The sequence below is a fragment of the Corythoichthys intestinalis genome, chromosome 10 (assembly GCF_030265065.1).
Source record: "Corythoichthys intestinalis isolate RoL2023-P3 chromosome 10, ASM3026506v1, whole genome shotgun sequence".
In the NCBI taxonomy this organism is placed as follows: domain Eukaryota; kingdom Metazoa; phylum Chordata; class Actinopteri; order Syngnathiformes; family Syngnathidae; genus Corythoichthys; species Corythoichthys intestinalis.
The window spans coordinates 19,157,360-19,301,538 of NC_080404.1; the positions used below are offsets into that span (position 1 = coordinate 19,157,360).

General features: G+C 38.9%; 2 protein-coding genes across 4 annotated transcripts; both read left to right on the forward strand.

Annotated features, from left to right (window-relative positions):
• The first annotated feature begins 2,896 nt into the window (after positions 1–2,896).
• On the forward strand, positions 2,897–55,733 carry klhdc3 (kelch domain containing 3). Of its 3 annotated transcripts, none has more exons than XM_057849182.1 (11): positions 2,897–3,254; positions 10,343–10,573; positions 11,899–12,075; positions 16,411–16,526; positions 16,743–16,814; positions 17,157–17,370; positions 18,480–18,566; positions 22,817–22,925; positions 41,467–41,540; positions 44,098–44,176; positions 53,747–55,733. In XM_057849182.1, the coding sequence occupies exons 2-11, from the start codon at positions 10,420–10,422 to the stop codon at positions 53,811–53,813; spliced, it is 1,149 nt and encodes a 382-aa protein (XP_057705165.1). In that variant the 5' UTR covers positions 2,897–3,254; positions 10,343–10,419; the 3' UTR covers positions 53,814–55,733. The 3 variants fall into 3 exon arrangements, with proteins under 3 accessions (XP_057705165.1, XP_057705164.1, XP_057705163.1); XM_057849181.1 differs by lacking the exon at positions 2,897–3,254 and adding an exon at positions 9,053–9,132; XM_057849180.1 differs by lacking the exon at positions 2,897–3,254 and adding an exon at positions 9,070–9,448.
• A 9,606-nt stretch (positions 55,734–65,339) lies between these two features.
• npas4l (neuronal PAS domain protein 4 like) lies at positions 65,340–77,141 on the forward strand. Its single transcript, XM_057849179.1, has 9 exons — positions 65,340–65,551; positions 66,901–67,064; positions 67,129–67,274; positions 68,164–68,269; positions 68,835–69,093; positions 69,180–69,289; positions 70,971–71,112; positions 75,283–76,373; positions 76,451–77,141. Exons 1-9 carry the CDS (start codon positions 65,427–65,429, stop codon positions 76,477–76,479), a joined length of 2,172 nt encoding a protein of 723 aa, XP_057705162.1. The 5' UTR covers positions 65,340–65,426; the 3' UTR covers positions 76,480–77,141.
• The last annotated feature ends 67,038 nt before the right edge of the window (positions 77,142–144,179 follow it).

Below are 144,179 nucleotides of genomic sequence, written 5' to 3' on the forward strand. Positions count from 1 at the left end.
ATAGCTATGCAAAATAATACTCTACTCACGCATTAAGTTTAGCTCAACAAATACACTAGATGGCAATATTTAGTTACAATATACAACTTATCAAAATTACTATAACTTGTACTCACATTTATCTTTTAAGAATTACAAGTCTTTCTATCCGTGGATCCCTTTCACAGAAAGATTGTTCATGTTAATGCTGTCTTGTGGATTTATTGTTATAATAAACAAATACAGTACTTATGTATGTATGTATGTTGAATGTATATATCCGTCTTGTCTTATCTTTCCAGTCCAACAATAATTTACAGAAAAATATGGCATATTTTAGAGATGGTTTGAATTGCGATTAATTGCGATTAATTACGATTAATTAATTTTTAAGCTGTGATTAACTTGATTAAAAATTTTAATTGTTTGACAGCCCTAATAATATGACATGGATATGAAGATTAATTTGACATTTAAATTTAGGGGAAATACATTCATTCATTTATCTTCCAAGCCACTTATTGTCACAGGGGTTGCTTTATCCTATCCCAGATAAATGTGCCAATAACAGGACACAAGGAAACAAACAACCAATCATGTGCGCGTTCACATCCAAAGACAATTTGGAGTTCATAATCAGCTTGCCATGCGTGTTTTTGGGATGTGGGAGGAACCGGAGTACCCAGAGACAGGGTCGTGCAGAGTGCTCATAGATCAAAGGGGCACATGAACAAGTATATAATGCACCGTACGACAACATACAACATAACTTCCAGTTTAACCAGTTTTACAGTATAATTGACTGTGACAGGGTGGGGGAATAGTCAATAGAAATCAACACTGTCATCAAAACTTTCTGGCTGTTACTCAGTCTTTGCCTCTTTTCTTCCTTCAACCTCTACATCAAAACTTCCTTCCTCAACTTGTTGTTTATCTGAAAACAAACCACATCAGATGTTCACTGAGCCACCATCAGCGCAGTATTTTCAAAACGATTATTTCATTGCTATCCATATTTGACTAGTACCTAATAATTAATGAAGTAATGAGATAAAATGTTATAGAAATATAACACTGTAATCATGTTCATAATTGTTGTATTTTATACCTGAATATACTTGCAAACTGGGTTATTCTTACCAATTGTGCTCTGCAGCTGATGAGGGATCCATTGCCTTTAGCAGCCTCGTCCAGCTTTTTTTTTTTTTAATCCCTCAACCTCCTTTCTTAATGAGGCATGTCTACATAATGAAATATAAATCTTAAATTTAAAAAAAATCATATTCCCCGGTGACTTTTACTTTTAAAGCTTTCTTCATTTCTTTCTCGACAGGCTCGAAGTGAGGCGCGCACCTCTATCCGAGAGCCTGCTGCTTAATTTGACTGAACATGGCAAACCTGCCAGTGGCCCCCCCGCCTCGCGCACGCCGGCCATGGCTGGCTATCGAAGTCCCAGCGGAGTGCCGCAACAGGGACACAATCGGCAGCCGGTGTTCTGTCAAATTTTGCTCCCAAAGCTTTTGTGGCGGTGAAAAAGCTCTTTTACATTCAGCGGGCTCTCTATGTTATCCAAATGTGCTAAATAAACTAGTTACATCATAAACATACAGTGGGGAGAACAAGTATTTGATACACTGCCAATGGGTTTTCCCATTGACTGTGTATCAAATACTTGTTCTCCCCACTGTACATGTGTAACACAAAAGTAGCGTGAATTAATGCTTAACAACACGGCGAAGTCGTTAACTGTGAGAGAGCGGGGTGCAGTTGTTGTGTGCAGCTAACATGGTAGGATGTGTCTGAGGAGAACTTTTCTACATGTCCTTCCATGATCAAACTTAAGTAAATATTCCTTTCTTTAAAGAAAGTTTGTAGTGTTTACTTTGGAATCGCTCCATTCGCGGCCATTTTTAACGTTACGCGCATGCGCAGAACCCAAAGTTGCAATTTTTAATGGGTTGCAAAATTTGTCAGAACACCGGCCTCCGCGCTGGAGCGCGTGTGTGACATCGGGGTCCCACCGGAGTGTTGCGATGTGATGCGGAAGCCACGGGGCTGTTACTCGGCGCCCCAGTGTGGAGGCCAGTGGGGTAGCCGACGAGTGGCCCGACACTAGCCGAGCCAGCAAGCGAGTGGGTGTGCAGGGGGGAGGGGTTATGCGGCGACTTGCTAGCAGCAAGCAGACGGCGTTTTTTTTTTTTTTTAAGTTGTTTTCGATGTTCAAGTAAAGTACTCGGTGGCGCGCCTGCACAGTCGGCCAGCAGACACTTACACACAAACAAAAAAAGCCAAGTCAAAAGGGGCACTTTGGGCACGTAGGGGCAAAGGGGCAGGTGCTCAAGCACCCTCCCTCTGCACGTGCCTGCCCAGAGAAAACCCACACAGGCGTGGGGAGAGCATGCAAACTCCACAAAGGAACAGTGGCGCCACCAGGGGGTGGACAGGGGTGGCCGTAAATTTGTTGGCCACCCCGCTTGCCAGTATATCGTTAGATTGTTGTAGCATCAGTTATGCATTTCATCCCAAATGCACAGCCAGGACTATAGATTATGGACTATGCACATTAAATCAGGGGTCCCCATCTGACGGCATTTAATACCGTGCCGCACAGAAATAATATTTTATTAACGACCACATTCTGGACGAATTAACTTTGGCCTGTGCCCCTGCTTAACACATCAATATCCCTGTCTACACTAGATATAATACTACAGTATAGATTAGAATGCCGTCATAGAAATCCATTGATTGGACTGCAAGCAGTACATCTTGTTTTGTATATATAATATATCTATGTCCGTTTGTCCTCCATAATAACGTATGACTAGGCCCCCGGGGGCAGCACATTTGTTCCCCCACATTAGCGAAAATGACTGGAAAACAGACGCCTTTGGAGAGATTTTTTACGGCGAAAAAGGGCACCTGACTAGCCAGAAGATGAGCCTACAACCTTGAAGACTCACGAACTGTGAAGGAGTGGATTCGTGACCCGTTTGTGAATAAACTGAGTGATTCGAGCATGTCTGTGCAACAGGACGATCAGCTTGTAGAGATCGCAAATGATGGCGACCTTAAATGTACATTTGAGACAAAGTCATTCCGGAATATCCTGACAGCGCTACGAAAACACTGAAAACCTTGCTACGCATCTTTGTAAAGCGGGCTTCTTCATTCATGCTTAACGACACGGCGAAGGCATTCATGGTGAGAGAGCGGTGTGCAGCTAACATGGCAGGATGGGTCTGAGGAGAACTTTTGTCCATCCACTATCAAACGTAAGTCATTATTCCTTTCTTTAAAGAAAGTTTGTTGTGTTATTTGGAATCGCTGCAGTCGCAGCCATTTTTAATGTTAAGCGCATGCGCAGAACCGAATAGTTGCAGTTTTTGATGGGTTGCAAAATTTGTCAGAACACCGGTCCGTGAAAAAAGATACAAATCACACCAGTCCGTGTTGCAAAAAAGGTTGGGGACCCCTGCATTAAATCATTAGTAACATCAAATATTACACAATACACCAAAGTATATCAGTAGCCGTGTCCTTAAGTATTTCTGATAGTTTTCCCCTGACCTTTTTACTGCGATAATATAATAAATACCTGAAATTATGGCTTTTTGGTGTGCCACCCCAAGATTTTAAGTGGCCCCATCTGGCCACCCCTATGAAAAACTTCTGGAGGCGCCACTGCACAGGAAAGCCAGACCCACAAGTGAACCAACAATCTCAGAAATGCGAGGTGGACGGGCTAACCACCGTGCCACGTTGTGAAATATGTCATAAGTTAATTTAACTTTTATCATAACAATTATAATCATATTCAAAACATATGATCATGATTTCTGGTTATATTGGGCCAACAGGAAGGCCTTGACAGGCAACCACTGGGGTTTACAGTAACTGTGGGAATGCCTCAGTATCATTTCCCAGATCATTAAGAAAAATGAGGCTTACGTATAACGGGTCAAGCAAAATGCAAGTGACCCAGACATGATTGTTACGCTTGCCACATCCCCAGTTTTTTGGGATTTCTTCCAGGCAATAACATCATCTAACTGCAATTGTGTAATATCAACAGTGTGAGAAAGTACCGGTACTGCTGTGTAGACAGGTTTTGGGAAGCTTGAGTGATCACGGTTTGTATAAGCTTCTTTGTGTGTATACTACTCTCACGATTGCGACAGCTCTTTATTTATGTAGACTCGGTCTTATTCACCTAAGATTTTATAGCTCTCCATCTTTTTTGCCTGTGTCTACTATTTATATATATTAATCACCAATTTGAGTTCAAAGTAGCAGCTTTTGGCAGCTGTCACTGTGCACAGTCTGGCCATTGTGCATGTCATGCAGCTGGCATCGGGACAAAATGCCTGCACACAACAAATCCATTAAAGCACCCCTAAAGAGGATCAAACTGAGTAGTGATGCTGGCAAGTCCATGGCAGCTGTAATGTTTTCTCAGTGCCATAATCCTTGGACAAGTCTCTACTTTCACAACAGCCTGAACCTTTGAAACAAGGTTGATAAGTCTAAACCCAACCCTTTGTAATCCAATACTTTGTAAAGTCAAAGTGCCAAAATGTCTTCAGATGCCTTGTTTAATGCTTCACAATCCATGTTAAAGGCAAATAAAGTGCTACTTTGTGTTCATGCTAATTAATTAATTGGCCAAAAGCAAAATAAGGAGACACGAATACCAGTCCTGATAAAATCAGTGATTCATTTCATTAGCCATTAGAGTTAAAGGAAAAGGTATGAGGTAATGCTGCATAATGGGAGCAGTGTAAGAAAAATGCTACACTAGCTAGGGAATAACACAACCCTTCCATTATGAACTTTCTCTGAGGTTATCAAATGTGTGTAAAGTCTAGAATAAACTGTACTCTAATATTGTTAGCTCCATGATTGATGCTTGGCGTAGTCTATATTACTGGCACAATTTTTAATGACTAGCTAAAATGGCATGCTCAAGAGTGTGGTGGTGTGTGCAAGTGTGTGATCTAGCTGGAGCTTCTGCTCATGTTTTGCCCAGTACCAGAAGAGGTGTTATGTTACAAGCTACAACTACTCAGTAATAATTGAAATCCTACCATTCTGCTAAATTTATGCACAAATATGAATTGGTGAGCGCCCTCTACTGATTGTGATGAATAACACTTATGTTACTTCATACCCTGAAACAGGCCTTTTTCTTCAGATACAGTATTTGTTTCAAATGACTTTGTGATTTTCTACATTTAAGATAATTCCTGGGGGGAAAAAAACAAAAACAAAAAAAGACTGAGAATTGTGTAGTACTCAGTTTCTGAGTTGGCATTATGGTAATCCACTTTTCACCATTAGTTATCAGTCACTATATTTTTACAGTCATCACCTCCTGTTCATGTCTTGTGTGTTGGTGTGTTGATGAGATCAGTTGTTACGGCATCCGACGCTGATTTAACATGTTGAATAAGGTGAACAGTTCTTAAATTTCAAAAAAAGAAAAAGAAAAAAGAGTGCTTAAACTAATACTACACAAAAAAAAAAATATATATATATATATATACATATATACACACACACACACACACACACACACAAATATATATATATATATATATATATATATATATATATATATATATATATATATATATATATATATATATATATATATATATATATATATATATATATATATATATATATATATATATATATATGGTGGAAAACACTCAGGGGACTTGAAGTTCTGGTGGAAAACACTCAGGGGACTTGAAGTTCTGCTCTGAAACCCCCAATTTGGCCAAATTTCAAAATTGTCCGATATGCATGTGTGATGCATCATTGGAAAGCTTAAAATCTCAATTTTCTGGGGGAAGAAAAATTTTGGACAGGAGGGAATTAAAAAAAAAAAAAAAAAGTTTTTTAAACAGCAAAACCCTATCTGGAGGTGAGAGCACGCAAGAGCTGAATTACAGACGCCATGACTTTAACAAGATGTTATCGCGTACTTACCTTGTTTTGATCCAAAAACTCTATGTCGCATGTATCACTGAGGGTCAAGACACAGCTGTGAAAGGCCACAGCCGGATTTTGGGGGGATTTTATGGGTGAAACATGGTAATATAACAAGGGTCGCCCTTTTAAACGTTTTTTCAATTTTTCTTTTTTTGGAGCGATTATATATCATCTAACATATCAGGGAAAATGCGACGGTAACAAAAAAATACAATTTAGCGATAGTTATGAGGTAGATATCCGTGACTTTTTTTATAGATGACATTTTTTTCATTGTGACGTAATTTGTTTAAAAGTTTAAAATATGCGAGTGAATAATTTTTTTAAAGTCTTTTTTTTTTTTTAAACAAAATATTAGACATCAATTAATGATTCTAAGCTAAAAATGACAGACATTTTGAATAGTAGATATAATTACCTTGTTTTCATAGCTGGGTTGTTGAAACAAAAACGGTTGCGCGACGTCTGTAAACGGGGGTTTCCAGGGTAAAACGGGCAAATTAAAAATAGTTCGGGGGCTTAAAGCGCCATGAATCTGCTATGGCAGCATATAGACATATTGTTCTATCAAACACAACAGTGGTTTTGGTTTAAAATATAGCAGTTTCTTTTAAAGAGGAGTGCAAGAGCAGAAACTGCTTTTTCAGTCTTGTCTGTGTTTTATATTCATATATAAATATATATATACAGAGGTTGCGCTAGACTTTTTCGTTGTCTGTCATTTTGACTGACAGGGTCATAAAAATCCGGTCATAATATATTTTTACCCGTCACTTAAATTTTTAAAATGATGATAATGACATTGTGGTGACCCTTTGTTTGGCATAATTCACCTTCCGTACTTGTGTGTCCATTTGGCCGGGCGCGTTACCGGTGTAGGTTCAAGCGCCTACACCGGCTACGACAGTCACGTGACAGAGACACTTAAGAGCTGCTCTCGGTCCCCTCACTATCCACTCGCTCTCGCTATATGATTGGCCGAAGAGTCGAAATGCTCTCCCGTGAAATGCCTGTTTAAAAATGTTCCCGTTGTTACTTCTTGCGTTCGCTTATAAGTGCCCATTTAAAAAGGAAAAGCAGAGCGTATTATTAACAAATGTTAAAGTTGTATAATCATATAGCGAGAATAAGAAACGTCACTGAGGCCCCAGTAAGTAGGTAGCCTACCATATGTAGCATATGGAACAATGAAATTAACAGTTCACCTGCTGTGGCCTGAACGTAGTCTCACACTTTCCTCCTGGTGCGCATGGACTTGAATTGCGTGCCCGCTTGTGCAGTCCCTGTTTTTTCACCTCTTTTATCAACACCATCGTCGTTTTGGGGCTTTTTGAAGAAACTTCGGACACTCAGTTGCCTTGACATTTTTTCAGAGTAAGGCCAACGACGTCATGCATCAAGAGAGACAATAGCTAATTAATATGCTCACTCGCCACCCTGTGGTCTGGGGTGTGAATTGCAACCGGTCAAAATGACGGATGGACTTGTTTTTTCCGTCACCGTTTTAAAAAATTGGTCAACGACGGAAAATATTCGGTTAACGCGACCCCTGTATATATATATATATATATATATATATATATATACACACACTCACCGGCCACTTTATTAGGTACACCTGTCCAACTGCTCGTTAACACTTAATTTCTAATCAGCCAATCACATGGACATGGATCCATCCTGCCTTGTATCAACGGTTCAGGCTGGTGGTGGTGGTGTAATGGTGTGGGGAATATTTTCTTGGCACTCTTTGGGCCCCTTGGTACCAATTGAGCATCGTTGGAACGCCACAGCCTACCTGAGTATTGTTGCTGACCATGTCCATCCCTTTATGACCACAATGTACCCAACTTCTGATGGCTACTTTCAGCAGTATAATGCGCCATGTCATAAAGCTGGAATAATCTCAGACTGGTTTCTTGAACATGACAATGAGTTCACTGTATTCAAATGGCCTCCACAGTAACCAGATCTCAATCCAATAGAGCATCTTTGGGATGTGGTGGAACGGGAGATTGGCATCATGGATGTGCAGCCGACAAATCTGCACTGTGTGATGCCATCATGTCAATATGGACCAAACTCTCTGAGGAATGCTTCCAGCACCTTGTTGAATCTATGCCACGAAGAATTGAGGCAGTTCTGAAGGCAAAAGGGGGTCCAACCCGTTACTAGCATTGTGTACCTAATAAAGTGGCCGGTGAGTGTATAATTATAATTTTTTTTTTTTTTTATTTAAATTACATAACAAAACAGTAAGTGACCCTTAAATCTAATAACTGATTGGCGACATCTTCAAACAAAGCTTTCCTGTAATTGGACAGATATGCAAAATGACCTGGATGATGAGAATTGGAATATTCCTCCTCTTTACCTAACCATTGCAGTTCAGCAAGCTTTAATCTGCATCCTGGTCGGAATAAACAACTTTTTTTCTGATCTGGATTGACTCGGCCAGTAGAGTGCTTAAAGAATAGTAAAATAAAAAGCGAACAAGTTAATCCTGTTGGGAACAATTAACATTCTCAGAAGCAATGCCTTAAACAGCATACTTAAAGTAGCTGTGAACCGGAATAGTGAGTACTAGTCTCACTCAGAGACTACATATATAAAGCTAGATATCTTTTGCTTACTGTGAGCCTACGGAGTCGGGCGTTGTCACTCGTCAGCCATTTTGCATCGGTACCATTAGCTAAACATAAAGTACATGGATATTGTATTTCGAATAGCTGTTGATTTCTCGATTCTCAACGACTTGGTGAATCATGATTGCCAGAGATGCAGTAATTTCCTTGTATATATATATATATATATAAGTTGTTAAAAAAAAAAAAAAAAAATGAGCCTGAATCATAGCCACATTAATATGGGTTCATAAACAAGTCAAGAATTCAGCAAATTAGGAGTGTTTTAGTGGAGAAAATCCCTCATCCTACGTACGCTGCCACAGCTGTTTTCCGACGCAAGATGGCCGGCATTTGCATACGGCGCCAACTTCACATAGATATTTACCCTTATATATGATATTTAGGTGATTGACAGCTCTGTCCTGAGTGACGCGATAGGGGGCGCACGCTCCCCATGCCAACACGTCACAAGGTCCCCTGCCTGTGTCCATAAACATCAGCTATCCGCCTCCCACCCTGGTCCAAGGTAGCTCTACTGTAACTCTGATAATATTTAGAACATAATGACTGTTTTGGCGTCAACCGACCAACCAGGTTTTATATGCAAATAACCTTCGCTGTCGTAACTCGTGTTATTTTCTAGCCGGTTCACGGCACCGCGCTAAACAAGGTACCGTAGAGTAGCTTTAGCCTAGCTGACTTGGAAATAGTCTCACTAATGTGGTGACAAGATAACGATAAGATCTTCTGAAGTGGCTGTGACCACCCTGCTGCCATTCAGAGAATCGTCGTTAGGGAGCTTCTTTGAAAGCTAACGAGCTGGAGGAAGAGGCTGTCTAAAGGTAGGAGTGAAAATGTCCAGTTTCTCAGATTCTAGTGAGCTAACAATGTCCATCCCAAATCAGCTACATGATCTGTTTTGACACCTTGCATTGAGCGCCTATTTCGCCACGCCTTCAAGAGATCATTGTACTCACTAAGAATATGACAACTCATAAGGTGTACTCGTTGTAGTACGAATCCAATGTTGCCTTGACTTGCCTGTACTATGTGCCAGGATGTGTATTCACTCAGGACTTTTATACAGGATATGTGATGAAGTAAAAGAATCGTTGCCTAGATCTGGTGTCACCCTCTGATATGGGGGGCCTCAAAATAGAAAAGGTCGCTTAGGGATTTATTTATAAGAGCAAACAAAGGTTGGAGGTCCATGAGAAAGTGGGTCATTGGAACAGGATAGGGAGAGACTACTGAGTGGTTGCTGCAAATGCTTTGCTGTAATAGCTCTCCCCTTGGGGCGGCATTCCTGACAGCTCTGAGGGAGTGAGTTCGGATCTGGGCTTTGGCCTTACTGTGTAGCGTTTGGATGGTATTCCCATGTTTGCGTGGGGTTCCTCTGGGTAACCCCATTCAATTCCAGATCCATTCCAGAATTGAACTCTAAATTTGCCACCATGCCAGACATCATGTGCTGGCTGTGCTGCGGTCTCGTTGAAGCCCATATCAATATTTCCTAATCACTGTTACAGGCCGCTCATTAGTTTGTCATGCAAGATTTTCAATTTAATTCAAATCCTAAAAAAATACAACTATAAATCGAAGCACTATTGTGTCATAACCCAATCAAAGTGGCTACACCTACTCCCCATCTGTCTGCTCACTAATATTCCCTTGACCTTGGTGGATCTCGCTGTTGCCATGCAAGTTTCCTTTAACTCCTCTTTTTGTGTTCACAGGTTTAATGGTGGGCATTTGCCCGATGGGGTCGTAGCAGGGGACGAAGTGATTGACTTCAGAGCTGCAGGCCAGTGGAATGTTGCGTTGGTCGGTCCACCTTGAAGGAGGGCCACGGAGAGTCAATCATGCTGCTGTGGCTGTGGGGCACAAGGTGTACACCTTTGGAGGCTACTGCTCCGGGGAGGACTATGAGACAATACGTCAGATTGACGTGCATGTTTTCAACACTGGCAAGTTATAATGTGTTTAAACCCAAGGCTTGTATTTGTCACACTTATTTATTATGTGACATATTAAGGAGTTCAAATTGTCAAGTTTTTTCCCTACTGCAAATGAGTAGTTTTGTAATACAGTGATCCGTCGTTTTTCGCGGTTAATGGGGAAAATCCTCCGAGTGGAGGTGGAACTTATTTACATTAAATAAATATGGGGCGACGTGTCTAATGTCAGATTTAACAGCATTGGAAAGAGATACATAGAAGACATGTTTTCCCCTTTTTTTCTCAAAGTAAAATTTAAAAGATGTATATTTTAATACCGTATTGGCCCGAATATAAGACGGACCTGATTATAAGACGACCCCCTCTTTTTCGGGACTCAAGTTTGAAAAAAGACTTTTTGAACACCAAATTAATTTTTATATAGAAAATAATTATAGTACATCTGAAACAAATGATTATAGCAATATATTATATAAAATCACCATCAAATGTGATCTGATCTTTGTCAAAATCACACAGATGAAAAAACTGTCTGCTTTAACTAAATTCAACCATTTATAGGTTTTCATATTTTAAAAGGATAGTATGCAAACAATGACTGAAGGGGGAAAAATAACTAATTGAACCATCACATTTATTATTTTGTGCCCAACCGACCCCCCCCCTCCCTTCCACGCCTTTGGCAGCAATAACTTCAACCAGATGCTTCCTGTAGCAGCAGATCGTTCTGACACATTATTCAGGACTAACCTTGGCCCATTCTTATCTACAAAACTGCTGTAGTTCAGTCAGATTCCCGAGATGTTCCTGAGGTGTTACCTGAGAAACATTGCAATAAAATAATGCAAACTGGTTAAACTTGAGAGTAGCTGAGATCTGTCATGACAGAACATTACTCCTCAAGTTCAACATTCGCTTCAATGATATCTGGGGCCATCTAGCGTCTTGAATGGGTATAATGTCTAGACCGCGAATATAAGACGACCCCCACTTTATGTCTTACTTCAATGCAAAAAAACACCGTCTTATATTCGGGCCAATACGGAATGGTTTTTAAGCACTGGAAATGTAACAATTATGAATAAATGAGATATATATATATAAAAGAAAACAATGATTTGTTCATGTATACATGCATGTTTCTTAACACTTGTAAATAAAATACTGTATTTTTTAATTTTTTTATTATCATTGTTTTTTTAAATCTGCAATCGACGAGGGCGCGAAGTTTGAAGCGTGATATAGCGAGGGATCACTGTGTTAGAGAAGCAATGGAAACTGAAGTAACACAATGGTGTAGTTGTTATTTATTTAAAAACTCTTTCATGCCACAGTGTCCATGCGCTGGATGAACTTGTCCCCAATGAGGCCAGTGACACATGACCGTGCTCCTGAAGTGCCATACATGCGTTATGGTCACACAGCAGTGCTTCTGGATGAAACCATTTACTTATGGGGGGGACGCAATGACACAGAGGGTGCCTGCAATGTGCTGTATGCGTTTGATGTCAGTAAGTAGACAACACTTACAATGTGTATCTAAACGTTTCTGTACGGCTAATGTGTAACTTCCTTGATGGTATTGCTGTTGATCAGAGGTGGGTAAAGTAGCCAAAAATTTTACCCAAATAAGAGTAGCGTTACTTCAAAATAATATTACTCAAGTCAGAGTTAAAGTAATCATACAAAAAATGTACTCAAGTACAAGTAAAAAAGTATCCATTAAAAAGTACTCAAGTAATGAGTAACATTTTGAGTAACTTTATTTTTGTTAAATTTTTTTAAACAATGTACAAAAACCCATTACATAACCGCATTAAGCCAAATAAACAATAATAATAAAAAAATAAAATTAAATTAAAGAGAGAAAAAAAACAGTAACGAAGCATTATTCTTCCAAAGAGCACTAGTGCCCTGCCCTCTAGTGGAGAAAATCATTCCTAGTTTGAATAGTGAATACTGTAGTTCCTTCATAGTTACTATTATTAAATTAAAAGGATCATATCTCCAGTTTTCTGTGGTCACTTGGTGCCAAAAAAAAATTGGGTTTTAAATCCGCACTTTCGATTCATGTTGAGGGCAGCACACAATGTCAAACACCTAATTTGTTACGGTGCTTTACAAAACCGGCTTGAACAGGCTTGCGTGATAATAGAATGACAACCTTGCGTCTGATTAGTGTAATAGAGTCATGTGATTATTGTTGCGACTTCTCATTGGTGAAATTAGTAGCGCTACTCTTGGCAATAGCATCGCGAGCAAAAAAAAAAAAAAAATTAATAGGTGGAATAAAGAGAAAAAATGTAACGACACTTGTGTAGCCCAAAGTAGCGGAGTAAGAGTAGCGTTTTTTTCTCCACAAATCTACTCAAGTAGTAGTAAAAAGTTTGGCTTAGTAAAACTACTCTTAGAACATTTTTTTTCTCCAAACGTTACTCAAGTAAATGTAACGGAGTACATGTAACACATTACAACACACCTCTTCTGTTGATGATTTAAAAACTATCAGGAGTGTCGTTTTTGTTATACTTTAAAAAATCCATCCATCCATCCATCCATCCATTTGATTTACCGTATACAGGACTGTCTCAGATAATTAGAATATTGTGGTAAAGTTCTTTACTTTCTGTAATGCAATTAAAAAAACAAAAATGTCATACATTCTGGATTCATTACACATCAACTGAACTATTTCAAGCCTTTTATTATTTTAATATTGCTGAATTTGGCTTACAGCTTAAGAAAACTCAAAAATCCTATCTCAAAATATTAGAATATCATGAAAAAGTATACAAGTAGGCTATTCAACTAATCACCTGAATCATCTAATTAACTCGAAACACCTGCGAGGGTTTCCTGAGCCTTAAAAACACTCAGCTTGGTTCAGTAAACTAAATCACAAGTATGGGGAAGACTGCTGATCTGACTGCTGTCCAGAGGACCATCATTGATACCCTCCATCAGGAGGGTAAGACACAAAAAGAAATTTCTCAAAGAGCAGGCTGTTCACAGAGTGCAGTTTCAAAGCATATCCACAAAAAGTCTGTTGGAAGGGAAAAATGTGGCCGGAAACGCTGCACAACCAAGAGAGATGACCGCAGCCTTAACAAAATTGTGAAGAAGAGCCGCTTCCAGAATTTGGGGGAGCTTCAAAGACAGTGGGCTGAAGCTGGAGTCCAGGTATCAAAAGCCACAGTTCACAGACGTGTCCGGGAAATGGGCTACAATAGCCGTATTCCCATGGTCAAGCCACTTCTGAACTCAAGACAACGGAAGAAGCGTCTGACTTGGGCTATGGAGAAGAAGCACTGGACAGTTGCAGAGTGGTCCAAAGTCCTCTTTTCAGACGAAAGCAAGTTTTGCATTTCATTTGGAAGTCAAGGCGCCAGAGTCTGGAGAAAGGCTGGAGAGGAGCAAAATCCAAGTTGCTTGAAATCCAGTGTGAAGTTCCCACAGTCAGCAATGGTTTGGGGAGCCATGTCAGCTGCTGGTGTTGGTCCACTGTGTTTCATCAAGTCCAGAGTAAATGCAACTGTGTACCAAGAGATTTTAGAGCACTACATGCTTCCATCTGCTAAAAAGCTCTATGGAGATGAGGATTTCATTTTCCAGCATGATCTGGCACCTGCCCACAGTGCCAAAACCACCAGTAACTGGTGCACTGACCATGGCATCACTGTCCTTGATTGGCCTGCTAATTCCCCTGACCTGAACCCCATTGAGCATTTGTGGGGTATAGTTAAGAAGAAGATGAAAGACACCAGACCTACAAATGCAAATGAGCTGAAGGCCGCTATCGAAGCATCCTGGGCATCAATAACACCTCAGCAATGCCACAGGCTGATTGCCTCCATGCCACGCCGGATTGATGCAGTAATCCGTGCAAAAGGATTCCCAACCAAGTACTGAGTGCATCAATGGACATTTTCAAATGTTTGATTTAGTTTTGCTGTTATAAAATTATTTTTTTACTTGGTCTGAGGAAGTATTCTAATTTTTTGATATAGGATTTTTGAGGTTTCTTAAGCTGTAAGCCAAAATCAGCAATATTCAAATAATAAAAGGCTTGAAATAGTTCAGTTGATGTGTAATGAATCCAGAATGTATGACATTTTTGTTTTTTTAATTGCATTACAGAAAGTAAAGAACTTTATCACAATATTCTAATTATCTGAGACAGTCCTGTACACTGGCGTTTAAGTTGCAGTATTTTTAGCCAAAATTTTCACCCAAAAATGCGAGTGCGACCTGTACATCCGATATGTTGTCCTAACTTTGACCATTGCTCAATTTAGACAGTCATGAAACTGAAAAAGCATGCAACACAGAATTTGCTACGTACGTTAACTATACAGACATGATACTACCGTTACCTTACTACCAGTACCGTACTTTTGAACAAAATTTGCCCCGGAAAAAAGACCAACATTACGGCCGAATCTGCAACTTTGTCTTGCAGCTATCTCATGGAGGTTGATTTGTGTGTTTATTATTAAATCAAAAAAAGTTGCTTCAATCAAAATATATATTTTCAAAGAAAAAGTCACTTCAATCAAAAAAAAGTGTTTCAGTGCAAAAATAAATTGGAAATTCAATGTATTTGAAAATTATTTTTCTTTGATTGAATTTTTTTTTTTTTTTTTAATTTAAGTCAAGTTTTTTTTATTGAAACAAATTTTTTGATTGAAGTGGATAGGACATTAGTGTCTTTATTATTCAATCAAAAAATAAGTTGCTTCAAACAACAACATATATATTTTCAAAAGAAAGATCACTTCAATCAAAAATTTAAAAAAATGTAATCATAGAAAAAAAGTTTTTGAATGCGAAAAAATATTTGAGACTATTATTTGAGAAAGTTTTCAAATACTTTTTTGAGTTTCAAATTTATTTTTGCCTTCAAACACACTTTTTTGATTGAAGTGACTTTTTCTTTGATTGAAAATATATATTTTGATTGAAGCAATTATTTTTTTAATGAATAATAAAGACACAAATCTACTTCCATACTATCTCGGCTTTCACAACAAACAATGTTGCCGAGCGACCTCAAGAGGGTGCTCTAGGAGCGCGAAAAAAGAGGAACTTGAGGGCTTCCATCCATGATGAGAAAGAGTTACCGTAAGATACAGTAGTACCTCTACATACGAAGTTAATTCTTTCCAGGACCTTGTTTGTAAGTTGAAATGGTTGCATGTCGAGCAGGATTTTCCCATAGGAATACATTATAATTCCATTAATTCATTCCACAGCCCAAAAACCTACACTAAATCCTTAATAAGTATTGCTGGTACTATTACAAATAGCAATTACACATAGCAAAACAAATAAATTATAAACAAAAATCGAAATCATATAATAATAATTCCTGTATTAATGTAACGAATCATGTTCTAACTTCTAATGTGGCGGACGTTTAATGCTGTACCTGAACGCACTGCGTGGCTGACTTGACAGAGAGAGGGACCGGTGAGTTGAGTTTACTTTCGTTTTCGATGTTTTTTTGAGAACACTGTCAACTGCGGTAGGCATTTTGTGTTGGATAAGTTGTGAAATAAATGATAAAAACGTGACGTATAATAATATTAACCCAAGTTTTTGATGTTTCAGTCATACTGGTATCGAAAATTGATCAAAAAAGTTGCCCAAAAACCCCCGTATTGTGGTGCGATCTATACGAGGGTTAACCTAGAATTCCTACTTTTTAAACCACAAAATAGGGTTACGACCTATCTGCCGGAGCGACCTATACGCGAGTATATACAGTATACGGTATATTCATTATCTAACACCAACAATGAGTGTTGGTATGATGTTGAATTGATGAATTGATTCCTGCATTGTAGATACCCACAGATGGTACACACCCAGAATTTCTGGGACAGTTCCAGGGGCAAGAGATGGCCATTCTGCCTGCGTTCTGTTGAAGGCAATGTACATATTCGGAGGATATGAACAGCTAGTGAGTTTTTCCTCATATTCAATTTCGCGTACAGTTAAAAGGCAGTATGATAAACTACTTGAAGATGAGAATTTAGTTTCAAAATGCAACGTTCTAATGTGTCCGTCTCTCTAATGTTTACTGGTACACGTGGCAGTCACATGGGGCACTATGAATTTTTGGCAAAAAGTATGAATTTCGTGTCACACAATTTAATCACTGTTGCTTATTCCTTAGGCTGACTGCTTCTCCAATGACATCCACAAATTGGACACCACTACGATGCATTGGTCTTTAATTGATGTGGCGGTGAGTTTAAAAACAAATGTCTATTTTGTCTCACTATTGTGTGAACTGGATCATTGTGTGTTAAACAAATATTTTCTATATAGTATATAAGCCTTAACTGCTATTACTAAACACTGTGATTCATCTCACAGATTTATTTTACATAGATTCACCTTCTTTTTGTTTTTTTACATTCCAACTACACCAAATTTCAGTCAAGCGCTGATTCTTCTTTGGTCACTAGTAATTAAAAATCTCCACTAGGTGGCACAATTCCCATTTAAGTTTCATCACTAATGTGAAGCAATTTTTTAAGTCGGGGCATTATTTCTTGAAATATGTTTTGTATTTCTTGCTCTCCAGGGCATTCCTGCCAGTTGGCGGGACTTCCACTCAGCGACCATCATCGGGACAAAAATGTTTGTATTTGGAGGGCGAGGAGATCGCTTTGGTCCATTTCACTCCAACAATGAGATCTACTGCAACAAGATAGAAGTATTTGATACACAGACCAGTCGTTGGCTAAGCACCCCTTCGATACAGGTGTTACCTGATGGACGCAGAAGTCACTCAGCCTGTAAGAAACTTGTCAATATGGTGTTAATATCTGTGGTATTACACTCTATTAAAACAAATACATATGGTGGAAAACACAGACAAGACTGAAAAAGAAGTTTCTGCTCTTGCACCCCTCTTTAAAAAAAACCTGTATTTTAAGCCAAAAGAACTGTTGTGTTTGATAGAACAATATGTCTATATGCTGACATAGCAGATTCATGGCGCATTAAGGCCCCGAACTGTTTTTAATTTGTCCGTTTTACCCTGAAAGCGCCCGTTTACAGACGTCGGGCAACCGCTTTTGTTTCAACCCAGCCATAAAAACAAGGGAAGTAATTATATTTATTATTCAAAATGTCTGTCATTTTTAGCTAAGAATCATAAATGTATGTCTAATATTTTGTTTAAAAAAAAAAAAAACGACTTTAAAAATGTTTCACTTGCATATTTTAAACTTTTGAACAAATAACGTCACAATGAAAAAAATGGCGTCTGTAAAAAAGTCGCGGATATTTACCTCATAACTACCAATTAATTGTATTTTTTTGTGACTGTCGCATTTTCTCCCAAATTTTAGATGATAATCGATCTTGACAAAGAAAAATTGAATTTAAAAAAAAAAGTTTAAAAGGGTAAATATATGAAAAAGAACATCTCGACCACTCCTTGATGTCTGCGATTTCTGCATCACGACCTTTGTTGTATTACCATGTTTCACCCATAAAGTCCCACAAAAATCCGGCTGTGGCCATTCACATCTGTTTCTTGACACTCGATGATACATGCTATATGGAGTTTTTGGATAGAGACAAGGTAAGTACCCGATAATACCACGTTAAAATCATGGCGTTTGTAATTCTGCTCTCGTGTGCTATCGCCTCTAGTTAGGGTTTTGCTGTTTAATTTTTTTTTTTTTTTTAAATGCCCTCCTGTTCAAAATCCCTCCCCCAGAAAATAGATTTTAAGCTTTCAAATGATGTATCACACATGCATATAAGACAATTTTGAAATGCGGTCAAATTGGGGGTCTCAGCGGAACTTCAAGTCACCTGAGTGTTTTCCGTCATATATTAATTTTCATGTTTACTAGCTGAATAGTTGCCTTGTCTTATCTATGTTTATGTGTAGTTTGTTACAAGGGAGACCTCTACATATTTGGTGGATACAATGCTGATTTGGACCAGCACTTCAACGATCTGTGGAAATTCAGTCCAGGTGATGCTTTTTAAAAATTTTTTTTTTTTTTTTTAATGAAATGCTTTTACTAATTTTGAGTCATATTTTTTCTTTATGGCTTTATACAGCTGTGGCCCTCCACAGTGATGATTATTAAAACTGTCTTTTCAAGTTTAAATTCATCTCCTTATTGAGCCTCTCCCTCATATCCTAGCTGTGAAATGTAAACAAGTTTAGTCTTATGTAGGGGTGTAACAAAATATCGAAATCGTGGTACTTTGATTCCCGAAAGGTTATTGATATGCTCTTGCCAAGAATGGATATATCGTTTTAAAAAAACAATCTATTTAGAACGTTCATTCATTTGAAACCAGAGCATTTGCAGCGAGTCTTTCTGGGTTTCTGGGCATTTACAGGTCACGTTCTATTCAATTTAGGGCATTCACAGGTCACTTCGTTTTGAGTTTGAATCGCTGCCTATTCATTTGGGGGGGATTCTTGGGTCGCTTCCTGTTCTGTAACCAAAATAAACAAGAAGTGATTCAGAAATGCTCCAAAATGAACAGCAAATGACTTGAAATGTCCCAAAATTGAACTCATTGGTTGCCATTGATCGGCATCGACGTCCAATCCTTTTGAAGTGGAAGGGATGGCAGCGAATGAACGTTCATTCATTCATTCATTCCCAGTTCAAATGGATTGGACGTCTACTAGTGATAAACCCATGCCAATTCACAACAGAAGATTGAAAGTTGCTTGTTTTTCTTTTTATTAGTTTTAGAGTATCATAGAATGATTTCCTAACCTATGTATCGATAATTGTTGTATCCGACAATCCTTATCGTGAGCCTTGTATTGCAAATCGTACCCAGAGGTTCCCACCCATAGTCTTATGTGGTGCACAGCATTATAGATCGCAGAAAGCCATTGTGCCGCTAGGTGGCAGCACTTGAATTCTAAGCCGAACTGTAAGCATGTAGTATTTTCATGGTTTAGTAACAGATACTACTGATGCTTTTGGCTGCATACATCTATGTATGTATGACAATTAAAACATTCTCATTTATTTTATTGAACTCTTTTAAGACTATCTTTGCAATAAACTAATGTGATGCTTTACTCAGGCTTTTATCCTTCCCAGCAGTGTCTCCCCTAGGAATTTTTTCATCTTTACGTTACCAGAATTGGAAAATGCTTTCAGGCAATAACTTAAGGGATAATATATTAAATATGTGAAAACATTTAATAAATTATATACTTCAAAGAGTATATTTATAGACATTTTTGATGTATTCTAATTACTTCTCGACCCCAACCATCTTCAAAGTCAAAGTGAAGAAGCATTAAGAGAAGTATAATCATTGCGCCCGCTTTTGTCAACAAAAAAATATTTTGACATTTTCATAACCTCATAGTTGTTATTTTAGTAATGAAAAGAGAAGATTGTGAAATCCGCAATGACATACTTTCCAGTGAATTTATTAAATCGTTTCGTCCTTTTGTAGAGTTGGTGTTAAGATTCGCAGAATGGAAAGGATCCTTATGCAGACACAGACACGGTGTAGCAATGAGGCAAAATGCTTTATTTGTGTCCAACACAAAAGCAGTGGAGCTTCCTGATCGGGGTAGCCGAGTGGGCGTTAGGCTCGGGAAGGAGGCAGGCGTGAAATCCGACGAGGCACGCAAGAAACGACCTGGGATGACAGCAAAAACGTCGTGAGTCGGTGATCAGAGAAATAAGAAAAGAATGCGAGATATAACTGACTTATGAAACAGACACGTTGATCGGGCGACAAGGTGGTGACGTCCATTGCTTTTAAGGAGGGCTGATTATCATCGCAATCACCTTTGGCTGCTCCACCCGTCTGACGTCCAATCTGTAATAAGAATTAAAAACACGCACACCTGCCAGAGGTGGGCCAGGGCTCAGGAGGGAGGGGCAGAGGCCGTAACAGTTGGAAGTGCTACCTTTTGAATATACTGTAACAGGTTGTAGTTTCTTTATTTTTTTTATTCATGGGCATCCAAGTACATTATGGATTAGCACAGTGCTTCTCAATTATTTTCTGTTACGCCCCCCCAAGGAAGACATAAATGTTTTGCGCCCCCCCCAAACTCTCTGCCGCCACTGTAAATAATATCATTTGTCTATAAAATTACTATATATGCGCATCTGACTAACGTGTCCTTTTTTTCTAATAAAGAAAAAAAGTAACAGATCAACTTATAATAAAGTATAACTTTATTAACATTGTTTTGTTTGTAACAGAAGACTTGACGCGCATCAGTTTGCCTGAGTAAAAAAAAAAAAAAGTCACATCCAAACTGTAAAAAATACACTCAAGGTACATTTTTGACCACTTGATACAGAAAAATAAAATGTAATAAAATCAGTAAATAATAACAAATTAAAATTGATTACAAACATTCACTCATGAGGACAATATGCCAAAAAATTTGACCAAAAAAACAAAACTGAATAAAATAAAATAAAAAAAGAGTGTCCTTGGACAGAAGGACCGTTTTTATTTTAGCTGCTCACAGTATTACTTCCTTTGCAATGGTATGGAGTTATTTGTAATGAGCATGCTAACAATGCTCACTGGTTTACTGATATAACACTGACAAAGCAGGACGACTGTTGGCAATATTCGGCACGTTTTCGCTGAAAAACAATCAAGCGGCTTATCAATGAGATTGGGGTCTAATGTCTTTAAGTGGCGTCTTAATTGATTTGGCTTCTGGCTGTCCGCTATAATTATTTTTAGACACAGTAAACAGTGGTCTTTCCTCATCACCCGCTGTATTAAAAGTCAAAGCTAAAAGGCAAACGGCACGAAAAAAGCGCATTCTCGGCGGCCGAGGTAGAACCGTAGGTGAGGGTGGTCGTCGTGACGATCCCAAGCAGAAAATAGCACTTCTCGGGCGGCGACGTGAGAACCGGACAAGACAGCGGGTCGCTCCGTGAGTGAGTCCGGTCGGAAAACAGCTTTCGAAAACGGCGGCGGCACACTGCTCTTCATATCTGTTTTCTGTGTGTGCTGAGTGCTCTTCCTTAGTTCAAAAATACTGCGTGCACTCTGAAAATGAGAGCGCCACTGCCACCCACTGAGTGGATGTGCAAGTACACTTTATTCCAGTACGGCAAAAAAAAAAAAAAAAAGCATGTTCCCCGAGGTCACATGCGCCCCCCCGGCATCGCTCTGCGCCCCACTATTTGAGAAGTACTGGATTAGCATCAGAGGAAGTAAAATCCTATTACTGTAATTTTTGTAGTATAAGCCGCTTTTTTCACAAATATTGAATCCTGCAGTTTATAGTCCAGTGCAGCTTATTTGTTGATTTATTTGGGTTAATAGGTAAGACTTGATTTGACAGTGGCGTCATAAGACTGTCATAATTATGACATTATCATGGGCATTAATTAATGCTTATGACAGATGTCATTAAGTGTCATCCGGCAAATTATGTCGCTAACTACATTTTTGTCCAGCTTGGATCGTTTACATCCATTGCAAAGCGAGATAATTTGCCGGATGACGCAAAATGACATCTTTCGTAAGCATTCATTAATGCTCATGGCAGTGTCATGTCATAATTATGATGGTCTTGTGACAGCCTTATGGTACCGCTTTCAAATAAAGTGTTACCAAATTCCATAACTAGCAATTAACAAAACAACTCAGAACAGTAACTGATGAAATAATTTGCACAAAACATGAATTTTGACTTGTTTTTTACATCTGTAACACTGCAATGCTTGCTAGGAGGCATGTTAGACGACAACAGTGTTGACAGCAGGTGGCAGCCGAGGTTGACTGTCTCCCCTAAGAGAACAGTGATGGCCTAATGAAATTTCTTGAAGCAATGAAGCTTTGCAGCCAATTGGTTCAAAGCTTCATGGTGGTTCATTTGGGCTTATGACAGTCTTATGATGCCGCTGTCAAATAAAGTGTTACCGGTTGATATCTTTTGATGTAAATTTCCCATAGTACAGTGAGGAAAGCTGCGGCTTATAGTCCAGTGTGGCTTATATATGCACAAATGCTGTTTTCTTGTCAAATTTGGTGGGTGGCAGTTTATAGTCAGGTGCGTCTTATAGTGTAAAAATTACGGTAAATGATCTAAAGCAGAAGCAATGAAAATTAACAGATTAACATTAAACATAACTGTTACTGAACATTGACCAAATGTCTTTGTATTTTGTTAGTGCTCTATTATTTGTTTCGTGTGTTCAATTTTATAATCAGTGGATTATATATATTTTTTTTACATATTTGTTTGTGCAGAAGCCTTTTTATGGACAAAAGTTGAACCCAAGGGGAAAGGCCCGTGTCCTCGGAGACGACAATGCTGCTGCATGGTGGGAGATCGAATCATCCTCTTTGGAGGAACCAGGTAAAGCAAAACATTAAAAAAAAATTTTCTACAGACAATGTGTTTGTTCTTTCCCCCTAATTATACTGTCATGACTTATCATGCTTTCTCTTTGACGGTGTTTGTTACAATATCCTTAATTTCTAATTGAAAAAAATAGCTTGGTGATTCATTCAGAAAAGGTATTATTGAAAACAAATCTATGCAGAATCATTTCCTAATCATGTCCAAACCGATCTGTATCTACTGAGCGCTTAGCCTTTTCTGGGAGAAGAACTGCTGTCCTTTCACTACATGTCAATGTGATGGTCTGGCTCCTGTAGACGGTAGTCTCGAATAGTTTCATTGGCGGTCATAAGGCAGTAATGATAAGTGGTACCTGTTAGGCTACCACTGTGCTTTTGCTAGACCAGTAGCCAGTAGTGTAATGAGGTAGCTAATGGTGTTTAGATGGCTGAGCATAGTCAGGACCTGAGCTATTGTTATCATGAGTCTGACTTATCAGTCAAAACCCCACTGAGAAGACCTGATAGTGTAGTTGGAAGGGTTGGGGATAAGAGACCTCTCAGCCCCACTACGTCTACAGTCTTTCAAATCTCACATCGTCTCAATTTCAGGCTATTCATCGAGACTGCCTTTGTTTTACAGTTCAGGTTACAGTACAAGTTGCCTTACATACAAACTGTTGGTACCACTCTGTTAATTTTCTTAGGTTTTAAAGTTCCCTTCTCCAGATTTCATTGTTTTTGCTCCTTCCACAGATGTTCCTTAGAATTTACATCAGATCTTATTGAATTCCTATTCAAAATAGTCCAATGATTGGCTCTTCACTATCCTTTTGCTTTTACTGTATTTAAATACAGTATGATATCATGTTGGAAGGCTCATGACCTGCGTCTGAGACTGAGCTTTCTGACACTTTCCAGCACTTTTTTCCACACTTTGATAGTCTAACACTCATTTCATGTTGCGTTGGTCGAGATTAGCGCATTTTGATCCACTCGTTTCATTTTACTTATGTCAGTCCCAAGCTGTTTTTCCTGTTACTGTACAAATAGTTGGGCTACCTACCGCCGCTTAACAAGTTGACCACACATAGTTTGACCAGCATCGAATGTTTATTTAGATGAGCGACTTTAAGCTTCTTACACACAGGAACTCCCATAAGCACGTGTACACATAGTAACTGGCACAAACACACACTAAGTGCCTTTTAAGTCATTTGTTTCCTTTCCCTTATTGCTTAGTATTATTTCATTACCTATACATGTTTGTTTGTTTGTTAGTTCATTAGTTAGTTTTTTTTATTTCATTAAACTGTTTAGCTTTGTTTTAAATTATGTCACATTGTCTTATGTCCTCCAAAAACTTTTTATTTTATTTTATTTAAAAAGCAGCTTGTACTTTTTATTTGTTTTTACGTGACCTAACAACAGGAGGGCAGTTAACAGGTCTAAAAAGTTATTGGTATCTGTCTGTATGCAGCTGATGAATGCTTGGATAGAACCCATGAATTATGTGCCAGACACTTTGCTTGTGTTTTTTCTGGGTCTCCTCATTTGGTAGGTCGGCCCAAGGAAATTGTGTTCAAATTTATGGCTCACATTTTGTTTTCCTGTGTTGGTTGTCCTTTCAGTCTGATCTTAAACAGAACCCCTCTGTTGATATTTATTCTTAGGGCAAGATTTGTTTGGACATAATTTATTACTTTAGAAGTACAATAAAACCCTTGAACTCCCAAATCGCTCTTTCAAAGGCCATTTATTGTGTAAAATAATTGGTCTGTACTAAATGCACTGGGAGAGGAGCAGTATCAATTTCATTAATTCTAATTAAACACATGAATGCTTTAAATAAAATGGTATAAATTCTGGTAAGCCTGATTCCATTTTGTTACATTTTTAGAAATGTAACAAAAGAAATAACATTACTATTTAGTCTGCTACAGAGATGAGGTGGACACATTACGAAAGAAAAATGTCAAATTTCTTTATGAGTAAACTGTCCGGCTTGGCATTCATTGTAGCCAACGGAGTACCACTTACGTCAGTGTAAACAGGTCTGCTGAGCTCCAGAGAGGCGTGAAATTCTGACCCATCTCTGATTTACGACCAGAGGGAGCATTCTTTCTCACGGAGTGCAATTTGATCTGCCCTCAGCACCTCTGGTACGCTCATTTGCTGGGACCTGCTCATTGCCCCACGAAGGACGACCCGTGCATGACTAACTCCACCTGCACCGACCTTCACCTACTAATTAGCTGCACACGCTGCAAAGTAAAACGTTGAATATTTTCGACCTCTATGGAAGTTAATGAACATGAGCCAGCTTAATAGATGTCTTTTTTAACTTTGTCACACTTAAAGATGAGTACGTAACAAGCTATAGTAATGCTAAACTAGAAATTTGAACTGGGCAGCATTGGAGTGGTACAATGGGGACAACAAGGACATGAAGGATTGTCATGCTGAGAGCAGACTGAATCCAAGCTGTGAGGGAGATTCTTTTGATGGTCGTAATGAAGTCTATTTGTACCAATATCTAGCTATAGTTATATATATATAAATTGAACTTTGTATGTGTGTGTTTATTTTTTGAGGACGCCCAAACGGCTGGGTGGATTTTGACAAAATTTTGCAAAGTTGTACTTTATGTGTCTGAGAGTGTTGTTAGTTGGGTTTGATCTCTGTAGGCCTCCATTAAGTATGGAAAATTAATTTGAAACTCAAAACATTTGCATAGGGAATTCCAAGTTTTTCACCCGGACAACGCCGGACTATACTGCTTTTTAAATACATCAAACATACATGAAAAAAAGCATGGGAAAGCCCTGATGTCGAGATTTCTCATTTGTCAATTTAACACATTTTGGCCCCAACAACCAAGCACAAGTAGTATGCCAAATCCGGACTATACTTACACTTGCAATATATATGCAGTTTGGCATAAAATGTAAGTCATTCGTTGTTCTCAAATTTAGTGTCATTGATGATTGTTGAGGTCAGCGGTCAACACTCTTCAACTGGTGATTGTAATCTGCTCATTACTCGGACCACTTTTTTATTTATAGAAATTTTTTATTCATATTTTATTGTTTTTGCACAAATGACGATGCTAATTTCAGGACCGTATGGCACTATTCCTGTGTTGCACAGTAGTATTTCAGTCCAAGCAGGCTATAATTTCCCACTTATTGCCCTAGAGTAAATACATATTTTCCTATTTAATTTCAATACAATACATATTTTTATACTGGAGTGCCAAGTCAAATTTCGTTGTTGTCAGTGTTTTTGCTGACAATGACAATAAAATTCTATTCATATTAGGGCTGGGTGATAATTTTTCATACAGTGGCATATATCATTGTATATTAGCATTAAGCTAGCAGGTGCTTGAAAAAGGATATGTATTTTGTATTTCAGAGTACAATATGGGTAATTTTCTTAGCTATGTGTTTAGCATTGCAGTTTTCCTCACCTGGAGTGTGATAAGTCACTGGAAAACCATCACTGAGGTCTTTTGGAGGGACTCTGTATATGCATATAGCTGATTAAAAATGGCATAGCTGATCACCGAGATCGATCTAAATTTTATGTTTGGCATTCGATTTCAATCTTAAAATAACCCTGCTCCATTAAATAGCTGAGGTTTTCTGAATTTCCAACTCATTTTGTAAAATTAAAGGTATTCTTAAAGCAATTAATAGTTGCCACGGTGTAGAATTAGCAGATTGCAAAATTGTTTACACCAAACTAAGATCTTCTAGTGGTGCAGAAATCTTAACATCGTTTTGATTTGTTGGACCATGCTTTTAGCTTGAGAGACTGTGTAGTTGCTTTGAGAGACTGTGTAGTTGCTTAAGACTCAGCTCAAGGGAGACCACATAGCAGGTAATCTCAGTGGTAGCCAAAACATCCCAGGACAAAACCTCTTGTTTATTCCACCAAAATCTCGCCATGATATTTAATCTGGGTGGAATTTTACCGTTGAATTTAAAACGACAATTTGTTGAGTTAGAGATTTTCTGCTGTGTGCAGTGATCTTGTTTTGCTGATCAGGAGGTCAAAAGCCTGGTGCCTCGATATCACTTATAATACCCTTTAGCACCTTATCAATGGCTGAAAGGGCTGCTGTTATGATAGTCCAGCTGGCTAAAGTGTATCTTATCACCGTTGAACCTGATAGTTCAAATTTTAGACTAAACACTGCATGGAACTTAGTAAGAGTTTTCTATTGAACCTTTTTTTTATCCTTATTTGTATTTTTTTAAATGTATTTTATGAAAGGCCAATGACTGCTTGTAAAATCAAAAATCTTTAGTCGAACTACAGTATTGGCCATTGCAGCTGCACTTGTTGCATGCATTATTAAGACATGCTGCTGAGACACTTGGCTCCATGCAAACCAGATTATCAAATCTTTGGTTATACACAGGTTGTCATGAGCCATTTAGTGTCAAAGGGTTGTCTGCAGAGGTTCCCTTTTAGTAATTGTCCATCCGCTTGTGTGCCTATGTGTTTCATATGCCAGAGATAAAACTTGTCAAACAGTGAGGTGAACTAAGATGGATTTGGGGCATCTTGCACGTGCGGCACAAGACCTTTGAGTAGCTCAACAATTCAGTGATTTACTCTTCAAAGACATTACTGTGCTAGTATTTCATCTGCATCTTAACCCTCCTTAACCCACCAACAGCCTGTATATGTTAAGGTGTCATAGAGGTGAGTGCGCTGCAGCAGCTCAAATAAACAACGTGTGTCAGGGGCAATTTGTAATGACGTCAAGTTAATTCACATGTAAAATGTGAAGTCTATCCTTTGGTCCGGTAGCAGATTACGGTAGCAGATTCTAGATGTGGCCTCATGAGCAATGCCTAATGTAGTTTGTTTTTTAAGACGACTATGAAAATGTTTGCAATTTCTTACAATACAGATTTAAAGCCACATTGGTCCTTCTCAAAAATAAGCATATTGTGATAAATTAATTGTTTTCTGGATTGTACTGATAAACATTAAAACAAATCCCCATCTCAAAAAAATAGTATATTTCATCCACCAATGTAAAAACATGTTTTTAATATAATTTTTTAAAAAAAATGAACCTTCAAATAATTACAGTGCCTTGCAAAAGTATTCGGCCCCCTTGAATCTTGCAACCTTTCACCACATTTCAGGCTTCAAACATAAAGATATGAAATTTAATTTTTTTGTCAAGAATCAACAAGTGGGACACAATCGTGAAGTGGAACAACATTTATTGGATAATTTAAACTTTTTTAACAAATAAAAAACTGAAAAGTGGGGCGTGCAATATTATTCGGCCCCTTTACTTTCAGTGCAGCAAACTCACTCCAGAAGTTCAGTGAGGATCTCTGAATGATCCAATGTTGTCCTAAATGACCGATGATGATAAATAGAATCCAAATGTGTGTAATCAAGTCTCCGTATAAATGCACCTGCTCTGTGATAGTCTCAGGGTTCTGTTTAAAGTGCAGAGAGCATTATGAAAACCAAGGAACACACCAGGCAGGTCCGAGATACTGTTGTGGAGAAGTTTAAAGCCGGATTTGGATACAAAAAGATTTCCCAAGCTTTAAACATCTCAAGGAGCACTGTGCAAGCCATCATATTGAAATGGAAGGAGCATCAGACCACTGCAAATCTACCAAGACCCGGCCGTCCTTCCAAACTTTCTTCTCAAACAAGGAGAAAACTGATCAGAGATGCAGCCAAGAGGCCCATGATCACTCTGGATGAACTGCAGAGATCTACAGCTGAGGTGGGAGAGTCTGTCCATAGGACAACAATCAGTCGTACACTGCACAAATCTGGCCTTTATGGAAGAGTGGCAAGAAGAAAGCCATTTCTCAAAGATATCCATAAAAATTCTCGTTTAAAGTTTGCCACAAGCCACCTGGGAGACACACCAAACATGTGGAAGAAGGTGCTCTGGTCAGATGAAATCAAAATTGAACTTTTTGGCCACAATGCAAAACGATGTTTGGCGTAAAAGCAACACAGCTCATCACCCTGAACACACCATCCCCACTGTCAAACATGGTGGTGGCAGCATCATGGTTTGGGCCTGCTTTTCTTCAGCAGGGACAGGGAAGATGGTTAAAATTGACGGGAAGATGGATGCAGCCAAATACAGGAACATTCTGGAAGAAAACCTGTTGGTATCTGCACAAGACCTGAGACTGGGACGGAGATTTATCTTCCAACAGGACAATGATCCAAAACATAAAGCCAAATCTACAATGGAATGGTTCAAACATAAACGTATCCAGGTGTTAGAATGGCCAAGTCAAAGTCCAGACCTGAATCCAATCGAGAATCTGTGGAAAGAGCTGAAGACTGCTGTTCACAAACACTCTCCATCCAACCTCACTGAGCTCGAGCTGTTTTGCAAGGAAGAATGGGCAAGAAAGTCAGTCTCTCGATGTGCAAAACTGATAGAAACATACCCCAAGCGACTTGCAGCTGTAATTGGAGCAAAAGGTGGCGCTACAAAGTATTAACGCAAGGGGGCCGAATAATATTGCACGCCCCACTTTTCAGTTTTTTATTTGTTAAAAAAGTTTAAATTATCCAATAAATTTTGTTCCACTTCACGATTGTGTCCCACTTGTTGTTGATTCTTGACAAAAAATTTAAATTTTATATCTTTATGTTTGAAGCCTGAAATGTGGCGAAAGGTTGCAAGGTTCAAGTGGGCCGAATACTTTTGCAAGGCACTGTATGTTCAGTTATTCACTCAATACTTGGTTGGGAATCCTTTGGCAGAAATAACTGCTTCAAGGCGCCATGGCATGAAAGCAGTCAGCCTGTGGCACTGCTGAGGGGTTATGGAGGCCCAGGATGCTTAGATAGCAGGCTTAAGCTCATCCATAGTGTTGGTTCTGGTGTCTCTCAACTTCCTCTTCACAATATCATACAGAATCTCTTTGGGGTTCAGGTCAGGAGAATTGGCAGGTCAGTTAAGCAGATTAATGCTATGGTCAGTAAACCATTTGCCATTGGTTTTGGCACTGTGAGCAGGTGCAAGGTCATGCTGAAAAATCAAATCTTCATCTCCATAAAGCTTTTCAGAAGATGAAAGCATGAAGTGCTCCAAAATCTCCTGATAGCTAGCTGCTTTGATCCTGCCCTTGATAAAACACAGTTGACCAACACCAGCAGCTGATATTAGGGATGTCCCGATCACATATTTGTGCACGTCTGTTTTTCCAAGTGACCTGATTTTGGGAATCTGCCAATACAGAGTCCCGATCCGATACAGAAAAATAAGTGTTGTCAAAAAATAAAATAAAACAAACATGTTCCTGTGCCACAGTGCCGCCTTCATCATGTGAATTATTTTAAAACAAGAATAACGAAGAAAAATGCTTGTCTTTATGAACATTGTCTACTCAAATCCGCTCACGCTGCTGAGAACAGCCGCTCACTTACTCACACACAATGAGTTGCCACAGCACAGTACCGCTAGTGTTTAACAAGCTAAACGATGATTAACTCATTCGGCGCCTTTAAAGGTAGCACTCCCAAGCTTCCCCGGCAAGATCAAAACTTCAATGCCTGTCAATCATTGTTAACTATAACAAGCAAGCTCCAGTGCACTGCTGACCAAGAAAAGCAGCAGCAGGGAGTGTGAGAGCTGTACGAGTGTGAAGCAGAAAACCCTAAATATATCTTTTTAATTAAAACCCGTTCCTTTTCACCCGATTCCGATCCTCTGAAAAATGGCACGATCGGCCCGATTTCCGATCCCGTGATCAGATCTGGATATTCCTAGCTGATTTGGCACCCCAGACTATCACTGACTGGGACTTGACACTGGACATTTTGGCATTTCCTTATCCCCAGTCTTTCTCCAGACTCTGGCACTTTGATTTCGGAATGACACGCAAACTTTGCTTTCATCCGAAAAAAGTACTTTGAACCACTGGGCAACAATCCAGGGCTGCCTCTCTGTAGCCCAGGTCAGGTGCTTCTGCCACCATTTCTGGTTCAAAGTGGTTTGCACGTCTGCCTCAGTCTGAGATCAAGGGTTCAATCCCAGGCTCCTGCCTTCCTGTGTGGAGTTTGCATGTTCTCCCCGTGCCCGCGTGGGTTTCCTACGGGTACTCTGGTTACCCCCCCACATAGAGGTATGAGTGTGCGCGCGAATGGTTATTAGTCTCCTTGTGCCCTGCGATTGGCTGACAACTGATTCGGGGTGTACCCCGCCTGCTGACCATAGTTAGCTGGGAATGGCTCCAGCACCCCGTGACCCTTGTAAGGATAAGCGGCTTGGAAAATGAATGAATAAATGAAAAACAAACTTTGGGTTTTCATAAGCTGTATGCCAAAATCATCAGTATAAAAAAAACAATTGAACACCTGAAATATTTCAGTTGGTGTCCATTGAATCCTAAAATATATAATAGTTTGTTTTATAATTACATTATGGAAAATATTTAACTTAATCACAAAATGTTAATTATTTGAGAAGTAGCAGTACATGAAATTTTTTGGAATGGAATAAAACCATGAAAAGAACAGCCTGTTGCTGCTGTACATTATTCAATATTACAGTATCCTCCTTTAAAGTCCCCCCTTACTGTTAGCATTGACATATTTTTTATGAATTGCGGCAGAAGAGAGTTTAATATACAATCTAAAACACCACTTCTTAATACATTAACCAGCTGTGTTCAAGGTCCCAAAATACTAATTGATGTCTTCCTTATTTTCATTGGCCCCATGTTTGTGTGAATGATAAAAATTAACTTTACACTTTTACAATATTACTATTTCAATGGCAGAATTGTTCTCATGGATTGGAATTTGAGATGCAAGTGTTTTCGTCTAATCTTATAAAAGGCATCTTCGGGAGCCACCGATAGTTAGTGTCTCACTCTCATCATGGGGCTACAGGTCTTAATCCACCTTCCAGCCGCCACCACTCAGGAGGGGGCAAAGATATGTTGGTAAGACTAGGGGAGACGGCAAAGATTAAGGCAGAAAAAATGGAGTAGAAACTAACAGAGATATCAAATGGATTGTCAAAATACTTTCATTAACTGTTAACAGTGAGGATGGGAATCTTTGGGTACCTCACGATACGATTTGCGAAACAAGGCTCCCGATAACGATCATCTCACGATATGGCGATGTAACAATTAACACATGGGTCAGGAAGTTAACACTAGTAGATGTTCAATCTATTTGAACTGGGAGGGTCCTTCGCTGCCCTTCCTCCCACTTCAAACGCATTGGACGTTTATAGCCGTCAGTGGCAGACAATGCCAGGCAATGAGCTCATTTTGGAGCACTTGACGTCATTTCCTGTGGATTTTGGGTCACTTCCTTGTCATTTTGGGGCGTTGACGGTCAACTCTTATTGATTTTGGGGTACTGGAAATGAAGTGATGCAAGAATGTCCCCGAATGAATAGAAAGTGACTGAAAATCAATAGACAGTTACAGTTGGGCAAATAAGTATTTAGTCAACCACTAATTGTGCAAGTTCTCCCACTTGAAAATATTAGAGAGGCCTGTGATTGTCAACACGGGTAAACCTCAACCATGACGGACAATGTGGGGGAAAAAAACTGAAAATCACATTGTTTGATTTTTAAATAATTTATTTGCAAATCATGGTGGAAAATAAGTATTTGGTCAATACCAAAAGTTCATCTCAATACTTTGTTATGTCCCCTTTGTCGGTAATAACAGAGGCCAAACGTTTTCTGTAACTCTTCACAAGCTTTTCACACACTGTTGTTGGTATTTTGGCCCGATCCTCCATGCAGATCTCCTCTAGAGCAGTGATGTTTTGGGGCTGTCGTTGGGCAACACGGGCTTTCAACAGATTTTCTATGGGGTTGAGATCTGGAGACTGGCTAGGCCACACCAGGACCTTGAAATGGTTCTTACGAAGCCACTCCTTTGTTGCCCTGGCTGTGTGTTTGGGATCATTGTCATGCTGAAAGACCCAGCCACTTCTCATCTTGAATGCCCTTGCTGATGGAAGGAGATTTTCACTCAAAATCTCTCGATACAAGGCCCCATTCATTCTTTCCTTTACACAGATCAGTCGTCCTGGTCCCTTTGCAGAAAAACAGCCCCGAAGCATGACGTTTCCACCCCCATGCTTCACTATGGGCATGGTGTTCTTCGGACGCAATTCAGTATTCTTTCTCCTCCAAACACCAGAACCTGTGTTTCTACCAAAAAGTTCTATTTTTGTTTCATCTGACCATAACCCATTCTCCCAGCCCTCTTCTGGATCATCCAAATGCTCTCTAGTGAACCGCAGACGGGCCTGGACGTGTGCTTTCTTCAGCAGGGGGACACGTCTGGCAGTGCAGGATTTGAGTCCTTGGCGGCGCATTGTGTTACTGATAGTAGCCTTCGTTTCTGTGGTGCCAGCTCTCTGTAGGTCATTCACTAGGACCCCCCGTGTGGTTCTGGGATTTTTGCTCACCATTGTTATCATTTTGACGCCACGGGGTGAGATTTTGCATGGAGCCCCAGATCGAGGGAGATTATCAGTGGTCTTGTATGTCTTCCATTTTCTAATAATTGCTCCCACAGTTGATTTCTTTACCAAGCGTTTTAGCTATTGCAGATTCAGTCTTCCCAGCAGATCTACAATTTTGTCTGTGGTGTCCCTCGACAGCTCTTTGATTTGGCCATAGCAGAGTTTGGAGTGTGACTTACTGAGGTTGTGGAGAGGTCTTTTATACCGATAATGATTTAAAACAGGTGCCATTAATACAGGTAACGAGTGGAGCCTCGTTAGACATCGTTAGATGAAGTTAGGCCTCTTTGACAGCCAGAAATCTTGCTTGTTTTTAGGTGACCAAATACTTATTTTCCACTCTAATTTGGAAATAAATTCTTTAAAAATCAAACAATCTGATTTTCTGTTTTTTTCCCCACATTCTGTCTCTCATGGTTGAGGTTTACCCATGTTGACAATTACAGGCCTCTCTAATCTTTTCAAGTAGGAGAATTTGCACAATTGGTGGTTGACTAAATACTTATTTGCCCCACTGTACCTGTAAATGCCCACAAAAGACTGGCTGTTAATGCTCTGGTTTCAGTGCCATTGACAGCGCTACTCGTCCAATCCAGTCAAAATTGGATATAGACACAATTCTAACTGAAGTATTGGTAGCAACCTATTGGTTCCTTATTTTTGTAAACAGTGGCATTTTTAAAAAACGATAAATCGATTCTTGATGGGAGCATATCTATAGGTCACCTTTTTGATACATACTGTATTAATGCCACACTGCTGTTGCCATAGTGTGCACTTCCTGTGGGTGCGGTATTACAGTATAAAAGGAATCTCTGATGTTTCGATGACATATATGCTGAGAAGCACACTGAATAAAGAAGTGTTGTTCCATTCAAGTCTTGGCCTTACATGTACCTAGATTAAGGAAGTACATAACAAAATATGTTATGCATACAAGTTAAACAAAAAAACATTCTCAGAGAATGTGTAATGTACGTTGATTTTGCTTAGTGGTCTCCCTGTAAATTAATGTAGCAGTGTTTTTTGTCATAAAAGCAAACCGAATAATTCCAAATGTATCTGCTCATCCAGATAAGGTGTTCTACAGGAAGTTGTAGTGTGTGATAGTTTCCTGTGAGATGGATGGTTTTAAAAGAGCAAAGTTAAATAGGATGTAGCCAAGGGAACAGGATGCAGATCATCTCACTCCAAGAATGTGGATATGGCTAATGAAATGACTTAAAACAACCTAACTGATATCCTCTATTCACAACATTCTTATTTAAGAACATCAGTTGTAACTTTTCCTACTATTGCATATTTGTGGGTGTTTTTGTGGAACTGTTTGGTATTTACATGCATGAATGCTCTGTTGTGTTCCCTCATTAGTTTTAGGACAGTAGTTGAGTTTCTACTGTTTCAGGGACCTAGTTCCAAAGACAAATTAGGCGGAGAAGCCACTGCATCACAAGAGAGGGCGGCAATTGGGTGATTAGACAACCTTATTGAGTGTTGTTTGAAATAGCAACCACTGTTTTTTTAGACTGGGAACCACCGTTGCTGTATTGTGGGGGGCACTTTCACACATTGTGATACTTTGCCGATCGAGTGACAAAGTGGACCATCAAACACCAGGACACCACATAAAGTCAAACACTGTGACTTTCCCGCTTCCATCAACCCTCCTTTTTCCTTCCCCTGCTTCGAACATCTCTTTCGGCTAGTTTTACAAAGACCAATAAAACATTAATGTGCTGCTAGATTTCACACTCAGGCTAATATCGTCCATGAGTATCCGAGAAAGTTGTGTCACAGCAACACAGTAGTCATTTCTCTTGCTGCTTCCCTTATCTCTACCTTTTTCACACATCAACATCCAAGGCTCAGACTCTCTCGCCGTGTGAGTTGTTGACAGCTACCTCACTGCATTGTGTTCTAGAGATAGTGGAGTTACTTCTGTTACAGTTTGTCATTCCCACATATTCTACTGTTTATATCATCTCCAACAGATTTGAGGCAGTTTTGAGATTTGAAACTTTTGGGGGATGGCTGGAAAGCAACTATAGTGCTGGCCAAAAGTATTGGCACCCCTGCAATTCTGTCAGCTAATGCTCGGTTTGTCCCAAAAAATGATTGCAATTACAATTGCTTTGGTAGTAATATCTTCATTTATTTTGCTTGCAATGAAAAAAAAACACTAAAGAGAATGGGGGAAAATATATATATATATATATATATTATCATTTTACACAAAACCTCTGCTTCTCTAATTTCTGAAATTATCAGCACCTGTTACTTACCTGTGGCACATAACAGGTGGTGGCAATAACTAAATCACACTTGTAGCCAGTTAAAGTGGATTAAAGTATACTTAACCTCTATCCTATGTCCTTTTGTGGACCACATTGAGCATGGAGAAAAAAAGGAAACCAAAGAACTGTCTGAGGACTTGAGAAGCAAAATTGTTAGGAAGCATGGGCAATCTCAGGGCTACAGGTCCATTTCCAAAGACCTGAATGTTCCTGTGTCTACCGTGCGCAGTGTCATCAATAAGTGTAAAGCCCATGCCATTGTGGCTAACCTCCCTAGATGTGGACGGAAAAGAAATATTTACGAGAGATTTCAACAAAAGATTGTGCGGATGGTGGACAAAGAATCTCGAATAACCTCAAACCTCAAATACAGTGCCCTCCATTATTATTGGCACCCCTGAAAAAGATGTTTTTTAGCTCCTAATATTTTTTTAATTCAAATAATATGGGACCTTAATGGAAAAAAAGAGAAAAATCCAACCTTCAATACAAATGCATTCATTCAGTGGGGAAAATAATCCCACATAAAGAAATAATTATTTTACATCAAATAATGTGTGTCACAATTATCAGCACCCCTGGTGTTAATACTTTGTACAACCCCCTTTTGCCAACAAAGCAAGGTCTGGGGACTGAGATGGCCATGGGAGGAGCTTGATTTTGTGTCTGGTGAACCATTTCTGTGTAGATTTGGCCATATGTTTAGGGTCATTGTCTTGCTGAAAGACCCAGTGACGACCCATCTTCAGCGTTCGGGCAGAGGGACAGATTTTGATTTAACATGTCCTGGTATTTCAAAGCATTGATGATGCCATGCACCCAAACAAGGTTCCCAGGGCCTTTGGAAGCGAAACAGCCCCACAGCATCACTGACCCACCCCCATACTTCACAGTGGGTATGAGGTGCTTTTCATCATGCGCATCTTTCGTGGCACGCCAGACCCACTTAGAGTGTTTGTTGCTAAAAAGTTCAATCTTGGTCTCACACAAAACTACACACAGTCACAGGCTTCAACTGGGACCGTGTGCTTTGGTCAGATGAGACCAAGATTGAGTTTTGTGGCAACAAACACTCTAAGCTCCTCACATGGCCATCTCAGTCCCCAGACCTTGTTTTGTTGGCAAAAGGGGGTTGTACAAAGTATTAACACCAGGGGTGCTGATAATTGTGACACACATTATTTGATGTCAAATAATTATTTCTTTATGTGGGATTATTTTCCCCACTGAATGAATGCACTTGTATTGAAGGTTGGATTTTTCTTTTTTTCCATTAAGGTCCCATATTATTTGAATGCAGTCCGAGGGTACAACAGTGTCAACCTGTACTATCTGTCGGCGTCTGAATGAAAAGGGACTCTATTGTAGGCTGCCAAGGAAGATCGCACTTCTGACCCAGAGACATAAAAAAGCCAGGCTGGAAATTGCCAAAACTTACCTGAGAAAGCCAAAAACGTTTTGGAAGAATGTTCTTTGGTCAGGTCAGACAAAAGTAGAGCTTTTTGGGAAAATGCATCAATATAGAGTTTACATGAAAAAAAGGAGGCCTTCAATGAAAAGAACATGGTCCCCACAGTCAAACATGGCGGAGGTTCACTGATGTTTTGGGGTTGCTTTTCTGCCTCTGTCATTGGATTGCTTGCCCGTGTGCATTGCATTATGAGTCTCAAGACTACCAACACATTTTGCAGCATAATGTAGGGCCCAGTGTGAGAAAGCTGGGTTTCCTGTAGAGGTGATGGGTCTTCCAGCAGGACAATGACCCAAAACACACTTCAGAAAGCACTAGAAAATGGTTTGAGAGAAAGCACTGGACACTTCTAAAGTGTCTCCAGACCTGAATCCCATAGAACACCTGTTGAGAGATCTGAAAAGTTTGGAAAACCCTTCAATCTCAGAGACCTGGAGCAGTTGGCCAAAGAAGAATGTTCTAAAATTCCATCAGAGCATTGTAGGGCTGCAGCTATCGATTATTTTAGTAGTTGATTATTCGATGAACTATTTATTTGAATAATCGAGTAATCGGATAAGGAACATTAAAAAATGAAAATTCCTTAGCTGAGCCTCAAACAGTATTAAAAAAAAAAAAATCAATGAGGATCTATGTACAACAAAAGAACAGTTGGCTAACTTATATAGCAAAAATCCGCTAGCTTCAATTCTATAAAATGCTAATTTTTTTTTACAATGCTGTTAAATGGTTGAGACACATATTCCCATTATAAATGGCTAAATATACCCTTTAAACTAAAATACAAACACATTAAAAAGAAAACATCTCAAACAAAAACTTAGCTTATGTTGGTCTTAACAGGGAGCAGATGGATTCAGCCATGTGAAATGAGGTAGACTAGAGGGCCGTGTATCCACCCAAATCAATTCAACTAAGTGAGAACACTTTCAAAACAAACCATTACAACACCACTTTAATGAAACGAATACTCGAAGCAGCAAAATTTAATTCAAATCTTTTTTTCTAATCGAATACTCGAGTTAATCGATTAATCGTTGCGGCACTAGAGCATTGTAAGAAACTCATTGATCGATACCGGAAGCGGTTGTTTGCAGTTACTTTGTCTAAAGATTGTGCTCCCAAGTATTAGGCTGAGGGTGCCAATACTTTTGTCCGGCCCATTTTTGGAGTTTTGTGTAAAATTATAATGATTTAATTTTTTTTTTTCATCGTTTTGTGTTTTTGCATTTAAAGCAAAAATAAATGATAATATTACTACCAAAGCATTTGTAATTGAACTCATTTTCTGAGAGAAATTGAGCATTATCTGACAGAACTGCAGGAGTGCCATTACTTTTGGCCAGCACTGTAATAGACCTTAAAGGATTTTGGGATAGTACAGTACCTTGTTTTACTTTCAAACTACTGTAAGCCAATACTGTTGACTCCATTGTCTTCGTCAACAATGATGGTACAAAATTTTTTATTCATGACGATGACTTGGGCTTGGGAGGTTAGAACATAACGAGACAAATGCCAGTTTTCGTCGTGAACATTTTCGTATTGTACGTGGAGTACGTCAGCTTGCACGTAACAGTGTTTGGGTCCTGTCAATCATGTGAGATGTGCTATACCTCTCCCTTATTCTCCTCAGTGATGTTTCAAGCTAGGTTGCACTCCATCTTGCTTGTCTTGAAACACATCGTAGTTTTTTTTTTCTTTTCTTGGCAAGAGACAATATGCAATGTTGCTTTAGTCTTTAAAGGTCTGTGCTGAGTATCATCACACACTAAATGTAACTCGTCGCGTTAGCATAGCATTTGCGTTAACATTAGCATTAACTTAAGCATGGCAATCATCCCCTTAAATGCTCAGACAACTATTTTTGAATACAGTTCGTGGGTTGTAGGTGGGTTTAATTGAAGATAATGTACTGCTTTTCCTGCTGATTGTGTAATATCATAAAGTTAGCATTGTCCTTGTAGATGCTACAATATATGCTTGTCGGTCTATGTTCATTCAAAATTGTTGGAAACCTTTATTAATTTTTGGACTAAAACGTTCGAATTTTACAGATGAAAACATTTATGAGTAACTGTCGACTGAAACTAGACGAAATTTCGACGAAGATGAACACATTTTGGAAAGAATATAATATGATTGTATTTTTGTCCAAAAGACTAAGACAGAAATTAGAAGGGCTGCCAAAAGCAACACTAGTTGATTAATACACATAAATATATTTTTACACAAATCACGACACAATGAAAAAAATTGTGTCTGTAAATAGTTCACGGATATATACTACATAACTACTGCTTTAATGTGGCATTTTCTTGGTACTTTAGATGATAAATAATTGGTCCAAAAAATTCAAATAAAAAAAACAAAAAACCTTTTAAAAGTGAAAATATTTGAAAATCTCGACCACACATTTTGTCCGTGATTTTTGTCTCGCGCTCCATGCAAAATAACAATTTTTAAGATATAAAAATCAAAGTCCAGTTGTGCCCATTCACAGCTGTGTCTTTATACTGGGTGATACATGCTACATGGAGTTATTGGATCGAAACAAGTACGCAATAACATCTAATATTAAATTTCTGGTACAAAATGTTAACAGGAGTATTAATATGTACCAGGATGGGTGTCCAAAACCTTTTTTCAAATGGGAAACTTAAAAGAAATTTCAAAGGTCTCAAAAATGTCTATTTTTAACTCCCCTAATTTGACCTACTTTTCAGGTGTCAAAACATACCCTACTGTTTAAAATTTTGTTTCCCTCAGAAAATAGAGATTTTACATGGTATCACACATGCATATGGATCATTTTTAAAATTTGGCCAAATTAGGGGTCACAGCAAAATTTCAAGCTACCCGAGTGTTTTCCACCTTCTGTAATCCTCCATTGTACATCTGCATATGTAAATCAGCCTCACGCTTATGTATGAACTGCTAAATTTTTAAGTGTGCCTTTTCCAAACATGTTTTAGTTCCATCCACAGATGTTCAATAAGATTTTGTTCAGTGCTCACAGAATGTAGTCCGATGTTTTTATCTCAAATGAAAGCAGTTCTTGTTTGGCACCTGTCGAGCACATCAGATGGATAATAATACCGATGATCAATAAACAAAATCCTAAGTGAATCTGCCTTGCCTTATGCACAGTATTACAGTAGTCATAGCAATTAAGAGAGGTGAGACCAAGCTTTCATTAGCTGGCACTATTGTTGCCCTTGAAATTGTGTGTTATCTTGTTTTACTTGGATTTCCCTTTCCTTGAATTCAATATGCCCATACTTTCCTTCAATCTAGTTCTCTGCCTTGCTTCCTATACCAACACCCGCCGGCCCCAACATTTTTTTCATGACCCTTGAGTGATGGTACAGCGAGTATATGAAGGACGGCAAGCAGAGATAAGAGTCACCAGTCTTGCGATGATGTGACTGGGTGGTTGAGGGTATTCGGTTGAAGGATCCCTATAAGCCTTGGTGGATCACCACCTGGGGGGCAGGGTACGTAATGACTTCCACAGCTGGCCCTCTGGGACGATTGTGCTCGTGCTCTGCACCTCTCCTGGCTGCTTTAAGCTTCAACCGTGTTTGTTTGGGCAAGATTAGAAACGTAAACCCCTTACAACATCCTGAACACGCAGCAAAAGGGAGACTCGATGGCGGAGACAACGGGAAAGAGAAATAGAGATTGATGAGTTGAAGAAGTGGGAGGGATCCTGAAACAATTTCATCAACTCCCAACTAGGGTTGCACTGACTCCATTTTTTCTGTAACAATACTGGCACTTATGCCTACATACATTTCAATAATTAACATTTACATTTCTATTTGTATGTGACATTTTAATTAAGTTAAGATCTTTCACTTTGGTTGGAAATTTTGGCAGTGATGCACGTAGTGTGGTACAGGTGTGTTTGCGCGTGTGTGCGTGCTTGTCATGGCAGGAAACAGATGTTTGGTGATAGGCTCCCAGACATGCGCTGCCGTTCATATCTGCATGGGCCAGCCGGTCTTACTGCCCTGCCCAACTTCCTGTGGGCTTAAATCAAGCTGGCCATGATAAGGAGAACTGAATGATATGTGACCACCACACTTTTTTTTCTCTACTTGATAGTTTGGTAATATAACATGGTTAGAAATTTGATGGAAATGTAAATATTCCAATTATTTAATGCATTTTTGGAGATAATGTAGTGAAAGAGGATGCTGGCTTATGTTGTTTTTCGTATTTTGTTGCTATAACTACAATTTCTTTTCCTTATTCTTTTTTTCCAGTCCCTGTCCTGAGCAAGGAATGGGCGATGAATTTGACCTCATGGATCATTCAGACCTCTACATTTTAGATTTCAGTGAGTTTTCTATTGTTTCGTACTATACTGGAACGGTTTTCTCACAGAGACCAAAATAAACTTGAAACTTGGAATATATTTAAGGGAAGTCCTTTCTGTACATAAAGAGGAATAATAAGGAATCAGGTCTGACCTGACCTCCTCCTCTTAACCCTTTCTGCGATCATAAAAATAAAATTAAAAGAATATATACATATCTATGGTGGAAAACACAGACAAGACTGAAAAAGCAGTTTCTGCTCTTCCACTCGTCTTTAAAAGAAACTGCTGTATTTTAAGCCAAAACAACTGTTGTGTTTGATAGAACAATATGTCTACAGGTATATGCTGCCATAGCAGATTCATGGTGCATTACGCCCCCGAACTATTTTTAATTTGCCTGTTTTACCCGGCAAACCCCCGTTTACAGACATCGCGCAACCATTTTTGTTTCAACCCAGCCATGAAAACAAGTATATTTATTATTCAAAATGTCTGTAATTTTTAGCTTAGAATCATTAATTGGTGTCTAATATTTTGTTTGAGGGAAAAAAAAAAAAAACGACTTAAAAAAATTATTCACTCGCATATTTTTAACTTTTAAACAGATTATGTCAAAATGAAAAAAAAGGCGTCTGTAAAAAAGTCACGGATATCTACCTCAATTATCGCTAAATTGTATTTTTTTGTTACTGTCGCTTTTCCCCTGAATTGTTTGATAAATAATCGAACCAAACAAGGAAAATTTGAGATATAAACGTCTAAAAGGGTAAATATATCAAAAGAAAATCTCGACCACTCCTTGATGTCTGCAGTTTCTGCATCGCGGCCCTTGTTATATTACCATGTTTCACCCATAAAATCCCCCAAAAATCCAGCTGTGGCCATTCACAGCTATGTCTTGACACTCAGTGATACATGCAACATTGAGTTTTTCATTGAAACAACGTAAATACGCGATAATATCTCATTAAAGTTGTGGCGTCTGTAATTCTACTCTCGCATGCTTTCACCTCCAGATACAGTTTTGCTGTTTGAAAAACATAAAAAAAATTTTTTTTTTAATTTGAAAAATGCCCTCCGGTCATAAATTTTTCTTCCTCCAGAAAATTTAGATTTTAAGCTTTCCAATGATGTGCCACACATGCATATCGGTAAATTTTGAAATTTGGCCAAATTGGGGGTCTCAGAGCGGAACTTCAAGTCACCTGAGTGTTTTCTGCCATATATATAATAGGGATGTCCCGATTATATCGGAAATCTGGCCAATCGCGCCAGTTTTCAGAGGATCGGAATCTGGTAAAAAGGATCGTGTTTTTAATTTAAAAAAAGAAATGTTTTTCTGATTCATGCTAGTACAGCCTCTAAGCCTCCCTCCTCGTAAGCAGTGCGACTTGCGTTTGTTACTTAAAGTTAATGATTATTGACAGGTTTGTAGCTTTGATCTCGCTAGCGAGTCTAGCTGCCATCATACTCAAGTTTGCATTGAAATGTTACTGTCATTGCACTGCTAATGCCACAACATTGTCACATGCATCTCACTCAGTAATATGTTCTCAGACATCTGTCTCAATCCACGTCCTGCATAAACCGGGTTCTACATATGCAATATTTGCAGTTACATTACAGCATTTTTGCAATGATACATCAATATTTGTATACAAATTGTCATTTGCACTATCAAGTCAGCCATCTGCCTCCTCGTCTGAGTACTGTAAACTGTTATATACGCAGTTATATTACCTATTTTTATGTGGTGCATGTTATGGCAAAGCTTTAAATCTTGTTGGACTCTGTACAATGACAGTAAAGGCTTTCTTGTCTGTTCTATACACATACAATAACCGGTTGTCCACGTTTGTGGAAATCACATTTTGGTTCACATTTTAGGCCACAATATTAATATTGGATGGTGTGACCTAAATGAGCCTGGTCTCAATTATAATTACTTTTTTTTTTAATCATTATTAATCATTAACATATTTTTAAATACATATTTATGACTAATAAAACTATAAACTTAACTACTAATAAAATGTTAATACAAATTGATGACATTTAAATGAATAAAAACAAATGTACTCTGGGGAAGATCCCAATAACACAAATTTGTCTGTCTTTGTTTTTTTAAAATATTTATTTAATTTAATTTATTGTCTTAAATTGACAGACGTCCATTTCATTTAAACTGGTGGCAGTGGAGCGACCATTCGCTGTCAGCCATTCAGTCAAAATGGATTGGACGTCTACCGTTGTCAGTGGCAGACAATAAATTAAATGAGTAGCCTACAAAGGTTCAAAATGAAAATGTGAATTTGGCTCATAATTTCTTGATGTCCTTGGGTAATAGGCTTAGTCAAACTTTTGATCAGTTGCTCATGAAACAAGTTGAAATATGAAAGAATTTTCAAGCGTCACTACTGTATGTGTGTTTGACACTTTTTAATTCAATGCTATTTTAAAATGGCTATTTTTATTATAACAGAGCTTTTCTAACCATGTTTATCTGTGAGTGTGTTCTCAATGTGACTCACTTTTACCTCTTGTCCTATGACTCATCCTCCTTTATTTATTTCAGGTCCTAATTTGAAGACATTATGCAAAATAGCTGTAATTCAGTACAAGCTGGAACAGTCAGGCCTGCCTCATGATATCAGGTCAGACAAACATCCTGTTCCAAAAAAAAGCACTATTTATTCATTCAATTGGGATATTGTTATCTGTGTTTTTGTTCTGTGTTGTACTGATTGTTCTTAATTACTCATTATCTTTTAACTTTTGAATACTATTTTTTAATGGAACTAACTACAGTAATGGACTTGCGTTAAGACTAAAGTGATTTATCATGCATCATCACTTGCGTATCATCTGATTGAGTGTTTGCACTTGTTTGTAACCCATTATGATATTTTTTTTTGTGAGAGGTTGTGAGGTCACAAGTGTCTGGTTAACTCCCATTGCCTCTCGCTGGCATCTCCTGCCTCAGTGCCAATCTCCCCTCTCATCCCCAACACATACGCGCGTGCGCACTTCACAAAAAAACGAACAAAGCAAATGAAATGGACTGAGCGTTGAAACCAGAGCCAGTGATAACAATCTGGAGCTCAACCTCTGACCTGTCATCAGGTCAGTACTAGGCCCTGTTGTCAGCCCCTGCTCCTGATTCTCATATTACATCGCAGCCTTCTCTCATCAATTTTGTCACACAATTAGTTAATTAAGGATTGATAAACTTACCAAAGTTCAATATTCATATATTAATCCTTAATCATTATTAGTCTATAATGAAAATTAACTTGATAAAATTAACATTGAACATGAACAAATAAACATTAAATTAATTGATTTTAAATGAATAAAAACAGAAGTACATGTGTACTCACATGAGTACATGTATACTCACAAGTACCTGTGGGTAAGGCCTCCAACACTCCAAAGTTGATTCTATAGTTTTTTTGTTGTTTTGTTTGTTCATTTTCAATTTTCATTGTATTTTAAGCCCTCGTCATTGACAGTTATAGATACCCAATTCATTTAAACTGGGAGGACTGGATGGGAATTCTTATCTTCCAATGCCATTGATAGGGCTAGACATCCAATCCATTTTAGGCGCTTTCCATTGTAGGAACATCATTAGGCCTTGGGGGCCGATTACGTCATTTGCTGTGTTTGCACAAGTTGGACTTAGGGACCAGGACCTCGAGTTCCTATAACCATTCCGACTCCTACTTTGAGATAGGGTCTTTCCCGTAGGGCTGTAGGTTCTGGATTACGTAGATGTTTAGTGATCCGCTGAAATCAGAAGCTACATGACATGGCATGACACGTGTCTCGAGGAGCTGTCATATAAAAAAACAAAACAAAACAACAACAACAACAAAAAACTCGCCTGTGGTATCAGCCGTGTACAGTGGTACCTCTAATTACGAAATTAATTGGTTCTGGATTAGTGCGGCAGCGATTAATCGATTAACTCGGGTAATTTAGTCAGAAAAAAGCTTTGAATCAAATTTTGCTGCTTTGAGGATTCATATAATTAGAGTGGCATTGTAATGGTTTGTTTTGAAAGTGTTTGGATGTAGTATTATAGATTTAGGTGCATATACTACCCTCTTGTGGGAACGTTAAATATGACATAACTCATCCAACATGGCTGGATCCACCTGCTCCCTGTTAAGACCAGCCTAAGGATGTAAGTACTTGTTTGAGCTAGTGTGATTGTTTATGCATTCGTAATTTGGTTTAGAGCTATATACGGCGTTTTTTTGTGGGAATATTTGTTCGAACGATTTGTTAAGAGCAGTGTAAAAAACAAAATTAATAATAACAATAATGTTAGCATTTTATGGCATTTAAGATGGTGTCTTTGCTGTGCAAGTTAGCCAATCCATTTTTCCCAATTTTTTTTTTTATACTGTTTGAGGCTAAGCTCTGGTATGTTAATGTATTTTTAAAGTGATAGTCGATCTTTAAGACAAGTAATTCTTAAAAGATAAATGTTAGTATGAGTTATAATAATTTGATATTAAAATCCCTCCTAATGTTTTCGTTTTAACAAGGTTTGTAAAATTATTTTAAGTGATAGGTCGCCATTCTTGTTATGTCGCAGTGCGTGACGTCACCTGGCCCGTTGCCGAACTTTCAGCGTGTCACTCTTAGCTACCCCAACATGTCGTCGTTTCTGCCCTTCCAATTTGAACCAGATCGGAACAGTGAAGAGCAGGACAGCACTGTCGGTCGCTCACAAGATGAGCAGCAAAGGCTAAATGAGAGCAGGAAATACAGTACCTGATAAGACGAGTTCGGAAAAACTGGTGATGTACTCGCGGCAAGTGCGTCTCAATGACGGTGGAGCTAGAGAGTGTATGCTGTTGAGAACACCGGTTTATGCTCAAGGTAAGATATCGCGTTTTCAAACTTATCCCAGTATAATTATGTAGATTTTTAGCATCCAGAGCTGTCGTGTGCTAACTGTCCTCATTAAATTCGTCATCTGACGGGAACAAATCCTGGAATCGAGTGTAATCCATGTCTTGTACATTGTAACGCATGGTAGGTATGATACGTGAATAAAAGTACCAAAAGGGGGAGACGCTTCCATTCATGCACATTTATTCACAAAAAACAATATTTCCACCTTGACCACTCGTCACTTGGTAGCTCAGCGGTACACACACACACGCGTTCCCAGACGAACTCCAACATACAGTGCCTTGCAAAAGTATTCGGCCCCCTTGAACCTTGCAACCTTTCGCCACATTTCAGGCTTCATACATAAAGATATAAAATTTTAATGTTTTGTCAAGAATCAACAATAAGTGGGACACAATCGTGAAGTGGAACAAAATTTATTGGATAATTTAAACTTTTTTAACAAATAAAAAACTGAAAAGTGGGGCGTGCAATATTATTCGGCCCCCTTGCGTTAATACTTTGTAGCTCCACCTTTTGCTCCAATTACAGCTGCAAGTCGCTTGGGGTATGTTTCTATCAGTTTTGCACATCGAGAGACTGACATTCTTGCCCATTCTTCCTTGCAAAACAGCTCGAGCTCAGTGAGGTTGGATGGAGAGTGTTTGTGAACAGCAGTCTTCAGCTCTTTCCACAGATTCTCGATTGGATTCAGGTCTGGACTTTGACTTGGCCATTCTAACACCTGGATACGTTTATTTTTGAACCATTCCATTGTAGATTTGGCTTTATGTTTTGGATCATTGTCCTGTTGGAAGATACATCTCCGTCCCAGTCTCAGGTCTTGTGCAGATACCAACAGGTTTTCTTCCAAAATGTTCCTGTATTTGGCTGCATCCATCTTCCCGTCAATTTTAACCATCTTCCCTGTCCCTGCTGAAGAAAAGCAGGCCCAAACCATGATGCTGCCACCACCATGTTTGACAGTGGGGATGGTGTGTTCAGGGTGATGAGCTGTGTTGCTTTTACGCCAAACATAACGTTTTGCATTGTGGCCAAAAAGTTCAATTTTGGTTTCATCTGACCAGAGCACCTTCTTCCACATGTTTGGTGTCTCCCAGGTGGCTTGTGGCAAACTTTAAACGAGACTTTTTATGGATATCTTTGAGAAATGGCTTTCTTCTTGCCACTCTTCCATAAAGGCCAGATTTGTGCAGTGTACGACTGATTGTTGTCCTATGGACAGACTCTCCCACCTCAGCTGTAGATCTCTGCAGTTTATCCAGAGTGATCATGGGCCTCTTGGCTGTGTCTCTGAACAGTTTTCTCCTTGTTTGAGAAGAAAGTATGGAAGGACGGCCGGGTCTTGGTAGATTTGCAGTGGTCTGATGCTCCTTCCATTTCAATATGATGGCTTGCACAGTGCTCCTTGAGATGTTTAAAGCTTGGGAAATCTTTTTGTATCCAAATCCGGCTTTAAACTTCTCCACAACAGTATCTCGGACCTGCCTGGTGTGTTCCTTGGTTTTCATAATGCTCTCTGCACTTTCAACAGAACCCTGAGACTATCACAGAGCAGGTGCATTTATATGTAGACTTGATTACACACAGGTGGATTCTATTTATCATCATCGGTCATTTAGGACAACATTGGATCATTCAGAGATCCTCACTGAACTTCTGGAGTGAGTTTGCTGCACTGAAAGTAAAGGGGCCGAATAATATTGCACGCCCCACTTTTCAGTTTTTTATTTGTTAAAAAAGTTTAAATTATCCAATAAATGTTGTTCCACTTCATGATTGTGTCCCACTTGTTGTTGATTCTTGACAAAAAAATTAAATTTCATATCTTTATGTTTGAAGCCTGAAATGTGGTGAAAGGTTGCAAGGTTCAAGGGGGCCGAATACTTTTCCAAGGCACTGTAAAAGTAATGTCCATGTCAGAGTCACTGTCGTCACTGTAGCGTGCCATAGTGCTTTAATTATTTGGTATGATTTGGGGAAAACTCCCATGAAGAATAGTCAACAAAAAAGATAACAATAGTCATCCAAATCCGCGTTTTTTTCACTCACTCGAAGATCCAGGAATTAGACGAATCCCATGATAACGTTGCAGCTGCGATCAGGCTGTCGAATCCACAAAATAGACAGATCTGAAAAGCCGCTGTGAGACCGTCGAATCCAGAAAATAGAAAGATCCGAAACCAATATTGCAGCTGCGGTGGGACCTTCGGATCCAGAACATAGACGGATCCCGTACTTGACTAAGGATCCAGGAAAAATGTTTGTTCGCCAGTTGTAACGTGTGGTATGTAGGATACGTGCATACAGGCACCAAAAAGGGGAGAATCTTCCACTTATGCACATTTTTTCACAAAAAAATAATAATTCCACCTTGACCACTCACGTCACTCCCCTTGTTTCAATTTGACTGGAAATTGCATCCAAAAGCAGCACATCGTGGCATTTTACTCCGCGAGTTTAGGCAGCAATACGCAATTGTTGTATACGCTACACATTTGGAAAGATCCCCTTTCCGTCATCACTGCGAGCCCGCAAAACATGGCGCCAACTATCGGTCAAAATGTGTTCTAAATATTATAAAATATTGCCATTGATTTAACATTTTATGTGTTTCTAACAATATATTTTAGTACAAGAGAACAATTGTGGTTTATTAGAGCCTACATGTATTTAAGGCAGAGGATCACTTTAAATGCATTTATTGTTCTTGTTAAATGAAAGTGCGATTCTGCATACATTTAAGAAACTGTGGAATTCTATTTTGTATTCACATTTAATACTCTTTTGAAAGTGCAATCTTAGAAAGCCTATGTTTTACATCTCCTAAAATATATTCTGCAACGCATTAAATGTTCTTAATCCGATTACTCGAGTATTCGAACTAATTGATAGATCAGTATAGCATGAGGTGCATGGAGTGCTACTGGGTATACAAAGTATACTTCTGGTGCTCTCATCATCAAGACCTTGATGAAGGCCTACATGGCCAAAACATGTCGGCATTTTTCATCTGAACAAAGCCATGATTTAATAAAGGTTTTTTATTTTTCCACTCCCTGAGTGCCTCATTTTTTAAAATCATAATTGATAGATTATTCGAGAACTTAAATAATCAATATCTGCTGCCTTATTCTAGATGTAGTTTCGTAAACTGAACATTTCTTAAATAGAGATGCGTTTTCCATGTAAGTGCCCTAATCCATTCCAAATTCACGCATAAATCTTCTATAAAGCATAAAAATCCATAGTCCATCGTGAATAAAAGTTAAGATACTCAAGTAACGCTGTCGGAACACCCCATGGTCCGAGGGGCAAATGAATAGGATGCTGGGATACACATACAGTAGGGGTCCCTTTTAGCCAATTGGATGCTTGAAAGATACTACGCAATAGCCAATGGGAGAGCAGCTATAAGTATGTTACGTGTAATAAACTCTGGGATCTGCGCGTAGCAGCCCATACTGGATTTTTGCCTTTTGTATCCTGAAATTTCGTAACAAGAGGCAATATTTTCCTGTGGAGGGGTGCTGTAACTAAGCCTGTCGCTATATGCAATAATTCCATTTATCGCACAATAAATAAAAATGAAGCCGGTCATTTTTACGCTGCGATTTATCGCTTCGCGTGCACGTGCGTATGCGCGTGCGGCAGACGTGCTGTTAAAAGTTCGGATTCCTTGTTACCAACTGCGCAAAATGCACCTTCGTTCCAGGTCCGGCAAAAAATAGCGCCGGAGCCAATCGTTCCCATTAGATCAACGTATACCGGCCGAGTAAGTGCTCCGGATTGACTGCGGACCATCTCCAGCGTGCCGGTGTTGTTGACGTTTGGGTGCTCCCGTCAGGGGTTACATTTCACGCGGGGCGGCTGTTTTTCGGCGCAACACCGGATATTTACAACGAAGTCCGCGAAAATATTGTTACCAACTTGGCTGCTCCGGACAACCTCGCTTTGACAACGGACAGTTGAATGGACATGATGAACATTGAGTGGCAAATTAGCTGTGCTTCAAATTCGTCCTGTTTATAAAAGTCGATTGTCATATGCTGGTGTTGTGTAGTAAAGAGCAGACGTGACTTCTGTGGCGTTTGTTAACTTTTTTAATGCGCGCACACACTAGACATCATGAAATAGCAAACTATATGTGTGTACGTGACACAGATGGATTCGGACCACAAATAGGATGTCTTGCTCATGTAGTAAACCTAGCTGCTAAGAAAGCTGTGGCAATCAACAGTGTGCCCTGCCTCACTTAACAAACAGTAAAGATTGTTCTCAGCACTTTTATACAAAAGTTCTTCAGATCAGTAAGAAGTAAGCACATAAATATTATGCACTAAAATGCATGTTTATATGATGGCAATTTAATTTTTGCTCATTGGGGGGGGGGGGGGTGCAATTGTTATTTTTTTTTTTCAGAGCATTAAATGTATTGAATCGGATCGAAAATCGTGTCCCCCGTATCGAAAATCGTACCGAACCGTGACTTAACTGTCTCGTTGCATCTGTATGGAACACCATAGCAGAAGCTATGAGGGGAAACGTTTTCAATTGCCTAAATGCATAAGTTATTAAGTGCAATTTTTTTTTTCTTGAAAAACACATTTTATTTATTCTGTGTTTCTGTGCGGTATTAATATTGTTGTCTTTTACTTAAGAGGCATGGTCTATTCATTGTTTTTAGTTGTGATTTCTTAAAGAGTATTTTTTAATTTAAGAGTAAACATTTATCGCGTTTAAGTGGGTGTACTTGATCTATTAATATATAGTGTATTCTCAATGTGTTATTTTAAATTATACAATAATATCGCATATCGCTAAAATTTGTTATTGCGACAGGCCTAGCTGTAATCGGAAAATCCCGTATTTAGAGACATTCATAAGTGGAGGTATCACTGTACATGTGTATACAGTAGACACGTTTAATAATCGTTGCCTCCTTTGTCTTCTATTGTCTGCTCTCCTTTCCCCGCTCCACGAAACAAGGAAATGTCGTCTGCCTTTAAATCTGTCGTCTTGTTACTAAACTGTGTTCTCTGCCAGTCTCCTTGTTAGACGCATGATGTAGTCACCTATGGAAACTATTGTTGCACCTCAAAGATGGGACTGCCGAGTTGTCTTTCAGTCTTCCCAATTTTTATTTTGCTCTTTCTCCCGCATGCGGCAAGCGTTGTGTCTCACTGAGACTTCACTTCTTCTTCACCACGGAGATGTGTTCAAAGTCCCCTCTGCAATAACATTTGCGCAAATGAGGATTCTAATTATAATGCGGAAATACAAATTAAATTGAGAGCACACAAAAATTATAAAGCAATGAGTGAAAACAAAGTATACAGATGAGGCACATGTGAAACCAAGAAAACAAATTGTCATCATTCTGAACATGCTTTTGACTCAAGCTTAGCTCAAATCTCATTATTACCTTCAAACAGGCCATAATTACTGCTGTGCCCTCTGTGATTTGTTGTTTTCACCAGTTTTCGCCATTTTATTTTGCTATAGGTGGGTGTGGCGAGTAAACTGGCACAGGTTACATCTCAGCAGTTTTTATCAGGCGCTTTACTCATGTGCGATGACGACTGCCCGGGAAGGGTGGCTCCTGTTACTACTTGCGAGGCTGTAGTTACAGTGGGGCAAATAAGTATTTAGTCAACCACTAATTGTGCAAGTTCTCCCACTTGAAAATATTAAAGAGGCCTGTAACTGTCAACATGGGTAAACCTCAACCATGACAGGCAGAATGTGTGGGGAAAAAAAATAAAAAATCAAATTGTTTGATTTTTAAAGAATTCATTTGCAAATCATGCTGGAAAAAAAGTATTTGGTCAATACCAAAAGGTCATCTCAATACTTTGTTATGTACCCTATGTTGGCAATAACGGAGCCAAACGTTTTCTGTAACTCTTCACAAGCTTTTCACACACTATTGCTGGCATTTTGGCCCATTCCTCCATGCAGCTCTCCGCTAAAGCAGTGATGTTTTGGGGCTGTCGTTGGGCAACACGGACTTTCAATTCCCTCCACAGATTTTCTGTGGGGATGAGATCTGGAGACTGGCTAGGCCACTCCAGGACCTTAAAATGCTTCTTACGAAGCCACTCCTTTGTTGCCCTTGCTGATGGAAGCAGATTTTCACTCAAAATCTCTCGATACATGGCTCCATTCATTCTTTCCTTTACACGGATCAGTCGTCCTGGTCCCTTTGCAGAAAAACAGCCCCAAAGTATGATGTTTCCACCCCCATGCTTCACAGTGGGTATGGTGTTCTTCGGATGCAATTCAGTATTCTTTCTCCTCCAAACACGAGAACCTGTGTTTCTACCAAAAAGTTCTATTTTGGTTTCACATGACCATAACATATTCTCCCAGTCCTCTTCTGGATCATCCAAATGCTCTCTAGCGAACCGCAGCCGGGCCTGGACGTGTACTGGCTTCAGCAGAGGGACACGTCTGGCAGTGCAGGATTTGAGTTCCTGTTGATGCATTGTGTTACTGATAGTAGCCTTTGTCCCAGCTCTCTGTAGATCATTCACTAGGTCCCCCCGAGTGGTTCTGGGATTTTTGCTCACCGTTGTTGTTATCATTTTGATGCCACGGGGTGAGATCTTGCATGGAGCCCCAGATCGAGGAAGATTATCAGTGGTCTTGTATGTGTTCCATTTTCTAAGAATTGCTCCCACAGTTAATTTCTTTACACCAAGCGTTTTACCTATTGCAGATTAAGTCTTCCCGGCCTGGTGCAGGTCTACAATTTTGTCTCTGGTGTCCTTCGACAGCTCTTTGGTCTTGACCATAGTGGAGTTTGGAGTGTGACTGACTGAGGTTGTGGACAGGTGTCTTTTATACCGATAATGAGTTAAAACAGGTGCCATTAATACAGGTAACGAGTGTAGCCTCGTTAGACCTCGTTAGAAGTTAGACCTCTGACAGCGAGAAATCTTGCTTGTTTGTAGGTGACCGAATACTTATTTTCCACTCTAATTTGGAAATAAATTCTTTAAAAATCAAACAATGTCTTTTCGAGTAGGAGAACTTGCACAATTGGTGGTTGACTAAATACTTATTTGCCCCACTGTATAGTAAGTGAGTACTCAGGGTACTACAGTCCAAAACCAGCCGGCAACAAAAGACTGACAGCAATCTTTCGCTGCTAGCCTGTCCTAGTTGAAATGGATTGGACGTCTAGCGCTGTCAATGGCAGCCAACAATTTAAATGAGTGCCCAATAAAAGGTAAATGAGTCAACTTTTCACTATTTGACGAGGCCGTTGGGTTGTCTTCCTCTTTTTCCAGGTGGGAACTGTCTGCCATGACCACTAACAGCAACATCAGCCGGCCAATCGTCTCCCCTCATGGCTGACTTGAAGCTGAATGTGAAGCCGAAGCAGATTTTTGTTGTTGTTGTCGGATCCAGCTGAGCATGGAGGGACTGTTTTTTCAAATACAGATCTGTGCTGGATTTAACCTCCCTATTTATCCGAAATGTCCTTCAATGGACTTGTTTGGACTCAGTGGACATTCTCCAGCTCAGGACAATTCTCATGAGGAAAAGAAAACCATGGGACCTGCTCACCCTCTCCCTTTTTGTCTCTTTAATTCAATCAGCTGATGATAATCATAGACTTTGAAGCACAGGAGGGACTAAGATATATACGTATAAATGAGAAACGCTAATGTTGATGTCATCAAACACAACTAAGCTTCTCTAAGAGACAAATCTGAACTATCGCTAAATAAAAAGACTTCAGTGGTCATGAGAATGTATATTAATATAAACGCATACCATGCCCGTGTGCAGCTGATGTGTCAATAATCTAACTTGTGTTTTTGTGTTCAGGGACCTTGTTAATGGGTGCTGTACTGGTTTTAAAATACTACTTTTGTGCCGTGTCTTCACACCAGGCACCAGCACCCCACTGCCCCACTGTAGTGACTCAAAACTCGTTTAGTAGAGTTGTGTAGTCCATCTCCCTCCCCGATTAAGGCCTTCCCATGTCACTACAGAAATTTGTGGCCGTTTTGAACTACTAACCACCACTTGAGTGTTCTTTTCTGTGCCAAATGTTGAAATGAATCATAATAAAATTACCGGGACATAGTGGCATTTACTCACACTGAACACTTACAGTAAGTTGAATATGCATCACCAAGCTCTTGCTCTTTCAGACAATCCAAGTGGTGTCGCACGCTTTTCTCATAACCTGTTTTTTCACTCCAGGAGAGTGTGCATGTGCTTTTTCCACTATTTAATGTTGATACAACTGCGTAAGGGCTGCCTTAAAATGTCCATCTCTAAAACAAATGTTCTTCATCCACATTCAGTTGGTAATCAATACTGTATTTGGATCTCATGATAGTTAGCAGGTCCCTTGAAATTAGCATTATTAATTAATTAGTGCAAAACCCATTCCCATTTTTGAAAGAAAAATATGAAGGGGTGGTTATTTTGGTGTAGTGGTATTTTTTTTTTCCACTCATGTCACTGCGAAAGACTTGCACAGTAATGTATGTTTAACAGGAATCATTGACCCACTGCCATTTTGTGTCACTTAATTGAGACTAGGCTGGGGAAAAAAATGCTTTACCTCATTGCCTGCCATTGATGACAATAGATGTCCATTTTGACAGGGAAGGGCGAATGAACGTTCGTCCACCCATTTTAAATGGATTGGACGTCCAGTGCCGTCAATGGCAGCCTATGAGTTGATAGTAACTCTTGTAAGTTGTCAACTCCATATTTATAACATCAATACTCTGTGTGTTACGTCAAGCCAGTAGACCTACTTTTAATTGTATTTTAATATATGACAACACAGCTACTCTGATAATGATTCATACACATCCAATAAGCCAATGCTTATGTTACTGAGACGGGTGTTTGTTGAAATATTTTGATCTTATATTTTGAATGCCTGTGATGTAACTCACCCTTTAAAATACCGTTTTAAAAGAAGTTGAAGGGGTGTGCCTTGCTTTTCAAAATGGCTAATGCTGTCGGACTGTTGTGCCAGCAACTGTATGGCCACTGACATGGCATAGTAGTGTAGTGTATCTGTTGGTTTCTTCCGAAAAATGAAGAAACCAAATGAAGTTTAGAGTGTATTCAACATTCTGTCACCCATATACATGCTTACCTTTTTTTCCCCAACTGTTGGGTAAGACATCCTGTGCAATATGCTTTATAAAAAGGTCAATAATAAATCGGTAATAAATCTAAACTTATTTGACTACAGTATGTATTTGTGCTGCGAAAAAATCACTGCAAACGCCAATTCAGCTATTGTACAGTGGTTTGGAAAAAGTATCTGAACCTTTTGGAATTTCTTACATTTCTGCAAAAAAAATCAAATGTGATCTGTTCTTTGTCAAAATCACACAAATTGAAAAAGTGCTTTAACTAAAACCACCCAAACATTTATAGATTTTCATATTTTAATGAGGATAGTATGACAGAAGAGGGAAAAATAAGTAAACCATCACATTTAATATTTTGTGGCCCCTCTTTTGGCAGCAATAATTTCAACCAGACGCTTCCTGTAGCTGCAGATCAGTCTGGCACATCATTCAGAACTAATCTTGGCCCGTTCTTCTCTACAAAACCGGTGTAGTTCAGTCAGATTCCTGGGACGTTAGGCATGAATCACTGTGCTTAGGTCATGCCACAGCATCTCAATGGGGTACAAGTCATGACTGTGACTTAACAACTCCAGAACGTGTATTTTGTTCTTCTGAAAACATTCTGAAGTTGATTTACTTCTGTGTTTTGGTTCATTTTCTTGTTGCAGCATCCATCCTCTTTTTAGCTTCAACTGTCTTACAGACAGCCTCAGGTTTTCCTGCAAAAATTCCTGATAAACGCTTGAATTCATTCTTCCATTAATGATTGCAAGTTGTCCATGCCCTGAGGTAGCAAAACAGCCCCATATTATGATGCTCCCTCCACCATGCTTCACGGTGGAGATAAAGTGTTGATGTGGGTGAGCTGTTCCATTCTTCCTCCACACGATGATGTGTGTTACTCCCAAACAATTCAACTTTGATTTCATCAGTCCACAAAATATTTTGCCATAACTTCTGTGCAGTGTCCAAGTGCGTTTTTGCGAACATTAAACAAGCAACAATGTTTGTTTTTTTTTTTTGTTTTTTTTGACAGCAGTGGCTTCCTCTGTGGAGTCCTCCCATGAACACCATTCTGGACAAGTTTTACATATAGATGGATGATGCGTGCACAGAGATATTGGATAGTGCCAGTGATTTCTGTAAGTCTTTAGCAGACACTCTAGGTTCTTTTTTTTAGCTCTCTGAGTATTCTGAGCTGAACTGTTGGCATCATTTTTGGTGGACGGCCACTCCATTTGTAGACAACTTCTCTGACTGTCAAATAATGAACATCCAGACTTTTAGAGATGGTTTTGTAGCCTTTCCCAGCTTTATACAAATCAACAATCCTTGACAGCAGGTCTTCAGACAACTCTTTTGACTGAGCCATGATGCACACAATTCTTCTCAAAGAGACAATTCTTACCAGGTATGTGTTTTATAGTGGGGAGGGCAGCTTTAAATCACTCATTAGTGATTGGGCACACATCTGACTTCAATTGTTTGGTAAAAAAAATGGTTTCAATTGCTCTTTAAGTCTCCTTAGGCAGAGGGTTGACATTTTATCCCCCTTCTGTCATTGCATGTTATCGTCATTAAAATATGAAAACCTATAAATGTTTGGATGGTTTTGAATTAAAGCAGACACCGTTTTTCATCTGTGTGATTTTGACAAAGATCACATTTGATGGCGATTTTATGCAGAAATGTGAGAAATTCCAAAAGATTCACATACCTTTTCATACCACTGTATTACAGCACCAACAGGGCTGCTATTTTTCCCGAAAAAACAAAAAACTTTGATGCTAATTAGTGAAATTACACCAGTGACAATGACCCATTTTTCTGATGTAAAGAACTTTTTTCAAAGCTTTTAAAAGATAATTACATGAATTTGACCAAATAACTTGTACGAAGTAAGAAAAAATACATATTGGCCACATTGTTTGAGTGGTCGTTGAAACTAAATTCATCTAAATAATTAGTATTTTTTAACTTTTAATTTTCTCTCACATTAGTCTTTAAGAATCTATTTCTTTGCCACTTCTTGACTTGATGTACTTTTTGAAGAGTCAGAAATGATTGTCGTTTGAAGTTCCACTTCCATGGAAAAAAGCAACAGCAAGATAAGGCCACTATCATTCTTAATTTCTGAAAGATTGATCTTTAATAAAGCATAAGGTGCTTTAACAATTCGGATTTTAAGTGCATACAAATCAATCTCATTCCATTTTTTTTTTCATATACATTTTTCATGTTTCAGTTCAATTTGTTCGGCCTATAATTAAATTTTTTTTTTTTTTTTTAATAAGAGTCAAACTATCATGGTATGAGAAACTTTACAAAAACTTATTTTAACTAGACGCTGTAATTTTCTGGAGAGATTACTATGGGGCTTTGCTGTGGGGAGATACAGATCTTGGACCTGCCCAGGTTTATTCGGGGACAATATCAGGTCACTTCCTGTTGATTTGGGGACATTTGGGGGACACGTCCTGTTGATATCAGGTCGCTTCCTTTTGATTAAGAGACTTTTGGGGTACACGTCCAGTTTATATCAAGTCACTTCCTGGAGGGACATTTCGGGGAAACGTCCAGTTGATATCTAGTCATTTACTGTTGATTTTGGGACATGTCCTGGTGATATCAGGTCAATACAATGTAAATGCCATTCAAAAGAAATGGGAAATTTGAACTTACATCGCTGTTAATGGCATCGACTTACATATGCATCAATAGCATCCAAGTACCGTGGTACCTCGACATACGATCGCTTCGACACACAATCTTTTCAACATCCGACGTAATATTTGACTCGCCATTTGTTTCTACATCCGACGACATGCTCGAAATGCGGCGATTTTTGACAGTGCCGCAGTTTCTTTGTTTTGTTTTCTTTATTTATTCCATCAACTTGTGCAACACTGATGCCAGAATCAAAACAGGAAGTAAAATAGAACCACGCTCTCTTGTTCAGCGTCACGTCAGCCGTTCCGGTACAGCAAAAAAAGTAGAACCCGATGCGTTGCATTATAACAGGAATTATTATCATTATTTTATTATTCTAGTTTTTATTAATTATTTGTTTTGCTATATGTAATTGCCTTTTGTAATAGTAACAGGAGTATTTATTAAGGATTTAGTGTAGGTTTTTGGGCTGTGAAACGAATTAATGGAATTATAATGTCTTCCTATAGGAAAATCCTGCTCGACATACGACCATTTCAACTTACAAACAAGGTCCTGGAACGAATTAACTTCGTATGTTGAGGTACCACTGTACATTGGCATCAATAGAATGGACATACATGGCTGTCAATGACATCTGTGTACAAGGGTGTCAATGCAAAGTAAATGCCATTTGAAATGAATGGGACATTTGGACTTACATCGCCGTCAATGGCATCGACTTACATCTGCGTCAATGGAATCCAAGTACATTGGAATCAATAGAATTGACATAAATTGCCGTCACTGGCATCAGTGTCCAAGGGCGTCAATGCAATGTAAATGAGCCGAAGAAACGCCATTTAAAAATAAAAAAATAAAGAAATTTCATTGTATGGGCCTTTGCAAATAACTGGTAAAATAATTTCAATTCCTCAATTACCCCTTCTTCCTATGAGAGTTGCAGGGATGCTGGAGCCTATTCTGGCTGTCTACGGGCAGGAGGCATAGCACACCCAGAACAACCGATCACACCACATAGACATACAGCCATTCACACAATACTACCTGCAATGTAGTCAGGCATACGTACTACTAATGACTTGTTTTGCGAATAAAATGGCATTAATATCTGCCCTACCAAAGGTCTTCCTAAATGCCACAGATACTGTATATGAAAGTGTAATGTTTATCTGTGCATTACAGAAAATAATGAACTTTATTACAATCTGCTAATTTTTTTAGAAGGACTAGTATGTGCATATATATTAGGGATGTCCCGATCCGATCGGAAATCCGGCTAATCGCACCATTTTTCAGAGGATTGGAATTTGGTAAATAGGATCACGTTTTTAATTTTAAAAAATATATATTTGTTTTTCTGCTTCATGCCCGTACAGACTCTAAGCCTCCCTTCTCCTATGCAGTGCAGCTTGCGTTTGGTACTTGAAATTAACGATTATTATGCTGTTTTAACCATCTGAAAAGTTAAAACTGTACCCTTGAAGATTATTTACAGTGCAGGTAGTTATTCAATTGTCTTCTCAGCACACGTCATTGCCAAGGTTACACTGATGGAACTCATCCATTTCCCCATACTTGAAAACATACAGCACTAAATTTTGAGGCAATGAACCTCATGTCTTGAGGCGGTTTTATCTCCTGACTGCACGTTCCGGTTCCAGCTCCATTTGTATCACTTCAGGACTTTGAACCTCTCAATTTAATGCTTCCTGTTCAACTCCAGAGCATTGTCTGATAGCCCTCAATGTCTCCACCGCTGGGCACCCCCACCCATAACGCCCATTGACTTTGAGTCGCACGCGTGCGGCTGCTAGTCGTTGCCCCTACCACCAATATTAGTGTCCTGGCAGTGTGTTCCTGTCTGTCACCAGCCCTCAGCTATAAAGTCACTGTTATCTCCACAGTTAAGTGCAGGCTACAGACGGAGGGTGAGCTCAAAGTGAGGCAGTAGAGACACCCTGTCCCGCCTGGCCCCACAACACACAGGAAGCAGGGCAACGCCGGGTCCCTCTGTCTGGCCCCGGAGCCCTCCTCGCTCCACGACGCAGGCGTTAATGCGGGGAGAGCCTCGGCCAAATTACTCCCTAATTTCCCTTTAGGACTCAGACGATCCCATCGGTCCTTGAGAATCAGACTGAGGATTTGCGCCGAGTGGTTTGTTTTGTCTCTTCCCGCCGTGTCCTGCTCCAATTCCATCACTCAAGTTCTAGTTTTGGGCTCACGGCCACTAAATTGGGGGATTTGAGAGAAGGAGCGTTTAAAGAGCCCCAGGAGAATAGATACTGGAGCCTGAAAAAACATCACAATTTTCAAGGAAGGGCATCGTAGAAAAGCATGGCCGCAGTTGATGGGGAGCATATTAAAATGCGAGCGAGTGGGACGCTCATAACCTCTTCATCTGCTGAAGGATTTCTTTCAGAGTGACTGGAATCAGTGTGTTACATTTTAAAAAACTGTAGCTTGCATTCGCGGATTAATTGAGTGACTAAGGCACTCCCCGAAGACAAACTGGCAGATGATTGGCTTTAACGACTAGTCACAAATCAGTGATGCATCCACATACCACGTACTGCCGTTTTTTGAATAATGATGTTGTCGTATTTCAAAACCTCTAAAAGGCTAAAAAAAAAAATGAAAACCAAAGGTGTGTTTTATCATTGTTTAATATATAGAGTATGACGAAAGATGAAAACAAACATCATCAAAGGAGTCAAGCTAATTGGCGGTAATTGGTGCTACTTTACATCAGAATTTGTCAATATTTAATGACACTATAAATTATTCAGACATAAAACACACTTGAATATCAACAATTTATTCATGTTTCTCTGGTTCCTGACAATTTTAACTAATCACTATGAATGAAGATGGCCTTATGTATGATTAATGTGACTACAAAAGTTTTAACAAAAACTCTAAATGGGAGCTACGCTATTTGGCAGGCAGGAAGTAACTTCCTGTTCTTATCTAATGACTTACAGTAGTTTATGAAATCCTGTTTCAATTTTTTTTTCTTTCATATTTTCAAATGTAGTCGCTGATGTTGGCTTCAGATGGTGTTTTTCAATATATGAGCTCATTTCAATTGACTCTTTGACTGACATTGGCGATGATAGACGCCCAATCATGTGGCTTTTTTCATCCTTCTGCTTTGATTTGAAATTACAGTGATCCCTCGTTTTTCACGGTTAATGAGGACCAGAGCCACCCTGATGAGTGAAAAACTGCAAAGTCGCGCCCCCCCCCCCCCCCCATTAAAAAAAATGTGAGTAATGTATTAATTCAGATTTAGCATTGGAAAGAGATACATATAAGACATGACCTTTCTCCCCAAGGTATAATTTAAAAAATATATATGTGTATGGCGGAAAATACATATGGCTGAAAATCAGTTTCTGCTCTTGCACCCCTCTTTAAAATAAACTGCTGTATTTTAAGCCAAAAGAACTGATGTGTTTGATATACTGTAGACATATTGTTCTGTCTCAAAAGTGAGCAGATATTAGAAGTATTAGCAGTATATCGTTTCATGGGACAACATTGAAAAAATGCCCGTCTCAATCTCTGCAGCAATGATGACAGCACTCCTGTAACGAGTCACATGACATTTTGGAGGGAAAATTACAGACAGTACACAATTTGGACATTTTTAGGGATGTACGTAGTTTCTACTTTTTGTTGCCAGGGGTTTGGATATCAATGGCTTTGTTTTGAGTTATTTTGAGGGGAAAATAAGTTAACTCTATTATATAAGCTGCACACAGACTGCTTTTCATTTTGTCAATGTGTCAGTGTTGTCCCATGAAAAGATATACTTAAATTTCTGCAGAAATGCAAGGGGTGTACTCACTTTTGTGATACACTGTATGCTGCCATAGCAGTTTCATGGCGCATTAAGCCCCCAAACTATTTTTAATTTGTCCCTTTTACACGGAGATCCCTGTTTACAAACACCGCGCAACCGCTTTTGTTTCAACCTAGCCATAAAAAGAAGGTAATTATATTTATTACTAGAAATGTCTATCATTTTAGCGTAGAATCATTAATTGATGTCCAATATTTAGTTTAAAAAAAAAACAAATGACTTTATAAAATTATTCACTCGCATATTTGAAACCTTTAAACAAATTACGTCACAATGAAAAAAATAGTGTCTGTAAATTGGTCACGGATATCTACCTCATAACTATCACTTAATTGTATTTTTTTGTTACAGTCACATTTTCCCCATAATTTTAGATGATAAATAATCGATCCAAACAAAAAAAATTGCATAAAAAAAAAAATTTAAGGGTAAATATTTGAAAAAGTACATCTCAACCACTCCTTGATGTCTTTGATTTCTGCATTGCGACCTTTTTTATATTGCCGTGTTTCACCCATAAAATCCCCCAAAAGTCCGGCTGTGGCCATTCACAGCTGTGTCTTGACAATCACTGAGACATGCTACACAAAGTACGCGATAATATCTCGTTAAAATCAAAATAAAATGGTCTCTCATGCTCTGACCTCGTGTTAGGGTTTAGGGGTTTCCATTTTTATTTATTTACTTATTTTTAAATCCCACCTGTTCAAAATTTTTCTTCCCCCAGAAAATTGAGATTTTAAGCTTTCCAATCATGTATCAGACATGAATATAGGACAATTTTGAAATTTGGCCAAATTTAAGGTCTCAGAGCGGAACTTCAAGTCATCTTTGTGTTTTCCGCCATACATATACGTATACATAAATAAATAATATGTATTTGTGTATTTTAATAAATGGTTTTTAAGCACTTCAAATATAATAATTATGATAAGTTTTAAGCAAGTTACTGTCTCACTTATTTTTAAACGAGTAAAGTAGAAAATTTTTTGTCTTTATTAAATGCTTGATTGAGTCCTCTCAAATCTGCTTAAGCTGCTCACTTACACACAATGAGTTGCCACAGCAACTGTTTAACAAGTTAAATGATGATTGACGCATGTGGCGCTTTGAAGCTTCAGCTCCCAAGCATCTGTGGCAAGATCAAACATTTAAACGTCTGTCAATCATCGTTAACTTTAGTAAGCAACTCCAGTGCACTGCCTGACCAACAAAGAGCAGCTGGAGAGAGAGTGAGACTCGTGATTGGCTCGGAACGGCTCATCTGTATTTATTTTTTAATTAATTGGGGGGGGGAAATCTGCGATGGCCTGAGGGTGCAAAGTTTGAAGCGCAAAGTAGCGAGGGATCACTGTAGTTTATTACTAGGAGACAGCCAATGCATTTGAGCTGGTAGGGTTGGCAGCGTATGAACAACTCCCAGTCCAATTGGATTTAACGTCCATCGTTGACAGTGGAGGCCTTTGAGTTATGGAACATTTTCTTGAATTGTACTTTAGACACCCACACTGCCTTACATTTTAATACCAGTTCATTCATTCATTCAGTTAATTGAGTGACTGATAATGTAATTGTACTGTGGCGTGGTAGAACTAGAACCACATTTAATCAAACTGAGAGTTAATATTTGATACATCTTGCAGTTAAACAGGTTAATCAGAACATTAAAAACATTCTTTGTGTGGTGCAGGGCAATTAAAAGCATGATTTGTAAGTGTAAAATCCTTAATTTGTTGATGTATATGAACCCTCCAAGTTACACAATATGAATGAAGTTTATGGCAATATAACATGCAATGAAGACGTGTGGTAATTTCAATACAAATAAAACCTAAATATATCTACAGTATATGGCGGAAAACACAGACAAGACTGAAAAAGCAGTTTCTGCTCTTGCACCCCTCTTTAAAATAAACTGCTGTATTTTAAGCCAAAAGAACTGTTTTGTTTGATAGAACAATATGTCTATATGCTGCCGTAGCAGATTAATGGCGCACTAAGCCTCCGGACTATTTTTAATTTGTCCGTTTTACCCCGAAAACCCCCATTTACAGATGTCCCACAACCGGTTTTATTTCAACCTAGCCATAAAAAGTAAATAATTATATTTATTATTCAAAATGCCTGTCATTTTTAGCTTAGAATCATTAATTGATGTCTAATATTTAGTTGAAAAAAAAAAGACTAAAAAATTATTCACTCACATCTTTTAAACTTAAACAAATTACGTCACAATGAAAACTTTGGCGTCTGTAGAAAAGTCACGGATATACCTCATAACTATCACTTAATTGTATTTTTTTTTTTTTTTTTGTTACTGTCTCATTTTCCCAGATATGTTAGATGATAAATAATAGATCCAAACAAAGAAAAATTGAAAAATAACGTTTGAAAGGGTAACTATATGAAAAAGAAAATCCCAACCACTCCATGTTGTCTGCGATTTCTGCATCACGACTCTTGTTATATCACCATCTTTCACCCACAAAATCCCCCCAAAATCTGTCTGTGGCCATTCAGAGCTGTGTCTTGACACTCGGTGATACATGCCACATGGAGTTTTTGGATCGAAACAAGGTAAGTATGCGATAATATCTCGTTAAAATCGTGGCGTCTTCAATTCTGCTCTAATTCTGCGTGCTCTCGCCTCCAGTTAGGGTTTTGCTGTTTAAAAAAAAAAAAATTGATTTTAAAAAATTCCCTCCTGTTCAAAAATTTTTATTTCCTCAGAAAATTGAGATTTTAAGCTTTCCAATGATGTATCACACATGCTTATAGAACAATTTTGAAATATGGCCAAATTTGGGGTCTCAGAGTGGAACTTCAAGTCACCTTAGTGTTTTCTGCCATATGTATATTTTTAAGAGAACGAAACACCTTAAAACTGTTCTTATGTATTGATGCCAACACAGAATTCACAAATAATATGGTTAAAACTAAAATGATACATGATATTTATCACCAAGCCTGATCTGGCATCGATGCATGCTATTTTAGGGGACTGTATGATAGATATATCACTCTTATGTGGTTTGTTATCATCACAACAATTAACACTATCTCGTTTTGCTCCCCCCCCCCCCCCCCCCAACTTTGGATGAGGTTTCAGGTTTGGGTGTAGGAAAAAAAAGCGAGACTCACACATAGGCTTAAACTCACTAATAAGACTGTAAAGGCAAGATATTAAAAACATGGTTTAGGTTGAATTTAAATTAAATATTTAAAGTAATATATGTCTACTCAAATTTGAAATATTATCATATTAATCATTAAAAGGAAATATGTGGAGTTTTGTTGTTGTTTGCTTTATTTCCACAGATGGAACTTTACTTTCGTGTAAACATGTCAGTTTTGTGCAACACTTGCAAACGTCACGTAAACGCACCAAGAGTCTTCCACATTGATCCTGTAAAAGACAGGTGCAAGTTTTCCTGGACATTCAGGTCAGTGCAACTGGAGCTCACGCCTTCTAGTGGCCAAATTCACCAACGACAGCAACGGTTTTACATTTAAAATTCTGGGGCAGTTGTTCATTATAATGACATTCAAATTAAGTGCCATTACACATGTAATAAGGATGGACACCAGGACAACATGGTGTCCTAGTGGTGGGCACAAATGCCTCACATTTATACACTAAATTTAAAATCTGTATGGGATAGTACTTTCTCAACATGCTCATGTAGTCGTTTTCCAGGTCATTTGACAAACATGTTTCTTTAGTAGTGTTGTGAACTGAATTTCTCCTTGAAGAATATAATTACCGGTCGTGCAATAAATGAAGTTTCATTGAAATATTTATATAGAGAGAAATGAATTTGTTATTAAAAGATATGTAAGGCCCACATTATTAGCAGTGTTCATTATAATGCGGTGTGATTCTACAACATTAGAAACAAGAATACATTTAAAATTAATAACACTGAAATTTCAAATGGGTCAATGATGGTTTTGCGGTCAGCGTGTGTTCATTTTCCACTTATTTCCAGTTGGGCGTCACGTGCCATCAACCTCAATTCAGCTCGATTAGAACTTGCGTAGCTCCCCGCAGATGAACAACATCGGTAAGATAGAAAATGGATGGGAATTAATTAGCTAACATGAAAGTACATTATGGTACAAAAGGTAATTACTTTAAATGACCTATTTAAGGCATACTGTAGTTACACTGTTAACAAAAATAACCTTCATCTTGTTCCTTGTCCTTAGATAATGGCCGTGCATCTTTGACCATGTTGTCTTAAATTATGTAATTATTCGTTTCCTTATGACTATCCGTATTGAAAACAACAAAAAAAATGAACGTGATTCTCATTTTGTGCACTTTTATGAATGCCCTTGTGACGTAGGGTGCCCTCTCCCATTGTAGCACAAGCCCAGCCTCCCCTTTGAGTGGGACGCCCCCGCACTGTAGCCCCCAGCAGCTATAAAAAGGCTCAGGACAGATAATGATCACGCACACACACGTGCTCACACCAGGTCCATTGAGAGCCCTCATCCTCCACTGCAGACACGACAGCTTCTCATCACAGTAGTTTCCATAGGAACCATTCATCTTCAAAGTCCACGTTTGTGCAGAGGGAAGACAGTCTTGGGCATTCTCACAAGGCTTGATTTGTTTTTTGTTTTTAGAAAAGTGGGTTAGTTTAAGCAATTGCACTTTCTTTTTTTTTTTTCTTTTTTTTGGGGGGGAGAGAGCTGATGATGATTATGTTGGGGTTGCAAGTGAGGCACTTGTGAGTTTGCCTGCTTTAATTTCCTTTGACTGAACCACCACCATGGTTCCTCACAGATCCACCAAAGGAGCATCCAAAGCACGACGGGACCACATTAATCATGAGATCCGGAATATGCGAGCTCTGCTTCCCATCCCCTTGGAGGACCAGGAGCGTCTTTCCTACTTGCACTCAATGTCTGCCGTGTGCACCTACATTAGGAAGTCGGTTCTCCTTCAGGGTGAGTCAAGGATAGCTCCTCTGGTTTTAGGTTTTGTGTTTATGTCAAATGTTTCTTCCTTAAGGTATTCCAACTGGAGTGGTTCTACCTCACGCTTTTCCGTATGAGGCCTTTCTCCAAGCCTTACATGGCTTCATCCTTGTCACTACTATCCAAGGGAGGCTGGTCTATGTGTCTGAAAATGTATCAGAATATCTCGGGCTTTCCATGGTGAGTTTGGAGTCATTTTACAAAAACATTTTGAATCTTGCAGTTAACAGTCCAGTGCGGCTTATTTGTTGATTTATTTGGGTTAATAGGCAAACACTTTGACAGTGCCATTATAAGAGTGCCATAACACAGTCATAATTATGACATGACACTCTCATGGGCATTAATGAATCCTTATGACAGATGTCATTAAGTGTCATCCGGCAAATTACGTCACTAACTCTAATTATATCCAGCTAAGATATTTTACATCCATTCAAAAGTGAGATCATTTGCCGGATGACACAAAATGACATCTGTAATAAGCATTCATTAATGCTCATGGCTGTGTGATGTTATAATTATGATCATCTTATGGCGCCATTGTCAAATGTGTTACCAAAATGCCATAACTAGCAATTAATGAAACAACTGGAACAGTAACTAAATAATTAGCACAGAAAATCAATGTTGATTCTTATTTATATCTTTAGCGCTGCAATGCATGCTAGGAGGCATGTTGGACGAAAACAGTGTTGACAGCAGGTGGCAGCAGAGGTTGACTGTCTCGTCCAAGGGAGCGGTGATGGCCAAATGAAGCTTCTTGAAGCAATTAAGCTTTTCAGCTAATTGGTTCAAAGCTTCATGGTGGTTCATCTGGTCTTATGACAGTCTTATGATGCCGCTGTCAAATAAAGTGATACCAGTTAATATCTTTTGGTGTAAATATCCCATAACACAGTTAGGACATCTGCGACTTATAGTCCAGTGCGGCTTCTCTATGAAAAAATGCCATTTTTGTGTCAAATTTGGTGAGTGGCGGCCTATAGTCAGGTCTGCCTTGTAGTCCGAAAATTACAGTGCAACTTTTTTCACCATTAAATTGTCAATTGTGTTTTTCTCTTTTCAGGCAGACATCCTTCAAGGAGACACTATATTTGATATGGTGGAACCCAGGGAGACTGACATTATTGAGCCCATCTTGAAGGGATACAGTGAAAAGAACCCGTCATCAGGTAACTTGAAAACTGAACTGGCAAAAAACTAGTAGTCCAGCAAAGAGACTTTAGATTAGCATCAGTATTTTTGCAATATTCCAATTATGTGGTGTATTTTGGAAATCTCGATAGTCTTAAAATGGTGAAAAATGAGAGGAATATACATCACTTTGGGCATTCTTGTCTAGACCAAAATTGTCCTTTTAGAGCGAAACAAGCTGAGATTTGACTTTAAAAGTAATGTTCAGAGATGTATATAAGAGAACACGGTTATCATTATTTATTTTTAATCTTTATTCTAAGGAGATAAATAAAAAGAAAGGTAAGTGAAAATAAGCATTTTAGATGTGCTTGCACTCATGGCTGCATTGATAGTAATCTAGTGGTAAAGTCATCTAAATTGAGCTGAACAGTTTTGCGGTGAAACAATTTTAAAATTGATTCATTTTAATAGGGTTAGTATTAGTAGTAGATCATGTTGTTGGACAGAAGGACTTTTAGTTTTGGGATTTTTATGTACAACCAATGCAAAGTTGACACTATTTACTTCATGTTTTACTCCTGTTTTGTTTCATTACTGTAGAGAGGAGTTTTATATGTGAGATGCAGGCCTCCAAGACATTCAAACAGCAGCATGGCAGCTGCTCAATGCTCGTCCGAGGTAGCTTCCATTCCTTCCCGGAGCCTTGTCCATTCTCCTCCACCCGTGTTGCTGGCGAGCCCCTCTTTGTGGCCCTGTGCACCCCCACAGTGGACCGCCTCAGCGCTATCGAGTCACACTTGTCCCCCAGTTTTGACAGTGAGCACGCGCTTGACATGAGCTTCACTCGGCTCTCAGACAAGTATAAGATGGCCACATTTGACAGTGTGTGAAAATATTAAGTACAGGGTGTTGTTAATGCACCAATATTTTGCTGATTTCTTTCAGTGTTTTCTATTTTTTGGGCTACTCGGCCGAAGAAATGGTTGGGCGATCATGGTACAGCTTAGTTCACCCTGAAGATCTAGCGTTAAGTGTGAATCATCACAAAGCTTTATGTAAGTAACATGATTGTTTCTTCACAAACACATGATAAAATCAGGGGTGGAACATGGCGGCTGCTGGGGGTGTGACTGCACCTGGGCGTCTAAGGAGCCCAGGTTGTGGTCATAAAGTGGGCATAGTTGGGCAAGGGGAGGGTAAAACATAAAGGTATGATAATGCGCAGAGCTGTAATATGGTGTTTAAGTGTTAAAATATCTCTGCCCCCCCCCCCCCCCCCCACCACACACACACACACACACCTCTTAGGGGCCCGCGGAAGTGTAAAGGGGCCTGCAGTAATCGTCCGCGAACACGTCCCGGTCGGACGGTCCACTTGGGGGAACCCATTAATGCTCATTGCACCAGGGCCCTGTTGACATTTGTTCCGCCACTGGACAAATTGATATTTACAAATTGCAGTATAACGGGGGGGCCTGACTCACCTTTGCCGCTGGCCGCATTCTATGATTTGATTTTTCACTATAAACAACTCATTGGCAAATAATGGGTACGCAAAGTATATCGGCAACTATCTTGATTAATCCTTTGGAGACGTTGAGCCTCTTAATAGAACTGGCCTATATTTTTCAGTTAAAAAAAAAAAAAAAAAAAAACATTTTGATTTTAAAAAGGGAGGGAATTAATATATTAATATTCACTTTTATCAAGTTCTGTTTAAATGTTTTATTCTTAAAAGAAAAAAGTACATATTCCCTTTCCATATATTTCATTTTTATTTATTTTATTTAAATCTAGATTTGATAAAGAACAAAAATGGGAAAACTGAAAATTGTGTCTTTGTTCTATTTTTTTTTAAAATAAAGTTTAAGTTATTTATTCTACTTTAGTTTTTTCTTTAAAATAAAGGAGGGAAGAGCATTTTCTTTATTTTTTTGATGTTTCATTGAAGACCAGAGATTTGATTAGAATTTTATTTTTTTTAATTTCTTTTAATGTTTCATTCCTAATTTAAAAAAAGGGGGGAAAGCTGAATTATCTGTTTCTATTTGTTTTGATGTATTTTATTTAGATTTGGGAAAGAAAAAAACAAAAGGGCAAAAATCTAAATATTGTCTTTCATAGTTCTATTTTTTTTATTTAAAAGAGGAAATAAGGGGCAAAAAGGGGGAAAAACAACCTCTGATTTCTTTAGTTCGTGATCTTTATTTAAAAACTGCAGAAATGTTATTTGAATTCTATTTTAGTGAGGAAAATGAAGTCGATGCACATGATTTACTTTCTCTGACCACACAAAACAATGCAGTGGACCACACGTGGCCCCCAGACCTCAAGATACTGTAAATCAACTTCAACAATATAGTTAAGATTTACACACCTACAGAAATGTACATGAGGACAGCAAAAATGGCTTATTTGTTATTCATTTATTTTATTGTTGGATCAACCAAGTCCGCTACAATTTTATAATAAATAACACTGATTCAGTACGTGTAGTTATGACTAAAGCATTTTACCGTACTTTCATGCAGTATTTGGGTGTTAATGTCCTTTTAAAATGAGCCAAGAATGACTGCAAACTCGATTTATTTTGGTCACAAATGACATAGTGGAGTCAAGTTTACCTACTTTGATCGCGCATCCTTCATCCAAACAACTCCACTGTGATTTTGAGCTGCAATATGTTTGCTCCTGTGAATGATAATCGATATGAGTGCTTGTTTCTTGTTTCTTCAGTACAAGCAGACGAGAGCCTGCAGGTACAGATGGTGCTCAGACTTCAGTGCAAAGATCTGTCATGGGCCCAGAGCTATGTTCGTTCTCACAAAGAATCGGAGTGCCAGACTACTCGTATTCGCTGCACTAACTTCATCATCAGGTACAGAAAATGCTAACTATTATTCAAAGACCGTGTTATGTTGCAACCGTTTTTGCACATAAAGCAATGTTTGAATTGAATGGCTTAGAAACAAAGGTAGATTGTGTTAAAATCTTTTCAATTTTTTTGTCGGGTTTAGGAAACAAATGATGTTTCTTCGGTGACTTTTTTTCTCTATTGTAGCCAGAGATGGGTAGAGTAGCCAAACATTTATAAGAATATATAATAATAAAATAATATATAATAAAATATAATAAGAACAAAAGTATTCAGTGAAAGAATACTCAAGTAATGAGTTACTGCTTGCAATGTCAGTTTTTTTTTTTTTTTTTAATTGATTGTATATTCTTTTCTCAGCACAACATCATCTATATGAATTGTTGTTATTATTATACTGTAAAATTACATATTAGAAGACCATATCAGGCTAAAAAAATATGAATGATGATAAAGCCACTACGGGCAAATATGGCAAAAAATAAAGTCAATACTGATATGTAAAGCAGTGTTGTTTTTGGCAGCCATTTTAATTTTTGTCTTAGTCTTTTGGACGAAAATACTGATTACCGTATTTTTCGGACTATAAGTCGCAGTTTTTTTCATAGTTTGGCTGGGGGTGCGACTTATACTCCGGAGCGACTTATGTGTGAGATTATTGACACATTATTATATCATTCCACATGTTGTTTTGGTGTTTTGGAGTGACACTGATGGTTTGGTAAATTTGTTAGCATGTTCTTCATGGTATAGTTATCTGAATAAGTCTTAATAGCTATGTTACGTTAACATACCGGCCACGTTCGCATTTCGTTGTTCATGCATCATGTAACATTATCATACTGTGCACTTATTCAGCATGCTGTTCTCTATTATATTTTCATTTTAAATTGCCTTTCAAGATGACATATCTGTTCTATGTGTTGGATTTTATCGAGTAAATTTCCCCCGAAAATGCGACTTATACTCCAGTGCGACTTATATATGATTTTTTTCCTCTTCGTTGGGCATTTTATGGCTGGTGCGACTTATACTCAGGTGTGACTTATAGTCCGAAAAAATACGGTAGTCTTAGTCATATTTTAGTCATTTCAAAATGTTTTCGTCTTCGTCTAGTTTTAGTTGACAATGTCTCATCCAAATTCCGGCTGGTTTTAGTCGTCAGTTACTCAAAATGTTTTTGTCTGTAAAATTCAGAGTTTCAATCCAAAAATAAAGGTTTCAAACAATTTCAGAGAAAAATTGACAGACGAGTATATATTATAGAGTCTACAAGGAGAACGTCAACTTGGTAATGATAATTCACACTCAGCAGGAAAAGCAGTACATTGTTTTGAATTGAACCTACCTAGATGCCATGAACTGTATGTAAAAAAAAAAAAAAAAAAAAGTTGTCCAAGCATTGAACATCCTCTAGACTTACTGACCAGAAAAGCCAAGTGGCTCTGCTTTAGACTGGCCAGTGCTAAAGGGGAAGTTCAGAATTTCTGACATGAGGCTTAATCTTCAAGTTAACGCAATTTCTGTGCAGTTTGTTAGTTATTTGTTAGTTTCAGGGCTCCAGAGTGGCTAAGCTAGTGAGAGTCAATGGTGCCGTTTAGCATACCAATAAAATAAAACAACAACATATGCACGCATGAGAATCACAGGTGATCAGTGTTGTTAATCTTATTTTAAAAAAGTAATTAATTACAGTTACACATTACTTCTCCCCAAAAGTAATTGCGTTAGTAACTTAGTTATTTGAATATAAGAGTAATTAGTTACTTGGAAAGTAACAGGTGTTCCGTTCATGTTTTTTTTTTCATTCCAAAAAAAACAAAAAAAAAAAACAAAAACTAACCTTTGCTATGTTTGGAAGTCATTTAATGCTGTGAATCAACCGCTAATGTTGTTAAAATTGCTCCCATTATTACATTAGTTCCCTTCTGTCTACTTTCGACATATTAAAGTTTTAAAACTTTTTCATCATTTAAAGATAGATTCTAGTGAAGATTTTGCAGATTTAGTAGTATTTTAGATAAAAAGTTACTTGGGTTCACTCGGAAGGTTCTTTACAACAGAGCCTTCCTGAGAAGTCTACAGCTTTAAGATGGCCGCTGTTTACTAACGCAGGCAAGTCTATCACTTCGCATCTATGTCTCTATACATGTGGTAACACCGCCGTGCTGTCATTTCACATCTAGTTCTATATATATGTGATATCTAGCATCATACCGTAGCATCATGTGGGCGTAGTTTGTAGGCTATAGGCTACAGTCAGGTATTATTGGAGCCACGTAGAATCGCGTTTGCAACAGCGTCACAACTTCCTTCCCTCCTCCCCACTCCTGTTCAGCTCTCGTCTCCGTGAGTCCGTGTCTCTGACTTCTCTCGCGTCATTCAACCAACGTGGTGACGCGTAGTAACGCACGAATTTACATCGTCAGAAACGGTAACGGCGTTGCCAAGATGAGAAAAGTAATTAATTAGATTAATCACCACTTAAAAAAAATAACGCCGTCATACTCTAATGCCATTATTACCAACACTGCTTGTGATCCATGCAATCAATCATGTTGGCAATGTTTTCATGATAAACTTATTAGAGCTTACCATTGCAGTACTTACCATTGCATGTCAATAATTGTAGTGTGAACAGCAACATTTGAGTGATATCACGTCGTTTTTTTTCACCGCAGCACACTATATTGTGGTCACATTACGCATCTAAAAAATAGTCTTGCTTTAGAATGAAATGAATTAAGGCAGTTCGGTTTGACATTGTTTTGGCTGCATGGGTATTTTGCACAATGATTTGCATTTATTTGACTATGTTAGATTTAGTAATTTTTTAGGGCTGTCAAAATTATCGCGTTAACGGACGGTCATTAATTTTTTAAATTAATCACATTAAAATATTTGACGCAATTAACGCACGTGCCCCGCTCAAACAGATTAAACTGACAGCACAGAGTCACGTGCACTTGTTACTTGTGTTTTTTGGTGTTTTGTCGCGCTCTGCTGGCGCTTGGGTGTGACTGATTTTATGGGTTTCAGCAGAATGAGCATTGTGTAATTATTGACATCAACAATGGCGAGCTACTAGTTTATTTTTTTCTATTGAAAATTTTACAAATTTTATTAAAACGAAAACATTAAGAGAGGTTTTACTATAAAATTTCTATAACTTGTACTAACATTTATCTTTTAAGAACTACAAGTCTTTCTATCCATGGATCGCTTTAACAGAATGTTAATGTTAATGCCATCTTGCTGATTTGTTGTTATAATGAACAAATACAGTACTTATGTACAGCATGTTGAATGTATATATCCGTCTTGTGTCTTATCTTTCCATTCCAACAATAATTTACAGAAAAATATGGCATATTTAATAGATGGTTAGAATTGCTATTAATTATAATTAATTATTATTTTTTAGCTGTGATTAAGTTGATCAAAATTTTTTATTGTTTGACAGCCCTAGTAATGTAGTTTTTTTATTGGCATGCTAAGCGGGCACCATTGACTCACGCTAGCTTAGCCACTCCGGAGCCCTGAAACTAACAAGTAACTGACAAACTGCACATAATTTGTTGAAATCAGCTCCACCGACAAATTAAACCCCCTCTAACTCGAAGATTTAACCTAATGCCAAAAATTTTGAACTTCCGCTTTAAGAGGACTCTTGCCATTCTTAAGCTAATGCTAATGCTAATGCAACTGCTACACTAATGCTAGGATTACATTTAGCGTCTTAGCATCACTCAGCACAGATCTTTAAAGGCTAAGGCAACATTGCACATTCTCTCTTGCCAAGATAAAACAAATCTTACCATGTTTCCAAAGAAGCAAGATGGAGTGCAGTGTATTTCTGTTTTCATTCATTTTACTTTCATCAGTTTAGTTGTTATTACCAATGTATTAATTCAAAAATGTATTTAGAAAAACATCATTAATAATTGAAAATGCATATGTACAATAATAATTGCTTATATTTAATGTTTTGAATTACCAAAAGCATGTCACTTAACTGACATGTAAAGGGTTAAAAGTCTTAAGTCTAAACTTTTGAATAGTTGTCTACTGTAGTGACCACTGTGCGTGAATGATTTAATGCAGTGTGTCCCAACAGAATGAATTCATGAATTGTGTTTCTAAAAATGTCCAAATTGTTCTGTTGTCATTTAGTGAAACAGAAGCCAAGTTTCTGCAGAGAAGAATAAACGATGAGGCTTTAAGACCATCATCTCCAGCAGACAGTGTTCCCCGTAAAAGGCAAAGGACTCCTAATAGCCTAAGTGATGAAACGATTTCCAAAACCAGATTGGCGAGTGAAGAAGACCTCCACCATGGGCATAGCTCACCTTTTCCTTCAGGAGGTAGCCCCACGCTCTTCACCCCTCCGTACAGCCCTGCATCTTCCAGCTCCACCATGCAGCATGATGACCCGAGCCTTGTCCTCCACATGGATGTGCAACGATACGCCGATCCACTTCTGTCCTCCCCGGATGATTCCCCTCCCTACTACTCATACCCAGAGGTCGCACTGGCCTGCCACCTCTCACCCTCCCAGCACACCTTTGATCAGAGAGTCTTCAGCACTTTCAATCCTCTCTCCCCAGCCTCCCCCTCATCTCCCGCCTATGATTTCCCAGCTTGCGCATCCCATGCCAGATTAGTTCCAGACGGTTTGGCCATGTCTGACATGAGTGAGAGCTCCAGGGACTGCACCCTGCATCAAGATGACTTCAGCCTGTTGGAGCAACCACAAGAGGGCAGTCTCTACCAAGTGCACCAAAATCCCCAGTACACGTTACATTCCAGTCTTTCAATGACATCTGAGCAGTACAACCAGATGGAGCAAGCAGAGATCAGCATTCTAGCTGAGCAGATTTCCTCGTTGGCCTCCACTTTTGACATGTTAGGCCCTCTCAATCTGCTCCAAAGTGTCGCCCTGAATGACTGTCTGCCCTCTTTCTCCTCATCATGTCAATGGCCAAGCCAGGTCGCTCTCCCTACTGCAGTGCATTCTAAACTGATGAATGATGGTGTATTAGAAAGCCTCCTCTGTGATTTGGACGCAGGCACAAAGAAAAGTGCTGATATTCCCAACTTCAGCTACCATCCAGATCCACTCGCTCACAGCTCCACCACCCCAGAGAACTCACTGCCTGCAAACAATGTCACCTTAGATCCCTTCACTTTGCAGTTGGGATGCCAGATCCTCAACACTGAGTTGCATCAACTCAACCACTCCTTGCAGAGTAGCCTGCAGCAAGGTAATTTCAATCAAGGGCGCTCTTGAAGTCTCATTGTTAAACTTTGTTGGCTAATGGATGTTTTCTGCTTTTCCTAGACGGACTTGCTGAAGAAAACCTGTACTGAAATAAGTCTGTGACTTACGACGCTACCCTTTGTATGACATATTGTCAGCAAAATTGTCTTTTTGTGGATTCAAAGAAGAGTAGGACAAAGATATTTAAAGGACATATTATACCAAAAAACACTCCTTCTCCCTAATGCATATCCATAAAAGTCGAGAGTGCAGTTAGGATTTGTCTTCATTTCTGCATCGCTTTCGCTTTGATTCCTGCTGATGTCTTTCTTTCTTTAATGAAAAGGGTACTTTAAACTGTCTGAGTTATACGTATAATGGAAATATTTTTGAGTACTAACTGGCCACACTTCACTCTTCAGCACTTTATCAATGTCATTGCCTCAAGACTTAAAAAGAAAACAGTGATCATTTTCTTTTGAGCCTTTCAGCAGGAACAAGCTATTGTTATTGCGTATGTGTGAAATGGAGAGATAATAATGTTTTTTTTTCATGCTGTGATAAAAAAAACAAAAAGCCTTCCCTTCCACCACTTACCTTAACGGTGCTTCTCACTACATTCCAATTCTGGATTAAAAGAAATATAGCTTGTAATAATTTTGTTGGGCTCCTCAGTCCTTAAACCGTGTCAAAATATTGTTCTATTCATTTCTGAAGAATGTAATTACTACCTTTTTTTTCATGTCTTTCATGGTACTATGTTATAGCTTTTTCCACGTACAGTATTTTAAATGTAAATAAAACAAATCAAAAGATATTTTTCTGATTAATGATTGGATTTTCTCGATTAGGTGCTGTTAGGTGCTTGTGTGTTTTTTTCCTGCAGCCTACATTCCAAAACCATTCATGTCAGATTAATAGAGAGCAAGTGATTTTTTTTGGTCATTAAAAATAAAAAACTCATTGATAATCTTGGTAACACTTTATTTTAACTCGGTGTCATAAGACTGTCATAAAATCATCATAATTATGACATGACACTGTCATGAACGTTATAGAATGCTTCTGACAGATGTCATTAAGGCTAGGTTCATACCACAGGTTTTAATGCACAAATCAGATTTTTTCCCCCCAGGTTTTCCGACTCGAGTAAAGGCCGAGTTATACTTCCGCGTCAGACCTGCGGCGCCAAGGAAGACCCGATTTACGACCCTGTGCCGTAGACTGACGCGGTCCTATTGATTTTTCAACGCATATGACGTGGCGGTAATGGACTGTAATTGGTTCGCTCAGACTGTTGTTTCCGGTTCAGTTCGAAATCACCGCCATTATAAAACATTATTTTTCTGGACGCAAAAATGGACCAAGCCGACGGGAGTATCATCGAAGAACAAGTCTCTTCAAGACATCATAAATTTTGCCAAATGGCAAGGTCAGCGATTGAATAAAAAATGGAAGAACCACCGAGATGTGTGTGTTCGGAATCGAGTGGCATTACGAAGCGATGGACCAGTCGGCCAAAAACTGCCAGCTTTTTATCACTTTATGTCGTATTTTTGGTTGGTGCACTTCATCATTTATTGTGTACATGCTGTTAGTCTGTGACTTAATTACGTGTCACACTTCAGGTATATGAAGAATAAAGCACAGGTTTGGTGTCAAAAGAGTTGTTTTGATCTTTAATTTTCAACAACAGACAGTTCACACACGATACATCATCACTGATTGATGTGCCTTGGTGCTTTTATCAGAACGTTAACATCAAGGCTTCCAACGCAGTTTGGGAAGTTCCATAGACGCCAGAAATCTGCTATGGCTTCCCATTGGCTGGTTGTAGAACACGTCAAACAAATCGGGCTGGAGGGCTTTGCAGACCTCGGACAAAACGCTGGACGCAGTGCTCGACGCCAGTTTGAAGCTAGCCGCCACAGCAAGCTGGTTTTCACCCGAGGCTAGAACTCTCTATGTGGCATCAAAAGTTGGACAGACCGTCTCGAAACCGTCTTCTGCATCGCTTGCCCTTCGACATTTGTATGATCGACATTTATTCAATGTTGATGAGCTGAAGATCCACATTCAAGCATTCCATCTTGCATTGTTTATTTTTTTCTCCGTTAAACTAGACAAGAGGAAGTCAACAAGCATGCCCCAAAACCGTTCAAACATAACGCAACACCCCTCTAGTGGCTTGGCGGTGAATTACAGAGCAACGTGTCACCTGGCTGGAGAACCATCGAATGTCGATTGACGCCGTAGTCGCTGCGCCGTCACCGCAACGCGGGAGCATAACTCAGGCTTAAGGCATTAACTTGACGATCTGAATGGGACAGGTCGCATAAATGTGGACCATTTCAAATCCGGTCTAGGTCACTTTCCTATGTGGTTAAAATCCGATCTGGGCCACATTTTTTCAGAATGCGGCTGCGGTCTGAACTGTCAAGTCTCTTGAATCGGAATTCATGCAGCAATTACGTTAGCAAAGAGCGAGAGGTACAGAGGACGGCAGTGATGGAGCAGTACATTAGTGGTAGCGCCTAGCTTGAACTCGGCTTTTAGGGAAGAGGCAGGATAGACAAGAATCATCAAAAAATTAAATTGGGGATGGGGGATAAGCCTGAGAATGCTCAGTTTTCTTTCTGTGCGCCAAATGAGCAGTACTGTATTTCAGTATTGCTTATACTACACTATACTATACTAAACTGTATAAATGAAACCTTGTCTGTAAATGTGTGTGTGTGTCTGTGTGTGTTCAATCTCCTCTGGACTCTGAAACAGCTTCGACAAAATTTTACACAATTGTACATTATGTTTCTGGGATTGCTCTTGGGTTTGATCTCTATAGGCCTCCATTTATTGCGGAAAATTAATTAGAAACAAGAAAAATTAACATTGAAAAATCCCTGCTTGTGGAGGCGACAGCGACGTCTTTTGGACAAAAGACGCGTCTCTTGCGATTGCAATGTCTGAATTTATAATGTGTTACGCCCACAATAGTTCATGGGTAGTCGTGGCAACCATGACAGAGAGTGGTGGTTGCCGTTGTTATGTTTTGGTCTTTTCTGTTCAATAAAGGCGCTCACTCTCAGGGTCGTTTGGTGTATAGGGCACAAGAGCGTGTGCAAAGTGTGAAACGTAAAAACTCATTTTTCTCATTCTTCTCCATGTTCCTCGCCACCATAATGTACACAATGATGGAAAAGTGATTGCGCATTAACCCCTTTATGGTGTCCTATTACTATTACTGGATTACAGCTGCATCTCAAAGGAGTGTGCTTTATCTGCCATTTGGTTGTATTGTGTTCACGTTAAACAAACCCGGGCAGCCCAAGTGCAAGTTTTGAAATAATTAAATAAATTCACAGGCTCATGACAGCAACCTGCATGGTAATACATGAGCTTGTTTTCTTTATAGTCTTATAGATTGTGTATATTTAATTTCACAATAATTATATCATACTGTATAATATGTACTTGTTGCATTAAAGCAATCCAAAAATGATCTGTCATTAAAATATAGGAGTACTTGACTGGACTAAAATAGTTCTATTATAGTGAACAAATATTAGAATATTTGCGCTCTTTCCCTTTTATAATATACTGTGGGGCAAATAAGTATTTAGTCAACCACAAATTGTGCAAGTTCTCCTACTTGAAAAGATTAGAGAGGCCTGTAATTGTCAACATGGGTAAACCTCAACCATGAGAGACAGAATGTGGGGAAAAAACAGAAAATCACATTGTTTGATTTTTAAAGAATTTATTTTCAAATTAGAGTGGAAAATAAGTATTTGGTCACCTACAAACAAGCAAGATTTCTGGCTGTCAGAGAGGTCTAACTTCTTCTAACTAGGTATAACGAGGCTCCAGTCGTTACGTGTATTAATGTCACCTGTTTTAACTCATTATCGGTATAAAAGACACCAGTCCACAACCAAGACCAAGACCTGGAAAAGACCAAGGAACTGTCGAAGGACACCAGAGACAAAATTGTAGACCTGCACCAGGCTGGGAAGACTGAATCTGCAACAGGTAAAACGCTTGGTGTAAAGAAATCAACTGTGGGAGCAATTATTAGAAAATGGAAGACATACAAGACCACTGATAATCTCCCTCAATCTGGGGCTCCATGCAAGATCTCACCCCGTGGCGTCAAAATGATAACAAGAACGGTGAGCAAAAATCCCAGAACCACATGGGGGGGACCTAGTGAATGATCTACAGAGAGCTAGGACCACAGTAACAAAGGCTACTATCAGTAATACAATGCGCCGCCAGGGACTCAAATCCTGCACTGCCAGACGTGTCCCCCTGCTGAAGCCAGTACACATCCAGGCCTCTCTGCGGTTCGCTAGAGAGCATTTGGATGATGCAGAAGAGGACTGGGAGAATGTGTTATGGTCAGATGAAACCAAAATAGAACTTTTGGTAGAAACACAGGTTCTTGTGTTTGGAGGAGAAAGAATACTGAATTGCATCCGAAGAACACCATACCCACTGTGAAGCATGGGGGTGGAAACATCATGCTTTGGGGCTGTTTTTCTGCAAAGTGACCAGGACGACTGATCTGTGTAAAGGAAAGAATGAATGGGGCCATGTATCGAGAGATTTTGAGTGAAAATCTCCTTCCATCAGCAAGGGTATTGAAGATGAGATGTGGCTGGGTCTTTCAGCATGACAATGATCCCAAACACACAAAATGTTTGGCCTCCGTTATTGCCAACAAAGGGTACAAAACAAAGTATTGAGATGAACTTTTGGTATTCACCAAATATTCATTTTCCACCATGATTTGCAAAAAAATTCTTTAAACATCAAACAATGTGATTTTTTTCTTCCCACATTCTGTCAACATGTCAATCGTCAACATGGGTAAACCTCAGCCATGAGAGCATGGCTGAGGTTTACCCATGTTGACGATTACAGGCCTCTCTAATATTTTCAAGTGGGAGAACTTGCACCATTAGTGGTTGACTAAATACTTATTTGCCCCACTGTAGCAACAACGGAAAGGGAAATCCATTTTTTCCGAAAATTCTTCCGCACAGCTTGTGCATAAAGGAGATGATCATATGTGGCATCTTAAAAGGTAATTTACTGATAATAAACAAGGTTTCCATTGAGCGAGAATGTGAGCGAGAGTCACTCGACTAGTGTTTGGGGGTTAGCCATTGACTGTAATTTGTCCCTGACTGTCCAGTTTGGTTGCTTTTGGCTACACTGCTTGGTGTGCAGCTTGTCTAATGAGGTGCTACAGAAATAGGAGGGATGGAACATAATGTATTTCTATTAGCTGCTGTTTATTTTAGTTTTGCTGTTGCAGCGCATTGAGTGGAATTTTAAGATAAAATGTCTTTCTGCAGCTTGAAAGGAATTACATGGAGAACATTTAACTGAACTGTGGACAATTTTGAATCAACAATTCATCTAACAGACATGTGCTTTGGAATAAAATAGGAACTGATTGAAATATATGTTTTTTTTTTTCTTACCTAAAGGTCAACAACTTGACCTGCGAGAAATTTCAGGTGTATGGAACGGTATTTTACATCTGCGTTTACGTTCACGCACAGTACAAGCAAGTCGTGGTGTAACTTTGAAAATCAATCTTGGTCTCATCACCACATTTAAGGGATCTTGGTCTTTTTGCTGTTTTGAAACCCAAAAGTGTTAGTGTTCTCTTTGTTTCGGACTGTCCAGCAAGGCGAATTCAGGATTTTCTGCCATGACCTACTCTTCAACTGTAATTATGTGATTTTAAGGAAAAACATTTTGTAAAGGAAACAAACACATTATTTTTTTGTGTTACTTACATTCTACCATTCCTGTAAATGACTGCAATCATAACAGCAAAAAATGTAAATATATTATTTTAAAATTGTTTTTAATGGTCTTTGTCTCATCTCGGATTCTCTCAGTCCTGGTCTTTTCTCGGTTTTAATCCTTAAAGTCTCGGTCTTGTCTGCATCCCGGTGAGTTCTGGTCTTGGGCAGGTCTGATCGTAGTCAACAGGATAATACTATAAACTAGCACAGCTAAGATTAATGAAAGCGAATCGGGTTGCATGTGTTTTTCAGGGTGCAATGTTGATGTGTGGAGTGTTTTAAAGGCGGACCTTAAACACACTAAGTGATTGGCTGGAAAGAGAGAAAGAGGGCAAGAGAGAAGGGTTGACGAGTTGGCGGGAGTGCAGGAAGCTTTTGTTCTGTTTTCGTTTTTGTTGGCGTCAGCTACGGCTTACAGTAGTCGTGTTCCATGCTCTGGGTGCAAATAAACCATAAAAAACTGAGTTGGCGCTGTCCTTATTGACGCTACAGTAAATTAAAATAAAAAATAAATTGTGGAGTTGTCCGATAATGACTTTTTAACCAATAACCGATATCGTGATATTGTCCAACTCAAAAAATCTGATACCAATATCAAACTGATACCGATATATGCGGTCGTGGACTAAAAATATAATGGCTAATTGTATTATGATGCCTCACTGGATGCTTTAATAATGATAAGGCTCACAAAAATTCCAACAAATCCCAAGATTCACAGTTTGGAGACATCTAATGGTAAATAAGCATAACTGTTGCGCTAAGGTGTGACCAGCCCTTGTACAAAGGCAGAAGGGTTCTACTTTCACTTTGAAGGCTACATGGATATTTGCCCAAAACCGATAATGACAAAACCGATGTCAATATTATCCGATATCATTTTCAAATGTTTGGACAACTCTAATAAGATGCTGTACTTGCCATTACTCCTGAGAGGTGGAGGGAGAAGAAGGAGGGAAGGCTGTGAGAGCTATTGCTGAGGACGTATGTGCACTGACTTTGCAGCTTATGGTCTGCGTGAACGCTAAACTGCTTTTGGCAGTTGAGGGGTTAGCATAGGGTGAGCATGGCATTTTCACTCAGTGGTGTAACTTTGGTCTGAATGCAGCGTAAGAGTTTGCCTGTGTCCCTCCTTTCCCGGGTCTCTTTATGATGTTAAGCTTTATTTCCGTGGTAATTGCTTATGTTTTGTCTGGATCACCATCGCTAGAAGACCTCGCTTTCTTCTTTGGGGCCGTAATGTGAAAATAGGAGGGCAAAAAAACAACAACACAAGAACAAAAACACATACAAGCTATATGCACTATCTAAGCAGAAGCAAGCAGAAACATTGAGGACTAAATGCCGGACGAGTCACGGCTATCATAAAGTCGAAACGTCGTAGGTCAAGGACAATGTAAACCAAGGACTCCCTGTAATGTCTCCTTGCTGTCTTTCCCAAAATCTGTCATGACTATACTACATTTATGGTATTGGTAAGCATCGTTAAATATGTGATTAATATATTTATAGTGGTATGAAAATGTATCTGAACCTTTTGGAATTTCTATCATTTCTGCATAAAATCACCATCAAATGTGAGCTGATGTTTGTCAAAACCACACGGATGAATAAACAGTGTCTGCTTTAACTAAAACCACCCACACATTTATTGGTTTTCATATTTTAATGAGGATAGCATGCAAACAATGACAGAAACGGGAAAAATAAGCAAGTGAAACCTCTGCCCAAGGAGACTTAAAGAGTAATCGAAACCACTTTTTACCAAACAATTTAAGTCAGATGTGTGCCCAATCACTGATAAGTGGTTTAAAGCTGCCCTGCCCACTATAAAACACACACCTGTTAAGAATTGTTTTGTTGAGAAGCATTGTCTGATGTGCCTCATGGCTCGGTCAAAAGAGCTGTCTGAAGACCTGCGATCAAGGATTGTTGATTTGTGTGAAGCTGGGAAAGGATACAAAACCATCTCTAAAAGTCTGGAGGTTCATCAATCCACAGTCAGAGAAGTTGTCTACAAATGGAGAGTTTGGCACTGTTGCTTCACTCCCAAGGAGTGGCCGTCCACCGAAGATAACGGCAAGAGTTCAGTGCAAAATTTCGCAGAGAGGTAGAAAAGAACCTTAAAGTGTCTGCTGAAGATTTACAGAAATCACTGGCACAGTCCAATATCTCTGTGCACACATCAACTATATGTAAATCTATCGCCAAGAATGGTGTTCATGGGAGGACTCCACAGAGGAAGCCACTGCTGTCTAAAAACAACATTGTTGTTTGTTTAATTTTCGCAAAAAGGCACTTGGACACGCCACAGAAGTTTTGGCAAAATATTTTATGGACTGATGAAACCCAAGTTGAATTGTCTGGGAGTAACACACAACGTCATGTGTGGAGAAAAAATGGAACAGCTCACCAACATCAACACCTCATCCCCACCGTGAAGCATGAGGGAGAGAGCATCATGATTTGGGGCTGTTTTGCCACCTCAGAGCCTGGACAACTTGCAATCATTAATGGAGAATGAAGAATGAATTCAAAGGTTTATCAGGATGTTTTGCAGGAAAACCTGAGGTCATCTGTCGGACAGTTAAAGCTATAAAGAGGATGGACGCTGCAACAAGACAATGATCCCAAACACAGAAGTAAATCGCCTTCAGAATGGTTTCAGAAGAACAAAATACACGTTCCTGAGTGGCCAAGTCAAAATCCAGATTTGAACCCCATTGAGATGCTGTGGCATGACCTAAAGACAGTGATTCATGCCAGAAATCCCAGTAATCTGACTAAACTAGAGCAGTTTTGTAGAACGGAATGGGCCAAGATTAGTGATCGATGTGCCAGACTGATCTTCAGCTACAGGAAGTGTCTGGTTGAAGTCATTGCTGCGAAAGGGGGTGGGGGGGGGGGGCACAAAATATTAAATGTGATGGTTCACTTACTTATTTCCCCCCCTTCTGTCATTGTTTGCATACTATCCTCATTAAAATATGAAAACCTATAAATGTTTGGGTGTTTTTAGTTAAAGCAGACAGTTTTCTCATCTGTGTGATTTTGACATGGATCAGATCACATTTGATGGTGATTTTATGCAGAAATGTGATAAATTCCAAAAGGTTCAGATACTTTTTCATACGACTGTAGCTACTGGTTCAGACTGTACACTGCTTCTGCCTTAAAGTGAAATTAATTAGAAGATGTGTTTCAGAAAATTATTAGAAAGTTTATAGGTAGGCTATCTGTTATAGTATTATGTGATTTTGTGTGGTTCTGTTTATAAGTCAGAGCCCTCCTGCGTATTGCAGATTTGTCTTTGTTTGCTAATTTGCCAAAAATATTGTTTCCGCCTCTTTAAAGTCAGGCTTATTGTTCCCATTTGGCCAAATTATATGATTTCTTCAGCCATAAAAGTTTGAGATTAAGTCCAGATGTTTTCCATTTGAAGCCAACAAGATGCCCACAGGATGACATAAATGGGAAAAGTTTCACATTTACAAGACTGCTACATTATATTAGCATAATTCCACTAAAAGTGGTAAAAAAAAAATGCCATGAATTTGCGTTTGGCCTACTACTTATCCTCATTAGGGTCATGGGTGAACTACCCCAGCTGATTTTGGGTGTGTTTTTCATGTGTGTGAGTGAACATTTCGCATGGAGGCGCATCACTCAGTCTATTGATGGGGAAACAGTTCATCAGCTTGCTTGCATCCATGGAGAGCTAATTAGGAGTGATGTCCTGAGAAGGGTAAAATAGCAAATAAACTCCCCAACGAGCACCCACATCTGCCACTTGCTTGAGTCACTGGGGGGTTCCTTTTGAGGCTATGAAACATACTCTTCATGGATGCAGCACGGAGAACACACGCTCACTGTTTTGTCGGTCCCTGCTAATTATGATAGATAGGTATTGAACCAGTCTGTCTTTAGGAAAGTTTCACCAGTAATTTTTGCTCCCCAAATGTGATCATTTGTGGTGAAGTGATACAGTATAACTAGTGTTCCACCGAAACAGACAGACCTACTCGTATCGCTAACGATACGGCATTGAAATAACATCAGAGAGTACCAAGAAATGACATGCCACGATGCTGCACCATATGTAGTCTTCAGGATATAGTTTCCAACCAGTAGCTGCCTGTCCCACGATGGCCTCCAGATACACTTGCTGCAGGTGTAAAAAAAAAACAAAAAAAAACTGCTTCTAGTCCTTCGTAAGATGTTGATAGATGTCCAATCGTATGGCGCACAATCGTCCCTCTGCTGTGAATTTAAATGACTTTATGACTGGTAAATGTCCAATCCATTTGAAGTGGGAGGGCAGCAGTGAATAAACGTTTGACATTTGCTGCCACTCCTCCCACTTCAAATGGATTGGACGTCTAGCGCTGTCAATGGCAGCCAATAAGTTAAGCGGTGAATAGAATTACAGGGTTTGGCAAAATCATGGAAACCCCATACATTTTGGCATCATAATCATTGAACATAATTGTTAAAGAATGGACATTAACATTCTAATGAAGTTGAGCATCTTGTATGGCCTCACAATCCCCAGACCTCAACCTTATTGAGCATTTATGGTGAGTTTTAGAGATTCAGTTAAGACGTCGATTTCCACCGCCATCGTCTCTAAAAGAGTTAGAGGGTATTCTAACTGAATAATGGCTTAAAATTCCTTTCACAAGTTCAATTCACAAGTTGTGTGAATCAATACCTCGGAGAATTGAGGCTGTGATTGCCGCAAAAGGTGGACTTGCACCTTATTAAATTAGCATTGGTTGATTTTTTAAAGGTGTTTTCCCTGTATATCATTACTATAATTTAGGGCTGTCAAAGGATTAAAATTTTTAATCAAGTTAATCACAGCTTAAAAATTAATTAATCGGTAATTAATTGCAATTCAAACCATCTCTAAAATATGCCATATTTTTCTGTAAATTATTGTTGGAATGGAAAGATAAGACACAAGACGGATATATACGTACATTCAACATACTGTACGTAAGTACTGTATTTGTTTATTATAACAATAAATCCACAAGATGGCATTAACATTATTAACAGAATCCACGGATAGAAAGACTTATAGATCTTAAAAGATAAATGTTAGTACAAGTTATAGTCATTTTATATTGAAACCCCTCTTAATGTTTTCGTTTTAATCAAATTTATAAATTTTTTAATCAAGAAATAAACTAGTAGCTCGCTATTGTTGACGTCGCCGAGCGGTGACGTCACATGGGCTCCCTGCCGTTCTTCCACAGTGTAGTGATTGAAATGCACCACAAGGTGTCAATGGCGAGTTTTAAAATACTTAGAAATCAAGCCAATGAGTGTGTTTTGTCCCTCGACTGACGCCGTAGTTCCCTGTTTACTGGTCCATCGATTCACGGTCATTTGAGTGCTGGCTTCACAACGTACGAGACCTCTGATAGTTTGTATATTGTGACTAAATATTGCCATCCAGTGTATTTGTTGAGCTAAACGAGAGCTAAACGAAATGTTTGAATAGAGTTTGACTAAAGTCTGAGTAAGTTTTATGTGTGTTTTGCATAGCTATTTTGATTGGAAATGCCAGTTCTCTTTGCATTGTTTAACTGTGTGAGAATAGGGCCTCATTAATACAGATTGAAGTGCTTTTCTTTTTGTGAACATTATTTTTGTTGAGAGATAGGAATATTATTTTTGTTTTACTTTCACTAAATGATACTTATGTTTGTTGTGAAGGACTTGCCGAAGCTTATGCCAATAAACGGCGCGGTCCAATGAACGCCTGTGTCCACTCGCCTTTCTCTGCCTCTTAGCTACTATGGCTACGTTCATACCGCAGGTCTTAATGCACAATTCCGATTTTTTGTCAAATCTGTTTTTTTGGCATGCCTGTTCGGACTACCTTTGTCCATTGAGGCCGTTCAAGTATTACGCATGCACACTAATTCGCAGTCCGACACGTGCTAAGCAAGAAGACCCGATTGCGCAGAAGCATCAAATCGAATGACCACACATGCTGGCTGTCATCCTTCATTCCAGGGTGATCATATTTTGATTTCCAAAAAGAGGACACAAATAACAGACATAAATAATCCCCATTTAAGCTTATATTCAAAGTTGATATGGATCGATAGCATGCACGAACTGTCCGTGCATGTCACACACACACACACACACAAAACACACACACACACACACACACACACACACATACTGGCAGTTTGCCCCGACTCTCGGCCGTGTAAGCAATCTTGAAATATTGCTCATATACATAGAGCAGAGAGAATCCCGATCATTCTTAGGCTTATCCTCAACCCATTTTTATTTTTTTATGACTGTTGTCAAGTCCGACCCTTCCTAAAAAGCCGTGTTCAAGGCAAGCTAGGCGCTAACACACAGCTGCACCGCACCCATAGTGCGTAGGGTGACCAATTGTCCTCTTTTGCCCGGACAAGTCCTACTTTCACGTAGTATCCTCGTCGTCCGGGCGGGTTTTATAAATTCATAAAAATGTCTGGTTTTTATGATTTTTCACAGGACCAATTTGAAGAGAATCCCTCCGGCCGCTGTGTGGCAGCGCCTGCCTGCGACGACATGGCTCCTAGTAGTAGATAGGGAAGGAGTAGTTCTTCTTGTTTTTGTTGGCAGTGTACCCCTATCATGAGGCATTACCCGCATCTATTGGGTTGATGATTTGGCCACAACGCCTGAAGTTTTTTTACGATAAATACGTATATAATGGCAACTGTTGACTTCTGTCGGAGCTTTGACTGTAAAATCCCGTTTGGTGTTGCATCGTTGCGCTGCCGATGATTGTAAACTTTTATAGCAAAGTTTGATTTTTGCCTCAGCTAGCTATCAGTAAGCTAAACCGAGCTAGGCATTATAGCAGGGGTCCCCAAACTTTTTCCTGTGAGGGCCACATAACCCTTCTCTTCTCTGATGAGGGGCCGGGGTCAGTTTGTAACAGAAAAAGTGTGACGATTGCAGGAGTGCCTAAATGTAAAAATGTATTGTTTTTCAGAAAGCCACAATCAAATAACCCTTTCTGGATTCTTCATGGAACCAAAGTAAATAAAATAAAAATGATATAATATAATATAGTATAATATAATATAATTAGGGCTGTCAAACGATTAAAATTTTTAAGCGAGTTAATCACAGCTTAAAAATTAATCGTAATTAATCGCAATTCAAACATCTCTAAAATATGCCTTATTTTTCTGTAAATTATTGTTGGAATGGAAAGATAAGACACAAGACGGATATATACATTCAACATACTGTACATAAGTACTGTATTTGTTTATTATAACAATAAATCAACAAGATGGCATTAACATTAATATTCTGTCAAAGCAATCCCTGGATAGAACGACTTGTAGTTCTTAAAAGATAGATTTTAGTACAAATTATAGAAATTTTATGTTAAAACCCCTCTTAATGTTTTCGTTTTAATAAAATTGGTAAAATTTTCAATCAAAAAAATTAACTAGTAGCTCACCATTGTTGATGTCAAGAATTACACAATGCTCATGGTGCATAAAATCAGTCGCACCCAAGCGCCAGCAGAGGGAGACAAAAAACACAAGTAACAAGTGGACATGACACTGCTGTCATTTTAATCTGTTTGAGCGGGGCATATGCGTTAATTGCGTCAAATATTTTAACGTGATTAATGAAAAAAATTAATTACCTCCCGTTAACGCGATAACTTTGACAGCCCTTAATATAATATAATATAATATAATATAATATAATATAATATAATATAATATAATATAATATAATATAATATAATATAATATAATATAATATAATATAATCAGGGGTGCACATAATTTTTTTGCCCAGGTTCTCAGAGGAGGACCTGGAGATGTGACTTGGTCCTCATTGAGCTTGAGAGCCGACCCACCTGATGCGATAAATTTATGACAAGCTTTACTTAGAGCCAATTAACTTTGATTAATTATATTAACAGTTAATGCTTGATTAACATCAACTGGCACAACAAAATTGCCATTACTTTGAAGTGAAATGTAAAGAAATAAACATAAAAGCACCAATTCAAAATAAAGGGCATTATGCGGCTCCCACATTAACTCCAAGCCTTTTTAAAAGTGGGATGTCCTCCTCATAAGACCTCATTGAACGTGTATGTTTAGCTTTGTAAAATGCGAGCAAAAACACGTTTGTCAGTGCATGTCGCTGTTCATTACCTTTATTCCGCCCTATTCCGCCACATGTCCATAGGGCGAGTGGGGTCCTGTTTGACATCGATAGTTTGCTTAATTGCCACATGCTCTCTGTTTTTTTCGTGCTTTTCAAAGTTTGGATGGCTGAAATTCTTTGACCCTACATAAAATGCGTTGCTCTAATCGGCGACATTGGGATTCTCACGGCACATTTTGTACCGCATTTCCGTGCGAGCATCATTCACTTCTAGCCATGGTACCTCCTGTAGCCACTTTTCAGCAAAAGTCCTTTTTTTCGGTAGCTCCGGTGACGTCTCTGTCGTCTGTCTGTCTTTTGACGGGGGTGGGGGAACACGGAAGTAATTACTCAGTGTGGCCTGCCTCATCGACATTTTGAGAAGTTATTTTCTCGTGTCCGCCGCAAATAGTGGTCAGCCATCGGTACGCAAAAGCGTATGGAAGCCGTTGAGGGCCAGCGCGTTTGTCTACGTCCAGTACGCATGTGCGGACCACTTATGTGCACCCCTGAATATAATATAATATAATATAATATAATATAATATAATATAATATAATATAATATAATATAATATAATATAATATAATATAATATCATGTAATATAATATAATATAATAATACTGTATTAATTAAATAGATAATAACCAAATAACCATTGCTCAGTTCTTCACAGAAAAAAGCCAGGACATAAATAACTCTATTGGGAAAAAAAAAAAAAAAAAAAATTTTTTTTTTTTTACAAATTTTTTTTTTTTTTTTTTGTTCAGGGGGCCGGACCAAATGTGGCTGCGGGCCGTATCCGGCCCGCGGGCCGTAGTTTGGGGACCCCTGCATTATAGGAAACGTAGTTTTGAACTGCTACGTTTGGAAACATGCTAGGTGAATAGTTTGTCAGTTTATTTCGGTTTTTGTTTGTGTGCAATCTAGACCATTGAATGAAAATATTAATTGAATGGGAATAACAATTTGTCAAGGACAATTGTCGTGATAGTAATTTATAAAAATGTTTAGTTGGCACATAGCCTACTGTGTATATGTGGATTGACTGGACTATAAAATATATATATATTTTTAAGTCATTATTTTTTTTCAAACTGCATTTTTTCATCCAGAGTGAGGGGCACACTTTAAATTTATTAAAGTGATATAGGCATCTTTGAGTGAACTTACCGTAAAATCCGGACTATTGAGCGCCCCTGATTACAAGCCTCACCCAGTACATTTTTAAAGAAAAAAGCATTTTGTACACACATAAGCCTCTCCTGCCTATAAGCCACGTGTGCCCACAAAATAAACTGAAATATTTATAAAGGAATACAGTTTTCTAAGTTTTAATACCATACTTTAACGAATCGGGTTATGATATAGTGCGTGACTTACAGGTAAGGGAGGTGCAGAAGAGCAAGAGACGTGCTGTTGTTGCGGGTGTGTCTGTGTCTGCACGTCGGCTGCTAGAGGCAGCAGTCGTGTGTTGTTCGACGAGTTTCCAAAATAAAGAATTGCAACCTAACTTAGCGGGTTACTCTTTTCATCGTTACAATACCTTCAATTTTCTTTCCAAACAGTGCCAGCAACACGGCAATTAGCTGACTCCTCAAGCTCACTCATAAGTGTGTGTCGTCCTCTTCGTCACGCAGCAGACCGGCTTTTGGAAACCCATTGGTGATGGCGGATTTTTTTCATGCTGCTCCATGCTGTCAGACTTTTGCAAAAGTTGCTCTTCGCATACGGCCACTTTTGTAAACGATCTGACGCCGCTGGCCATCCAAGCCTTCAATTCAACTCGGCACGTCATATCCATTCCTTCTAGCATTTTCCATCATGCGGGTATGCTAATTTTACTAATGCACAACGATGAGGGTCTGCTACTTTTATTCGTGCACAAAGCACAAAATTAAGATACGGGTAAGAGTGCAAACTAGCGTCTTCCTCGACACATATATTGCTCGTGTCTTACACTTACATTTTATGCTCTAGCGCTCCTGGCGGTCGTTAGAATAATTGATAAATTGGCTGCATCATTGGATACGCCGCAGGATTCAAAATGAGGGAAAAAAGTAGCGGCTTGTAATCCGGAAATTACGGTAAGTAAAATTCAAGTATCTTGAGGCTGGGCTGAGTGTCCTCTTTTTTGGAAATCAAAATATGGTCATCCTAATAGTGCGCCGTTTCTCTCTCTCTTTGATGACGTAATTGCAGCATGAATTCTAATTTGGGAGACTTAACAGTTCAGACCGCACGCGACATTCTGGAAAAATGTGGCCCAGATCGTATTTACGTAAACCACATAGGAAAGTGACCTAGATCGGATTTGAAACGGTCCACTTCTATGCGACTTGTCCCGTTCAGACCGTCAAGTTAATGCCTCACTAAGTCGGACAAACACGAAAAAATCGGATTCGAGCATTAAGACCTCCAGTATGAACCTAGCCAATGTGCAAAAAAAGGTGTCATTGTAATCTATTTGAGGCAATGCATGAGTGGGTCATTCCGCGCATGCGTTAAATGCGTCAAATATTTTAACGTGATTAATTAAAAAGATTAATTACCGCCTGTTAACGTGATAAATTTGACAGCACTACTATAATTATATATTGTATACCGTATAGATCAGGGGTGGGCAAACCGGTCCTCGAGGGCCGCAGTGTGTCCTGGTCTTTGTTCCAACTGATCCAGCACTGAGCTTTTAACCAATGAGGTTTCAATGGAAACAAGAAGCACCTGACTGCAATCAACTGATTGCACTTATAACACACCAGATTGGTGAAAAGGTGTCCTCTTGATGGGTTGCAGCAAAACCTGCACCCGCAGCGGCCCTTTGTGGAATAGTTTTCCCACCTCTGGTATATATATATATATATATATGTATACATACACACAGCCGGTATTGGATTCGGGAGCCAAAAAATTGTTTCAGTGCAGCACAAGCTATAATTGCCCAAGGGCGGAACTTGAAGGATGATGGCGGAGCGGTTGCAACTGGGCACAGGGGCCTGGATGGGGGAGAGGTGAAAAAAGACAACACTGAATGTCTCAGCCTATAATTTGTTACATTTGCTTTCCACAAATCGTTGATTTCGTGAATACGTAGCCCATATCTAATAACTAATATGAGGTTGTCCGCTTATAAAGCATGTCATGGTCTATCCAAACGCAATCATGATTGCAGCTAATATTTTAGGACTGACAGTGAAGTCGTAGATGTGAATTATTTCAATATAACATTGCGCGTTTATGTTGTACTGGCTTCATTTGCTCTCACATTTCACTTTGTAAGGTGCAATTTCATTAATGGAAAGTTAATAGTCTTCAAAGTAAAACTAACTTGCCTTACTTAAGTCATCAGTCAATTGAGTGAGGAAAAAGGTGTTGGAATGATTAATTTGAACAGATAGCATGGCTAGAAATGACAACATACAGACAAAAAAGTGGAGCTGCAAAGAGGGAAAAAGTGGAATACTGTAGCGTCGCTAGAGGCACTGCCTGTTTCCCAGCCTGCTTACAGTTCCATCTATTTAACACGAGAATGCCCAGCAGAGGTCTATTTGGTAGGGATGGGCGGATCGATACCAAAATATCGATATTTCGATCCAGCGCGTTAAGTTTTAGGTATCAATCCCCAACCAAAAGTATCGACATTTGGAATTAATATATTATATTTTCTTTGTCTATTTTTTGGGTATATTTTTGTCCATACTTTTTGTACTACTTTCCCTTTCGCGTTCCACACGCACGTAAGTAGTGCACGCACATAAGCAGTGCACCAGCGTCTGCTCCCGCCCCCATTTACAGTACGTCCCTATCCTGTGTCGATCAGCATGCTTTTCCTCCGCCCCTCACGAGGCACCAACACAGTCACACATGTTACAAACAATGAAATGCTTGATTTCTTATGTTTTGTTGCTATTTATTTTTATTTTGTTAAAGGTCTGTTTCAATTATTTCAAAATCTGTTTGAAAATTGTGTTAGTAAAATAAAATTAAAAAACGGCAAGTGACTATTGTTTATTGGATTTGTTTTTAGTGATCTATCATTAGAGGGCGGTAACATGTTATTATTTATTTGTTCTTTAATTAGATCAACAATATTTAACTAAGGTATATTAAAATTTGATAAAATACAAAGTGTAGCAGGGAAATGTTCTGTGCATATGAATTTAAGGGTCATGGTTAAAGAGTGAGACTGACTAATCAGATGTTGTTGATGGATTGGTTTCTGAGTTTGTAGGGAAACAGCTTTGCTAGTTATTAAAAGCAGCAGTTTTTCCATTGCAATGCATATTTGACACAAAGAGACTTTTAATAGTTTTTGAGTGCTTGCTGTAGTTGTACATTAGACTTCATCAGAATGGTTGAGAACTCTGCAGTGTTGTATATACAGTATGTAATATACTGTATGTATATGAACTTCCGGTATCGATATCGGATGGGGATGGCAATATTTGGCCTTGGTATTACTTGGTATCGGATAGAATCCAAAATCACTGGTATCGCCCATCTCTACCATTTGGCCTTTCCCAATACAAATGCCCATGCCCCAGAATTCTGGGGCTTCAAGTGTGTGATTGGTGCAAAGACCTCTGGGTACACTTCCCACTTTGGCTTTCTTGAGCTGATTTGTCTATTTTGACTGTTTTTAATTGTTTTAGTACCCTTATATCCTAGCATGGCGATTATAAAGTCCTTTACAGATAAAATCTATTATCATTAGAGTGATTATTAGTGGCACCATAACTGTAGATAGTTGGTGAAGTCATCAGATGGGTGAGTGTACCATCTGCACAGGTGTTTGAGACGTGAACCTGATTTGTTATGTTTACTGAAAAGAAACAGAATTCTTTTGTCAATGCTACAATGCAGGTAGAGGACACATTATTTTCTCCTTACTAAAACATGTTGACCAAGGCCATTATTCATAACAGTGAACTTGGCCTGCCATCGTCAGCTTTTAGGTAGGAATTATAACAAACTAAAATACTTTCTACCAACTGCCCAGCAGTAACATCTGCATTCAGTGAGGTTTGCACTGCCCTGCTTTTGTTTTTGACTTAAAATTGAAACTAACTAAAACCACTTGAGGAGTGCTGTGGAATAAGAAAGACTAAGTGGACTTGCCATGATGTCCATTAAAAGTGAGAAAGCAATGAAAATGGACTTTTAAAGCATCGTGGACGGGTTGTTGGTGAGTAGGCCTATCATACTTAAATACTGAAACTGTATTTTTCTTTGAACATATGGGCCACTGGGCCAGTTTTACTAAGCTTCAGAGGTACTCAGCTACTAGGCTAGTAGTTTAATATGCTCAGATTAGTTGAAATTAGGGTGACCAAATGTCCTCTTTTGCCTGGACAAGTCCTACTTTCACGTAGTATCCTCGTCGTCCGGGCGGGTTTTATAAATTCATAAAAATGTATGGGTTTTATGATTTTTCATGGGACCAATTTGAAGAGAATCCCTCTGGCCGCTGGTGGCAGCAGTTGACATGGCTCCTACTAGAAGGGAGGGAAGGAGTAGTTCTTCTTGTTTTTGTTGGCAGTTTACCCCTATCATGAGGCATTACCGCCATCTACTGGGTTGACGATTTGGCCACAACGCCTGCCCAGTTGTTAAGTTTTTTACGATAAATACGTATATAATGGCAACTGTTGACTTCAGTCGGAGCTTTGACTGTAAAATCCCGTTTGGCGGCTCATCGTTACGCTTCCGATGATTGTAAACTTTTATAGCAAAGTTTGACTTTTGCCTCAGCTAACTATCAGTAAGCTAAACCACGTTAAGCATTATGGGAAACGTAGTTTTGAACTGCAACATTTGGAAACATGCTGGTTAAAAAGTTTGTCAGTTTATTTCGGTTATTGTTTGTGTGCAATCTAAAACATTGAATGAGAATATCAATTGAATGGGAATAACAATTTGCCAAGGACAATTGTCGCTATAGTAATTTATAAAAATGTTTAGTTAGCACATAGCCTACTGTGTGTATGTGTATTGACTGGACTACATTTCAATGGGTCTGCATTATATACATATGTATATATATATATATATATTTTTTTTTTTTTTTTCAAAAATGCATTTTTCCATCCTGAGTGAGGGGGCACACTTTAAATATATTAAAGTGATATAGGCATCTTGAGTGAACTTCGAGTAAAATTCAAGTATCTTAAGGCCGGGCTGGGTGTCCTCTTTTTGGAAATCAAAATATGGTCACCCTAGTTGAAATAGTTAAAGTGGGTCTCAAAATTATGTGGCACAATCGGTGATGCTGAACATCTTTGAATTTTTGTGGTTTTGTGAATAGGGGCCAAGGTTCTGGCTGTTGTTTTTGGTTGTTTTCCATTTGGTTGTTCTATTGGTTCATTATCCTTCATGTCCATTTGATGCAGGCCCGGCCCTGGGTGACTAGCTGCGCTAGGCGATGTGTAGCTAGGAGCCATTAATTAATTAACTAATTTGTTAATCAATCAATATTAATTTTTAATTTATTACGAATTAAAAGTCTTTTTTAACAAGTAATTTTAACAAATTAAAAGTCTAATCGGCTTGATGTTGTCCGTGACGCTGGTCGTGTTCACATTGAGCTATTGTAAAGCATGAAATAAAAACTTGGAAGTTATATACAACACTTTTATCCAGCTAGTTATTTATCTTTTATTTTATTTTTTTCTATTTTTTTAAATATACCACAATGGTTTTTTGCTCATTCTTTTTGAATCACCCTTGTACATATTTTTTATATTTTGCCAAAACACTGTAGAAGCTATTGTTTCTAAACATAAATGAATAGCAAATTATACCTATAGCACTTGTTGCATTTTGTTTATACAGTAACACAAGCACATTCATATCATTTTCTTAAATAGCCAGCGAATTCTCTAGACTGTTTGCCTCTTGGGCTTCATGACCACTTGAAAGCGTCATGGAGCAAATGAACCACCATGAAGCTTTGAATCAATTGGCTGCAAAGCTTCCTTGCTTCGAGAAGTTTCATTTGGACATCACATCGATGTAACCACTGTACTTGATATGTTAAAAAAACATAGTGTGAGAATATTTTTTACATGGTATTTTTTTATTTTTTTTTTACCCCAAAAGAAATTTGGCACCCACGCCACTACATGGCGCCCTAGTCTACCGCTTAGCTTGCCTATGCTCAGGGCTGCCCTGATTTGATGAATTTCAAAATGACATATAGTACTTGTTCTTTGTCGTGCTGAAGCTTATAAGCCACGTTGTTGTGTGGGCATGGGCAAGTTGTTAAAAGATGTGATGAAGATCTGTATTATTTGGCTTTAGGGGCCCCGGTCCTATTGCTCACCCCGGGTCCCGATCTGGTTTGTTCCTCCACTGTAACTGCCTATATTTACTCACTACCTTCCATTGGGACCGATACATGTCAAATCAGTTTTAACTTAAAATATAGTGAATATTCCTTAGCAGACACTGAAGTGTTTAATGTAAAGTGGAGATTTTTAACTTCTTGAATGAAAACAGCAGTATTAATTCAACCTGTTTAAGCTACTTTTAGGTTTTTAGAATGCTAATATTTTTGTTGGATTGCAAAAGACTTTTCCGATGAACAAAATGCATTTCTGTATTTTAGACACACTCAAAAAATTGATGGGGGGTTGGTTTCTAAAGCAGTTTAAAGTTTTTTTCTCCACAATTCTGCTCTAAATAGCTCTCAATCCATGCACACGTTATGACATATTTGGAAACAAACATATGAGTTTCTTTCACGGGGACTTAAAACAGAGCAGCTCATTGGATGGGGTTTCTTTACAAACCCTAACCAGGTTTCTATCTTCCACCTCACGAGTGTCTTTTCATAAACAATCACTTCCTTTATTGCACTTGGACAAGCTCCAACATAGTGCAGCCCCAGGTTCCTCTTGGTTTATTTAGCGGCTTTACGTTTTTTATTGGAGTTTCATCAAAGCCTGCGGGCCCTATTGACAGCTTAGCTGGGAAAGGGAATTGCTGTGGGAATGTAGGACAGGTGCATGCGGCGCCAAGGTCGCAGAAAAGTATGGCATGCCATTCTCCGGTACTGTTGCACAACCCGCACCTCATAAGACTGCAGTCTGAAAATCTTTCTCTCAAACAACAAGATATTGTCTTGGCTTGATCACACGTCAGTGTCTATTGTGCTCGTGCCCCACTTCTCAAGTCGCCTGGCTGCTGTCGGTTCAGCCAGTGCATGCACACACTCTAATTGGGTTAAACACAAAGACCCAAAATAGGTTGCAGCCTCTTCCTGTAGGATCCCGCCAGTTCCTCTTGTCGCCATGCCTGAAAGCACAGCTCCCATTTAACACCGGATTCCAGTCGTGCAGAGTCAACACTTCCGTTTGTGGGAAGGGAGATGAATGCAAACATCAGCCCAAGAGTGCTTTTTACCTGCATATAAATGTTTGATGCCTTTTGTGGGCTTGTAGCTTTATGAATAGCTCCTCGTAATTATTATTTTCTGTCACGATGCTTATTTTGTAGTCAAATGCAGTGGTACTCACTTTAGTATGTTCCATGAGAAAACTTGTACATCAGCTTGCTTCTATATCAGATCATTTCCAAATGTCTAGCCCTTTTTTGTAAAATCATTTTAATCAAAATAATTTGTATACTACACAATTGCCAATGGCCTTTAAATTTTTCAAAGGCCAATTTTTTGCAAGTAAAAATTTAAGATGCAAGTTTAAAAGTTTGAAAAAAGTGAAAAGCGAAAAAGGAGCATCAAGCAAAGAAGTTTATTATCAAACTATCGTATTTTCCGCACAACAAGGCGCACTTAAAAGTCTTCAATTTTCTCAAAAATTTTCAAAAATGTTTGAAAATGGAAAAAGATGGTTGAGGGAAATATATTTTTTATTTTGATATGGTTTCTGCAGGAGGACAAAAATTGACACAAATATTCTTGACATTTTCCAATGCTGTAAAAATATGTAGAATAAATATTACATTTCAGCATTTCTGTCAACGAAGATTTGCGTCATAGCCTGCGACACACGTTTCTATCAGCAAGGCGGGATGCCAGGCAGGGGGCTATTGTAAACAAACCGGCGGCTGTGTGATAGGCCATGGATCCGAAAGGGAAAAATAGAAAAATAACTGAGGATTCAAAGTTTCTTGGACCGAATCATTTGCGTTCATTGCCAATCCGGAAGGATTGCCTGAATGTTTACTCTGTGGCGAGAAGTTGTCAAATAACAAAAAGAGTTACGTGGACACAAATTACCAGGGAAGGCATGCTACAGTGCCATGCAAAAGTATTCGGCCCCCTCGAATCTTGCAACCTTTCGCCACATTTCAGGCTTCAAACATGAAGGTATGAAATTTAATTTTTTTGAACAAGTGGGACACAATCGTGAAGTGGAACAACATTTATTGGATAATTTAAACTTTTTTAACAAATAAAAAAACTGAAAAGTGGGGCGTGCAATATTATTCGGCCCCTTTACTTTCAGTGCAGCAAACTCACTCCAGAAGTTCAGTGAGGATCTCTGAATGATCCAATGTTGTCCTAAATGACCGATGATGATAAATAGAATCGACCTCTGTGTAATCAAGTCTCCGTATAAATGCACCTGCTCTGTGATAGTCTCAGGGTTCTGTTTAAAGTGCAGAGAGCATTATGAAAACCAAGGAACACACCAGGCAGGTCCGAGATACTGTTGTGGAGAAGTTTGAAGCCGAATTTGGATACAAAAAGATTTCCCAAGCTTTAAACATCTCAAGGAGCACTGTGCAAGCCATCATATTGAAATGGAAGGAGCATCAGACCACTGCAAATCTACCAAGACCCAGCCGTCCTTCCAAACTTTCTTCTCAAACAAGGAGAAAACTGATCAGAGATGCAGCCAAGAGGCCCATGATCACTTTGGATGAACTGCAGAGATCTACAGCTGAGGTGGGAGAGTCTGTCCATAGGACAACAATCAGTCGTACACTGCACAAATCTGGCCTTTATGGAAGAGTGGCAAGAAGAAAGCCATTTCTCAAAGATATCCATAAAAAGTCTCGTTTAAAGTTTGCCACAATCCACCTGGGAGACACACCAAACATGTGGAAGAAGGTGCTCTGGTCAGATGAAACCAAAATTGAACTTTTTGGCCACAATGCAAACCGATATGTTTGGTGTAAAAGCAACACAGCTCATCACCCTGAACACACCATCCCCACTGTCAAACATGGTGGTGGCAGCATCAAGGTTTGGGCCTGCTTTTCTTCAGCAGGGACAGGGAAGATGGTTAAAATTGACGGGGAGATGGATTCAGCCAAATACAGGAACATTCTGAAAGAAAACCTGAGACTGGGACGGAAATTTATCTTCCAACAGGACAATGATCCAAAACATAAAGCCAAATCTACAATGGAATGGTTAAAAAATAAACGTATCCAGATGTTAGAATGGCCAAGTCAAAGTCCAGACCTGAATCCAATCGAGAATCTGTGGAAAGAGCTGAAGACTGCTGTTCATAAACACTCTCCATCCAACCTCACTGAGCTCGAGCTGTTTTGCATGGAAGAATGGGCAAGAATGTCAGTCTCTCGATGTGCAAAACTGATAGAAACATACCCCAAGCGACTTGCAGCTGTAATTGGAGCAAAAGGTGGCGCTACAAAGTATTAACGCAAGGGGGCCGAATAATATTGCACGCCCCACTTTTCAGTTTTTTATTTGTTAAAAAAGTTTAAATTATCCAATAAATTTTGTTCCACTTCACGATTGTGTCCCACTTGTTGTTGATTCTTGACAAAAAATTAAAATTTTATATATTTGTTTGAAGCCTGAAATGTGGCGAAAGGTTGCAAGGTTCAAGGGGGCCGAATACTTTTGCAAGGCACTGTACATTTGAATCCGAGTACCTAGTTAGGAGTGAAAGAAAAAGTACGATTGCATTACTTCTGAAGAACTTAGAGGAGCGCAAAAATTGATTTAAGAAGTGGATTTCATCGCCAAACTCCACTACTGATGCAAGTTTTGTTGCAACCCAGAAGATAATAAAGCGTGGAAAACCGTTAACACAAGGAGACATTCATCAACATATTAGAACACCTATTTGCTGACTTCAAAAACAAAACCGAGATAATAAAGAAAATCAAAGACATGCCCAGATAAGGGGCATGTTATGCACGTTCCATTTTGTTGTTTTTCGAAACCTCAAAATAAAAATGAGATCAAAAATCCTTATTTCTCTTGCATTTCTTTAATTCCATAAAAACAACTAAACAAATTATTAATATGTAATGAGGTTCAACTTGAGGTGGCATCGTACAACAGAATAGTCACGTTGGATGCACTGCAGGAAAAATAAACGTTAAATTATGAAGGCTCATTATGTATTTTTAGCCAACCTAGTCATTTTGATAGTAGGCTAATATAGCTAATACAGATACATACAGCATGTGTTGCCTTCGTTATTAGGCTTATTTGAGGCTTTTCATTTTTTGCAGCTCCAGATACATTTGTTTTTTTGTTTTTGGTCCAATATGGCTCTTTCAACATTTTTGGTTGCCGACCCCTGATCTAGTGGATGTATAACGCAACCCCAACCATTACCACTACTACTACTATACTATATCTACTACTACTACAAGTAGTAGTACCACTACTACAACCCCTAGCAAAAAGTATGGAATCACCAGTCTCGGTTGAGCACTCTCTCAGACATTTTATCATGTAGAACAAACTCAGATAAAAAGCTTGAAAAAAAAAGATGAATTAGTTCAAAAGTGCAACTCCTTGGCATTCAGAAACACTAAAAGAAATTAATAAAAAACATTTGGTGGTCAGTAAATGTTATTTATAGAGCAAGTAGCGGGAAATAAATATAGAATTCATTCTCAGGAAAAAATATATGGAATTGTGAGAAACAAACAAAGAAATAACAATAAAAACACGTCTATAGTATTTAGTTGCACCACCTCTGGCTTTTATGACAGCTTGCAGTCTCTGAGGCATGGACTTGATGAGTGACAAATAATATTCTTCATCAATTTGGAGCCAACTCTCTTTGATTGCGGTTGCCAGATCATCCTTGCAGGTCGGAGCCTTTCTGTGAACCATTTTTTTCAATTTCCACCACAGGTTTTCAATAGGGTTGAGATCTGGGCTATTTTCAGGCCATGACATTGACTGGATGAGTCCTTCTTCAATGAATGCTTCAACAGTTTTAGCTCTGTGGCATCATACATTGTCATCTTGGACAATGAATTCCTTATCCCCACACATATTTTCAATTGAAGGGAAGCTAAAATTTCAATGTAAACATGTGCATTTATTGAAAATTTAACCACAGCCATCTCCCAGTGCCTTTGCCTGACATGCAGCCCCGTATCACCAAGGACTGAGGGAATCTTTGTAAATCTCACTGGAACGGCACCAAAAAAAAGTTCCAGCATCATCACCTTGTCCAATGCAGATTTTTTACTCATCACTCAAAATAACCTTCATCCAGTCATTCACAGTCCATGATTGCCTCCCCTTAGACCAGGGGTGTCCAAACTTTTTGCAAAGGGGGCCAGATTTGGTGTGGTAAAAATGTGGGGGGCCGACCTTGGCTGACGTCATTTACGTAGAACAATATACTGTATTTAAGCAAATTTTAGCAAGCCATTCTGTGTGTCACATTTGCTTTATCATTTTTTTTTAATTAATAATTTCAACAATCTTGCAACTAGCCTTTGTGACGTTCTGTTTCGACTCTCGGGCTCTTGCGAAATACTGCTGTTATGGAATTAAACTGGCTTCAAGTTGCTTCAATTTCTCGCTGCCTATCTTCCCTCTAATGTTGTCGTACATGTCAGTGTGTCTTGTTTGGTAATATCACCTCACATTGAACTATTCAAAAACAGCGACTGTCTCTTTGCAAATGAGGCAGACACAGTTGTTGTGTATTTTAGTGAATAAATAGTCCAATTTCCACCTATTCTTGAAACGTCTGACGTTGCAGTCAACTTTCTTTTTTTTTTGTTTATTGTCGCCATTTTAGAAAATTGGAAGTAAAGAGTCACACGGGGTAATGTTGCTTAGAGTGCTGCTACCTTTTAGTGGGTAAATGAGGAGCAGCATTTAGTGTGTAAGCTACTTCATATGCTGGTAGCAGTACTGCCGACCAATTTATTAAGTCTGTGTGCAGGCCAGACGTTATTGATTTTATGACAGAGGCTGGGGGCCGGATGAAATTTGACCACGGGCCGCATTTGGCCCCCGGGCCGGACTTTGTACATGTCTGCCTTAGACCATTGCAGTCTTGTTCTTTTCTGTTTAAGTGTCAGTGATGGTTTCCTTTTAGCTTTCCTGTATTAAAATCCCATTTCCCTTTGGCAATTTTGCACAGTTCTGTCACATACCTTGACTCCAGCTTCCTACAATTTCTTCTTCATTTGCGTTGTTGTACATCTTCTGTTTTCAAGACATACGGCCTTTAGTTGTTTGTCATGACGTTTGGATGTCTACCAGTACGCTTAACTTTAACAACCTTGCCATGCTGTTTGTACTTCGTCCAGATTTTTGATAGAGCTGACTGTGAACAGCCTACATCTTTGGCAACCATACGTGTAGCGTTACCTTCTTCAAGAAGTTGGATAATCCACTCCTTGGTCTCAAGAGACATCTCTCTTGTTGGAGCCATGATTCTTGTGAATTTACTTGGTCCAGCAACACTCCAAAGTGTGATAACTGCACTGTTATCTGTTATCTGTTATAACTGATGACTAACTAGCAGAGCTAATCTGAGGCAGGGACCCAATTAAGGAAAGGAAATTGACTGGGTGTGTCTGTGTTTTCTACTCAAAATGGAGTCATTCCATATTTTTTTCTTCAGAATGGAGTGATTCTATATTTCCCTGCACTTGCTCTATAAAATTGACATTTACTGACCACCACAATGTTTTTTTATTCATTTCTTTTAGTGTTTCTGAATGACAAGGAGTTGCACTTTTGAACTAATTAATTTTTTATTCAAGCTTTTTATCTCAGTTCGTGCTACATAATAAAATGCGTGAGTGAGTGCTCGTCCAAGACTGGTGATTCCATACTTTTTGCTAAGGGGTGTACCACTACGCCTTATAATGTGGTGCGCCCTATATATGAATACAGTTTTAAAATAGGCCATTAATTAAAGGTGCACCTTATACACCGATGCGCCTTATAGTGCAGAAAACACGGTACTCAAAATTGAGATTTAACGAATTTGACAACTTCATAAACCAATTTCACAAATGGGGAAATAAACAGCTCAGTAGCTAATTGCAGCTTTTAAATGCCTCTGATGAATGATGGGGAAAATTTTTCAAACACAAGAGTGGGAATATGGTAATTTGATTAATACAATTAATGCGGTTAAGTTCTTGGGACTGTATCGGCACAATTACTATACACATTATACACTATACATTGCTGTCACTGTTTCCTTTAAAGGGCTGACATGACCATGAAAACATATCTTTTTTCATATTGTTACATGCAATACACAGATTACATTGCAATAACATGTTTGATAAGAATCCCTTTAGTCATTCTTTAATTATTACGAAATTTCTTCCCTCATTACCTTATTTATTTTCATATTACAAACATATCCTGCAAGAACGGATCAAGGGATTATCTTGAACATAAACATCCAGACAGACATACGGAACTACTCATTAGCGCTTTTTTTGTAATCCTACATTTACAATGCGTGCTGAATAGTTGTGAGTGTATTTGAGTCGTTATATATGATGGTTGGAATATTTGAAAAATATTCCTATCGTCTGTCTCATGAGGATGAAGCAGAAGAATGACAGCTACCATAGGAGCTTTGTGAGTGTGCACCTCAAAGACAAGCATGTCACTCTAAGAGACGTGCGAGTCGGGTGAAACACTCAGCCTGATAGGGTCACTGTGAGAGTGACCCAGATGCTGTTTGGAGGATGAGGACATGAAATGACGAATGATGTGCAGAGTAAGTGTGTCACCGCACGCTTCAATGACATGCTTTTTTTTTTTTTTTAAACTACAAATATTTTTTAAAAAACTACCTATTAAATACATAACTTGTAATAGAATCAACATTTCAGCAGTAAGCGGTTACACCCTGACATATTGTCATAACCGACCCTTTATTTGACATTCATTTATCTGATTGTCTGCCATTGACAGCTTTAAACGTGTAATACATTCTAACCACCCGGTCAAAATGGATTGGACATTAATGGATGTTAATGCCTTTGAAAGATGTGCATTCATAGCCAGTCCATCAAGTTTAAGTGAAATAAAACAACTTTAGGTCGTTATAAGCAAAGTGTATTTCTGTTTCTATTCAACGCCCCCCCCCCCCCACAATTTTTAATCAACATCTTGTTAATTTATAATCTTGTGTATTCGTAACAAAATAAAATAAAGATAACGGTTCCTTATAAAAATAATACATATTTGCGACCTGGTGTCCACCAGTGGAGGATGCTAGTTTTTCGATGAAGGGAAGCTGAAAGTGTGTCCGCCTGTGAAAACTTTATGATGGTGAAGGAGCTCAGCGTCAAGGAAAGATACTAGAGTGCCAGAAGTCAATTCTCCAAACACAAGCAGCTATGCTAAAAAAAACCCACCAGAAATACAAGCTCTATTTTTTGATGGATGTTTTTAACAAAGCAAGTGTCTCTAGGATGATTATGAAAGTCTCCGTTTCAACTCAGAACAACGGAATGAAAATTGAAAAATGCGTCCCGCTGATGTTAATACAACAAGATCACTGATTCACTCATTCTGCTGTCAATCATAAAGGATTCAGTCTCAGACAGATCATCCAATCAACATGCAAAGAAGCAAACCGTCCGGGTTAGCCGAGCCCCGCCCACAGACCCCCAGAGACTCACAGCGTCCGATGGGCGGGATAAATCCAACCTATAGCCAATGACTCATCTCGTTTTGCTGTAGTGGAACAATGCACTTTCAACTCTGGAGACGCACAGTGTCCACACTGTTTAAGGTACTGTGAAGCTGCGTGAATGAATGAAAAGCAAGCTGCATTGTAGCCAGTGATAAGAAGCGAATTCTTAACAAAAGTTGAGCGCGTTGTAGCGCATACAGTGGTATGAAAAAGTATCTGAACCTTTTGGAATTTCTCGCATTTCTGCATAAAATGACCATCAAATGTGATCTGATCTTTGTCAAAATCACACAGATGAAAAAAACAATGTCTGCTTTAACTAGATTATCATATTTTAATGAAGATAGTATGCAAACAATCACCGAGCAGGGGAAAATAACTAAGTCACCACATTTATTGCCCCCCCCCGGCAGTAATAACTTCAACCAGACGCTTCCTGGAGCAGCAGATCAGTCTGGCACATCGATCAGGACAAATCTTGGCCCATTCTTCTCGACAAAACTTCTTTAGTTCGGTCAGATTCCTGACATGTCTGACATGAATCGCTGTCTTTAGGTCATGCCTCAGCATCTGAATGGGGTTCAAATCTAGACTTTGACTTGTCCACTGCAGAATGTGTATTTTGTTCTTCTGAAACCATTCTGAAGTATATTTACTTCTGAGTTTTGGATCATTGTCTTGTTGCAGCATCCATCCCCTTTTTAGCTTCAACTGTCTGACAGACGGCTTCATGTTTTCCTGAAAACATCCTGATAAACTTTTGAATTCATTCTTCCATTAATGATTGCAAGTTGTCCAGGCCCTGAGGAAGCCAAACAGCCCCAAATCATGATGCTTCCTCCAGCATGTTTCACAGTAGGGATGATGTGTTGATGTTGGTGAGCTCTTCCATGGCTTCCTCCGTGGAGTCCTGCCATGAACACCATTCTTGGCCATAGTTTTACCTTTCTGAGTATTCTGTGCTGAACTCTTGGCGTCATCTTTGGTGGACGACCACTCCTTGGGAGAGAAGCAACTGTGCCAAACTCTCTCCATTTGCAGACAACTTCTCTGACTGTCGATTGATGAACATCCAGACTTTAAGAGATGGTTTTGTATCCTCTCCCAGCTTTATGCAAATTAACAATTCTTGATCGCAGGTCTTCAGACAGTTCTTTTGATCGAGCAATGATGCACATCAGACAATGCTTCTCATCAAGACAATTCTTACCAGGTGTGCGTTTTATAGTGGGCAGGGCAGCTTTAAACCACTCATCAGTGATTGGGCACACACCTGACTTAAATTATTTGGTAAAAATTGGTTTTAATTGCTCTTTAAGTCTCCTTGCGCAGAGGGTTCACTTATTTTCCCCCCTTCTGCCATTGTTTGCATGCTATCCTCATTAAAAAATAAAAACCTATAAATGTTTGTGTGGTTTTAGTTAAATCAGAGACTGTTTTTACATCTGTGTGATTTTGACAAAGATCAGATCACATTTAATGGTGATTATATGCAGAATTGTGAGAAATTCCAAAAGGTTCAGATACTTTTTCAAACCACTGTATTTAGTCGTTGACATGTACACACAGCAATATACATTTGATCACTTATTTTTTTTTGACATTTTGGGGGAAGCTAAGCTTTTCTTGCAGTCTTAGAGCAATCGCCTCTGGTGAACACTTATGTGGACAACGCATTTTGTGCCATGTAACTCACTTTGATACCAAATGTTGGGGAAAAAGATGTGATGTCCACATACCAGAATGCCAGGTCTTTATGTAAACAAGATTTTTTTTTTTTTTTTTTAAATAATCAAAAAAGTCACTGCCATTGTGTCACTGCAGTATTATTACCTCATGAAACTGCCTACTTGAGTTCATTTTGTATGAAAGATCACACATACTGCCGCTTAAACATACACTTCACACACACAAAAAAATCTTTAAGGGACAAATTGGCAATTCATCTCTAAACAAGCCTTTTCACTGAACAAATCAGATAGTGATCCTCTAAGTAGGGATTCATTTTGTTTATTATTGAATACAACACCAACCCAGCAATAAAGCTATCACGGAGTTCATACAAGTAATTCCACTTCTATTAAACAGACCTGATGTCCACAAACTTTTTTTCAGGTACAGTATTTGAGATAAAGGCATAAAAGGTAAATTAGCTACAAAAGAAATTACTTCAGGGACTTCATGTTCCATCCTCAAATCGACTCACTGGATTCTACTGTAAATCTTGTATTATCCAAGGATTAGTTCTAACTGCTGCCTAATAAATCCGATAGGAAGTTGTCGTGATGAATGCTAAGGAATTGACACACGGTGATTTATCGTAGCCTCCTTACTGAAGGGAATGCTTGGGCTGTACCATCTAGAGAAATTCTTCCTACCAAGTATTTCCACTCGCTCAATTTGTCTACTATCAGTGACTCGCAGTGCTAACGAGGCGTCCGCAGGACAGGAGCGTGCAGAAATCGTTATATTCCTCTAACATGCATGGTGACTTTGCTGCATGAATGATTTACAGCTTATTATAGGAATAAGCGTTTTAGAAGAAAAGGTAGAAGCTGGTTTTAGTCTAGGCAGTACATTGTGTAACTGTTATAAATGCAGAAATGTGTAGAAAATGCAGTGCAAACCATTCAGCCATCATTCTCTAGAAAAATGCTTTTAACCCTCAATTTTTTTGTCTATTTTATTATGCAGCATTGAACTTATTTTTATATTTGAACGATGTTTTATAATGTTGAAAATGCAATGTTAATGTCCACATGATTGACTCATTGTGTCATTCTAAAGCAATATGAACTTGGCAAAGCTTAAAATAGACTCGCTTTTACTGTGTTCATGTTTGCCAGATGACTGGAGACAAAATTCACAGCTAATTTCACTGTTTGTGATGTGGTATGTGAAGCATAAAATTGAACAGAAGCTATTTGATACAAAGCAAAAGGCCACATTTGATATTCTAATATAAAAAAAAATTTCAGAGGTTTTAGTGCTCTTCATTTCTCATTTTTCTTTTCATTTCCTCCTCTGAACAAGATTAAGGCTTGACCTTTGAAGTTGAGTACCCTGAAGATTGTATAATTTGGAGTTTGCCAAACAATTTCAAGAAGAAATACGGAATGTAGTGATCTTTGACTTTGTAGAACATTTCGGCACACACCAAGAGACTGAGACTTAAATTTACAGATAGAAAAACAACCATTCAAATTCACTTCCTCTTGAAAAACAGTTATCAGAATTTTCACTTATCCTGCAATGCATGCTTTTGGAATGTTAAAAAAAAACAAAAAAAAAAAAAAAAAAACGGTTCTAATATATAGTGAGTAAAATAAGAATTTGAACACCCTGCGATTTTGCAAGTTCTCCCACTTGGAAATGCTGGGCGGATTTGACACATTAATTTTAGGTGCTTGTCCACTGTGAAAGACAATCTGAAGAAAAAAAATCCAGAAATCAGATATTTGAACAGCTTTCTAGCTAGAATTGTGAGCCTCAAAGACCTGTTAGTTGCCTTTTAAAAAGTCCAACGAATAAATAGAGTGGAGGTAAATTTATTGAATCTGACTTTTTGACCTGTTTGATGTGGTTAGTTGAATATAAACACCTTTCCATCCCATACAATCAGGACGGCTTCAATTACTAACATGGTCAAGACCAAAGAGCAGAGCTGCCCAACACCAGAGACAGAATTCTAGACTTTTACAAGGCTGGAAAGTGTTATGGAGCAGCTTGTTGATATAAGATCCACTGTTGGAGCAATTATTAGAAAATGGAAGAAGCTAAACATGACTGTCAATCTCCCTCAGACTACCTCGTAGGGTCTAAGTGATCCTAAGAATGGTGAGGAATCAGCCAAGAACTACACAGGAGAAGCTGGTCAATGACCTGAAATGAGCTGGGACCACCATTTTCAAGGTTACTGTTAATAATACACTAAGACGTCATGGTTTAAAATAATGCATGGAATGTAAGGTTCCCCTGCTTAAACCAGCACATGTTCTGGCCCGTTTTAAGTTTACCAATGACCATTTGGATGATCCAGAGCAGTCATGGGAAACGTCATGTGTTCATATGAGATCAAAATGGAACTTTGTAGTCTTATTCCTCTCAGAGTTTGGAGTAAAAGAATGATGGGTCTCATCCCAAGAACACCATCCCTACTGTGAAACATAGGTAGCATTATGCTTTGGGTTTTTTTTTCTGCATAATCAAAGGCTACTTTACGAAATATTAACATTGATTTCCTCAGGTGTTCAAATACTTGTTTGCAGCAGTACAAATATATTGTTTAAAAAAAAATCATACGCTGTGATTTTGGGATTTTTTTTTCTCTCACAGTGGACAAGCACCTATCATAAAAATATCAAACTAGCCCATCATTTCTAAGTGGGAGAACTTGCAAAATCACAGGGTGTTCAAATACTAATTTTTCCTAATTGTATACACAACAACAAAAATTTAAGCTCAGGCAGTAAGGCCCAATTGAACTAGACTCATTGAACTCTCCACAAGACACCATCGAATGTGAGCATTTACCCACTCAAGTCTGTTATGATGATGAACTGCAGTCAAGTGGAGAGCCTACTGAGGCTACCAGCATGCAGATAAGCTTCCCTTTAGATGATTTCTGGCATTTTGTGAGAAAATCATTTTCAAAGTAATTGTTGCTGTAGTCGGGGTCTCTTGGAATTCAAGATGATGATCCAGTATGGCATAGTATGCAGGTTTGAGGCTGGTTGGATGCACTACTAAAGTCTCTGATGAAGTCGGCTTTAATATCACATATGTAGCGCTTTTTTTTTTTGCATCGATGCTTTCGCAGATTCACAGTGGGTATTGTTTTTGTCACCAAATGGTGTATTTTAATGACATAAACATTCAATGACACATTCCATTCAATGACAAAAAACCTAAAGCCTGAGCTGTCTTTGTTACAATTTGAGGTTATTCGATTTACGTTATGTTTCCTTGATGCATATCCAGATTTTCCTGCTTCAGAGCAACAATTCCAAGTTGTTTCACTTGACCCATGTAGTGTTAATCCTTAATAAAATCTGAATGCTTCTTTCAAGACCAGTGGTGCTCAAAGTGTGGTGCGAGTACACTGAGTGCCTTTCGTAGAATTTAAAAGACTGACTAAATTACCGTAAATGTTCAAATTACTTTTTTTAAAAGTCCACAAAAGTGCATTTACCAAGTACAGTCTTATTTATTGATCTTAAACAACAAAGATGTACTGTACATTGAATATTTTAGAAATGTGTCTTTTCAAAGAAATTGGGAACAACTTTATAATACCATTCAAATCAATCCTTAAGTACATTAGCATTGTAGATGGACCATGAAACTGTGGTTGTAAAAGAACATAAAACCTTTACCTTTTTAAAAACATTTTCGCCTACTACACTGTCGGCCTGAAGTTGTGCACGAGTCCACAACTTCAGTATGTCACCTGCAACAACGCCTAGACACGGGGTTAACTGGTTAACTAGCAACAGAAGAGAGGGATTCATTTTCAAGAGTGCTAGCCGCTAATGCAGTGAGGTGATGCACAACCCTTCCCACTTGATATGTTAGAACATGGGTGTCCAAACCTGTCCTCAAGGGCTGCTGTGGGTCCTGTTTTTTGTTCCTACTAATCGAGCACAGACAGTTTAACCAATGACGTTTGTGCTAAAACAAGCAGCAACTGACTGCAATCAACTGATTACACTTGTGAGACACCAGATTGGTGAAAGGTCCTCCTCATGATGGGTTTGAACAAAAACCCGCACCCACTGCGGCCCTATGTGGAATAGTTTGGACACCATTGTGTTAGAAAATGATCTGGAAGCGTAGCATGAGCATTTTCTTTCCCAAGTATTTAATCTCCCCACCCCAAAGCAATTTAGCGCCCCTTCACTAGATGACACCCTAGGCAAGTGCCTAGCTCACCTATGCCTAGACCAGTGGTTCTGAACTGAGGTTCGTTTAGTAAGCCTCAGGGGTTCGATGAAGGTTAAGAAAATGCAGAGCCCTATTTTGTACGCTGACTAAATCTAGGCGAAGTGGCGTTTTAGACCAGGTTTTGAACTATCCTTCAATTTACAGGCTTTATTCCATTTCTTTCAAATGCTAGCCCTCTATCTAATGGCAGGAGAAATTAGTTCGCTTAGTGGAAAGTTGACTGCCACTTGGTATGAGGAAGTATAACAGACCTACTGACATTGCGAAATTTGTAGATAATTATTCATAATTAAAAAAAAAAAAAAAAAGACATTTTACGCCATGAAAATAGTATGTGATGCAAGGATGGGACAATAAAATGAGAATGTAGACATGAAAACAAACAAAAAAAAAGGAACGGTGTGAAATGAAATGAGTTTATTTTCATTTACCATCGTGAAAATCACCAGCGAAAGAAAAAATTATTTGTCATAAATTTGAAATCTGTAAGATATTTGAACAGGAATTCAATTAGATGTTAGCTTTCTCGGTTTTGAATTCGTAGAAAAATGGCTTTATTATGAACTTCCGAAGGGTTCAGTATCTTTAGCAAGGTTAAGAACCACTGGCCTAGACAGAATGCCACCTGCCTGAATGGTTAACGTTTGGCAGTGGAAAACGCACAACATTTTTGGGACGGAAATGTTATACTATCCTCCCTGTCGGTGGAAACCTGGTTATAGTGAATTAACACCAGCGGTCGCTAACGCGCCAGCTTGCAGTCGGAAGGCATGCAATCAGCTCAGGACATAAACTGTGGCGCTTGATTGAGGGAATAAAAATTTATCAAATCCCCCTGAAGCAATGGCTTCAGTTGAGTTAATTTCCTTGCAGCCTTGTAGCAACTTTGATGAGATTATGTTGTTCCCTCTACTTGGCATGAGGAGTAATGTATTAATTACACTTAATCAAAGTCTGAAGATTACAGAAGAGAGTAGCATGGATAAAAAAAAAAGGAGACGACGGCACTCCGAGCGCTCATAGGCTTCATACAGGGCATGTTAATGCATTTAAACCGCTCAACGTCATATTGCCGAAGTTACAATTTTAAAGTATTAGCATCTTATTAACTTCTCTTAAAAGGAAAATTCTGCTCTTGGAATGCGAGCAAGAGAGCTGTGCAGAAAAGATGAAAACTTTGCATAGCTTCTCATAGGATAATGATGATGTTTTCATTCATTCATGACCAGACTGGAATGGCATCTTTGTACTCAAAGGCCACTCTGGCATCTACGTGTGGAAAGACGTCAGGTCAGGGAGTACGAGGGATCAGAAATGTAAATGCAACCTGCAAATTCTATTTGCGTTTCTCTGAAAATTCCATCCTCAATAGTACTGTATTCTGATATTCATCCATCCATTTTCTAAAGAATTTAGTGTTATGAGTGATCCAGCATTGAGCGGGCCTATGCATGTTTTTCCATGTGGGAGGAAGCACATGCCAGCTCGGAAAACCATGACATGCTAACCAATAGTTTTTCTCCTTCACAAGTATGTCCTTGCACATTTAAATAAAGAGTGATTTGTGCAAAGAAGTTAGAAAGTACATAAATAACTCCTGGTTGAAGAATTGTTTCGGCAGAGAGCAGCTCATTAACGTGTTAAATGGTTCCCAGATGGCTTTTAATTGCAAGGAATAAGGTTCAGAAATTTGGGGGAAATGTTTTCTTTTTTTTTTCTTTTTTTTGGTCAAATTATATTTTAACTATTTCTTATGTCGTTGTGCTGCCACGACTGATCTGTAAAAGAGTGGTAAAGTTGTGAAGTGTAGACTTTAAGTTTAATGTTTGTTCCTAACATATGGCATTCACCACAGAAGAATGATGATCATTTATGCAGTATGCCTTCATTTCAAGAAGCTGTAGCGTATTCAGACAAATGACTCATTGTATGTAAAGCTATTATCAAAATAATTTTGTTTTCCATTGTTTTGAGTTCTTGTCCAGTCTATTGATTAGGTCCTCATTTCTATTTGTTCTCGTCAGCGTTGCCCTTGTGTATACCTAATCGGCTTCCCCAGCAACTGTGGCATGCGGCCAGGTGTTCCTCGTTGCCTCGTCAATTCGTTTGTATTTACTGTAGTTTCTGAACTATAAGGCACACCGAAAAGCCTTCAGTTTTCTCAAAAATCAACAGTGGGCCTTAGATGTGCCTTATATATTGGTTAATCGTAGCATGACAGTCCCTTTAGCATAGCCTATCTAGTGGATAAATATCACAATCCCAACCACAACTACTACTGAGCCTTATAATGCGGTGCGCCCTATACAGTGGTATGAAAAAGTATCTGAACCTTTTGGAATTTCTCACATTCTGCTTAAATCACCATCAAATGTGATCTAATCTTTGTCAAAGTCATACAGAGTCATACAAAAAAGTGTCTGTTTTAACTAAAAACACCCAAACATTGATAGGTTTTCATATTTTATGAGGATAGTATGCAAACAATGACAGAAGGGGGAAAAATAAGTAAGTGAACCATCACATATAATATTTTGACGACAATATTTATACTTCAACAAGACACTTCCTGTAGCTGCAGATCAGTCTGGCACATCGATCAGGACTAATCTTGGCCCATTCCTCTCTACAAAACTGCTGTAGTTCAGTCAGATTCCTGGGATGTCTTGCATGAGTTGCTGTCTTTAGGTCATGCCACAGCATCTCAACAGGGTTCAAGTCTGGACTTTGATTTGGCCTCTCCAGAATGTGTATTTTGTTCTTCTGAAACCATTCTGAAGTTGATTCACTTTTGTGTTTTGGATCACTGTCTTGTTGCAGCATCTATCGATCTGACAGACGGCCTCAGGTTTTCCTGTAAAACATCCTGATAAACTTTTGAATTCATTCTTCCTTTAATGATTGTAAGTTATCCAGGCCCTGAGGCAGCAAAACAGCCCCAAATCATGATGCTCCCTCCACCATTCTTCAGGGTGGGGGTGATGTGTTGATGATGTTCGTGAGCTGTTCCATTTTCCCTCCTCACATGACGTTGTGTGTTACTCCCAAACGATTCAACTTTGGTTTCATCAGTCCACAAAATATTTTGCCAAAACATCTGTGGAGTGTCTAAATGCCTTTTTACGAACATTAAACGAGCAACATTTTTTTAGACAGCAGTGGCTTCCTCCGTAGAGTCCTGTCATTAACACCATTCTTGGTCATAGCTTTACATATAGTTGAAGTGTGCAGAGAGATATTGGAATGTGGCAATAATTTCTGTAAGTCTTTAGCAGACACTCTTGGGTTCTTTTTTTACCTCTCCGAGTATTCTGCTCTGAACTCTTGATGTAATCTTTGGTGGATGGCCACTCCTTGGGAGAGAAGAAACAGTGCCAAGCTCTCTCCATTTTCAGACAACTTCTCTGACTTTCGATTGATGAACATCCAGACTTTTAGAGATGGTTCTGTATCCTCTCCCAGCTTTATGCAAATCAACAATTCTTGATCGCAGGTCTTCAGACAGTTCTTTTGATCGAGCAATGATGCACATCAGACAATGCTTCTCATCAAGACAATTCTTGCCAGGTGTGTGTTTTATAGTGGGCAGGGCAGCTTTAAACCACTCATCAGTCATTGGGCTGACACCTGACTTAAAATGTTCAGTAAAAAATTGTTTCAATTGCTCTTTGTCTCCATAGGCAGAGGGTTCTCTTACTTATTTTTTTTATCTTGTCATTGTTTGCATGATATCCTCATTAAATATGAAAACCTATGAATGTTTGGGGGGTTTTAGTTAAAGCAGACACTGTGTTTTCATCTGTGTGATTTTGACAAAGATTAGATCACATTTGATGTTGATTTAATGCAGAAATGTGAGAAATTTGAAAAGGTTCAAATACTTTTTCATACCACTGTATATGAAAACAACTTTTAAAAAAGGCCTAGGAAGGCCTTATACTCCCATGCGCCAAACTATACTATACTATACTATACTATACTATACTATACTATACTATACTATACTATACTATACTATACTATACTATACTATACTATACTATACTATACTCCTTGTTGTGTGGAAAATACGGTAATCCCCTGCTATTTTGTAGTCTGTGTACTTTCATTAACTAGGATAAGCCCCAGCACTCCCGCGGCCCTTGTGGGGATAAGTGGCATGGAAAATGAATGAATGTCCTTGCAGTATTTCTGTTGTTCTTATGTCATGTGTCTGAGTCCTGTCATGTTCTCCCGGTTTTTTCCATGATTGATCATATATTAACAGCCTTATGTTATATGGTCATTCACCCAAATGAAACAATGGGTTTATTGAGTGGTTGACTAATCCTGTTTGATTAATTCATTCATCAAAAGTCGTGTCTCAAGACTTTTTGTTGACACCACGTTGATCTGACTTATCAAATAGGGTTCTGTGATTCCAAACAGCATGTTGCCAAACTACAAAAAGCAACCCAGCACACACAAATACGACAATAATTGCCTCGAGTGCAATACATTGTTCTTATTTGATCATTTATCGATGAGTTGCTTTGTCAGTGCCTGCACCAAATAATTGTGAAATTAGGTGTGGGATGTGAACAAAGAAAGGCAGGGAAAGAACAAGCCCACACTTATACAGTACAAAAGGTGGCAATATCAATTAGCAAACATACTCCATACCGTGTGTTGCTGTGTTTTTGTGGCTGTGAGTTCCCGCTATGCATCAGTCAACCCCATTACCAAACCTCTCAGAAATGTCATTAGAATCAGTGACCTTTTAAAGACCACCAGCATGCTCAAAAACAATATAATACAAAACTCAACAATATAATGCAAAACTCATTGCATCAGCTCAAATGTTTATTCCTGATTGGTTTTCGTCACGTAGGCTGGATTTACACATCGAATGGTTCCTGTGAATTTTGTTGGTTTTGTCTTTGAGTTGCAATGACAGAAATGTTTATGAATTCATTGATGGCTGTATCCATTCATTGTAATAATAGCAATATCTGTCAATTGAAATTATGTAAATATCCGTTTTACCCAGTTACAATCAGTTCCACACCGTTATAATGAGTACTACCCTGCTGCGACCAATTTGGATCTATTAACCCTGTTAAGGCCTATCCCATTATTGAGGCTGGTTTAGAACTTTTCCACATTGTTATGACTTGTTCCACCCTGTTTTATAGCTTTGTGGACCTGTTCCACACTGTTATGTATAGGATATGATTGGTTTCACCTGTTTGAGCTTGTGTCAAACTGTTGCAACCAGATTTTGAAAAGGATCGAACCAGTCTAAACTGGTTTCAAATCAGTTTGAACTCAGTTTAAAGTGGTGTAAACGGTTTTGAATCAGTCCAAAGTGGTTCGGCATGGTTTTAAAAGTTCTAAACCTGTTTGAACCTATGTAAATGGTGTGAACCATTCAAAACTGATTCAAACCAGTTTGGATTGAGTCAAGCAAGTTCAGACCTGATTCGATCAGTTTGAGCCAGTCTAAACCTGTTTAAACAAGTCTAAACTGGCCAGATTGAATTGGTCTGAACCGGTCTAAACCGATTGATAATAATCTGACAGTCAGGAATGACAAAAAAATTGAGTTTAAGATTAGCATGAGAAGATTTTATATTCAGGCAACGTGCACGGTTTTATTTCACATGCTTGGTTATTCCATTGAATCGATTGCTACAAAAGCAATTCATGCAAACTGTTGTTATCTACTGATGCTTTGTATGCCAATCACCTAAACTCCTCCCAACATCTTCCCTGAGCTAATTTTCAGCGCGCTTGAGCGAGAAATTGATTCACTCTTAGCTCAGGGGATTTTACTTTTGACCTCGGTGCTCGGGCCGGAAAAAAACAAAAACCAAGGCTGAGAATATTGCAAAGAAGATTAAATATATCATTGTGAAAATCTCTTTAATGTCACCTTAGCTTTGCCATTATTAAATAAATATAAGTACAGGCAGACAAGAAGTCTCATTGTGAGAACAGGAGTAGTTTGACCTTTTGTGTCGATACCTCTTTTCAAAGTATTTTATCCGGCACTAATCTCCTCAGGGCTTTGTTTCCCACTGCAAACATGACTTCCTGCTAAGCACCAGTCAACTTCCACTTTCTCATTGCAAACCGATTCCGTGTCACTCGGGGTTTCTTTCTCAGACTTTGATACAGCTCTATCCTTATAGTAGATAAAGAGATAATGATGCTTCGTCCTTGTGGTAATGACACGTTTCATCCCTGTTGATAGGTTGGCTTGTAAATTTTCCTCCGTTCTTTCGAAAGAGGAATTTAAACTAAAGAGGGCATTGTAATTTGCTCCAACTAGCCCAGAAGCATTTCTACATTTCTAATTGATTTACATGCCACTCTTGTTTGAAATGTTCTGACTTATCAATTTAGTTGTAAATTCCCACCCCTGAAAAAGGTAATAGGTATTTGTACTTTTTAAGCAGGGGACCATGAACTAAGATGATTTGATTCCAAAATTACATTAATTGGGATTTGCTTCACAACCAATGTATGATATGAACAACGGGGTTGCCAACTGTCCCTTGAAAAACGGAATCGTCCCGTATTGGGGTTGTGTGAGCTTTCAAGGTGAGCGCTTTGTCCAGAGCCGGTTGTAGGCAGGCATGTATGAGGGGGCAGTCAGAAATGCGTAGGGGGCAGCATATGTACACATCATGCCCACCCCAAATGCCTGTAGCAACAGTATTTTCTTCATTGAATTGGGTTTTTAAACGTGTCCAACCCCAACCTAGAAAAGTGGATTGCACTTAGACAGGCCTCTACCTTCAGACCTGTCCAACTTGGGTGTCCTACCTGAGGACTAAGCTCCTGCTAGTATAGATGTTAAGGTCAGTGAGGCACGCAAACCCCTGACTACAATAAGGTGGCAATCCATCAAGGGGGGAAACTAAACAATAAAAAAGATAAAATATCCTTCAGCCAGATTTGATAAACTAGCAACATAACATATAGACAAGTTTCCAAGGTACTTCCACTTGACTTCCTTATGTCTGCCTACAACTTCCGTTTTCAATTTATTTACCATTGACTTCAATGGCGCTGGAGTGGCATCACTCACTATAAACCCTGAAAAAACACGATTTGCAAATACCGCATCCTTCTGCCATCTCGACATGGGAAGACAACATAAACAAGTGGCCGAGGGTGACCACAAGTAAAATAATATCGTATTTTATTGACTCTACGGCAGCGGATGGAAATGCCATCAGGAAGCTCCGAGGCATTCCAGTACCTTCAGCCACAAAGTTGGATGAGTCCTCATACATGAACACGGGAGTTTTGTTTTCATGAAGGTGGATGTAGAACCAAGCCAGTCCCTCAATGTTCTGTAGAAACAATGGGTGCTGGTAACACCAGACGGAGACGTCGAAACTGCAGGCTGTGCATGTATCGCGTTCGTGTAGTCATGCTGCTGCTGTCTTCTGGAAGGTACAGTATGTGCTCCAAAAATATGAAACCTGAAATATGGCGCAGGAAACGACTTGTTGCCTTTGCTTTTTAATAATGTCGACGACTGCTGCTGCTGCTAGCCTGTTGCTAATCAGTACGTGTTGGATGGCATCGCATAAATTCAAGTGTTACAAGTTTTTATTCGTTTGTTTACAACTGGAAAACGCTGTTAGGCAAGGGAAGACGACTTGTACGTTGATGAGCATATATCGAGACTACATGCATTCAAATTTGATGATGGATGGATTGAATCCTGGGGGCGGCCGAGAGGCAGGGGCTGGGACATACTGTGGTTCGCCTCGCGGCGGACCGTCAGCTCGATGCCTAGATCCCACTACCAACTTTTTAATTGCAGCAACTTTAAGATACGCTATTGGAGCTGGAATTACTGAGAACAGCGGGAGAAAGCCTGTCTGAATGCCCCCAAGGGTCTCGTAATGTCGGGTGAAAGTTTTGCTCCCTCATGTTCTGCTGTCTATTAACACATTCCCTGTATACTCAGTCTTAGATAATATTTTTCTAACCATGTTATAAATTGGGATTTATTGACCTGTTTTGCACATGCACCAATCTTTTTCAATAAAGCAATGGAATCATTTTGTCCAAATGTTTTTTTTTTTTTTTTTTTTTTTTTTTTCAACTTTTTTAATTGAATTTTCAAACATTAATGGGATCGGTACAGGCAAAACACAACAAGGGTAGAAACACATAAATGATGGTTGATGCTAGATAAGGTTTTGATAACACAAAGTAAGCTTCTTTCCAATAAGGTCAAGATAAGGGTACGTTCCCGGCACGATCAAGACAGCAGACGTTCTCATTCACAACTTGCACACCACACACACACACACACACACACACCAAGAAAAAAAAAAAAAATTATATATATTTATATTTATATATATATATATTTATATATATATTTATATATGTATAAATTAAAAATAAATGAATGTTTTTTTATTGTGATTATTATCTGCAATAAAAAAGAATGACATTGTATTTTTTTTTTTATATGTACATACCTTGCAGTATTTCCTTCTAACAACAAAATCCGTGTCAGCACTTCTGCATTTGGCAAATGTAATATAATGTTACTAATTTCATCTCATTTTGGTCAATCAAGTGGCCGCCGTATCAATCTACCATACTTCACGTCAACACAGGCTGACAGGTTGTTATAATTTTGTCCACGAATGATCAACGAAGTGATAAGAACAATCATACAATCTCATCTACGCTCATCGACGTCGTGCTGAATCCATTTATGGAGATTCCGTGAGTTCCTCTGCTTTAATTTTGCAGTTTTAACCTTGTCTAAACACTGCTTACTTCAACCGTAATTCATGTTTTTTTTTTTTCTAAACCTGAAGTTCGAGGCAGACATTGTCCAAGATGGAGCCGCATATATTTTGCTCAGGTAACTTGTCTATACGTACAGTATCTTAACTGGATGACCTAATCCGCAAATAAAATTGTAACCTGAGAACTGAAAGGTTGGCTTTGTTTTTTTGTTAGCAACCAAAGAGTTAAAAAATCTCCCTTCTGTCCACTCTACAGCAAGTCTACAACAATTCTTCAAATTCATCCATGTCCAAGTTATTATGTAGTTATATGTGTTATTAGTAGTTATGGACTTCTCATGGGTCAATTTACCTTTCTCTTGGTCAGCTGCAGCAAGCTGTAGTTGAAAATAAGTAAGATGGCTTTGTAAAAACTGTTGTGATTTAACGAACCAAGGCAGTGCAGAATTACAGTCTGAAGCGTGTCTGTCAAACACGGGTCATTTGTCTTCAGTCTGTCACATGAAGTGGACATGGACTTGTTTCTGTGCTTGTTGTTACTGAGAAAACGCATTTGCTTCTTTACAGTCTTCCAGTGCCGTAGCCGCGCTGAAACCTGACACCACATCTACTGTATCTGGCGACGCCTAGGCTCATTTACATACTAACAGTGATTGTATGTTTACTGGGAACTGTGCGCGCTTTACTGTGCGCGGGCTGAACATCCTGTGATCAATACACACACACAGCGGAGGGAAAGAGAGATGAGAGAGAACTGATACTACGTATATGATCTTCGTGTCCCCTTTTCTGTGGATTTTGTTTCCACAACTTCAGATTAATCTGTCAGTTTTCAATGAATCAATTTTGTGAGTATATTAAAAATGTGCTTTCTCAACTTCTAAAATTTTGATTTTTTTTTTTGAGGGGGCAAGACATTTATTTGCAGGAGCACTGCCCCCTCTTGCCCCTGTGTAGAGCAGGCGTCGGCTTTGTCCTGTTTTATCAAGAAACTCGAAAATATTGTCTTATTTGTAGACTGAAGGAATACTGGAATGGTGGTTTTTAAGTATATGCAGGGGAACACAATCCCCCACCTCTTCTGCTGATGGAACGGTGACAATACGAAATCCCACACTTCTCATTGATTGAGGTACTGTCACTTGCTATAATCACAGAAGACAACATAAGATTGTGGGAGATCAGAGATTTGAGTGATGCTTGAGTAAAAAGCATGTTCAAAATGATGATAATTTGTTTTCCTGTTCTTCTCTGTTTACTTTGAGTGTTCTGTCAATTTCATTTGTTTTTCCACGTTTTCCATGTTATTGCTGAGGGGACTTTGAACGCAATCAAGTTATCAAAAAAAAAAAAAAAAAAAAAAAAAAAGCTTACCACAGAGTCTATGTTTGCGTAAGTATTTAAAAATAATGGCCAAAAATACTCACGCAAAAAAAAAGGTTCAGGACTTTAAGGGTTCAATTCCATTTTTTAAAATTTAGCTGGACCGATGTTAATTTAATGGAGTACCATATGAACCACGTCACTTTTGCTCATTAATATTCATGGCGTTAGCAATTGTTGCTAGGCGGCTCAAGCTCGTTCTTGTCCCAGTGCTAAATGCATGTAAATAGTGTACGAACGAGATGTTTACTGAGCTAAACCTACCAATTCTGTCCGAAAATTATGTCCCTGTTGCCAAATTCACTGGTAAAGATGTGGAAGAACATACAAATGTTCAATTCAAGAGATGGCTTGAGTGTCGAGGGCTGAAAAAGACAGGGAAAAAAAGCAAACCTGATCCAGAGGTAGCTTTTTATATCGACCCCTTTTTCTTGTGTGCATTGCCTTACACCACTGACAATGACATTCTCCTGTTTCATCAACCTATCCTTTACCACAAAATGCCCTGTATTTCTTATATATTATATCCTCTGGTTGTCTAAAGTCTCTGATCGTTCTTGGGGGTAATTTACATTGCTATTTTTGTGTAGCAATCACAAATGCTACTCAGTGACAGCCAACGAACACTTTAAATTTTTTCATTAATAACAAATCTTAATTCTATATCGTATTTACACTTCCCGATTACAAAAGTTGCTTTTTTACAATAGAAAAGGTGACAACAGTGTTATTCAGATACCATTTTAATTTTTTTCAGGTCATTCATTGTCAGACAGAGGCAGCACGGCAAAACGCCAAACTAAAAAAATAAGTACAAATTTCAAAATGGCTTACTTCATCCTCTGTAGGACCATGACCCCCAACAAAATTTTGACTACATAGGAAGGTGAATGGCTTTAACTTGCTGGCGCTAAAGTGGTCTTTTGGATGTCCGCACAAGTTGATCCATTGTTCACATTTTTGCCTCTTTTGTTCGGGAAACGCATGAAGAAAAAATCCGGTAACACTTTATAATAACTATCCGTTTTACTAGTTAATAGATCATTAGTAAACTGTTGATAAATGATTTATTCTTAAATTTGTGAAGTATTTGTGAACAGTTTGTTAAGTATTTACAGGGTGTTCCAATATGGTTGACCCCATTCTAAATGGCCATGCTAGTTGTTGGATCTTTATAAAACTATATACACTTTATGTTGAAGGTCATAATTTTTATTGGTTAAATATACAAAGAAAAGTACAAATATTTGTTGGTTCTATGGCAGATTTTTATAAATGTGCAACATGAGCACTGCCTGCAAAATGCCTTATCAAAATGCCTTTTCTTTTGAAGTGAACAGCATTTCTTAACCTGAAAAGATAGAAATGCCAAACGTTGCACACAAAAACCTGAAACGTTTCTACACAAACTTTTTCAGGTTAAGAACACCCTATAAATGCTTAACAAACTGTTAACAAATACTTCACAAATCAACAATAAATCATTTATCAAGTTTACTAATGATCTATTAACTAGTAAAACGGATAGTTATTACAAAGTGTTACCAAAAATCCTTCATATGTCGTAATGTCTAGAGTCGTTTCTACAAGTTCCATAGCAGCAGTGTTACTCGGCATGTTCTTTTTTGAAAGATTACCAGCAGAAAACAAGCAGTAATAACATGAAGTGTATGTGAGGGCGTCTATCTATGTTGACCCACTTCGAGGTTACGATGGCGACATCACTGTCTAAAAATAGCATTCGTGCGGTACGCTATTGTAGTATATATATATATATTTATTTATTTTGTATTAAAAGTACATTGCTGATTATTATTTTTTTCTATGTGCTTATGTCACGGGGGGGAAATGTGAGAAACCGGGTGGAGCGCGACACCATGGGACCAAGGAGATGCGCGAGACTTCACAGTTCACAATATTTATTAAAATTTCAAAAAACTAAAAAGGCTAAAAAATGCTAAAGGGCTGAAAAAATGCTAAAGGGCTAAAACCATAAAAGTCACAAGCCAACAATTGGAGGAGGGCACTCGAAGTTGATCTTGGCCAGGTGGAGTCCAACGTCCTTTGGGCGGTCGCTCCACTGTCTGCAAACCTGAGATGCAAAACACAGCAACCAGCAGTGCGGGTGCCCGAGTCTCTAATGCCCTTGGAAATAATTTTGCTCCGCCGCGTGCCACGCTCGTCTTTGCAATACTCACAGCCGAGGCAGGGCCTGTCACCCTGCCGCTGCGGTTGTCTCAGGTCGTGACACGTCGGCCAGGGCCTTCCAGTAATAGTCTCCAGTCTCTAGGCTGCCTGGTCGTTCCAGTGCCTCTCGTCAGGACTTGACTTGAGACTCGGCGTCCTCCTGGCCCTGAGCTCTCGTGGCCCTGTGCCCTCGTGGCCCTGTGCTCTCGTGGCTCTGTTTTTGTCCCGCCCCCGTCAGCCCTTCAATTGGCTTAGTCCTCCATTTTGTTATCTTGACCAGAGTGTTACAGGTGTCCTGCGTAAGTGTTCTGATTGGTGTCAATTAGGTTGGAAGTTAAAACAACAAACAATGAATCTAAAAGCAACCCACAGCACACTATATTAAAACAAATCAAAATATCAAAACACTTCCACCTTGTGACATCCCCCCACACTTTAATGTTGGCAGTCCCTGCAAGGCTGCAACATTTAGTCTGTACCGTTCTGGAGGATTTCCGAAGTTGGCCCTAACTGAATGTCGCGGACCAAGAGCCAACTCCTTGTTACCTGGAGGGTTAACTGCAGCGGTCGTAAAAAACCCCATAGACCAAAGGGGAGGTTCCCCCTTGGGTTGCTGTGCTCAGTAACTAATTGTTAATTTCTGCTGAGGCGGCTACATACCTTCACCTTTTGTTACTTTCAACGCCGCAGAGGCATGCAAATTTCTAATTGTTAATGTTCTGCCCAACGTAAGGACGCTTCTCCAGCTGTCTAAATAGGGTGGGCCATCACATTCGTCTCAATACTAAGGGGTTTGTACAATTGGCAACTTTCACAATCACCACTCCACCACTCAATAGCTCAACGCCTTCAACTTCCAGATCCAACACCGCATAGCTTGTGTAAAGGATCACTAGGCCATTGGCTGTTCACAACTCAAATACTACTGGGGCCTTTTCCCGCTTAGCTAAGGAAAAGTATTGGTCCAAAAGACATGCATCAATGCGACCCCGTGACTAACAGTCCAAACTACTACACCCCCTTTTAATTGGTGGGCATTGCCCATTGAATGCTGTGGCCCTTGTCCCCTCTGGTGAACATTCTACCCCCGTCCCTTGCTACCTCAGTAACGGGGACTACTAGTTCAAAGCCGATGTGGAGAGGCCATTGGCCCCTTGCAACCGGCTATGCGGCCTGCCAGTCCCCATTGGCAGATGGGCAGACCTCGTTTATCCCATTGATTGTTCAGTGACCCAATCTTCCCCGCCTGAGTTGGTCTTACAACGCAGTGTCGGAAGGGGAAGATCATCCCAGTCAGGGTGCTGCAGCCTGCAATACAACTCATAATCTTAAAATAATGAAGGTACAATCTCATCGGGTTTTTTGAGCACAGCTGAAAACAAAACCTCAAAAAAGGCACAGGGGTCCTAAGCCCATAAAATGAATCTAAAAATAAAATTTTCCAGACCTGATCTCACTCCTCAAATCCTCCAGAACAGTCATTTAGCATTTTGTCTCTTCAAACAATGCGCCTAGCACAATTTCAACTTGAGCCTCCGTTAATTTATTGGCTCCATTAAACTTGGGCAGCCTAGGGGCACCAGGGTACATGATTTCTATAAATCTCCTTGGACACACAGGTGCTCTCAAGACTCGGTCCTGCCAACAGCGCCAAATTTTCAGGTCTTGTCACGGGGGGGAAATGTGAGAAACCGGGTGGAGCGCGACACCATGGGACCAAGGAGATGCGCGAGACTTCACAGTTCACAATATTTATTAAAATTTCAAAAAACTAAAAAGGCTAAAAAATGCTAAAGGGCTGAAAAAATGCTAAAGGGCTAAAACCATAAAAGTCACAAGCCAACAATTGGAGGAGGGCACTCGAAGTTGATCTTGGCCAGGTGGAGTCCAACGTCCTTTGGGCGGTCGCTCCACTGTCTGCAAACCTGAGATGCAAAACACAGCAACCAGCAGTGCGGGTGCCCGAGTCTCTAATGCCCTTGGAAATAATTTTGCTCCGCCGCGTGCCACGCTCGTCTTTGCAATACTCACAGCCGTGGCAGGGCCTGTCACCCTGCCGCTGCGGTTGTCTCAGGTCGTGACACGTCGGCCAGGGCCTTCCAGTAATCGTCTCCAGTCTCTAGGCTGCCTGGTCGTTCCAGTGCCTCTCGTCAGGACTTGACTTGAGACTCGGCGTCCTCCTGGCCCTGTGCCGTCGTGGCCCTGTGCTCTCGTGGCCCTGTGCCCTTGTGGCCCTGTGCTCTCGTGGCTCTGTTTTTGTCCCGCCCCCGTCAGCCCTTCAATTGGCTTAGACCTCCATTTTGTTATCTTGACCAGAGTGTTACAGGTGTCCTGCGTAAGTGTTCTGATTGGTGTCAATTAGGTTGGAAGTTAAAACAACAAACAATGAATCTAAAAGCAACCCACAGCACACAATATTAAAACAAATCAAAATATTAAAACACTTCCACCTTGTGACACTTATATCACTCAAATATGTACTGAATTAATTCAGGTTTAAGTAAAATTAATAAAATGATTCATAATAACAATAAAAAAAAAATTCACATCTAAAAAAAAATTAAAGGGTGTTGGTTATCAGGCCGCCCGGCTCTACCAATGAGGTGTCTTTTTTTCTCCTTATTCTTCTGTCTTTCAGGGAGTTGGCAACCCTAGTTTTCTGCCTCAAAGTTCGTTAACCACTGGATAAAAGAATTTTTTTTTTTGCAAAGGATACACATGGGTTTCACTCACCAGAGCTCCCTAACAGCCTTTCTGATCCAGGGATTGAGAGCCTCAATAATCTAGCAATGGGGGACATCCAGGTCCCAGTCGCAGCATTAGGCACCAGAGTGGGTTGGAAATATAATACTTCACCTTCTGAGTGTAGAGGCACTTGAGCATTATTGGCAGGCTTTGCAGTTCGGATTCATAAAGGTCTTCATATGGAAAAATAATAGCCCCAAAACACATTATAAAAGTCCAATAGAAAGTTGAATTTTAATGGCGTCTCTTTGGTCTCTTTGTAGTAGAAGTACAACTGAAATGAAAGAAGGCTTGATAAGATTTTTAGCATTTGTAATTTTATTTTCCAATTTTAATATCAATGTCATAATTTTAATATTTCATTCAGAGCAGTGTTGCTTTTGGCAGCCATTTTAATTTTCGTCTGTCTTTTGGACAATAATACTTATTTGTTTTAGTCGTATTTTAGTCATTTCAAAATGTGTTTTTCTTCATCTAGTTTTAATCAACGTTTTTATCAAAATGTTTTCGTCTGTAAAATTCAAAAGTTTTAGTCCAGAAATAAAGGTTTCCAACCATTTCAAATGAATATTGACAGACGAGCACATATTGATACATACATAAGAATAGAATATAATTTCATTAATTTGTTCCAAATCCTGAAAACCTACAATAAAACCTTAATAAATACTGCTGTTACTATTGCAAATAGCAATTACAAAGAGCAAAACAAATAAATCATGAATAGAAATCAGAATAATAATAGTAATAATAATAATAATACCTGTAATGTAACGGATCTGGTTCTAATGTAGCAGATGTATTTTTGCGTGGCTGACGACAGAGTGATGGAGAGTGCATTAAAGTTTTTACCTTTACTTTCGTGTTCTATTGTTGGGCATCAGCTGCGGGGGACAGAAGGCATGTTGTATTGCACAAGTTCTGAAATAAATGATTACAAACCTGACGAAGCTGGCGATTTTTTTTGGCAATGTTACAATAATAATAATCGTCACCTTAACTTTTAAAGACTGGCGTGGACATCGTAAACATTCTACGGCCGTTTTGTCGGCCAGTTCACGGACGCGGACACCATGCTCATATTTTCCTATCATTTCCACCTTCATTTCAATGGTAAGCCTCAACTTTTCCTTTTTCACCACCTGCATTAACTTTGTTGGAACCCATGTTCCAAACTGCAAATGACGAGTCAAATTTTACGTCGGATGTCGAAAAGATCGTGTGTCCAAGCGATCGTATGTTCGGGGTACCACTGTAATTATACGCGCCTGGATGACATGAACTGTACGTAAAAAATGTGAAAATGTAAAAAAACAAAACGCTCGGACAACTTAATTTTTTAACGAGGACGCTCGCTGTTAGCATTAGCCTAAAGCTAAGGCGAATTTAATTTCTATGCTAATGCTACGAGTTACATTTAGTGTGTGATGACCACTCAGAACAGACCTTTAAAGGCTCAAGCAACATTGCATATTTTCTCTTGCCAAGATAAGAAAACAAATCTTAACGTGTATATGACCAAGCAAGCAAGCCTGGAGAGGGCACGGGTGAGTTGGGGGGCTAGGGGGCAGCACGTCACATGAGTGACACAACCAGACACTGCTACGATGCAGGCTAAGTGCACATAAAAATGTTCCACACTGTGAACATATGAGGAAATTATTGCACATTTTTGTCTCGTTCTCGTCTCGTCAGACGAATACTGGCATGTGTCTCATTATGTTTTAATCTCCGAGGACATGTTTTTAACTCGTTATCATCTCTCACTTGTCGTCGGCGAAATATTTCTGTTATCGTCTTCGTTGATGAAAATGACGCTGACCCAGAGCATCCATTTCTTAATTCTTTGGCTGCCATTGCTGGTGTTACACGACAATGGCACTGAAACATGGGCATTCACTGCCAGTCCTCCCAGTTTAAATGAATCGAACATCTACTTCTGTCAATGCAGGGCAATGAGTTAAGAACAAAAAAGTTTAATTTTGCTTTTGTAACTTACAACACATTGATCAGCCACAAAGGAAAACAAGTAACTGCTTTACAATGCATTGTTGAATTCTACTTTTAAAAATCTGGTTTATTTTTCTCATTATGCACAGAATGTTTATGCAATTACAAAGCGTCACGCAAGGTTTCTTTTGGGGCGACACAAAATCAAAGTGCCAAAGGTTATTTATAAATATTTAAAACACACCCTGATGAGTCAAATGGAATTGAAATTTTGCCTTTAAAGAAAGCATGACATGGGTATTGAGGTAAAGTAAAAGTGTGAGGAATTTCAATATTAAAGACAGCACTGTGGGCTCGGTCAGCCGATTTTGCTGGTTGGTTTAGTTCGCCTTGAATCTTAATAGCACAGTTAATCGTTGACAGCTATTTTATCATCTACTCATTACCAATCTATATACATATTTGGTACATCAATTTGTGCATTAGGATGTTGTGAGCGATCGATAATTGTAGACAGGCGCGAGACGCTGATGATAGCTGGTGTCTGGCTGCAAAAAAGACCTGTGAACTGTTGATCCTCCAAGAGGCACAAGCCAGAATTCATCATACAGTCAGGGCTAAAGAACATGAGCGTTAACGATCAATTCAAGGCTTGGCGGGGTTTACCAACTGCGGAGTTGTCAATAACTATTTAAGGTGCACCAGTGTGTAAATCAATCGCCTGTTCTCCATGTCAGCGAGCAGGATATCGCAAAATCACCATCTTACTTACACTCTGACAGAATTCTGAGACGTGTATTTCATATTTTCTATGGCAACACTTTCATGAACAGTATACTGTACGTCAATCCGTCAAAATTTTGTCATCCAGCACATTGTGTACTCAGACTCTGTTTTGACTGATGGCATCATTGTGACTCCCCGTAAAACACCACATTATTCTTAAGGTTTTTTTTTTTTTAACATCCCGAGTGCCATTTTCTATATGAACAGCTATAAATATACTGTAGCATGAACATATCGTGACACTGTTTCATAACTCTACAGTGGCACAGTACTTACCAAGAAAATGTAGCATGCTGACATCTGTGCATAAACCAACTCAGCCAAATTATTTCCATCTATATTCATTATAACATTTTTTTTTTTATGTTGCAGTAATTTCAATATAGCATTTTAACATTTCAGTATAAAAGAAGTTCACCTCTAAGGTCAGACACAAATTCAAATTGTTATTCACTGTATAGGCAGTTATGAAGTAACATTTTACCCTTCATGTGAATTAATGTAACTTCCATCTATATTCATTATAAATTTTTTTTTATGTTGCAAAAATTTCAAGAAAGCATTTTAACATTTCAGTATAAAAGAAGTTCACCTCTAAGGTCAGACACAAGTTAAAATTGTTATTCACTGTATAGGCAATGTTGAAGTAACATTTTATCCTTCATGTGAATTAATGTACAGTAACTTCCGTTCAGGATTTTAGCAAGAGGTTTTTAAATGATTTTTTTTTAAAATAGCTGCAGTAATAGAGATGAACACTGAAAGCTGACCTAATAACAAAGCTTCTATCCGTCTGGATAGATGTTCCACTTCGCTATCAAAATACGTACACCTCTTTAAAGGCTTGTACAAAAACTTAAATCTGGTCAGTATGCTGAAACAATTGTTTCATGACAGTTGTATGGAGGTTGAATGTTTTTGTACCATAACTGTCAAGTCGTAATCGCTCACTGAAAATTTTAATTGATTTGGTTAGGTTATCATCTGTTGTGTTTTCACTCATTTTTCCAGCAGGGCCGAAGACCAAAAGTGTTTTTTGCCATATGGTATTTTTCCCCTTCTACCAAATGGACTTGTAGGGCCGGCAAAACAGCCATATACCCCAAAAATGCCATATACCCCCCCACAAACCAAAATGCATTTTGCCACATACCCCAAAAAATGCCGCATGGCAAAAAAAATGCCACATGACAAACATTTTTTGCCATATGACTAAAAAAATGCACATGGCTAAAAAAAAATGCCGAATTGCAAAAACATTTTGCCACATGGCAAAAAAAAAAAAAAAAATGCCACATGGCAAAAACATTTTGCCACATGGCAAAAATTTTTTTGCCACAAATACCACTTTTGGTTCTCGCTGTCTCTCCGTTTTTCAGCACATTGACAGTCGTCAAAGCTTAATTGTACAGCAATGTTGAATTAGTGTGCAGCAGACTTGAGCTAATATCAGTGTTTTCAATTATTTTCTGTTACCCACTTCAGAGCACAATTATTTGTGCACACCCATCCCCAAACTCCGCCACAACATTTCTCCCGTTTTTGATGAAAAAAGTGGATAACATATTTGTTATTTTGGTGTAATGTCTGTAAGTGCGTACAGTGAAGCAGAGTGCTAAATGCGATTCATCTTATTTCCTGGTCCGAGCTTTCAAGAGGCTTTCCTTTGTTTCCTTAACTCTCTCTTTCTTAGCCTTTCTTTAAACCCTGTAAAAATCTTTTAACCTTTAAAAGACGCATCGACCTGTCCTGGGCGCAGATCATCTTTGAGGCCTCGTCACATTTTCATGCTTGCAAGTGCGAAAGTTGAGATCTACGCCCGTTTTTACTTGAAGTCAGTCGACCAAGTAAAATGGGAGATAATGTCATTAGAGTTTGAGAGTTGTATTGCACTCATAAATAAACAGTAAAACGCTACATGGATCATGTGTTTATGCACATATTTCCATCATTTCACTTTCCGAAAACTGAAAGCACCATGAAAAACTACAAATTACAGGAGCCATTGTGAGGTCATAAGAGAAGGAAGTAATGCGATAATTTTGAATATGTTGCCGAGCAAGGCGCCGTCAAACGAGAGGGAGGCGAGGTAGCGAGCGGGGGTCGTTTGGATTGAGCGACCGACTTTGTAAAACGTGCAGAATGAATTGAAAACTAAATTTAGCGCAAGCAATTGCTCTATTTCATCAACTCAAGGAAGAGGATGGGCAAGGACGTAGGTTTGCATTGGGACAGTAGGGACATAACACTACCAACTTTTCAGAATGCTCAAATTGTTCCCACAAATTTCTAAGCAACCTTATTTGCATAATATAATGACTTCAGTTTTAAAGATCATTTAGATTGTCTTCCCATATGTTGTAAAGATAGAATTGACCCTACCATTATTAAGTGAATTACAGTACTTTCATTATGTTCAGACTTACATTGACCCCTTTTCACTTGCTGAATGTGCCAGTCCATTTTTTTCCCTCAAACGCACGCTTGATTGGCCAATACTTTAGATTGGTAATATAAAATGGACAGATTCATGTGGAGTGTTGGCATTTGACCTCTTAGACTAACGCCGCACGTTCATGTTGTTGTAGCTGTTCTTATGGAGATACCTCTTTGTGAATTACAGTTAATTATAACACAGTCAAGTCATTTGTTTGGATGTAAGATTTTATGCTTTTATTTTGAAGTCGTTCTGAACCAGGAAGTGACGAAGGCGGGAACCAGGAAGTAGTGACCAATTGTATGTGTAGGAAAGCAGCATGGCTGCGCTCATTTAGTTTGTTAATCCAATGCAATCCTACTTGAAAACCCCTCAGAAGACAATGACTCAGTTTTATGTAATGTTTACATGTTTGTTTCTATATTGATAGTAATTTCTGCACTATAATTCTTTTGTGTGTTTTTATTTAACAAGATTGAGAGGCAGCTCGGCACTATATTTTAGCATGCTATCTACTCATTTGTAATGCAGTTAGCATCTATTTGAGATGTGCTAATGTTAGCATCGCCATGTTACCATTTCATTGAGCATATATTTTGTGTTTCTTTTTTAGTTTCACTCCGATTCAATGTTGTCAGCGTGACTTTCTGGTCTGAAAGAGGTCAATAAAATCAGCTTGGACGCTCACTTCCTGGCTCTTGAAAAAGAGTTTGGCTTGCTGTTTATCTATGTTAACGCTTGGGAGCCTAACACATAAAGAGAACAGTAGAGTAACCACTATTTGACTCCAAGAACACTAACTTTGATAATCCGAAGAAAAGCTTGAACAGCGACTTTCCATAAAGTAGACCATTTACTCCAAGTCAAGAACAGTCAAAAATACCGAGAACAACAGTGAAAATTGTCAGGCAAACATAGGGAGAAAACTGGGCCCATGGTCCCATTCTAGTGGCACGTGTCTAGGAATCTTGAGAAGTGACAACTTCTGACTGAAAAGTTCAGTTTTTTTGAAGGTGCTAGGAGGCAGATCGGAAGAGCTGCCAGGGCGGTGTCCAAGGATGTCGCCAGTCTTGGATTGGGGGAAAAAAAAAAAAAAAAAAGAGTTTTTGGCCACTGTTGTCAGGGTGGCATTGATTATCTTCTGTCAGCATCAGCCAGGAGTGGGCTGAATCAGCACACGACATATGCGTAGAGCCGTCCGTCCATTATCATATGGCATATGGTTATGTGGATCGTCAACTGTCAGCATACTGGCCTGTTCTTATCACTTAGTCATTTATTTCTTGCATCTTTTTTTCTGACCACACAAACATTCTTTTTCGTGTACTCATATTTTACATGTATTTTATTGTTGGTTCCACTGTGGTTGTAACATCTTTATTCTATTATGTTAGGGTGACCAAACGTCCTCTTTTGCCCGGACATGTCCACTTTTCACGTCGTGTCCTCGTCATCCGGCCGGGTTTTATAAATTCATGAAAATGTCCAGTTTTTATGATTTTTCACGGGACCAATTTGAAAAGAATATCTCCGTCCGCTGGGGGGCAGCGCTTGCCTGCGTTGTCGTGGCTCCTACTAGTAGGGGCGGGAGAAGGAGTACAGTTTACCCCTTGTATTATGGGGCATTACCGCCATCTACTGGGTTGACGGTTTGGCAAGAGAAGAGGCAGTTTGGCAAGAGAAGAGGCAGTTACAGACTACAATAAGGAGTAGTTTTAAGAGACGTTTATAGTGCTCTGTACACCTTTCTGTATCTTCTGTTAATGTCGCTCATGTGTCTTGTTATATATTATACAATATATGGTAGGCCTGTCGCGATAACAAATTTTAGTGTGCGATAATTATTCTCATAAATTATTGCGATATGCGATATTATTGCGCCCCCCCCATTTTTTAAACCAATTTACAATAACACAGTGCGAATACAGTATATATTAATAGATGAAGTACACCCATTTAAACGCGATATTTACTCTTAAATTCAAATATACTTTTTAAGAAATCACAACTAAAAACAATAGACCATACCTCTTAAGTAAAAAACAACAATAGTGATACCGCACAGAAACACAGAATAAATAAAATGTGTTTAAAAAAAAAAAAAAAAAAATTGCACTTAACAACTTCAGCATTTAGAAAAATGAAAACTTTTCCCGTCATAGCTTCTGCAATGGTGTTCCATAGGGATGCAATGATACAGTTAAGTCATGGTTCGGTACGAATTTTGATACGAGGGACACGATTTTCGATCCGATTCAATACATTTAATGCTCTGTAAAAAAAAAATATAACAATTGTATTTTTTTTTTTTGCTAACGAGCAAAAATTAAATTGCCATCATATAAACATGCATTTTAGTGCATAATATTTATGTGCTTACTTCTTACTGATATGAAAAAAAAATTGTATAAAAGTGCTGAGAACAATCTTTACTGTTTGTAAAGTGAGGCAGAGCACACCGTTGATTGCTACAGCTCTCTTAGTAGCTAGGTTTACTACATGAGCAAGACATCCTATTTATGGTCCGAATCCATTTGTGTCACGTACTGAATTAACAATATTTGCAACATTATCTATAGTCACTGGTATGGATTGATTTGGCCTTCATAACCTCATGTGACAAATGACAGTTTAGAATTCATCGATGTAGTATATGGACTACATGTCCCATAATCACTCTGGGCTCATGTAGCCAATGGCATGGGAGGTAGAACATCTAGTTTGCCATTTCATGATATCTAGTGTGTGCGCGCAACCGCGCATTAAAAAAGTTAGCAAGCGCCGCTGAAGTCACGTCTGCTCATTACTACACAACACCAGCATATGAGGGCTTTCATATACAGGACGAGTTTGAAGCACAGCGCTCTTAATTTCATTCAGCTGTTCGTTGTCAAAGTGAGGTTATTCGTAGCAGCCAAGTCGGTAACAATGTTTTGGCGGACTTCGTTGTAAATATCCAGCGTTGTGCCGAAAAATAGCCGCCCCGCGTGAAATGTCACTCCTGACGGGAGTGCCCACACGTCAACAACACCGGCGCCCCATAGATGGTCCACAGTCACTCCGGAGCACTGACGCGGCCGGTATATGTTGAACAATAGGATATAATGGGAACAATTGGCTCCGGCGCTAGTTTTTGGTGGACCTGGAACGAAGATGCATTTTGCGCAGTTGGTAACGAACTTTTAACAGCACGTCTGCCGCACGCGCACACACACGTGCACGCGAGGCGATAAATCGCAGCGGAAAAGTTACCGCCTTCATTTTTATATATCGCGCGATAAATGGAATTATTGCATATTGCGACAGGCTTAATATATGGGTACAAAGAGATGCAGTATGTTGTAGTAGTCTTGTATTAATTGTTCTGCGTTCGTGTATTTGGTTTAATGTTAGTATTATATTTTAAGTAAGAGCGCCTGCCCAGTTGTTAAGTTTTTTACGATAAATACGTGTATAATGGCAACTGCTGACTCCTGTCGGAGCTCTGTACTGGCGTGATCTGTAAAATCCCGTTTGATGTCAAATCGTTGCGCTACCAATGATTGTAAACTTAGATAGCAAATTTTGATTTTGCCTCATCTCCCGGTACTCGCTAATTGGGTAGCTATCAGTGAGCTAAGCCGCGCTAGGCATTATGGGAAACGTAGTTTTGAACTGCTGCGTTTGGAAACATGCTTGTTGAATAGTTTGTCGGTTTATTTTGGTTATTGTTTTCGTGTAATCTAGAACATTGAATGAGAATAAAAATTGAGTGGGAATAACAATTTCTCAACGACAGTTATCGTGATAGTAATTTGTAAAAAAATTTATGTGGCACAAGCCTACTGTGTGTCTGTATTGACTGTACTGTATTTCCACAGGTCTGCATATTTTTTTTTGTCATTATTATTATTATTTATTTATTTATTTATTTTTGGGGTATTTTTTTTTTTTTGGTAAGAATAAAGCCTGTTAAGTAAAAAACGTATTTCCATATAGTATATAATATATTCTATATGGCATTTTTTTTTTAAATAAAACTGAATTTTTCTGTCCAGACTGAGGAGGCACACTTTAAATATATTAAAGTGATATAGGCATCTTCGAGTGAACTGCGCGTAAAATTCAAGTATCTCTAGGCCGGGCCGAGTGTCCTCTTTTTTGGAAATCAAAATATGGTCACCCTATAATATGTACTAAAACAACAGAATCAGGCATGTCTATGATCATCGATTAGCATGTTAGCAAAAAATAGTAGCTGTTGATTTGAGAACAAATATGTAAGGAAATATTTTTGAACCTACACTTATGCTTGACACTTTTTGATGATGTAGTCTCTGGCCAGTGTTTACACGCCAAAGAACACCGCGATGTAATCCTGTGACAAATAAAATGCACACTTTTGGTCTTGCTTTCTGATGTGTTGTTTCCAGTAAAATGTCTGAAGGCAACTAACAGCACCATGAAGCAGCATCATGATTGTCAAAGTAAAAAAAAAAACAAAAAAAAAAAAAACAGCTGTTCCTTTTCCTCTACTCGAATAATCTCACAAGGGCTATTGTTTGAAGTTCAGATTTTAATTATTAGAGGGTTAGTGGGGGTATTATGACTGTCAAGTGTAATTCTTTTATGATTGTCCCCTAAGTCAAGGCAGTGTCATTATCCTCTGTGAAGGTCCTGCGTTTCCCTCCAGGAGAGCTGCCAATTATGTTTTTTTCTGGCGCATCTTCATTGTTGTCCTGTTTAGAGGCGGAGCGGGTCCCTGGAGAGTCTTGCGTGCACAGCAAATTCCATTTGTCACGGTTTCTAATTTGTTTGCCTGTATGGTTCTTTCTAAAAAGTCTCACTAGTTAACATGTTGAAGACGGATGGGGTTTCAGCCAAATAGACATGACGTGTCGTTGCCGTTTATTTTTCACTACCGGGCATGCACGCTTGACATTGATTTGATGCTACCAGCGGTTGAGAAGCTCGATAAATATGCAGGGTTGCCCTGATGATGAAATTCCTTTCGCAGGGATTGCAGCGTAGCAGAAAATAAATAAAGACAAATCCTAATAGCGTTCCTAATTGACCACAGGAGATCGGTCAGGGATGGCCTCGAGTGTTTTAGCCCCCGCTTCCACATTAACGTTGACACAGGGCTCAAGGAATAACATGTTGGTATTCAAGCAGATGACATTGACTTGTTTAATACCAGCATGACATTTTCATCCTTCCTGCTACGTGTCTGGACTGGTTAACATGGGTTGTCTTTCACGTAAATGTTCCTTTTACCACATTCTAGTGTGGAACATTGCAGTGCTCAGTGACACTTTAATGAGTAATCTTTCATTTGCTTGAAGACCTTACCCCTTGCATGATCCTTCACACTGAGTGATTCAGAAAATAGGACTGCTCTACTTTGTACATTGGTAAATAAAATTTACATGGTGAGAAAGCAAAAACCAAATATTGAAGCTACTGCATCAAACTGTGCACACAAAGTTAGAATTGGAATGAATAAAGATGAAGTTTGTACTCACCTCCATTCAGTAAGTCGGCAAGGAAAATAACATTTGGATTCTTTCAACAAAGCATCGCAAATTAAAGCAAAGTTATTATTTTATTTTTCAACTGTAATTGGGAACAACTTTGCAAAAACATAGAAAATGTATTGTTAATAATTATAAAACACGCTGTATTACTTGTTGTTGTGATCAAAATTAAATCGCAGATATTTTTAGGTCTGGGTAAAAATTTTTTTAAACATTAATAAGGATGGCTATCACATCGAACAACTGTGAGGCCAAATTCGTATTTTTGCCCTACTGTGACAATCAAAATATGAATACGAGGGTTATTCAATAAATAAGGTGAATTTTTCAGTATAAGGACTTCTAATACAAATAGAAGCTTACATTTTTTCAGCTTAAATTTTTTTCCACATGGATTTAATTTGTTTTGAAGATAAAAAAAATAAAAACCAAAAAAAACAAAACAAACCAGAGTTTTGGCGATTAACAAAGATGGCCGAGCAGGAAGCACGCTCCAGGTTTGAGCAGTGGTCGGTTATCAAGTTTTGGGTTGCTGAAGGGTGCAAACCAGTTGAAATTCATGGGAAAACAGCTGTGTCAGCGGTATATGGTACTGCATGTTTCAGCCGAAAAAATGTCTGAAAAAATGGCACAAAGTTTGAAAGTGACTGTAATGATACAGTCCTGGCCAAATGTATTGGCACCCCTGCAATTCTGTCAAATAATGCTCAATTTCTCCCAGAAAGTGATTGCAATTACAAATGCTTAAGTAGTAATATCTTCATTTATTCTGCTTGCCATGAAAAAACACAAAAGAGAATGGGGGAGAAAAAAAATCATTATCATTTTAACATAAAACTCCAAAAATGGGCCGGAAAAAGTATCGGCACCCTTTGAAAAGTCTTTGTCTTCTTTTTCTTAATTTGTGTAATTATCAGCACCTGTTACTTACCTGTGGCACATAACAGGTGGTGGGGTGGCCAGTGTTGGGTACGTTACTTTAAAAAAGTAATTAGTTACATTACTCACTACTTCTTCCAAAAAGTAACTGAGTTAGTAACTGAATTACTCTATAGTAAAAGTAACTATTTACCAGGGAAAGTAACTATTTCCGTCACTTTAAAAAGAACTTGTTGTATGTCAAAGAATTTGAAATTTTCTGAGCAGTATTCAAGTCAGTGGAATAGAGAAGAACAGACAGGTAGTTAACTTCTTAGGTGCTTCAGCAGATTTGAATTTCTTACCACAGATGTCGACAAAAGCTTTGCCCTGGGACATAAATTATACATTACATTCAGGTTCTTTCCTTTAATTTTGACAAACTTGAAATAGTGTCTATATCTCCACCTCTTAAAGGAAAAATTTTCTTCTGAATGCTCTGCCATCCCGACCCTGTGCATCTGTTTTGCGTGTGTGTGTTTGCCGCACGCGCTGTTCCGGTTTGCTTGTGAAATCACCGGCTTTGATTGGCTTATCACGACACATGACTCTAACCCTCAGTCAATCACAATATACTTCCATCGCGTCTCTCGAGGGGCTGCATGTAGGTAGGCTCGTTTCCCGACAATTCACGTCACCTTCAAAGCGTCTGCCGTCCTCAAGATTGAAGCAGAATTACTGCTGGCTGACAGTGGGAGATGGGAACGAGGCTAGCATCAGGTGTAGCAAACAGAAACGTTACCAAACTTTGGAAAGCATTGTCTAATTGAATGAGCAGGGACAAACAGCTTGGAGTCAGAAGTACGTGTGCTATTCTCGAACCTGAACGCACCCCAAGTCTTGGATGACAAATCAACAGAGCAGAGAGTCGACTCGACACGGCTGGTAGTTTCTTCAATTTATTCAGAGTAAGTAACGCACCGCTTTTGACCGTCAGTAACAGTAACGGCGTTGTAACGGCGGAAGAAGTAATTAGTTAGATTACCCCGTTACTGAAAAAATAATGCCGTTACGTAACGGCGTTATTTATAACAGCGTTACTCCCAACACTGGTGGTGGCAATAACTTAAATCACACTTGCAGCCCATTAAAAAGGATTGAAGTTGACTTGTGTGTACCACGTTGAGCATGGAGAAAAGAAAGAAGACCGAAAACTGTCTGAGGACTTGAGAAGAAAATTGTGAGAAAGCACGTGCAATCTCAAGGCTACAAGTCCATCTCCAAAAACCTGAATGTTCCTGTAACTAACGTGCGCAGTGTCATCAATAAGTGTAAAGCCCATGGCACTGTGGCTAAACTCCATAGATTTGGACAGAAAAGAAAAATTGACGAGAGATTTCAACAAAAGATTGTGCGGATGGTGGAGAGAACCTCGACTAACATCCAAACAAGTTTAAGCTGTCCTGCAGTCCGAGAGTACAACAGTGTAAACCCGTACTATCCGTCGGCGCCTGAATGAAAAAGGACTCTATGGTATGATACCCATGAAGACCCCATTTCTGACTCAGAGACATAAAAAAGCCAGGCTGGAGTTTGCCAAAACTTACCTGAGAAAGCCAAAAACATTTTGGAAAAATGTTCTCTGGTCAGAATAGACAAAGGTAGAGCTTTTTGGGAAAATGCATCAACATAGAGTTTACAGGACAAAAAACAAGGCCTTCAAAGAAAAGAACATGGTCCCCACAGTCAAACATGGCGGAGGTTCCCTGATGTTTTGGAGTTGCTTTGCTGCCTCTGGCACTGGACTGCTTGACCGTGTGCATTACATTATGAAGTCTGAAGACTACCAACAAATCTTGCAGCCCAGTTTGAGAAAGCTGGGTCTCCCTCAGAGGTCATGTGTCTTCCAGCAGGACAATGACCCAAAACACACTTCAAAAAGCACTAGAAAATGGTTTTAGAGAAAGCACTGGAGATTTCTAAAGTGGCCAGCAATGAGTGCAGACCTGGATCCCATAGAACATCTGTGGAGATATCTGAAAATGGCAGTTTGGAGAAGGCACCCTTCAAATCTGAGACCTGGAGCAGTTGGCAGAAAGAAGAATGGTCTAAAATTCCAGCAGAGTGTTGTAAGAAGCTCAATGATGGATACCGGAAACGGTTGTTCGCAGTTATTTTTTCTAAAGCAGTGGTTCTTAAGATACCGAACCCCATGAGTTTCACATGTGCATTAATCGAACCCCTTGGAATGAGAAAAATCATTTTTCTTTCAAATTCAAAAATCAATAAATCTAAGCTAGCAAGGTAAAACTCAAGTGAATTTCCATTCAATTTTTTCTCATTTAGACAGCATGTTTTTAAACGGGCCAAAATGTACAGTATGTGAATCATCATCAGACCACTAAACCAAGCCTGACCCAATGCGCAATCTTTGAATTTTTCATTCAGATTTGGAGGAATACATCTCATTTGTACAACATTAAACCTGCTTGGTTGCATTAACCTTGACTGTGCAGTTTCTGTCATGTTTACATCTCAAATGATATCAAATTTAATGAAAAACCTTGCACAAAATGATCGCCAAATTTGTACACAAAGTCATTACGTAAAAAAAAAAAAAAAATCTTATCACAAATCCAAAAAACAGTGAAAAATGAGAATAAACTTAATTCATTTCACACTGTTTCGATTTTTGTTTTCATGTCGACATTCACATTCTATCACATCCTTGCCTAACATACTATTTTCATGGAGTAAAATGGGAGGCAAATGTTGTTGTTGGTTTTTTTTCTTAATATAAATGCAGTTCCTGTTACCTGTAGGTCCAATTGTACTTCCTCTTACCAAGTGAGAGTCAACCTTCCACTGAGCAAACCTGTTTCTTCTCCCATCAGATAGAGGAATAGCAGTTGAAAGAATAAACTGGGGACTAACCAGTCCAAAACCTGGTCTTAAACTCCTCTTTGCCTAGATTTCAGCATTCAAAAATCTGCGTGTCTTAACCTTCACTGAACCCCTTGGACCAGTGGTTCTTAACCTTGCTGAAGGTACTGAACCACACTAGTTTCACATGTTAATTCACCGAACCGTTCTGGATTGTGAATTGGGAGCAAACCATTCCAAAACCTTGTCTAAAAAGCCACTTTTCCTAAATTTAATCAGGATACGAAAATAGTGCTTTGCCCTTCTTTACCTTCGCCGAACCCCTTAGACTTATTCACCGAACCCCTGGGGTTTGATCGAACCCAGGTTAAGAACCTCTGCCTTAGACTTACTCACCGAACCCCTGGAGTTCGATCGAACCCAGGTTAAGAACCACTGGTCTAAAGGTTGTGCTATCTAGTATTAGGCTGGGTATGCCAATAATTTTGTCTGGCCCATTTTTGGAGTTTTGTGTAAAATGATAATGATTTAATTTTTTTTTTTTTTCTCTCTTTTGTATGTTTTCATTGCAAGCAAAATAAATGAAGATATTGCTACCAAAGCATTTGTAATTGCAATCATCTTCTGGTAAAAATTGAGCATTATCTGACAGAATTGCAGGGGTGCCAATACCTTTGGCCTGCACTCTATGAGCAGATCGTATCTGCATGTACGATTAGTAATGTCTGCTCACAGCACACTGACGTCTGGCATACGCAGGGAGCTCATGTACAGTGAATGTTGATGCTTCTCTTCTGTTCTGTAACTAAAGCTCTGTTAGTAAAAAACGTCAACTCTTTCAGTAAGTTGTCTTATTCAAGAAATCAACAAATACAAAGAAACACAGTGACGATGAAGACAAAAGTGTTGTGAGCGACTGGCTGAGACAACAGTCTAGCAATTTTTATGCTGAGGGAATATGGAAGCTTGTGTACAGATGGAAACAATGTGTGACAGTGCTGGGAGACTACGATGAAAAACTAAAAACAAAAAAAAAGTAAGCTTTTATCTGTATTAGAAGTCCTTGCAGCGAAAATTATTACCTTATTTATTGAGTGACCCTCCTATCAACATTTTTACGTTTGGATCTGAAACGCAACTTTGAACATAGCATTGTTTTTCTTTGTGTACGATGACTGAAGCACATTTAGGTAAGAAAAAAATGTAGATGGCGGAAAACACTCGGGTGACTTGAAGTTCCGCTCTGAGACCCCCAATTTGGCCAAATTTCAAAACTGTCCGATATACATGTGTGATACATCATCGGAAAGCCTAAAATCTCAATTTTCTGGTGGAAGAAAAGTTTTGAACAGGAGGGGATTTGAAAAAAAAATTAAAAATTTAAACAGCAAAACCCTATCTGGAGGTGAGAGCACGCGAGAGCAGAATTACAGACGCCATGATTTTAACAAGATATTATAGCATACTTACCTTGTTTCGATCCAAAAACTCCATGTAGCATGTTTCACCGAGTGTCAAGACACAACTGTGAATGGCCACAGCTGGATTTTGGGGGAATTTTATGCGTGAAACATGGTAATATAACAAGGGTCGTGATGCAGAAATCGCAGACATCAAGGAGTGGTCGAGATTTTCTTTTTCATATATTTAGCCTTTTTAACTTAAAAAAAAAAATTTTTTTTTTAAATTTGTTTGGATCGATTATTTATCATCTGACATATCGGAGAAAATGTGACAGTAACAAAAAACAATTACTGTAAGTGATAGTTATGAGGTAGGTTTCCGTGACTTTTTTACAGACGCCTTTTTTTTTCATTGTTACGTTATTTGTTTAAAAGTTTAAAATATGCGAGTGATTTATTTTTTAAACCTTTTTTTTTCTTTTTTTAATGAAATATTAGATATTAATTCATGATTCCAAGCTAAATATGACAGACATTTTGAATAATAAATATAATTAATTGCCTTCGTTTTATGGCTGGGTTGAAACAAAAGTGGTCGTCTGTAAATGGGGGTTTCCAGGGTAAAACGGACAAATTAAAAATAGTTCGGGGGCGCCATGAACATGCTATGGCAGCATATAGACATATTGTTCTATCAAACACAACAGTTGTTTTGGCTTAAAATACAGCAGTTTCTTTTAAAGAGAAGTGCAAGAGCAGAAACTGCTTTTTCAGTCTTGTCTGTGCCATATATAATATATATAGTAATTTTTGGACGATAAGCTTTTTTCCCTCATTTTGAATCCTGCAGCTTATTTGTTGATTTATTTGGGTTGATAGATGGCACTTGGTTTGACAGTGGCGTCGTTTTGTAGTTTTCTTAGTGGCTATTTGTTTCTGGTAATGCAGTAGTTCTATGAGTTTATAACTCATTATTTTTCAATCATTTATTATTCATTCAATTGTTGCACTGCGAATGCAAATCCTAAGCGTCTTAGTTTGGATACAATAA

Bases quoted from the DNA above. Each gene is read 5' to 3' on its own strand.
- klhdc3 (XM_057849182.1), top strand. From the start codon at position 10,420: ATGTTGCGTTGGTCGGTCCACCTTGAAGGAGGGCCACGGAGAGTCAAT. The intron at 16,527-16,742 runs GTGAGTTTTTCC...CTTATTCCTTAG, and splicing joins TCGGAGGATATGAACAGCTA to GCTGACTGCTTCTCCAATGA. The intron at 16,815-17,156 runs GTGAGTTTAAAA...CTTGCTCTCCAG, and splicing joins GGTCTTTAATTGATGTGGCG to GGCATTCCTGCCAGTTGGCG.
- npas4l (XM_057849179.1), top strand. From the start codon at position 65,427: ATGGAACTTTACTTTCGTGTAAACATGTCAGTTTTGTGCAACACTTGC. The intron at 65,552-66,900 runs GTCAGTGCAACT...GGTTCCTCACAG, and splicing joins AAGTTTTCCTGGACATTCAG to ATCCACCAAAGGAGCATCCA. The intron at 69,290-70,970 runs GTAAGTAACATG...TTGTTTCTTCAG, and splicing joins GAATCATCACAAAGCTTTAT to TACAAGCAGACGAGAGCCTG.